This window comes from Numenius arquata, chromosome 17, assembly GCF_964106895.1.
Source record: "Numenius arquata chromosome 17, bNumArq3.hap1.1, whole genome shotgun sequence".
Lineage (NCBI taxonomy): Eukaryota > Metazoa > Chordata > Aves > Charadriiformes > Scolopacidae > Numenius > Numenius arquata.
This window is the reverse complement of record NC_133592.1, coordinates 13,060,457-13,182,352: the sequence shown is the minus strand read 5'-3', so window position 1 is coordinate 13,182,352 and position 121,896 is coordinate 13,060,457. Positions and strand designations below refer to the sequence as shown.

The 121,896-nt window shown below is 50.3% G+C and overlaps 1 protein-coding gene across 1 annotated transcript; it reads right to left on the bottom strand.

Moving 5' to 3' along the window:
- Window positions 1-243: 243 nt before the first annotated feature.
- Window positions 244-116,657, bottom strand: MYOCD (myocardin). Its single transcript, XM_074160008.1, has 13 exons — window positions 116,510-116,657; window positions 28,817-28,882; window positions 23,698-23,753; window positions 19,098-19,173; window positions 16,714-16,875; window positions 12,695-12,870; window positions 11,971-12,096; window positions 11,199-11,464; window positions 10,685-10,838; window positions 8,549-9,502; window positions 4,507-4,620; window positions 3,457-3,514; window positions 244-2,809 (listed from the first exon to the last, which is right to left on the bottom strand). The coding sequence occupies exons 1-13, from the start codon at window positions 116,655-116,657 to the stop codon at window positions 2,241-2,243; spliced, it is 2,925 nt and encodes a 974-aa protein (XP_074016109.1). The 3' UTR covers window positions 244-2,240.
- Window positions 116,658-121,896: the final 5,239 nt, after the last annotated feature.

The window sequence follows — 121,896 nt, the reverse complement described above, 5'->3', positions numbered from 1 at the left end:
GGGACAGAGTCTGCAGGAGAACAAAGCAAAACCAAAGCCAACAGAAGAAAAAGTCTTCAGGAAGAGGAGACTCCGTCTGGCTGGTTTAGAAATCCTCCAGGAGAATTTGTGGAAGAAATAATGCTGCTCTTGCAAGGACTGTGGCTGCCCCAGGGGACGGAGCTGGTTCCAAATGGTGGCAGCCGGGACAGCTGAGGGTACCCCAGCTGGAAAAATCAAACAGCAAACCGCCAACAGACGAGCGGCAAGACAATAGAGTTTTTAATAATCAAGGTGTTGCTGGTAACATAGGTAAGGAAATGTGCTTGCTTACAGGTTTGAAGCTGACAGCATCCCTTTAAATAAGGAAATACATTTGCTGAGAGGAGAAAGTTACCTGGAAAGCCCTGTACACGACGCAGTGTAGCAGCTAACACTACTCTGTTTCAAGTGCTATTAATATTCTCCACAAACCGGCTTCAAAAAATCTCTCACTTAGAAAAAGAAATTCTTTAAAAAAAAATGCAACCTGTGATTGTCTATCCTAGCAGTGCACGGTGACCATTTGTACAATAGAAAAGTGGTGCTTTAAATAGTGAGTTGAAAGCTCCTGCCACGTGCTTTATACAGCATGCAACAACGCCAGGAGCAGGAGGCGCGGCGGGGGCTGCAGAGCATCCCGGGGGGGGGAACCCCAAGGGCCGGGCTGCCCCTCACACCGCGCCCCCTCCCCAGCCGCTGCCTCTCCATGTGCTGTGCTTCCAGTAACACAAATATTAAATATGCTCAGTCTGTAAATAGTTTAACAATCTTTGTCAGCAACAATATTTACTTTGGCAAAACCAGGATTGCAAAGAAGTAGACGTGTCCGTCAAACAGTCTGCAGCAAGTTCTTTGGTGGAAGCCAAGAAGTGAAGCAAGGGCTCCTTCTCGCAAAAGCCCGGGGAAGTATATTGCACAGAGACTCGCAGGAGAAATGCTGGTGACTTGAGACGGGAGGCATCACTGCAGGAGAGCATCCATCTCTGCCGGCTTCAGGAGAACTAGCTCCTCCAGGCTCAGTGATTCACAGCGGTTCTCCGATGGCCTTGCTCTGGGCTGAGCGAACAGTGACACTGGAGTAAACTTGGGAAGAAGGGGATGACTGCTGGGGATGGAGGAGGCATGGGAAGGATGGAGGGGTGGACCGCAGAGAAATGGAGGCAACAAAAGCAGACACTTGCACAAAACCACAGCCACTCAAGGGCCCGCTCGGCTCTGCCCCAGGGACAGGTCGCTGAGTGCCCCTTTCTGGCTCCCCCTGCTCCAGGTCATGCAAAGAGGTGGAGATCCATCCCGACTTCTGGCTGTGCAAAGGACAGCCCCTGCCAAAGCCTGGCTGCATTTTTCCATACGACTTGCTCCTACCTTGGACCAAAACACATTACACATCTCTTCCTCTGTACCGCACTAGCTGGACCGTGGCAGCTCCACCAGGATGCCACATCCCTTCAATACCTGAACCTACAGCCTGAGCAGCTGCCTCTAATGTCCAGAGCTCTCTGCTCCCAGGTGACAGGCTTCAGCCTGACTCAGTTCAGACTGCAGCCAGGAGAGCTCCTGGGCTTTCAGGCCTCCAGACACTGTGAGGACACAACAAGATGCCACCACGAATATGGTGGTCTCCATCTCTCATCCACCTGGAGCAGAGCTGGGCAGGGACCGGGCAACACAGCTTTGGGGGCAGGAGGAAGGATGCCCGGTGAGCCTGGCTGTATGAAGTGTGCTTGTCGCCCTGGCCAGGCACAGCCTCCCGGCTCCCATGGCCCTGGCCTGGGCATGGCCAAGATGTGCCCAGGGCTGGACGGACAGGAAGGCAGCAACAGGCTCCCCTCTCCATGATTTCCCATTGCCACCCAGGTGAGGTCTCCTCACCACACAGTTTTGTCATGAGCTGCTCCAGTTCTCACGACAGTAACTGCTAAAACTGGGGGTGGAGGGAAAGAGAAAAGAAACAAAACTGAAGTTCTTGTCAATCTAAAGAAGTGTCGTTAAAGGCACTGGTGTCATCTGTGGGGATGTGTCAATGGAGGAAAACCAAAGTACCAGAGCTGTTGTGCTATCAATTTGCAGTAACTGGAAATTCAAAGAAGTTTATATCCTGGGAAAATGGCTCCACTTTTCCCTGGACGTGGCACATTAGCCCTGTGTGTCCTCTGGCATGACAGAAACACTGCTGGCTGCTGAGAGGTTACAGTACCCTGCCTCCACCACCCACCCTTTCACCACTGCTGAAGGTGCAGGTCCATGCTGGTGTTTAGATTGAGATCGGTAACATCTAGGAAATCGATGTTGAAGATGCTGGGACCCGCAGGGGTGAGCGAGCCAAAGCCGGTGGCAGAGCTGGGGGGGGTGAGGTCCAGCCATTCCATCGTTTCCCACGGAGATTCAGTGAAACTCATTTGTAAACCAGAGCCGTCGGCAGGGGAAGGGGAGAGCTGGGTTTCCATGGGTGAGAGGGGAGTCTGTAAAATCTCCTGGGAGGTGAGCAGTTCATCTGCGGCTTTGCTGGAGAACCCCTCCATCATCCCTTCGAAGTGGGACTCTTCTCCCCCCATCTTCAGGAGGGCGATTTCACTGACCCTCCCCAGGGGGCTGTGGGCGTTGAGCAGGACCTCAAGGTGGGCATCGTTGTTGCCCGGACAGTGCTCAAAGGAGAGCTGGGCCGAGGAGACCTGCTCGAAGGGGGCAGATGACTTTGGGAGAGGAGCACTGGAGTTCCCTGTAGACACTGTTATCTGAGGTACTTTCTGGAGGCAGGACCGATCTTCCTTGGCATTGGCTGGCATTTCTGTCAACAAATGAAAGGGGTTTGAGGTGCTCTGGCAGTGCCCACCACTGCTGGGCACAGAGGCACCACCACAGCCCCCGCACTGGGCTCTGGGGCATGCTTACAGAGACCCGCTCCCCTCTCAATCCCCTCGGCACTGCTTGCCCACCCTCCCTGTGGTAAGCCGCACACGTTCCTGCTTTCTGACCTCGAGTTCCCTGGTTTTGGACACAGTCCCCACGGCACAAGCACTGTTCCCACGGACTGGGCAAGGGCACAGGCAGCAGTTTGCACGGGGGAGGGCACCAGCAGTGCTCTAGGTGGGAGGTGGCACTGGGGTCGGTGGGGGTCACAGGGGACTCTGTGTGGGCAGGTGGTGGCAGTGCTGCCCACAGGGCTGCCACCCCGCCATCCTTCTCTCTGCACAGTCTGCAGAGGTGATAACCAAGCCTGGACCACTCCACCAGGGCTGCCCGTGCAGGAGCAGGCTCCAGGAGGGCAAATACGCTTCTGGATTCAATCTCAGTGGCTGCTGGCACAGGGAGGGCAAATGAAAGCTGTCCTCAACTCAGGCAGCTCTGCTGGGCTGCACAGAGTGCACCGAGCCCCACGGACCAGCGCTGGCATGGAGGAGAAGCCCTGGAGGGGAACAGGGAAGCAGTGCGTACCTCCACTCTCAATCAGCACGTCCAGGAGCTCATCCATCTGCTGACTTCGTGTCATCTGCTGCAGCAAACGACAAAGAGGAGAGTAGAGGGCGTTAGGAGGAGAGTCCCTCCGGCCACAAGCCAGGTAGGTGGCTCTAGACCCACAAGTGGCTTTCTCCTATGCAGGAGAGATGCCACTCCAACATGGGGCTGGCAGCGGCTTTCAGCTGAGCACTGCAGAGCCCTGGAACGAGCACAGCGGATCTGGGGAGCATGGCACCAGGTTCCCCCCGCCCTGCCGCCGACCCTCTGCTCAGTGGCCACCACAGTGTCTCTTCCCAGGGCCATCAGGACACACTGACTTTTTGGACCCAGCACCTTGCCTTGACATGTGCCTCCTTGCACTCCCTGCAGCTCCCCGGGGGCAACGTACCATCATCCTTCCCTCCCCAACTGGAGACTGGAAGGACTTTCTGCACACCTTCCTGCCAGCCAACATAAGCCCATTTTTATCGCTGGCCAACAGCATCACTCCGTTTTCCTAAAGGCACCATCACGACTAGCACTGAGGCTGCTGATGGAATCTCACAAGAAGTAAGGGGTTCGTGGGTGATGGAGACAGCCCCGCCATGGGAAGGGCTCCCCAGGGTAAGGCTATGGGTGGCAGATGGCATGGAGCAGGGCACTTTGCTCACGGGATAAAGAGGGAAGATGAGGTTTCCTGGTGATGTGGGAATGCTCGAGAGTCTGTTTCTCACATATCACTGAGCACCCCAAATAGGAGTACAACCCAAGCCCTGGGGTATTTGTGTGGGGCGTCAGGACCCCAGGGTGGAGGAGCACCTTTCACCAGCACAGAAGATGCAATCCCATCCAGCGTGGTGTCTGACTGCTTTGTGGCAGTCTTTCAGCAAATAACTCTTCAAGAAAAGCCCATTCCATATGAAAGCAGGCCTGTTCTACCCAGAGACCCCCATAACAGCTTGTAACTCCTGCAGATGAGTTCCAGTAACCACAAAAGAACACTCTGCGCAGCACTAGCCCTATAGAAAATAAAAATCATGCAGTTACCTGCTTTACTGCATCCTCATAGGGTGGAGGCTGCTTTCCCTCTGAGAGGGCTGGGCTTGACTTAGAAAAACTTGGGGATGGAATAGAAAACTTTTGACCTGCCTGCGTAGCCATCTGCGGGGGGGAGATACAGGGAAACGGAGTCAATGCACAGGGAGGCACGGTGGGAGGCTCAGCTCTCTCACCTGTGTTTGAAGCCAGAGTGGTGCCAGGGAAACTAATGATTTTGTGGGTCAAATCAGCTCAAAGTTCCTGGCCTCCAGGCAGGAGAGAGGGAGATTAAAGAGCTCTGTCAGCCCAGCTCTGAGACCCCGGGCCAGGCTGGCCCCTGGCTGCTGCCGGTGCATGGGCATGATGCCACAGAGCAGCCTGTCGCTCGGTCCAGCCATGAAGGTGCAGAGCAAGGGGCAGAGAGAAATGGTTTGCTGGCGGTCGGCTGCAGCCAGCTAGTGATGCAGCACTGCCAGCTGCCTGCCAGCCCCTCTGCTGGGGACCCTCTCCATCACCACCTCCCTGGGGAAATCTCACAGCCCCCAGCCCAGCGAAGACCACTCAGAAGAGCCACTGCCAGGTCAGAACCTAGGCTTCCCTGTGCTAGTGCCAAACATCTGCGTATCAGTGCCAGCCTTCTGCCAGTCCTCCCTTCCAGGAGGGACCTCACCTGATGGTCCAGTGCCTGCCAGCTGCTCTTCCCATTGCCTCTAGGCCCTTGAGCCCTTCCCCACCACCTGGCTCAGCTGCTTCGTCCCATGAGAGCCAGCACCAGGGGATGCAGCATGGATGCAGCCCTGGCAGGCGGACTGGATCCAGAAGTGGATTCAGGGCAGTGTTGAGGCCATTCAGCCTGGCCGTGCACATCCTGGCCACATTTCTGTAGAGGGCAGCTGGGAGGAACAGTATCCCTGGCTTGGGAGGACGGCACTCCAATGCTGGACACAGAGATGGAGCTGTCACTGAAGAAGGACCCTGTCCCCGGCAGCCCCTTGCAGGCAGCAGGGCAATGTCAAGGATGGGTGGTGTCACATCTGGGATGAGTTGCAGGACACCATGGGGCCTTCTCCTCTGTGAGTCCCTTGCGCTTGGGTAGTGAAGAAGGAGCTGGAGATGCCCCCAAGGTGTCGCTGCTCCCTGTTGATGCTTGCTGACTGCTGCCCGGTCACCCAGAGCAGCCCCAGCCCCACTGCCTCTCTTGGAGTATCGCCCGTGTCCCACTGCCTGTTGTACCCACAGCTCTGCCCCATCGCTCTGCTCACCTCTACATCTCCATGCTGAGGTCACCCACCACATCTTACTGCCCATCACATCTCCTGCTCTCTGCCCCACTGCCCATTTCACCCACAGCACGGCTCCCCGTTCCCATTTCACCCCAGCAGCCAGCCCCGCTGCCTACCTCCCTCCGACAGCACTGCCCGTCCCACTGGCAGCACTCTGTCCCTCTGCCCCTCTCACACTAAGCTGGTCCCCATCGCCCACCTCACTGGCAGTGCTGTGTGCCAACTGCACGTGTCACCTATCCCACTGCTCTCTGAATGGCTTAGAGACAGCACTGCGTCCCACCTTCTGCCACCTCGCAGCACTGCACCCCACTGCCCAGCTCCCGCTGCACACAGTGTGCTAACTGCAGGAATGTGATTCCCATGTGGAAAATCACATTTCCCATGAGGGAAACCTCTTGCAGCGCTACAGGCTGGGGGCAGAGTGGCTGGAGCTGCCCGGCAGAAAAGGACACAGGGGTGTTGGTCGACAGGGACTGAATAGGAGCCAGCAGTGTGCCCAGGTGGCCAAGAAGACCAACAACATCCTGGCCTGTATCAGCCATAGTGTGTCCAGCAGGACTGGGGCAGTGACCGTCCCCCTGTACTGGGCACTGGGGAGCCCCCCTCAAGGGCTGTGTCCACTTCTGGGCCTCCTCATGACAAAAAAGACCTTGAGGTGCTGGAGCGGGTCCAGAGAAGGGCAACGGAGCTGGTGAGGGGTCTGGAGCACAAGTCTTGTGAGGAGCGGCTGAGGGAGCTGGGGGTGTTCAGCCTGGAGAAAAGGAGGCTGAGGGGAGACCTTCTCGCTCTCTCCAACTCCCTGAAAGGAGGGTGTAGCCGGGGGGGGTCGGTCTCTTCTCCCAAGGAACAGGCGATGGGACAAGAGGAAATGGGTGAAATTGTACCAGGGGAGGTTTAGGATGGATATTGGGAAAAATGTCTTCCCTGAAAAGATTGTCAAGCCTTGGAACAGGCTGCCCCAGGGCAGTGGTGGGATCACCATCCCTGGAGGCATTTAAAAGCCAGGCAGACATGGTGCTGAGGGCCATGGGTTAGTGGTGCATTTGTCAGTGTCAGGTTGATGGTTGGACTCGGTGATCCGAAAGGTCCCTTCAAACTGAGACAATTTTATGATTCTATGATTTGTGAGCTGCCTTGCTTGAGTGCTGGGTGTTTGGCAGTGGCTGTTGCTCTGTTGTGCGGCTGTTGTGTGCTCAGCAAGCACTTGCAGTACAGTGTCCTGCACCATTGTCCGTGTTTTACAGACTGTATGGTCAGTGTTGCTGCTGCCTGGGAAACACTGGAAGGGTGCTGGGATGAATTGGGGCTGTGATCAGCAGCACCTTGGGCTGGTTTTGTGTGTTGGCAGCATCTGCCCTCTCCAAGCTCTTGTACCTCTCCAGACGGTGAGTGAGGAGAGGTGGATGCTGAAGGGACAATGCTCTGCTGTGCTGGTCTCCTGGTGGGGAGGCACAAGCTCTATCTTACTGCAGACCCCAGTTGCAAGCCCTGCTTCATCTTCCCAAGAAAAGACTTGCCATATGACCAGGGTAACTGCCCTCCTTCAACCTGGTGGTCGAAATCCCTCACATACTTCTAGGGGCTGCAATGGCGCAGCAAGATCATAGAATCATAGAATGGTTTGTGTTGGAAGGGACCTTAAAGATCATCCAGTTCCAACCCCCTGCCCTGGGCAGGGACACCTCCCACCAGACCAAGTTGCTCAAAGCCCCATCCAGCCTGGCCCTGAACCCCTCCACAGATGGGGCAGCCACAGCTTCTCTGGGCAACCTGGGCCAGGCTCTCACCACCCTCACAGTGAAAAATTTCTTTCTAATACCTAATCTAAACCTCCCATCTTTCGGTTTAAAACCACTACCTCTTGTTGCATCACTCCACTCCCTGATCAAGAGTCCCTCCCCGGCTTTCCTGTCACCCCTTTAGGTACCGGAAGCTGAAAAGCCCTGCAACACTGCAGCGGGACTCTCCCAGGGGTGTAGGAAGCTATGCCAGGGCTCTCCCAGGGGCTGAGGGATCTGTGCTGGTGCTTCCCTGCTGTGATCAGAGCTTTGCCAGGGCTCCACGGGGCAGAGGGATCTGTGCCAGGGCTACCCCATGGTGGTGGGAGCTGGGCCAGGGCTCAGTTGGGCAGGGGGAGCTGTGCCAGGACTCCCCCAGGGGCACAGAAAGCTGTGCCAGGGTCTCCCCCTGAGGGGAGAGGCAGCTGAGTTAGGGCTCCTTTAGGGCAGAAGCTGTGCCAATGCTCACCCAGGGCAGAGGGAGCTGTGCCAGAACTCCTCCAGGGGCAGAGGGAGCTGTGCCAGGCCTCCATGGGGCAGAGGATGCTGTACCAGGGCTCTCCCAGGATATGGGGAGGTTTGCCAGTGCTCACCCAGGAGCAGAGCAAGCTGTGCTGGGGTCCTCTGGGGAAGATGGGAGTGGTGCCAGGGCTCCCCCAGGGCAGAAGGAGCTGTGCCAGAGCTCCATGAGGCATGGGAGCACTGCTGTGACCCCCCAAAGCAATTAGATGTGACGGCAGCAGGGAACCCCGGGAGATGCCCTGCAAAGGACCCTGAGGTACCATCAGCTTCTAACCCGTTGTCCACCTGGGCTATTCTCTGCCTTTTCAGGCAGGCCGCATGCTGCTGCGGCCCCCTGGGCACCCACCCTGGGTGCCAGCAGTCCCAGTCCAATTGGAAAGGACTCAAACTGGGATGTTTGACTGACTGGCCATAGACACCAGAGCATTCACCGCTGCCATGCCATTGCGGGTGCTCTCCACTTACCGATGCTGTGCGAAGGCAACTGTTGGTCTGGGGCGACCCACTGCGCCCTTCTGCCTGCGAGCCGGGGGACACCGAGAGGAGATAGTGGCTGTTGGGGGATGGTGGCAGGCTGATGTGCTGGGGGCTCTTTGCAGCCCCGAGTGGAGAGTGTTGGGGAGAGCACTGTGGGCTCAGGAATGTTGAGGAGGGGATGGTGCTTTGCCCTGCAGGCTCCAAGCAGTGGCTATTTACAATGTGAGGCAGCTGCGGCACCCCACAGTTACTTAACTTATCCGAGCTGCTGGCTTGGCCTTTCAAGGCAGTTTGTTTGGATGCAAATGGACAGCTGGACACCGCGTTTTCTTGCTTGATGGGGACACCAAAGAAATGCTGAGCAGGCTGCTGCTTCTCCTCAAGGCCATTGTTTCTCTTTCGCTTCTGGAGTTGCATCCGTAGCTCTTCCACCTGCCTCTGCTCTTGCTGCAGCTTCCACGTCAGTTCATTGATGACCTTCTGTTTCTCCACCAGCATCTTGTCTTTCTCTGTGTCAATCCCTTCCAGCTCCAGCTGGATGCTCCCTCCATTCATGCTGCTCATGAGGCTTTCTTCGGCACTGCCATGAACAGGAGATGGCTGGAGACCAAACTGTGGAGAAGACATGGGCCCGTCATTGAATGTGTCTGGCAAAGAGCCGCTCACAGAGAGGTCGGAGGAGGCTGGAGAGATGGGTGGGGTGGAGCTGGTGCTGCCAAAGTGGTAGAAGCCATTTGATAACATGCTGGTGGAGGACTGTGACTGGTAACTCGACAGCGTGCTTGTTGGAGTGACTGGGAAGGTGACAGTGGTGATCTCACTGAAGTTTGGCACCGCGTTGCTGCTGCACTCCTGGAAGGGCCGCAGCCGTTCCATCAGTGCTGTTTTGGTACCTGACACCGGCAGGCCTCGTATTCGGAGCTGCTGTCTCAGTTCTGACACCTGGAAGGAAAGTCACCAATGATCAGTCCCAATGGCAGATGAGCCCTTTAGAAACCCAACATTTCTACCAAGCGGTCTCAGATCACAGGCTCCCACCTTCCTGCTTTGAAGCTCTGCCCCCCAAAGGTGCTCATTGTCTCATCTGCAGTCACCAGAGTCTCCATGCACAGCCCAGACCACTGCACGTTCTGCAGGACCTCGAACTTTCCTAACAGGAAAACCTTCCTTCTTCCTCCAGGAATGGTGACTGCACTTCATGAACCAGCAGTGGTCCTTGGACTACAAAGGTAACTCAAGATTCCCTTTCTAGCAGTAGGTTTCCGCATGAGCAGAGGACTTTCACACAGACCGAGAACTAGCTGATGGCATCCTCTAGGTCTGAGAATGCGACCACATACCTTGGAGCCAGAGACTCCATGTCCAAGCATCTGCACACAGTTCAGGCATCTGAGCTGGGGCATCGCTATGGCCAAACTCAAGTTATTTCTACCTCATCTTATTTCTTTCTCTAATAACAAGTATTGCTCCCAGGTCTCTCTGAAAAAAGACTTGGCCTTCCCCATGGATGAGGCTCCGCTAGCAAAGTATAAAAGAATCATTGATGTGAGTGATTCTGCCTTATGCCCTGTCTTGCCTACAGAGATTTAGGTCCTGCTCAAAGCAGTGCTTGTAGCTGCAGACTCCAGGAGACACCTGCCTGTGCAGAGAGCTGTGCTGGCCTGGCCGCAATGGCCACTGAGAAGCTGGGTCTCTAAGTGGAGGCTGTGACCCAGCTTCTGGCTGCTCTGCTAGCAGCATCCACGAAGTCCACCATAAAAACACAGAAGGTACGGAGCCATGAGCTGCAGGAGCAGCAGCACAGGTCATCCTTTAGTCCTCAATCTGACGGCCTGGCCTCCAGCTATCTCAAGTTATACCTAAGGTTTGCTGATACGTGCCCTGGAGCACTTGCCACCTGCAGAGCAGCAAACCCATGTTTCCAGTTACCGTCATGGTGACCAACTCCTGACCCAGTGCCATGGACTCCTGGGTTTGCTCACAGCATGGTGGTTCTGGTTTGCTGGTCACACGTGGTCACTCGCAGCCAGCTCAGCCTGTGGCACTACACTGCACGCTTCAGGGGTAGCAAAGCACATTCAGGCTGTAAGATTCTGCTCCTGTGGTGACAAAGTTTGCACTCACTTTGAGATCATCCAGGTTAGATGGCAGAGGGCCTGGCTTGATAGATGAGACACAAGTTTGGCCTGAAAAGGTGGTTTTCACAGGAGAAAGAGGGGTGTTGTTGACAGAAGTTGATGAGGAATTTGAACTTTTGACCATTTGCTCATTTGATTGCCTGAAATAACAAAGGAGATTTGGGGTTACTTCTCTGCCCGCCTGGGGTCTCTCTGCCCAATGTACCACCTCTCTGCTTCCCTGGGGCTGCTGTCTCCTGTACGAGACATGAAGGACCACCAACCCCAAGGAAAACTAGACTGGGCTGTAAGGAGATTGCCAGTGACCCATCAGCAGGTCACAGGTGCCCCAGCCAGTGCACAAAGCCAGAGCAGCTTTGCAGAAGACTGTACTATGTTCCTGAGCTTTTATGTTTCAATTGCATGCATTCACCCGCCTTGTACTGGCACAAATGGGTAAGGGAGGGGAAAGTCTGGAGGGAGACAGGGCTAAACCCTGCTATTGGCATGTTACCACTCACTTTAGCTGGCCTTGGTGCATCCCTGGGAAGCTGAAGTGCTGCTGCTGCTGCTGCTGTTGCTGCTGCTGCTGCTGGCTGAGGATCTGGAGCTGCAGAAAGAGCTGCTGCTGCTGGAGGAGTCTGGCATATGCAGAGTCCATGGGTGGAGGGGACTTCTCTGCCTTCTGGTCCGGAGGGATGTACTGGTGATATTTCAGCTTCTTCACCTTGGGCTTGGTGTCCTTGGGCTTTTTGTGACGGTTCTTGCTGTCACTGGATGATTTGGACTGTTGGTCCAAGAAGGAAAGGAATTAGCTAAGAGAAGAGCTCCTGCCACCCCCGTGAGAACTCAGAGGCCTAGGACATAGAAAGGGCAGCTCCTGCCGGCACCCTGACACTCCAGCTCCAAGAGCTGCTGAGCCTGCAAGCGGGGGACTCCCTTAGAGCCACGTCTCATCTCAGTTGTCCTTGAGAGCACATGAGATGGAGAATGACCCTTCTTGCCTCAAAGGTATTTCAGTGTTGCCTTGTATCTCCTTCTGCTTCTAGCCGCAAGGGTCATTTCCAGCGTGGGATCTGAGCAATCACCTCTCACGGGGTGCAATGCTATACCTTATACCACTACAAAATGAGTCAAATTGCAGTTTTTGACAACATTTGTCTCTCTGCACTATTCCAAGCCTTAAGGCCAAGCCCCCAGACCTCCCACACATGTAGGGTGCAGCACGTGGGCACTTCAGACTTGGAGGCAGCAAGGTGCCCCGGGCTTGTTCCCTGGGGGCACGGGCATTACCTTCACGGTGGAGGTCACCGGGAGGGATGGGCTCTCCTGCCCCGCTGCCTGCTTGGGGCTGTCGCACTGGCTGCCCTGCCCCGCGGCCGGGTCCGGTGCATGGCCCTCGGTGCCGTGGGGATGATCCTGCAAGGAGAGGTGAGCCATGTGGCGGGAGAGGGGCTGCTGGGCCGGTGCCAGGGCACCCCCACGGCTTCTGCCCACAAGGGGCACTGCTGCCCCATTGCCCCTGCCCCTTGGTGTCCCCAGTCCATCCCAGACGCCTCAGTCCGTCCCAGCCCCCCATGTCTATTCCAGCCCACTATCCCCCTATTCTCCCAGGCTATCCTAGTCGCCTTCCAGTCCCTCTGTCTCCCCAGTCCATCCCAGCCCACCCCAGTCTCCAAGCCCTCTGTGTTCCACTCTGTATCCTCATTGCCCCCTGGGTACATCGTTGGCCTCACAGTCTCCCCCAGACCAGCCCAGTCCCCAAAGTCCACCTCTGGTCCGTCCCAGTCCCTCCAGCCGCTTCCACCCGACTCTGCTTCAGTTCACCCCCGGCCCTCCCAGTCTCCCCAAGCCCAGGCTGTTTTCCCCAACCAGTCCACGCGCCCGCTCCACCCCATTCCTCCCAACGCCCCCGGTCCCTCCCACGATGCCGGCGCTGCAGTCCCCAGGCCCGCCAGCAGGGGCCGCCCCGGCCCCGTGCAGCCCCGAGGCCCTGGGGCGGGTCCCCCGGCCCTACCTGCGGCGGCCCGGCGGGAGCGGCGGAGGCGGGCTCTGGGGCCTTGGTGCCGGCCGCCGACTCGGTGGAGCCCGGGGAGTCCTCGCTCCTGGCCTGCTCTGGAGACAGCCCGTCATTGCTGCTGTCCTCCTCGAAGGCGAAGGCGTCGGCCGGCTTGGGGAAGCTGACTTGGGTGCCTGCCGGGGGAGACGGGGCGGCGGTCAGGGCCCGGCCCCGCTGAAAGGGGACGAAGGCGGCGGCGGGAGGGACGGGGTGAGCCCTGTGGGACACCTCCCCGCCCGCGCCCTCCTGCGCCGGACCCGGCCGCGGGGGAGGGACGTGGTGAGAGCTCAGACGCCTCCTGCCGCCCCCAGCCACCTGCAAGGGCAGCTCCTGGGCGCGCCCCTGCAGGCGGTGCTGGTGGAGAGGAGGTGGCATCTGCCATCGGCTCCCGGCCCGTGCCGTGGACCGTGTTGCTCGGGAGGAGACCGCCGAGGAGCCTGGCCCGCCGAGGGCAGGAAGCTTTTTGCAGGCAGGTGGGGCTGGGGCAGGAGGGGCTCTGCCATCCTACCCCACCTGAGATGGTTAGAGGGGTGTCAGAGCCACCCTCCCCATCAGCTGAGCATCCCCACAGCACGCGTGGGACCCTGTTGAAATCCACCCAGAGGGTGACCCATCTGTTCATGGCACAAGAGCCAACACGCGTGGACCCGGCTGCAGCTGAACACCGGCTCCTGGGTCCTGTCTCTGTCCACACTTCACCCGCACGGCATGCTTCAAACCGCTGCCACTGCCTCCTGGCTGCCCGAGACATCACCTCTCCCCCTGCACAGCTCCCGGCGCGCTATCTCCCAGTCAGATGGGCAAAAGCTCTTGACCCCTGGCTTTTGCTGATAAATAAAGTGCTGAAAAAGAAAGGGTCTCATGTGAGCCCGGGGAGGGCTGCAGGTGGGGGTAGGGGAAGGAGCAGCGCGGCCACATTCGTAATCTCCCGGTGCTCGCGTCTGGCGTTTGTCAGGCAGCTTGGCACACCGATAGCGAGGTGACAAATGGGGAAATAGGCAGGGCCCGGGGACAAGCTTCCACCTGTCCCTGCTGCCGGTCCAGCAACGTGCACCTTCTCAGTGACACACACCCTGCTGCGCTGACCCCCCTCCCTATCTGAGAGATAAGGGTTATCTCCCCCTGCTCCGGCCGGCGGTGCCAGGGTGGGCGAGGGAGCAGGGAGCCCTGGCTCCATGCCCTGAGGTGCTGCCCAGCACTGTGTGGGCAACCGCCTGCTGTGGAGAGCTTCTCCTCCCCGTTCCCTGGGGCTCCTCCTGTGTCCCTGGAAGGAGGGCCTTGTCCCCTCTCCCGCAGAGGCAGCACCCAGACCGGGTCTTCCCCGAGGAGCTGAACGCTGCGTGGTCAGAACCCTGTGCCGGGCGGGAGCTGCTCCCCACGCCTGCGGACAAGCGTGGGCATCCTCTCTCGGGAGAAATGACACCAAGCAAGGGGGACTTGTGGGTCTGCAAGACTCCTGCCGGGCTGGCATTTAGTAAGCACGCGTTGAGAAACGGTGCCAAAACCAGGAGCCCAAGGGACCTTCAGGACACGGCGGCAGCCCAGAGCACGAGAGGAATGTGCCGCATCCTGCTGTTTGATACCGGGGCCCTGTGCTGGGTGGGGAATGCTGCCCTTATCTGTCCTGCTCTCACCCAGCCCGGGGCTGACCGTATTTTTTTGCGATCCCATGTCTCTGCTGTAATCTCAGGCAGAATGGTGTTTGCTCGGGGCTGTTTCTAATGCACTGGGTATTGTCCTCTCGAGCGTATTGGACAAAGTGATGACAAGGACCTGGTAAAAAAGGGTTCTTATATCACTGCTCAGCTATGTAGGGCACTGGCGGCCTCCTGTCACTGGGACGTTAGGGCTTTCAGTTGGGGTCTGGCACTTTCTGCTCACCCTGCCGGAGGTGATTAGAGGAACACGTCAGCTAAATTTTCCACTGTATAAACAGTTGAGATTCCAAGGTTAAAGTAAAATGATTTTAAACCCTGTCATCTTTCTGGTATTGCAAAAACAAAAGGCTTAACGTTCAGAAGTGCCAGTGCTCATCTCTGCTCTGTGTTCAGCCCTTCGCCCCAAACTGTAAGCACCACAGGGCACCCGTGACTCCGAAAATTAGCTTGAGGATCATTCAGCCTGGGGCTTCCTTCTGCAGAAACCTGAGAGCTGGGCTTGTGTTCCTGGTGCAGGTGCATCACCTCCTTCTCATGGCACCAAACAGTACCAAGTAAGTTCATGTTTGACCCTAATGTGCTATGCGTTTCACCCTAAATGGGATAAAACTGGCTTACTGGACACATTTTTTCCCCATAAATGTGATAGAAGGGCATTGCGAAAGGGAGACATTTAAAATTAAGCAAATCGTCTTAAGCCAGGCTTTTTGTTTTTAACAATTTTGTCCCGTAAATCTCTGTTTACCACAAGCTCCTGTCAAGACAGCTGGAGAGAAACTCTGCTTATACTTCAAGCACACTTGCCCAGCCTCCAAACCTCAGCTCCAGTGGATAAAATCATGCTCAAACTGCCTTGAATGTTTATAAAGGGGGGATTTTTTTAAACTTTTTTTTTTTCCTCTCTTCTCTCCTTTGATAAGTGTCTGGGGAAATTTTACTTGAACTCTCCTTAAAAATTCCTCTTCAGGCAGAGTCCTGGAACTTTTCACCTTCAAAGGGAAGAGCTGTGAAAGGCTGGAAATGGAGCAGCTCGAGGACCAGCCTGGAGAAGCCACTGTATGAACACTGCATGCACTTCACAACACGAAAACCAAGAGCAGGAACAATTGCAGGGCAGGACAGAGCCTGGAATATTTCATGTCATTTACGCTGGTTTCTGAGATGAAACGAAAGTCAAAGTGTTTCCTGTTTCAATTGCCATTTTCGGCATGACTCCTGTCACTCAAAGACACCCCTCCGCCCCAGAGCCCTGCCACTGTCCCCAGCTTGCTCTGAGCCCCAAAACATGCACTTAACATGGGATTATCCCAGTTGAAATAATCCCATGAATTCAGGAACCACGAGCAACAAGATGAAGGAGTTCCCAGGGAGCAGAGAACCTCTCTGTGCCTCACTTGAGATCCACAGGCCAATTTGGACATGCGGAGATGGCCCCAGGCTTCAAAAATACAGGCTGCTGTCCTGGCACTACAGGGCCCTGCTGGCTTTCCTGCTCCTTTCTCTTCTTTTGGACCTCCCTGTCCTGCCATTGGGGCCTGAGTCAAAATCTGAGTCACCTTTTTGCTTTGTGTTGGCTCCCACACTAACCTCCCTGCACAGGGGAAATAATTGTGGAGGATTCTGCCTCCCTCCTTCGGCTGGGGGTAGGCGATGGACGAAAACCAAGCTTAGGCATAAGCCACGTGCTGGGCACTGGTTGCCAGGAGTGTACCCTGCTCTGGGGTGCAGGCTGCTCCTTGTGTTCCCTGGCAGCCGAGCACCCCAGCGATGATTTCCCTTGCCCAGCCATGCAGCATCCTGCTCTGTTGGGCTGTGCATGCCACAAGAATCAGTGGGAAAAAAGGAGCCTGCCTGAACTGGGGCCACTTCACCTTCACCTACTGGGATGTAAAAGCTTGTTCAGGGCACAGGTGGGAGAATCCAGGCTGGCTTCACAGCCACACGTGTGCACCCAGGTCCTCTCCCACGTGAGGGAGGAAGGAACGTCCTGCCTCCAGCAGTATCATTTATGGGCTCAAAGCCCTGGGGAAGGAGGGGGTTTAAGAAGGGAGGTTCTTTCTGAGGAGACACGGCTGAACAATCGTACATGTTTCTGTGGTCATTGCTCTAAGAGCTCTCTTTTCATAGGCCTGGATAAGAAAGCGTAGGCTGTGCTGAACTGGACTGCTTACTGTGAAAATAATAACATTTAAGCAATAAATGCAGGTCTTAACTCCAGGTCAGTCACTTCCTGCAGCTGCTGCAGTGCATCCGCGTAACCTCGCCAGCCCCTGCCCCGTGCCATGCACACAACACAACATGCATGTTCACTTCCACTACCTTTTATGGCCTCTTTCACAGCTGAGTCGACAGGAATAATATTCTTCTCCACCAGCTCCAAAGGACCCGGCCTGAGAGCAATCTTTTCATTGAGATCATCTGCCAGTCGGGCTCTTTTCAGCTTCATTTGAGTAGATTGAATGGACCCCTCTGCAGCTGAGTCTAAAAGGCCAAATGGAAGGTGTCAGTTGATGACCTGGGGCATCCATAAGCACAGCTCGGTGAGAATGTGCTCCCTCTTCACCCCAGCCTTTCTGGGCTAAGCATGGCTTTGCACAGCAGGAGCTGCTCTGAGGCTGGGAGGCAGGGTGCTGGATTAGATGGGGCTGGTGGGGTTTGGCACATGGGTTCTCCTCTGAGCCTTAGATCCAGCTTCTCCATCCCCAAGTAGGAGCCTCTGTTTACCAGCCTGGGCTTGCAAACGCAAGCTGGAGCATCCTCTCCAAGGCCCAGGAATGATCTGCAACGGAAACTTCATTAACAAACTCTGACTAACATGAAGGCCAAAGTGGACTCCAGCTCCCGCCTGCCAGGAGCCCATTGGTGCTTGTATTCCCTACTTCTGGGGAACAGCTGGGGAAAAGAAACATTAACAGTGTTTGACAACTGGAGTAAATGCCTTACACTGGCAGATCAAAAGCTGTCTGAGAGTGGACATTTGGAAGTGGCATGACTGCAGTGCTCCAGGCCTTCAGGGAAAAAACAAGCTGGTGGAGATGAGCATAACGAAGGCTCAGCTGAGAAGTTCCCAATTACTGAGTGGTGATAGAAGACAAGAGAAAGTGGTGATTTCCTGAACAAAGGTGATCTGGCTCCCCCGGTGGCACAGGCATGAGCAGTGAAGGAACAGGATCCTAAACTAGACCATGCCTATACTCTTGGAGGTCTGAAGTAAGAAGGGTTGCATCTGGGTTGTGCTATCTTCAAAGACTGGACACTCTTCTAGAAGAGGTGCTTTAGGCAATACTACAGGGCTTGAGACCAGGGAAAAATGCTCTGCAGGAGATCAGAAGAGCTGGTCCAGCGTCACTGCTGGCCTCAGGCTGCACAGGGCAGTGAACACACATGAGTTCTTTGGGGTGCACAGTAACAGAAGGTATGCTCGGAAGTTAATTAGATGATAGAAGGTGTCTCAGCTGGCCAATTTCAATCATCTCTGGGGCTTGTTATGAACCAAATGGACATGTAAGTCCATGATATGCCCGGGCACGCCTCCACGAAACGCAGAGTGCATTGGGCAGAGGTGTGAGCAGGGCTCTGGCTGGGAGGTGTGTGTTGGGCAGCACAGCCATCCTGCTCAAAGTGCAGCCAGGCAGTCTCTGCTCCACTGCTCCTCCAGCTGTGTCTCACTGGCCCTCTCCATGCCTGGGGACTGCAGCTGCCTCCACATCTGGTTTATAGCCCCCAGACCCCAATGCCAGTCCGTATTGCTTCTGTTATTTAACCTAAGGGAAACACACTTTCCACCTGTTAAATAGGCAGTGGTGCTGACTTATTTTAGGGATGGAGACCCGAGGGAAAAGCAAAGCAGTGGCACTGATCTGGCATGGGGCCCTGGCTCAGCCCTCCTGCGTGCAAAAGAAAGAGAAATATGGACTTCATCCATGCTGAGAGCAGAGGCCAGCATTTACAGTTGCCAGAGAGTGGTCTGCTTCTTCCAGGGGACTGACAGAACTCAAGGAGAGAGGCTGCACATCCTCCCTGTCTCTAAGGAGCTTGTTACCTCTGGAGATAACAAGGGACACCGCAGTGTTCTGCTGTCTGTGATGGGATGCAGCAGAGCCGTGCCAGCTCTCTGGCTGGGAGGGGACACTGGGATGGGAGAGGTGAGAGCTGCTGTGGCTCACAGACTGAGAGCAGGGCTCGCCCTTTTCATACGGCTGTGCTTGGGTCATTGATTGCATCGCCATGGATTGCTATATAAAATATCCAGAATTAAGGCAAAACAAAAGATGTCCAGCTTTAGGAGGGTATTGCAACCACCTGCGACAGGGATTTCAGTTCCCTGGACAACAAATGCCCCAGGTGTGCTTTTCACAAGGATCAGACCTCGGAACTTCTGTCTAACAGAGTCCTTTCTGGGAGCTGTTCTCTGCCCCACTGTCCTCTAGAGCATCTTATACTGGTCCCTGCCAGAGATGGGACAAAGATTAGATGGCCTTCGGTTTGCTTCTGTCATGGAAGAAATGTGTGTCCTGCCTCCTGAAGACCAGGTCCGGACTGAATTCCGTACATGTGTCCCATTAGAATCTGCTTCTCATGAGCAGCTGGGGAAAAGTTAATTGTGATGAGAGTCCTGAAGGAAATGCAAGCGGGGCAGGAGAGACGTGAGTCACAAGGCAGGAGACACAAGGAGTATGTGGGAGAAGCTCCAACAGTCTTACCTTGTAAAATGTGCATATTGACCAGGTCTGATCGCTCAGGCCTGCTTCTGATCTTGTGCTTGAGATAATCTTCAGTCTGCAGAACACAAATGCAGAGTGTTACCTGGCTAGAGCAGCAATAAGGTACAGAGAGTGTCTGCCCCTGTGCCATCCCATGGTTCTTTTGGATTTATTACAAGCTGTGTTGAGTGAGCTCCTAAATGGCTTTTTTTTTTTTTTTTTTTTTTTTTCACTCAGACACTGGTTTGTTGTTGGACAGAAGTTCTTCAAAAAGGGAACAATATGGATGGAGCTGCTGATGGTTCACTATCCCTGCTCCTAAGTTATGTCGATTCCAATTTCCCTTGGGATTCTGATGCCTGAAGTATTATGAGATTTATGGGAAGTATGAGACCTATTCACCGGAGAGGTGGATCTGCTCCTAGTTTAGGATACCATGTCACCGTGAACAGTTAGCAATGGCTTCTGTGGGAAGCCTGGCACTTTGGGCCAAGCAAGTCATGAAGATACCCAGGCTCTCTACCCTGGACAGCCTTCCTGCAGTCCTGCAGCTCCTTAGCTCTGTGGTTCCTCAGCCCAGTTATGACGTAGGGTTGGGAAAATCGACTTTGCAGATCACTCCATCTGAGCTTGTGATGGACATGGTCCTGGAGCCTCGTACCAACTTCCTCATGGCTTTAGGAGCAGAAAGGCACGCACAGGTATAATAACATCTTCCGTTAGGGCCAAGAAAGTCAGTGTTGAGGGCAGCTGACCTCAAGAATACAAATATATGCTTATCCCCTGGTGGAGAAAAACTAGAGCATGGCTTGGACAAAATATTAGCTGTTTGCTAAGCTGAGATGCAAGAAAAAATAGTACAAAAAATGTACATAGTTCAAAGAGGTTAAAGTCTTAAGGATAAATACAAAAGAATACCACAAGCAGCTGTAACGAAACTGGAAAACCCACAGTACAAAATGTACAGGATCATGAGAAAAAGGTTTTATAAGCACTTCTGTAGCCAGGAGAAGGCAATGGAAAGTGCTGTCTGAGTTCCATAAACAGGAGAAATAAAATTGTGGATGCTGCTGAGATGGCTATGGGATTTAATGCCTTTTCAAACCATCTTCACTAAAAAGATAAATGGCTATTATCAATCAGATGACTAAGCCAAGAACCATCACAACAAAAGAGAAGAAGCTCCAGTTATCAGGTTGGAGAACAGGTTGGAGAATACTCAGACGAGTTAAATGTTCCCAAACAGTTTGAGATACACAAGGCCTAGAGCAATAGCAACTATCTGCGGGGCTCCAGGAAACTGGGCAAGGGAGAGCGTTACTTCTTGCTTTAAAAGAGATGGAGCGAAGAAAACAGGAAATTATAAACCAGTCAGGAAGATATTGGACCAAGTAATCAAACAATCTATATAAGATGGATTTTGAAGATAGCAAGGAGTTGAGTAACAGCCAGGATGGATTCATCAAGAACAAACCACATCACACCAGCCTAATTTCCTTCCATGCAGAGATGACAGATTTCTGTTACAGGAATAAACAATGAATGTCATGTAGCTTGAATTTAAGCATGTTTTGACATTATCTCACATGGCTTTCTCATATGCAAGCCAGAGAAATTTGGTCTGGATAAGACTAACATAAAAAAGGAGCATAGCTGTGGGTCAGCAGAGGAATTAGGAATGGCTCACAGTTTAAACAGAAGAATATATCAAATCATGTTACACAGCAATTTTTCCTACCAGTCAATATATTCATTAATGCCTTGGGTGATAGAAGACATACTCTTTAAATCTGAATCATTCAAGGTTAACAGATTACAATGCAATATGATTCACAGTAATTGAAGAAATGACCTGGAATACTTTTGGTACAATTTAAAGAAAGACATTTGGACAGGACTGCATTCAGGTCACAGCCATGGCTAAGCCAGCTGATTAAGCACTGGGTTGGATGAAGACTTAATCCACCAGAGATGCTTCTGCAGTGGTCACTGGACTGTGGCATTAGGCAGAAATTAGTTACAGCATAAACAGAGAAAAAATTATAAAAGGCTCTGGAGAATCTCGTGTTCAGCAACTGAACCACATCCCCAGAGCAGCAGGCAGCTTTCTAGGAGACACAGTGAAGAATGTCAGATGGACCCTAGGAACAGCAAGGTCTGCCCTGTGCCCTGCATCTGAAAGGGTCCATGGGAAGGCTCTGGAGCAGCCACAGAAATCATTACTGAGCCAGAGAGGGGATCAGCGAGGACAGGCTGAAGGGAGAGGAGAGCGGTCAGTCTGGAGGTGAGATGGCTACAGGGAAACAAAATACTTTTTAAAACTGCTACAAGAAAAAAGATAAACAGTTCTACATGTGCATACATGTAGGAGAAAAAGTGATGGGTTTAAACTGCAACGGAGAAGCTTGGGTTGGGCGTCAGGGGACGCTTGCTAACAGCACAGGTTGGAGAGCACCAGAGAGGGTGCTGGGGTGGGATGTCTGTCGGTGGTCACACATCCGTCAGGAACAACCCAGATGGGGCTGTTCTGCTCAGGGCAGAGGCACGCTGGCTGTCCCCACGGTCCCTGTCTGCCATGCTTGCTGGGCTGCTGGGGTAAGTGCTAAAGCCCTGCTGAGCCAGACTGTCCCAGGAAAGTCAGCCTGCTCTCTGTCCTCCGGTTCAGCAATCTATCACAGGACATTGACTTCAAAGTCTGCTGCGCTGGCCTGTTGCCAGCCTCTAACATAGCGAGTGACATGTTTAAACAAATAATAGACATTTTATTTACTGAAGTCTTTACAATTTCTTACCCTTCCCTCCCCCCCATTTTTTCTCCACCTTATTTTCACCAATGTAATCCCTTGTTTGGACCATGGGTAGGTTTGCCTGGTTCCTGTGCCAGGTCAGAGCAAGCTGGTGTCTGCACCTGGGTACAATTAAATTCACCTAATGCGTTTCCAGCTGACCCTGAGATCAGATCCTGACTTGGACTAAGCTTGAGTTGCTGTCCTGCAGATGTGGCATCGTTTGTGTTGAGCCCAGCATTCACACTGCGTTAGCCTGACTGTCTGCTGTGACTGCTGTTCCTTTCGACCTTTGCTGTTTATAAGCTGTGTTTGTGTCACTGGGGTGCAAATGGTGGAGAAAGAACTCAGATGGGGTTTTTTTTTAGCGTCAGCTGAAGGAGAAAAGCTTTCAAAACACATGAAAGCGGTTATTGTTATCTGCTTTCTGTTTGCAGAGCATCAGTTTGGAGGAATATCAGCTAAACAACAAATGCCATTGAGTAATTATGCAGAAACAGCCGCTGCTCCTTCCCTGTCACAGCTCTAAGCAGAGCATCCTTGCAAAGGAATATATGTTTGTTATGGGCTGTGCTCATTAGTGTCTTCGTTAGCATGCTCTGGAAGAAAGAAATGCATGCAGTTTGGGATAGACTAGACCATCCTTCCTTTTTCCCCAGGCAACTAGCCAGTGAAAGCCTTTGAAGAGAAAGACAAAGAGACACAAATGTATACTTAAACTGTAAAATATATGACACTTCAAGGATACTTTGGATTGCTTGAAATTTTGTAAGCATACTAATTTTTCAGAGTCATATTATGTTTCTTGTGCTAGTCGTTTATTACCACAGGAGACTCGGGGCAAGTGATTTGGAGTGTGTTTAAGTTCAGAAGAGCACTTCTCCATATTTCACAATCATTCTTCCTTGCAAGGCTCCTTTTCCACGTGACTGCAAGCACGTTTTGCAGATTAATGGACAAACTACTGTGTTCAAGCAAAACCTGCGTGACTGATTTTTCCCTTTTCTGTGGACATCTCTCCAGCTCGGTCAAGGGTGGATGGTGGGTGCTCGGAAACCAGTGTGATTTCCCAAAAAGTGATCACATCACAGAAGTTTTGATGTGTTCTGGAAATGGCTACTTATCTTATCTCTGCCTTCAGCAATATTTAGGGAAGCCTGAGTGCAGTTAGATAATGGGGCCGGAGGGAGCCTGGCCCACTTAGCCCCTTGGATGTTGTGTGTCCTAACGGCCAAGCTGCACTGCCGAGCTAAAAGCCAGGCTCTACTCTGATGACAAGTGTGAGCTCCCTGGGGACTCGCTCCAGGTGACAAAGGGCATCTGCATTCCCCCTGCACACTTGCTAAATGGTTGGGCTCCGTATGTCCTGTTTGCTGCTGGCCCTGCTCTAGCCCCACTGACCTGAGCAAGAGAGCGGCCGGCACGGCGAGGAGCGGGCTGTGGACCTGGCCCGGAGAGCAACACGGCACTTCATTTACTGGAAGGGTGGCCAATACCACGCTGAACTGTGTCCTGGCCACCGCCTCTTGTAAACCCCAGGGGCTGTTGTGAAACCCCATAGCTCAGGGCACAGATGGCTCCTCTGCCCTTTTAAGCCTCCCCTGCTTGGAGAAGGGTGCTCCAGAGCATTTGTGAACCCTGGGTTGGCCCCACCATGTCTGGAAGCAAGGGAGAGGTTCTGACCCTCATCCTTGGCCACAGGGCCTGGATGGAGGATGCTGGAAGAGAGGACAGTGGTGGAAGGTGCTTTCAAACCCGCAATGCATGCAAAGCGAGCCCACGTGTTCCCTCATTGGGATGGCTGCAGGAGTTACCTTGGCTCGTTCCAGACTTTTTCGCTGTTCATGGAATGCAGATGGGCTTTTCAGTGCTGCAACAGGAAAGAAAGAGGAGCAGTCAGCACAGGAGCGGAAGCAAGCAGCCACCAGGATATTCAGCAACAGCATTTTAATGAGTGCTATAAAAATAGCAACACAAACTAGCCGTTCTCTTTATTGCGCTGACTAAAAATAACTCAGGAAAGCTCTGGGAAATCCCATGCTCTCAGCCAGCCCATGGCAAGAGACAGGGGGGACAAAGAGCACGGGGAGCGCAGGAGGAACATGGGGAGGGAGGGGGTGCAGGCTTTGAAATGTAGTGCTCCGTGGGACATGTCAGAGAGCAGATGCGGCTTTTCCCTGGGGTGCTTCCTGCAGGTCGTGGGAGGCACCATGGCCCCACAGGATAGATCTGAGAAGAGCAACAACCTGAGAGAGGACCTCACCCGCAAGTAAAACCTGCAGGTGACTGAGGCTTGAGGCCAGAGGGAAAACCGAAAAGACCTGACTCGCCTCGGGGGGCCATGTGGGCGCAGCCTCCAGCAATGGTATTTCAAGGCAAGACCACAGAGCTGTGGTCCTTGGTCCCTCTTCCATCGCTGACTATCCTTTCATCTCCTTGAGCTTCCCTCTCACTGGATATTTGTCCTGTCCCCTGCCCAGGAGCGTCTGTATGACATGGGGCTTCCCTGAGCAGCTGCCCAGCCAACTACCAGGCAGCAGATCATGCTTTCAGCATCTCCTGACACTAAGAAGGATTAGCCCAGAGGGGCTCCCAAAGGAAAGCCAATAACCCCTGGCTCTTGGACCAGTGAACACCAGTTCCACGGAGCAGTCTCTACTGAAGTCATGGGGGACATTGCACATTTCCTTGTTTACTCTGGTTCAGTAGAAATTGGAGCAGAGCTTGCATGGTGAAGCGGTTAATATTTCTCAGATCCTGCAAAAATTCTTTTCTGGCTATGCAAGCAAGCAAAATTAACTTCCCCTTGGGACGGGGAAGGGGAAGGTGTCCCGACCCACAAAAACAGTCTGCTACGACTTTTTGTTTGGCAGCAGGAATTCCCTTTCCATCTTCTGAATGGGATCCAGTAAGGACAGAAATTATTTTCACACAGGACATGTTATCCTCCATAAGTCTAGAGGAGGATGAAGAGAAGACTGGGGGCAGCCAGGAAATGTTTAGGGGACCCTCTGAACTGGCTTTTGGTAGGCACCATCCAAGGTCACCTCCCTAACCTCCCGTGAATCACAGCAAAACACAGAAGGCACGTTCCTGCTCCTAACATCTGGAAAGCAGACATACAGACAAGGCAGCATTACTGTGCCATGCTCCGGTGAGCAGCCATGAGGACGGGTGACAGCTGGTTTAATCAGAAGCAAAACAAAATGGTGCACACAAGAAAATGAAGTTAGCAAGAGAGATGACTTTTACAGCCCTGCTCACTGTGAAGAGCTGACATGGGGAGTGTGCTATGGGCATTGACCAAACGTTGTGCTATTCAAGAGGGAAAATGTTGCAGAATTTAGTAATTTACCAAGGTTTTTGGAGGAATTATGTGGGTGCTGCAGCTTGTATTAGTCTGCAAAACAAATGAAGACATCGCTAGCACTGGTTATTCAGACAACTTGCCAGGGGATGACATGTCAGCTTGAAACGGCTATGGGTCTGGAGGCAACAGGGCAGAGCGGTTGTGCTTGGTGTTGATAACCTTGGAACTCTTGCCTTTAAGGTTTGAGTTAGGGGATGTGGTCCTTTGGTGGCTACATATTGCTAGAAGGTCTTTACTTCAAGTGCAGCTATTTCTGCAGCCCATCACAGCAGAGGGAACCTTGCCTGGAGGAATCGGTGGTCCTGCAAGCTGCCTCCCTCTCCTTTCGGGTGGGTGTGCAGGATCTGCTGGTGTCCGGGGTGGGCATCTGTATGGGTCTAGAGGAGGGGTTCATCCATGCTCAGCCCTACAGCCTGCCTTTCTGCAAGTGACCCCCACATGCTCTTGATTTAAAATGCTTTTCACTGAATTTCACTGAATTTTTAGAGTTGGAAGGGACCATAAAGATCATCTAGTCCAACTCCCCTGCCGAAGCAGGATTGCCCAGAGCATGTCAGAGCATGTTACTCAGGGCTGCATCCAGGCGGGTCTTGAAAATCTCCAAAGAAGGGGACTCCACACCCTCCCTGGGCAGCCTGTTCCAGGGCTCTGTCACCCTCACTGTGAAGAAATTCTTTCTCATATTTGAGTGGAACCTCCTATGTTCCAACTTGTGCCCGTTGCCCCTCGTCCTGTCACTGGCAACCACTGAAAAGAGTCTGGCTCCCTCCTCCTTCAACCCACCCTTCAGATACTTATAAGCATTGATAAGGTCTCTTTTGCTGGGTCTGTACCAGTTTCACTAGGAAAACAAAACTGCTCGTGTTGGTGCATGAACAGGAGACTTCCTACTTAGTGGGCCTGAAAAGTGGGACAGGCTCTGCACCCCTCCGTACTCTCCCCCGCCCTGCACCCCTGTGCATCAGGAGCGTGGGTGGGTCTCAATGAACCTGCATCTCCCCTTACTTTCAGAGGACCCTCCATACACAGAGTCATGGGACTGAAGGGACCCACAGGCTGCCCTTGCCTACCAGTCTGTGCCTGTCTATTTGTAGAGCCTTTTTCAGTAGTGTTGATTGTTTTGCCAGCCAGTTGTTCAATTTACAACCTGAAAACATCTGACAATCAGAGTCCAGCTTTGAACCTGAAGTCTCGTGCAATGCTACTGCCTTTTGCTCCTGAGCATCCTCCTTTAGGCTGTTTCCTGCCTTCTACAGCAATGGGGCCATTGAAGGTTTCACGTTTCTTAGAGGAACACGAAAGGGAGTGTGAACAGAGCTCACATTTGCAATGGCATTAATCTTTTCCAGTGCCACCAATCACAGACTAGGCTTTAGTAAGGGTATTCATGTCACTGCACTTTGCTCAGGTAACTCTGACACTTCTTGCACTATTCTCTTGGATACCAAAAACCAGCCAGCTTCCTAGGACTTACTCCAGTGTTTCATGCTTACCTTATAGCATGTTTCACGTGCTTTCGCTGCACTGCTGCACAGCTCAGCAGGCTCTGTGTATATCATCAACTCCCCTTCCTACAAGGGTTTCTACAAGCCCTCAAAGCTTTTATCCAAAGCTGTTCTGTTACTCTGACCTTCCATCTCTCTTCCTGGTCTCTGTATAAAATGGATCAGTTAGAAAAACAAAGTTTCTCTGGCCTGGGATTATATCAGCAGAAAATGTATGCAATGGGTTGAAAACAATCCTTGTGCAAAATCTGATGTGGAATGTGGGATCAAGTGTATGCTCCAAGCCTGGTACCAAACCTCACTCTCACCCTGGAGACCAGAAAGTCTCATCTTTTCTCTTCCTAGAAGGGCTATTCTCACCACTGTGGGTTACAGCCATATGGGTTCATTTCTTGCCCTCCTGCAATGCATGTGAGCTGAGATCCTGTCCAGGTGCACCTCCTAGAGCCCACCTCACCTGCTGGTCCTCACAGCCAACAGGGCATGGGAAGATATGGTTAAATGTATGCTCCATACATGTGCAGTGGGGTGTCCTGCACCTTCTCTGAGTGTACCTACTTCTACTGAGTGGACTTAGCAGTTCAGGAGATGTCAGACATCTTTTTTGGCCACTGACTGTATTGCCAGGGCTTGCAATACTGTAACGAATGCCACAGTGTCTCACTTAAAGCTCGGAGTCCTGTGATGAAAATCCTTGCCCTTTGGTGGCAGGCAGCATAAAATCTGATCATTTAAAAAATAAACAGAAGAAAAATGAAAAGAACCTGCATGTATCAGGCTCTTTAAAACCATTATAATTTAAACCCATGGGATCATTTTGACAGTCATGATTTTTGCCATCTTGTTCAAGTTTTCTTAATGCTTGATGCTGGCAATACTATACTGAGGAGGTGTCTGTTGCTGGCTACACAATCCTTTAGGAAGGCAGCCGCATGAGAAGGGCAGAAGGACAGGCAGGGTGCAGCAAGCAGTGCTATAGCCATGCTTTTAGTGAGTTGTTCTGCTCTTTAAACAAGAGCTGCATCACAGTCTTCAAGGTTAGCCAGGAGACACAAATGTGACACAGCCTTTGGAAAGTTGTGGTCTTGGCAGTGATCCCAAGGAGCCCTGATGAGACAGAAAGGATAATCCTCTACCTGGGTCCCAGATAATCACAGATTTGTGCATGCAGAGCCTGAGCTAGGTCAGGATGGAGTTACCCATCGAGCAGGGCTGAGCTCCAGTAGTGCTACAGGTTTTAAGATGCACCTGCAGGTGCAGAAGGGGATCATTTTTATTCACTTACTCTTTGCGCTCTAGCAACTGGCTTTCTGATGCTGAATGATAACATGACAATGCTGGCCTGGAGCTTGTTCTTCAGGCTTGAATGCCAGGTTAGCAAGGATGAATGTCATTCTTGAGAGGCGGGGAAGAGAAGGGAAGGCATGGATATCATTTGTCAATCTGCAGGCCCAGGTGGGGTTTCACTGGCCTCAAGTGTGCACTGACAGTTCTGCCCTGTGGGGTCCTGGCTGGGCACAAGCACAGATCTGGATATGTCTCACTCATCCAGGGGCTGCCCTCCACACTGTAGCCAAGGCTGTTACCCACCGCTCCCTTCTTCCCCAGCCTCCTGGAATGGGCCCTCTCTACCTCGTCCTTGTTCTGTGGGTCTGATCCTGCCACAGAGGTTCCTGGATTTGACAGGAGGACATGGGATGTTCTAAAGAGCTTTGTGAGTCTTCTGGTTGGAGTTGGGTGTACTTGTTGGGTATGCCGCCTCCAGGACAGGGAGCTATGCAGCTGAATTTTTGCATGGTGTAAGGTAAGCATCTTTCCTGACTTCAGTTGAACAGCGGCATTATAATCTGTGTGGCAAATGCTGGGCACCGTTGTACAGCACAAGGGACCATCATATTTCTACAGGGCAGGAAGCAAAATCACCCCCTGGTGGCAATGTGCTCAGAGCCGAGTGGTCTGAGCTGGCAGCTGATGCCACGCAGTGCCCCAGCAGTGTCCAAGATGAATACAGCCCTACTGGGCCAGGGGTGGGTGAAAAAGGCAGAAAAAGATACTCACGAGGCATGATGCCTTGGTCTGCCAGCTGCTCCCGGGTCCTTCTCTGCTGAAGCCGTAGCTGTAAAACTGTGAGAGAGAGAGTGTCAGAAAAGCTGCGGGATTTTACTGAGGAACTAATACATCTATCAGGGACAGGGACAATGTTTCGGGGGGTCTGTGTGTGGCACAGGGGGCTGGCACTGATCCCTGCTGCTGCTGCTGGACCAGCCATGATGCAGAGAGTGCCCCAAGCCAAGGAGGATGGCCAGGGAGGAGCTGCGCAGCTGGCACCCACCCAGTCCTCACCTTTGTGGAGGGATGAGCCGGGCAGGGCTGCTGCTGGTGCCAGCAGCACCCTCCTGCCTGGGACGGACTGATCCCTGCCTGGCATGGACTGATCCCTGCCTGGCACCTGTAACAGCAGCTTCAGGTGACCGTGGCTTCAGCTCAAACAGCTGCTCAGCTCCAAACTTGGAAGCTGGGAGGTCCTCCCTCGCCCCAGCACTGTGGGTTGAGTAGATCTTTCCAGCACCATCACCCTCCTGAGGGTCTGGCAGCACATTTCCTGTCCTGCAAGGCTCGGCACTGGATGCATATATGCTTACACTACCGAGGGGGAATGTAGATAATGTGGTGTGGAGACAACAGTGCCACCTCTGTATGAACCCACTACTCCAAGGACCTGCAATCTTCAGGATACCTTCCTTTTGGAAACCATACACTGACAGATGGGAATGAACCACTGATTAGGGTCACTGAGTGGCTTGGTGCCGTGGCCTCGGCTACGGAGCGTCAATTAGACGTCTAACAAAGAATATTTACAGCATGCGATGAGAACCCACCATACACCTGCAGTGTGTGAGGCTACAGACACTAGCGTGGCCAAGGGCTGCACAAGATAGTTCATCCCATCACTCAGGTAACCCTGCCTGTACTTTGAGCTAGTAACATATTCTACACCTTCAAGAAGATAGACACTTGTATCACAAGGTGAAATGTAAAACTCATTTCCCTATTTTCCTGCTGGACGCTCAGTACAGCTTGCCGCAAGGATATATATCTTTCAGTGATGACAATATATCTGCATGCATATCCCCTGCCTGCCAGCACAGCCCCAGGCTGCACCCCCTTCACTGCCCCGAGAGAGCCAGTAGTGGAAGGGGGAGAGGGGCAAGAACAGATTTTTTTGTCCTGGGGAGCAACCTGGTGAGCTCTGCCAACAGCTCATGTCTACCGTGCAGCTTCTCTGGGACCTGGGATGGAGCTGAATAATAATCCCTTCCAGATGAGTCCCCAAAGCATAAGGCTCCCTGAGATGCCATTGCTTGTGACTTTTCCATGTCCTCTGTACAAACCATGTCTCACATTCAGAGCAGACATTTAGGGAAGACCTCATGTGAGACAGTGATCTCCTGCCAAATTCCAGTTCTTCTAGGACTCCAAAGATAGATTCTTGCTGTGAGAGAAAAATGTGGCCTTCAGTGCCTGGTAAAGTCTGCACCCGTGATGTTCCCCTTTTGCCAGAGTGACTAGAAGTGCCAGGGAAGTCTGTAGCCCTCCATTGCCCCATGGCAACACCCCCAGTAAGTGCTGTTTCTGCCCATGGACTCGGACCTAGACCCTTGCACTCTAGGTATCTACATCAGACCCAGTTATCTGCATCTCCTTCACGGGAGCCATCCCCCTCAGGGGACCTCAAAGACAAAATGGGCAATCCATGCTTTAGGAATGCCAGTCTTTCCTCCTTGACTATAGAGGCAGTTTAATGGGAACCAGCTCGTGGTAGGTATCTTGCACAGAGTGAGGTGGACCTCAGTTTCCCTGTGTAGAACCTTCTCTGTGACTGGTCACAATATTGAACAACCATGCAGAGTTTTGCCCTTTCTCTGAGGAACAGATGTATCTTTATGGCACAGGTGAGCTAGGGGAGGTTGGAGACTGTCCAAGAGTGAAGAAGCTTTGTAGCTCATCCAAGAATGGTTCTCTGCTCTCCTAGGTCCTGGTCCAGTGTCTCAGCCATCAGAGCATCTTGCCTTAAACTGAGGCAATTTACGCACAACATCCCATCATCAAACAGGAAAGACTTTTAGCGTCACATAAAACACCCTGCCAAGGACACAACAGCCTGCCCTGTCTTGCTGTAACTTATCCCAAGTGAGGATGCTCCATCACTTCCCTTCACAGCTCCCACATGTGCCAAATTATTTGCACCATTTCAGTCTGAGTTCCGACAGGCCAAAAGATACACCACATCCACATGAGCAAGGGGGATGCTCTCCATCATATGACCATGCATTCAAAGCCTACACTCTCTGCTTCCTCTGCTTATTTCATAGCCTTTCCTAGCAAATAGTTTAACAGCCTCAGGGTGCAGTCAGCTGTCAGCCAGGCCTGTTTAGAGAAAAAAGATATTACAAATTTCCTTGAAGCATATCTTGGAAGTTGATGATGATTTCCAGTGTGGTGGCTATAAGACAGAGCATCTGCCTTGAGGCAAGAAGTGCTGAAAACGTGTAGGTTTCACTGCCGTAGCTCTCCCTCTGCTTGAATGCAGGAGCAGCACTCAGGACCCCAGATTTCCCAGACCAAACTGCCTTCCAGCAAACAGTGTACAATCCAGGGACCTGTCCTGCCCCAGCTGGTCCATGCTCCAGCTGCCAGCCTCTCCTTTGTCTCCTGCGCTAAGCACTGCTGATAGAGCACCACAGAGGGCACCTGATATTATTTAATGATAATTTTGTGCAAGGAGAAAAGGTGTCCAAATTGTTTTTGATGCTGACAGGCACAAAGAGTGTGACCCAGCAGTGACACAAGCTGTTCTGAGCACGAGAGCTAAGCTCTGCCATGGGTGAGTGGCTGTGGGCAGGCCATGCAACCTGTCCCAGACACATAGTTCTTCTTGGGCCATGTGGAGCTTACTAACTTCCTGGACCTTTCTTAAGCCACAAAGAGCAAAAGTTTATCCAGCATTGTCTGTTCAGGGCAAGCTGACAGGAAACGTGAGGACAGGCATGTGCAGATGGTGGCCATTTCCAGGAGCAACCCAAGATTAATAGTTGAAGCAGTGATTTCAGCCACTGAATTTTCATCCAGATTTGGACCCCCCTCATGCCTTGACTCCCAGATATCACCTCTATGAACTTCCAAATCCTGTTGCAAACCATCTGAAGAAATGTACCTGTGGACAGTGTCAGACAATAAGTCTGAACATCCCTGCAGGAAGAGGTAAAGCAGCCACTACTTTTGGCAGTCTCCAAGTCAGTGCTGCAGCCTGCAGCTCAGCTCAAGGCTTGCACCTTTCCCTTACAACCAAAAATGCTTAAAAACAGGGCTGAAGGAACCCCTGGCACCATCCAATCAACCACCACTTAGGTGGGACTTGAAGGGGACTTGAAATCTGTTGAAATTGTATCTGACCCCAGCTGCATTCCTGTTCTCTTCCTTTGCTGCCTGTCTGGAAGCCTGAGCTCTGAGTGCTGGCAGTGACTCACTTTGAGGATGCTGTCATCCACCACATACGGGAATTGTTTTTTATGGAATATTCTTATTTTTCAAGGAAACTGCTTTGCTTACACTTCAGGGGAACAGTTTCAATAAAAAGATTGATGGCTGGAGCACTGCTGGTGAGACAATCTTGGTCCCACACCCCCAGCATCCTTGTTTCCTGTCTGCACCAGCTTGGATGGTGAGAAGACCTAGATGACCTTTGAAAGTCCCTTCCAACCCGAACCATTCTAAGTCCCCCCAAGGGAGCAGTCATGCACATTGGTCACCCTGTGGTGCCAAGCTATGCTGGCACCATCAACTGCCATCATCTGAGAGACAGCCTTGCCCTCAGCAAACCTGCTCCCTCCTATGGCACCCCATGATGAGAAATCCCTCCGTCCATGATGCCAGGCATGTCAGAACTATTCCAGCAATTTTGCTTGTGAACTTCTTCCTGTTAGAAATAATCCTCTCCTCTATGCTAACACCAAATCTCATTTAGTGATACAGCTTCCAGAAACACTGCTGAAGTGGGGCTGTGTCATCGGTGCAGACACGAGCTCCTGGTGTCAGTCATAGCTAGCTCTGGTAGCCCAAGCTCTGAGCACTGGCCATGACTCATGGTCATGACTCATTGTCCTCCCTAGGAGTTGACCTCAGAGCTTTAGGAAGCTAGGAGGATAGCCTGGGCCTTGCCTGGCCTGGTGATGCACTGGAAAAGACATGATGGAATCCTCCCTCCACCCCAGAAGCTGGCAGCCCTGGCCTTCTGCTTCAATCTGCGGGGGCACATTGGGTCCAGTGCTCAGGAGCTGGCCAGGATGGGACTTTTATCACCTGCATCAGAGCATCCCCCATTCTCCAGCATTGCCAAAGCACTCATAGTGCCCTCTCTCTTTGGGGAATGGGCTTTAACAGCACAGGGGGCTGAGCAGCACTGAGGCACATTGCCCAGGGGGGTGGGGAAGCTGCCCTTCTTGCTGGGTTCAGGACCAGGTCAGGCAGACAAAGCCGTGGCTGAGCTGACCTAGTGTTGGTGATGCTCTGTCTCTGAGAAGCTGGCTGGATCAGAGCCCGTCGCTTCCCACCACTTATGTAGCGGCCAGAGCAGGTTCCCAGGAAATTCTGAGGCTGCACAAGACTTTCTCGGCATTCAGCTCAGCTCACAGCCAAAAGGAGCTGCCCAGATGGAGCTGCAGATCCACTGCTGCTTCTTGACTTCTGACCCAGCGTCTGTCTCTATCTCTGACAGACCCTCTGGGAGTGGGAGTGACGGAGGCAGAGGCTCTACTGCTTCAGCTCTTCCCAGCTCTCTTATGTGGTTTCAGGTGAAATTCCAATAATTGCTGGTTTCCTCCCTGCCTGGACTGTGCCAGCACCTTCGCTTTTGGTTGGGTGCCACATTCACAGCCAGTGCAATTGCTGTGCTCTCATCTGCCTCTGAAATCAGTCACCGCTGCCACCAGAACTGATGGCCGGGCAGTCGCCTGCTGATCCCCGTACCTTGTGCTGCTTCCTGCACCAGCCGGTGCTCCCGGGCTGGCAGTGAAGGGGACCAGCAGAAGCACCATGTTAGGCAAGTTTGACCCAAGTGCGTGGCCACGATGGGACTCAGCAGTTTGACAAACAACTGAAGCTGGCACTGCCGCTAAAAAGAGCAGCAGGCAGTCACTCTCCCCTCTTCCAGCCACCCCAGCAGCGCATTCCTGCCCTTTGTGGCCCAGAGTTGGGGTTTCAGGAACATGAGGGCAGGTGAACGGTGCACAGGATGGGGTCTGCTCTGCTGGGGCCAGGGGGGAGGTGGCTGCAAATGGGGAATGGGCTGATGGGGAGGAGGCACTCCCATTTTCAACAGCAGCAGCTTTGTTGCATGTCAAACAGCAGCTGAGCGAATGTGAAACACGAGTTTGTCCATGGCCATGGTGTGTACCAGAGGAACCCAGGGACTCGCCCCTGCTCACATGCTGGCTGGCAGAAAATGGCCCTGCTTTGGACCCAGCCTCCCTTGAACGGCAGAATTGCTGCCTGCTTTGGGTCCATCTTTACAGATGGTGCCTGAGGCTTTCTCGCGCCAGCGTGCCAGGGGGAGAGAAGCTGCCCAGTAGGAGATGCACGTGGGATCCTTCGATGGTCCCAAGGTCCCATGGGCAGGAGCAGGGCTGCCTCGGTGGCAGGGTGCACTCATGTTGCTTGTGGCCTTCTTGGGGCTGTGGCTGTTTCTCGCAGCATTGTCAAAGCAGGACGCTCACAAGGACAGGGCAGTGGGAGACGTGGTGCTCCGTCCCAGCTGTGCAACAGGCTGACAGCAGGCTCCTGATGTGGGGACTGTACTTGGATCAATGAATGTGGAGTCACCCTGAGGTGGGTGACAAGCCGGCCAAAGTCCTGGCTGCCACCGCTGGCAGGGTGAAGCACTGGTCCAGCAGAGCATTGTAGGACATGCTTTTCTGGAGTTGCTGCTTTGCAAAAACACCTTGGCCAGGCTCTGTCCTAAGCCCCTCCATGGCTCTCAGCCCACCTACTCTGCCAATAGCCCGGTGCCACAAAACGATTTCTCTGTAGCATCATGTCTCCAGGCCCATGTTATCCTCTGACAACACAGCCTTTGTGGGAACCATGTGAGCAGAGATGAAGCTGAGCCAGACACAGCCGAAAATGGCACCTCTCAGACAGAAGAGCTGTGGAAAGCCCTGGTCAGTCCTCTCCCACTGGGCACTCCTCGGCGCAGGGCCCAGCAACACCAGCCTGATGCTCACCATCTCGGAGGTGGGAGTATTGTACCTTCTCCCAGGCAGATGTGCTACATCTTTGTGCGTTACCCAGGAGGCTGCCATGCACCGAAAATCTCATCTACGTTGATGAGAATGACACCTTCACACCCACCTCCAGGCCTGCAGGTGCCTTGGAAGAGACGTAGGACCACACCTGGATAGCAAAGAGCATTGACCGCCAAACGGGCGCAGCTCATCACTAAAGAACAACCAGCTGTGACATCCCTCTGAGGGCTGTGTCCATCATAATGTGCAACCCCAGCCTCACCAAGGTCTTGAGAACAGGCTGTCACCAGCCCTCCTCTGAGTCATCCCTTCAGCATCCCTGTGAGCAGCTCATCCATCCTTCTCCTCAAGCAGAGTCATGTACATTTCAATCTGTGCTATAACACATGCCTGACTGACACAGAAACATATGTCTGTCAGGTAAAACATCAAGGTATAAGATGCTGGAAAAGCAAAACCAAGGCAGTGTTTTACAACAGCTCTGTGAAATCACAAAACAGTGTCACCAGTTACAGAGGCCATGGTTTGAACACACACACCAATCGTGAACTGTATGAGTTCATGATCTGAGAGGAAACACATGCACATGCCTTATCTTTGGACACTGGGAAAAGGAAAATAAAGGTTCTGCCAAAATGCCTGGCCTAACACCCTACCAAGACCTACTCTCTTCTGCCTTTATTAACCTGCTGATTTTGGTCCAGAACCCTCTCTCCATCACAGGCAGACAATAAATTCCTCTCCCATCTCAGCCAGTTTCATTCAAGCCCTATGTGCAAGCATGAATCCTTTCCTCTATAGAGCCACCACCTCCTCAAATTCACACCCACGTGTCCATGATTAGGCCTGGATATTACCCCATGCCAAGCCATGCAGAGCCATATTTAGAGTGTTAAACTTTCACTTCTCACCAATTATCTCAACTACCACTGATGTTATGCAGAGGTTGGCCTTGTAAACTCTCTTTCCATATCGCTGGACAGAAAAGGTCAGAGTTAAGGTTAAGTCTGCATTTGCCAGCTTTGTTTGCTCTGCCCGGTGGCAACGCTTCTTCACTGCTGGAGTACAATTGGTTTGTATTCAAAGCAGGAGATCACTTCACATAAATTATCGTCTCTGGGAAGAGTTAAATATGTTTCTGGAACAGGGCTTACATGTCCCAGTTGATTTAGGGCAATCCCATTGATAATTGGAGCACAGGAGATAGCATGGCAGGCTTGAAGAATCATCATTCCTGCAAAATTTGTCAGGATGACCTCAGATCAGTATATTTATCTTTGGCAAAACAGACAAAATAAACACGCTCACAAATCCTCCAGGAAGGGGAGGGGGGACCTGAAGGCCTGTAGCATGTTGGTGAGTTGATCTGTCTCCTCTGGAGTGGTTCCTGGTGCCCTGCACTGGGGTAGCCACCATCTCTCCACACTGCATGGCTATGCTGGTCCTTCGCTGTGGACCACTGGAGAGAGAAGAGCAGAACACACTGTGGGAGTCAAGGGAGGATTGCTGGGCACTGTGTGAAAAAGCTGCTGCCTCCACCAGGCTTTGTCCAGCCTTTCCTGGACAAACTCCTTCTTTTTCTTGTTCCTGATGCTGCCAGATGGAAGCAAGAGACTGCCTGTGAGAAAGCTGACCTTCGAGTCACTCTAGGAGGGACATCTACGTGCCATCATCTTCTAGTCGCCACCTCCTTGCCCCGTGTTCTGCCTGCTGTGTGCCACAGAGATTAAAGGGATTCTGGGATGAGGAAACAACAAGCAAGTAATACATCTCTAGCACCCTTTAGCACATACACACACAGAGCTCTTCCAGCTGCTCCGTGAGTGCAGGCCATGGAGAGACAGCAAAAGTTTAGTTATTAAGAATTACCTCAGCCCTCATTAACACTGTCCTGGAATCCTTCAAAAAGGATTCAGCCTGGTCATGACTCACGGAGCAGAGCTAATCCTTCCCAAACCTGGGTGCAAGCAGAGCCTCACACCTGCCGGCGCAAGGCCGTTCCCAAAGCAAGGGCGCAGGGGGAGGCCTCGGGGCTTGGCGTTTCAGGGGCTGCCCCCTCCCGGCTCGTCCTCCACTCGGTCTGCGCAAGCGACGCAGCTCTCCATGTAAACTGCTGCTGTCTGTGGGGACGCTACGGCCCCTGAGCCAGGCAGAGGTGGGTGATGCGGGGCGATGGGTTGTTTGAGACGTTCATCCCTCTGCCAAGCGAGCGCAGGGCAGTAAATCAGAGCGCGGCCCCTCCTGCCATCCTTGTACGGCTCTACAGCTGCCAAAGTCTGCACATGGAGCGGGGACACCCGGGGAAGCTGTTCCGTAGAGACTTTGCACATAAGGGAGGTTTGACCACTTCAACCATTACATGTTAGCTTTTCTTCTCTATTCCCCACGTTACTAAAAATCCAGCACAAATTGAAAGCAGCGTTATTGATTTATTTGTATTCCTCATCATCCCTCCTTCCTCCCCCGTCCCACAGGTGGTGATGACCAGAGCTGCGCGGTGGCCGTGTCCTGCGTTACCTGCAGCGCTCCCAGCCACGGGGAGAGCGAGGGGCAGACGCGCGTCAGGGGTTTTGGCTGTCCTGACTCAAACATAATAAATAGGCAGAGAAATCTTGTCAAATGGGAAACCTATCGTTCGCCAGGCAATAGTGAGGGATGGCGGTTGTGGGAATAAGTCATGAACCAAAGAATGCCCCACAAATTGACTGCCCTAGAAATGCTGAAAGGCACAAGAATTTATGGATGCAAAGACCCACAAAGTTTACTTTTACTGGAGAATCATTTGAAAAATATGTTCAGAGATCCCACTGTTGGTTCTATAATAAAGCCAGCTTACAAATAAACCAGAAATGAGCCTTAAAAACAATAATGGTTCATTTGAAAAGAATGCAGGGACATGTAACGCAGCCCATCCTCCTCTGTCAGAAAGGTGGCAGTGTTGCTTTGTAGTTGCTGGAGGAGTTGTTACAGACTGAGATTTTTTTCAAATGAACAGCAATGTACCATAATATACCAACAAAATCTAAGGAATGACTTAATCTAATGAAATGTAAGATCAGAGCGATATGCAAACCACACCAAAGCCCTGGACCCCAGTTTTGTATAATTCAGCCAGACTAGGACACTTGTGTTTGCACACACACTCTTGGGTTTTCAACCAACTGCCAACTTTGTATTTGCTGAGAAAACAAAGTTTAAGTTGACCACCCAGCTATCTAAGAGATCCTGATAACACCACTCATGTCTACCATCAGTATCATAAATCTCTAATTTCATTATCTACATTGGATGAGGAGGCAAAAACACACACGGCGTGGATGACATGCCAGACCGGGTGCGTGTTCCAACGTGACTACCCCGTCCGGTTTTACAGCGTCCCATATGGCACATGCAGCTGGTTTGTCTGAACATCCTCACAGACAATACTCCCGGGGAGAACTTCACCTCTGGGAAGGTCAGAGAAAGCTCCTCGAGAACATTTTTTGACATTACCATTAATATTACAGGATGTTATGTTCATTTAAAAAATTACAAGTAAAGACACCCACTCACAAGCGCGGCATACTTACTATAAATAAAGCCAGTGAATAAAGGCATGAATATCCAGCAGAGGGTCTGATTTAGAAGTGACCGTCCCATAGTTCACCTTCACTCACCTTCACTCACGCTGAACGTCCTCCGAGAAGCCCCTTACTGGTGCTTCCCCTAACTTACGAGACGGAGGCATGTTTTACTTGCAAACCCTCCGAGAGTGGCAATCATTTGTGTGGCTCTGGTTTTATTTCTCTGATGATGTCACTTTAAATACTTTTCATGTTCCATTTGTTATTTTTACTTCTAAAAATGACGCATTTCTTCAAATTCATTTTTCTCCAATTAGTCACAACTTAATGGAACAAAGTCAGCTGCCTGCATGTCAGGGAGAGCGTCGGGCCCATCCTCACTGCCGTTATTACAGACGGACCTGCAAGAGCAGGGGTGGCATCAGGTACCTTGTTTATCCCAGATGCCCTTTGGGCTTCCTGCCGAATCCTTCGCAGCAGGGCCGGGGCAGGAGACCCAGGAACTGCAGTTTTACCAAAATAAACCACAGACATAAATCGAAGACAATGGAAAACCAGGAAAAAAAAAAAAAAAAAGCAAGGGAGAGGAAGGAAGATGCGTTTCTCCACTTGCGGAACAGCCTCTGAAAGAGCAAAGCCGTGACAGCTCTACGACCCCCTGAATATTTGGCTCGCATGCTTCTTCCAAACATTTAATGCAAAACAGTCTGTGGCTACAGCTTGCCGGAGAGAGAAATTTTAAGAGAAATCTCAAGGTTTCCCCTACCTGATCTGAACTTGCTCCGAATCAGCAAGGAGTGCTCAGACCCCAGGAGTGTCATGGTGACTCGGGACCAGATCCAGATGCCCCTCACTTAAACCATTAACTTCCTCCACAGAGAGAAGCCGCCCAGACCACGGCTGGAGCTCAGCATTCATCCACCTCTCCCGGACCCTCTGGGTGCTTTTATGGCTGGCCAGCAAGAAGCAGCAAGTGGCTTTGAAAGATTTGGTCCCATCCAGTACTGACCCTCCACGGACACCGACTGCTCCCCCTGTGCTGTGTTGAGCTAATTAACGTGGAGCTGGCGGGAGCCTCCTCCTGCCCGGCGTTTGCTACCAGCAGCTGGGTGTCCTGGCTGATGTCATCATCTAGCGGGGAGCAGCGACTATCGGAAAGGGTCTTAGCAAAGACAGAAGTTTGATATCTGATACTAATTACTACCGGCCGGTACGCAGCCAATCAGGGCGCTCCCCGGCTGGGCTGACTTTGGGAGCTGCTTGGAAATATCAACAGAGCCAGGGCTTAACTCTTTGCAGCGTGGTGCGAGGATGGCCCTGGGCCTCCGGCTCCCACCCCGGGGCGGCCAGTATGGCTTTGGGGTCTGTGTGACCCTAAGACGAAGGAAGGTTTGGGCTCAGAGCAAGTGTCCCAGGCCAGGGGACAGCTGGCCATGGGTCCTGAGTGCCGTGTTGGATGTCCGTCCCATCAGGGAGCTGGAGGATGCGGCTACTCGGCAGACGGAGCTGTGCCTGCGGCTGCTGCTGCCCCGGCGTGCACAGAGCCAGCCGTGCCTTGGGCTGCGCAGATCCCAACCATGCTGGGAAGCCGAAGGTGAGCTCAGGGATGCTCAGGTGTCTTGTCTGCACGTCCTTCCAGGCGTGCCCAGAGCTGGGCTGCTCCCTGAACACCTTTGTCAGCATGTGGCTGCATCCATAGTGTTATCCGCTTGAGATGCTCACGTATGCCGTGGCCCAGGTAGGATACGCTCAGGCACTGAGAACACACCCTCTTGTTCTGTTACACACAGACACTCAGAATAATGCCAAATATACCAGGCAGGGCTAGATCTTCACTTAAAGCTTCCTGTGCTGCAGACAAGCAGAAGGAGGCTGGGCTCAGCCACGTGGTGGACGTAGCTGCGATGGAAGATGCTTCTCCACCTACCAAACGTTCTTTCAGAGAAGAAAAACTTTTTGCAAACACGCAAAGTAAAGAGATATAGATCCTTTGAGGATCCCCCCCTCCTCTCCAAGCTCACGTCTGGTTCACTTGAGGTAAGTGGAAGGAAATGAACTGATGGCACCTATTACTTTGTAAAAAGTCAAGGTAAGTCAAGGGCAGATCTCAGCTTCCCTGACATATGGGTCTCACCAGGGAAACTGCCTAAATTCCTGCTACCTGAAAACTCCCTCAGACCTGGTTTGGAGTTTTGGTGGGTTTTTTAGTTGGTTGGTTGGTTTGTTGGTGGTTTTGGGGTTTTTTTTTTGTTGCTTTGTTGTGTGGGGTTTTTTTTAATTAGCTTTTTTTTTTTTTAATCCTGTGGTTTCTGGGAAGTCCTCTTAAACATTTTGACTTGGTGATAGGGATTCCAGTCTTGTAGGCCCATGTTACCAGAGACCTTAGAAAGCTGGTAGCCCCAGAAGCTCTGGCTTCAGCAGTGCCCCACTCACAGCTGAACGTGCTGGGGTCCCTCACCCTCAAGTAGCCCATGCCAGGATGCTGTCCTGACCTGAGGTCTCTACCAGTCATGGGCAGGACTGTGATTTCCTGATACCCACTGGTGAAGTGGATATTCCTTAAGGTCTGATGAGGGAGAGTTTATTGAAATAAATTCATCTCCAAGCACTGATCTGAGTCAGTAAACACAGCCCTACTGCAGTGTCCAGCAAGGTGGCCAGGAGACTTGTTCCTTACTATTTTTTCCTAACGTTTAGCCCACTGTGTTTGAAATGCCCCATCTAATGGTCTTCTCATAAGTAGTCCTGTTCTGAAACAAATGCCACCATTTAGCAGAACAAAACCATGAGCAGCTCTAGGACAAGGAAGGGCTCATCAACCCCCACAGTCTCAAACTGCAGTTTTCTGTACTTTGCAAACTCCAGTGTGATTTACTGTCCATGTTGGCCAAAGCCCCGCTCAGGTGTCCCCTCCCTCTGGACCCTGCCGGTTCTATTGTCTTCTCCATCATGCGTTAGCTGGACCCACCTGCGGAGATTCTGGCCGTAATTTATCTGCTGATCTCACCCTGGTTCTGTCCCTCTACCCCTCAGGACAATTTGTAGATGCGGTGGATGGGTCCCTGGTTCCACATCAGCCGTAAGAGTTCACTTGTCACCCAGCAGCCCAAAGGAAGGGTCTCCAGGACTTTTGCACTCCAATGCTACATCTTCCTGTGAGGATGAGTGCTGCTTCCTCAGTCCCTTCTTGCTGCTACCGGACTGGTACTTTTCTGCCTGCAAGGTGCCATCTTCAGCCTTTTGAGTTCAGTGGAAGAGGAATGGAGTGCAAGGGAGACACTGCACGGTGTGATCCTACTTGGGGTAAATCTCCCTGTGGCAGTAAAACGCCATCAGAGGGGATGGCTTAGGACCAGCAAGGAGAGGTGAGCTGCCCAAAGTGCACAGCACCTCATGTGCTGATCTCATCCTGGATCTGTCCCTCTACCCCTTCAGGATTATCTGCAGATGTGGTGGATGGGCACATGAGCTCCAGGTCTGATATCAAATGCTTGGGGGAGGCTGGGAGAACAGGTCTAGTCCCTGCTGCCAGGCACCCTGCTAGATGAGCTTCTCTCATCTCCTCTACCACCAGCACGTTGTCTCTGCTGAGACTTGTGCACAGAAGAGGACTTGTTGAAAGACCCCCACATCAAGGATGTAGACAGTGTAAGAGCCTCCTGGGTCTCTAAAGCCCTTGAGTATCATAGTCTTCCTTCTTTCATGGTGATGTATTGCACATCTAAATGACAAATGAAGACAAAGGACTTTTTTTTTTTTTTTCCTAGCATGGACTACTAAAGTGATTAGTGAGTGAGATGGATACAGGCTGTGGCCTCATAATGTTTCTAGGCAGCCTGGAGGTGCCGCTAAACCAGTGAATAAAACAGAACTAATTAAAAAATTCAGGTTTTGACTTTCAGAAAATTTTTCACATGGTCCCACACAAGTGTGGTGAAACCTCAGAATTGTTCCAAGGAAGAAAGCAAAGCATTGTGATAAGTCGCAATCAGGAATACACAGGAAAAAGAAGTAGAAATGTCAGACAATGATCAACAGGGAAAAAGGGCAAGCATTATTTTAGATGGTGTAGGGACTGCAAAATTTGCAGCTGGAAAAGTAAACACTTTTCTAAAATCCCAGAATTATCAAGAAATTGGTGTGTGGTCTGCCTCAACTAGGGAGGATGACCAGACAGTGTCAGATGGAGTCTATTTGGTGTGGATAAATTCCTTACTTTCTTGTCAGAATGGAGGATGAACCCTGCAAACTCCCCAAGCACAGAAGCCTGGGAGTTGGGGTCACGCAAGACCACAGGTTCCTTGAGCTTGAGTCACTGTGAGAGTGTACAGAGGCCAAGTGGACAAAATGGTATCTACGCTTCAGAATAAATCTTTCTTCTTTCTTTTTTGGTGACTGTTCACCCAGATAAATGCAAAGCGTGGTGTGATTTAGTTGGGCACATCCCGGCTGGTGATTTGCTAGGGATGTACATGGTGTCCCACCTGGGTGACCTCCATTTTAATGGGATGCCTTTATTCCTCTCTACTCTTTTCTCAGGACTTTTTATTAACCAGCAGACAATTCCTGAGCAGTTCCCCTGGAGGGCACATGTCAAACCAGCCCTGCATATGGGAGGTTGTACTGGCCACGTATCTGGCCAGGGTGTGTAGGTAGTTCTCCACTAGATGAGTGAGCCTGCTTCTGTCTGATCACATTTACACCAGACATCTCACAGTGTGAGAGGCACCCAAGCGTCCCCTCACAGAGTGCGAGTTTCTCAGTGCCAGGGTTTGCTCACAAGAGATGTCAGAGCTTGTCCTGAACTCCAGTGCCTGTGCAGGACTGCTGGCATTAATGGCTTTGCTCCCTCTTCCCTAGCATTACAAGCCCGTGAGGGAATGGATGAGACTGTTGCAGCTTGCTTTAATTCCTTTTTCATGTCACCTACAACCTGTTGTCCACTGATAGTCCTTTCCCTGAACACCCAGATCCCAAAAATCAGCATTGGCACTCTCCTGAATGGCATCAAAGATGAAAGGGAAAGGCAGGAAGATTGAAGTGTCAACCAAGGGGCTCAAACTGCTGCACACGATCTCATCTAAAAACTCACCTCCTGGTTAAAGCAGAATTTTCTTAGGGAGGCTGAGGAGAAACTCTGTGTCAATACAAACTACATCACAAGATGATCTTGCTTATCTGGCATTTCTTTCCATGCAGTTCCCTGCCCAGGTGGTGTTGGAGCCACCAATCTGAGAGCACTGAGGTGCTCTTCTGAGAAGGCTATAGAAACTGTACTGGTCACTTTGGCAGCTACTAGACATGGGGCTGTCATGTCTCAAGTCTGAAGCCGCCCCAGTCTCTCTTCCTTGAGTGGTAATTGCTAAAGCTGGGCTCTTGGCCATGGAGATGCAATGACTGGCCATTTCTCTTCCCTGTTCTGTGCATTATTTACATTTATTGATGTTGAATCTCATCTGATGTTTCATCTTTCAGGCATCCAGCATGGCAAGAGCATTCTGCAGCTCTCTGCAGGAAGTTTTACTTCTAACTGCTTTAGTCATTTTGAATCATCAGCCCTTTTCCCTAACTTTTCTGCTGAGGAGCCCTCTATCAGCACATGTTCCTTTGGTACCCCACAAACTACCTCACTCAGGTGTGAAAAATGGCCATTTATTCCCATCTTTAACAGGTCATTAGTCCCTGGAAGGCTCTTCTTCTTCCCACCTACAAGCTTGGAGCTAGAAGAGAAATCTCATTGAAAAGTTGGTGGAAACCCACAGCCACTGTATTCTTTGGCCCACTCTTAACTGTAAGTGTTCACTCTCTCAGTGAACACTTTCAAAGAGTTTTGAGCGATTGGTGGACATGATAACCCTCATACATAGAATTCCTCCATATTTCTGCTATATCTATTCAAGAAATTTGCAAGCTGGAATGAACATCTACTTGTTTTCAGTTCCTTGGGTTCTCACTGAAGGCTTTTGTGAAAATAAGCATCAGATTTACCACTCTTCTCCATCCATGGCAGGTAAGGATGTTGGGTTGCACACTGTGCTTAGCAGCAGAGACGTGTTCCTTTGAATATTCAGAGTTCTGCAGTCTTCTGAGACTACCAGGTCCCAAAGGTTTGTTACTACTTGATTTGACAAATTTCTTCTAAAATCACTTCTGATGCTACTTCAACAGCTCCTTAATCACAGTCGTAGGAAAGACCTTGATTTGACAAATTTCTTCTAAAATCACTTCTGATGCTACTTCAACAGCTCCTTAATCACAGTCGTAGGAAAGACAGACCCCAGCATACTACTGGCCCTGGAGATGTTAATACCTGGCCACCATCCTTTCCACCTCTTGCTCTTCTGCTGGTGCCTGCAATGGCTGTTACTTTCTCTATGGCATGCCTTACACAGGATGCCAGTTGTTTATCATAGATGAGGGCAATGTCCTGCCCTTACCAAGCCGGGTCAGTAAGGAAAGGCACAGGTGCTTAGGGGAGAACCAACCCAGGTCATGAGCTCCACTGGGCAACCTACTTAGATCCCCACTGCCACCTTTCCACGTGACATTCTCTCAGAGAATGAACTAACACCCAGCGTGCTATTCACCACTCCATTTAATGCAGAGCTAAGCCTGTGATGGAATTAAGTGATAATGAAGAAAGCCAGTTAGTCAGATTGTTCAGTGCCTGAGCCTGGTTGGGCCAGGAGAAACTTCTCCTGCTGCTTTGTGAACACTGCACACATGCTGTGCCCACTGAGGTACCTCCATGGGGAGCAATCCCACAGGTCTGGCCTGGGTTCTTGCAAACTGCTGCCTCTCCCTGCTAATGCAGGGGTGGGAAGGGATCAGGCACACAGGGACTCTGGTGGGAGGCTAATAGTTGACCCCAAGATTCTGAGATGGTGAAGATTCAAAGTCCCATGATGCTGGTTCCAGGACATGCTCTCAGAAATCCTTTCTCCCCTTTCCAAAACTGAACAGGCACAAACTATGCTCTATAAAACCATGCTACTGACAAAGGCTGAGAATGGTGAAAGACATTTTCTCCTCCCTCCCTCCCACCTTCTCCCTTCCCTCCTCCAGGGAATACCAGTGTAAAAACCTTGCAAGCTCTCAGTTCAATGGCCATGCTTGTGTCTTAGGAGGTGATGCAACATCTGAGAGGACTCATCTCCACAAATGACTCAACTGCTGAATTCACAGTTCAGAGCTGGTGTTTCCCTGTGCTGGTCATTACATGAGAGTCAGCCCTGACCACATGTGTTCTTGATGTCCTCGGGAAACGTGAGCTGTCTCCCACAAACCTCAGACTAGAGGCAAGGAGGACAGGCACTGAGATGACACCACAGATACTGGTCCGTTTGCCTGGAGACTATCTGCCTTAGCCCCAAAATAGTAAAACCCTCCACAAGTTCCTCATGTGTTTCCAGAGTTCACACTGCCCAGCCCTCACGTGTCTTGGATGTCTGCCACCAAGCACTGTGCTGCACCACAGTCACTATTCAGCTCTGAAACGGGCAGGCATCACCACCAGCTTCCACCTTTTGTTGGAAGATGAAACAGGCAGGTAGGTACCAAAGACTGCAAAGACCAGTACTGCTCCCTGTTCTCCTGTTTCTAGCATTGCTATAGGCGTCTCTGCTGTAAATAGGGTCATATTGACTGCAGTGAGTGAAGGAGTGAGCCTGAAATACCAGAATAAATTAGTCATGGTACGGAATTCCTTTGAACTGAGAAGTCACACCCCAGAGCCATAAGGATATCGGCTCACCAGATACCAGGAAGCAGTCCCTTCTAATCTTCCAGCACACTCTATTGTTTATGGTACTGATTTATTTTAAAGCAGATTGTTTGTTTCTATGTAGATTTGCATCTGTGGGAAAAAGACCCAAACGGGCTGACGTTTCTGTGAGATCCCTCTGGGGACTCGGAGGGGTCAGCGTGTGACACAGTGTCTGTGCCACAGAAGGCCAGACTCCAGCAGGTCTCAGGGCTGTGGAGCCGCAGCCCGAGGGAGAGACGTCCCCCAGACTCCCCCAGGGCTGCACTGCCAGGTGAGGATGGGATCTGTCTCCCGCCCTCTCAGCCTCGTGCAGGAGATTCATTTTGCCTGACCCCCTGCTCTGCCATTTGCTTTCTCCTTGCACAGAAGATCCAGCTCTGCCATTTCACCTGTGTGCTCCATCTCCTGCTCGTGTTGATGCCAGCACAGAGTGCACTTATCAGCACTGTCAACAGCAAACCCCTGAATTCACTGCAAGATAGGGTTGGATGTAATGCCAAGTAAAGGTCTCATAAACAGTTTGCAACTGTCCAAGCAAAAAGTTTTCCCACAAACCTGGTATCCTGCCAGTCACATCTGCTCAGACTGCCCTCTCCTGAGGGCACCTTGAAGCTCCATTTGGAGAAAAGCCCTCCTGCCATGGCCATATTTCTTGCATCTCCACAGCGTGCTCTGGGAAGACAAATCTGATGGGCTGGAGTCGTGACCCTGACTCTCCCCATCCCATGTGTAGGCTAGTGATAATTTGCTGCATGCTTGTGTAGCTGTGCCGAGGAAGGTCCCATGGGGAGATACAGCTGTACTGGCACAGAGCTGTGTGCTGAACATCCCCTGGCTGGTAAAACTCTGAATCTGAAGGAGGAGGAAGGCTGGAGAGAGATTTGCCTTTACAATTATGTTGCTCTGGAGGACTATATTCTTCCATTCATAAACAACACAGCTGTGATAAACTGAGTATAGGGCAGGCATTACAGTAGCCAAAGCTCACAAGGAGCTCTGGACATCCTTTGAAGATGTCTAGTCTGGAGGTGTATACCTCCCACCTGGTCTAGTGGGAGGTGTCCCTGCCTGTGGTGGGGCGGGGTGGGTGGAACAAGATGACCTTTAAGGTCCCTTCCAACCCAAACCATTCTATGATTCTATGATTCTAAGATACCTACTGCCAGGATGTACCTGGATAGAAAGTGGAAGAAGCAATCTTTCCTTGAGGGAGACTTTTGCAACAGGCAAGGTGACCCATTAATGGGTCCCAATGATGGAGACACGGATCCCTGCAGTCATCTGAAGTTAGGGCAGATATGAATCTCCTGCTCTGGGACTGTCCTAGCAGACCTCCAGCTGTTGGTCAGCTGGTCATGGTCTTCAGGAACCTGCAAAGAAATGAGCTTCTCTTTACATGCCTGAGACTCAGCCCAGGGGTGAATAGTACAGAAAAGAGGTCCTCTGGCTCTCACATGGCAAACAGGCAGGATATTCCTCTCCATGACCTGGGACAGAGAGAGATTTTCTGAGCTGGAGCTAACAAAGCAGCAGTGTCCCCATCAGTGTGAAGCAGAGCTGGTCTCTGAGGAGCACCTCAGAATGATCCTAGCTTGGTCCTAGCTCAGGACTTAGCCCAGAGTGTGGTATTTCTCTGGTCAGGAAGCTGTGAGCATCAATGGTTCAACACAACCCAGTCCTTATCTTCTGATTGCATCAGGCCCTGGTAAGCGCCATCACAGTGGCATTTGCCTGCCTTGAATTGGCCACTGTCTGCCAGGCATTTAACTGATCTGTCACCTCTCTATCTCCTCATGGAGCTTGAGGGCAGGAATTTATGGTGGAGATGTCATGAACTCTTCCCGCTCTGACAGCAGACAGGCCGTATTGAATTCAAGCTGTGAACTATTTATCAGAGTGCTGCAAGCGTCCAAGCAAGGTCCCTTAATTTATGAAGGTCTAGAAGATTTTATGCAATTGACAACACGAACACAAAAATACTTCTGCACTTCACTAAAGCTACTATTAAGCTGCCTGATGTTTTCATCATAATATTTACTTCTTTGTAAATACGCTAAATTCTCCAATCCCAATTCAAAACACAGAGATCAGAGAATGAAAATAAGGAGATGACATAGCTGTTTAAAGATTATGTAAAATGTTTTTTACTAGCATAAATATTTGATTGTAAAACTCTGCCTGTTGTGTTTACCGAGCAGGGATGCGCAGTGAGTGCAGAGAGCTGCTGGACACCGTGGTGGAGCTGCCCCGTGTCCCTGCCCAGCCCTTCTCATGCATCCCAGGCTGCGGGAATGGTGCCCTGTCTCCCTGGCTCCGGGCAGTGGGCACAGCAGGGAGCTCACTCCTGACACACCGACCAGTCCTTGGGCAGCGGTGGCTGCAGCCACTGCATCATCTCCAGGAGCTGAGGGCAGGGTGGGTCAGAGGGGGTGAAGGAAGAGTTAAAGGCTCGAAGTCTCAGCCTGGTTTGAGGCCAGGAGGTCAGCGGGAGGGGTGATGCTTGCAATGGGGACACTGGCCTGAGCACAGCTCTCAGGTCAAACAGGCTGTGCTGGCAGGAGTTCAAGGCACTCGGGGACCTCCTCTCTCCATGCAGAGCAGGAGGAAGGGCCAGGCCAGACATGGCCCATGTTTTCCAGAGGCAGCACTGCTCTGGTCTGTGGGATGGAGGATGCCAAGAGCTGCCTCCTGACTCAGGATCGTGGGGGGACACCAAGGTCAAGGGGCTGCCCTCGGCAGGAGGGCAACCCAGCAGCACCATGTGCCCTGAGCACACCCCTGGTACAGACCCATGGGTGGTGGAGGGTCTTGTCCCCCATGTCCCTGTGGGCTGGGGCACTGGGGACAGGCTTCGCTGAGTCCCTGCGGGCATAACTGAGGAAGGTGTACGCTGAGTGGGACCGTGTATTTCTGTGTTTCACAGCTGGGGCAGGCAAATTTCTATTTTAATCCACTGAAGATGACATTTTGGGGATGGTTTCCCAATGGAGCTGGGCAGGGGTGGCAGAGTCTGGTGGCTTGCTGCCCTCAGGAGACTTCTCTAGCACCCAGGGCTGCTCTGATGTCTTGGGCCACAAGCAGGTGCTGAGGTCCCCTTGCAGCAGGGCCTGGGGAAAACCTCAAACGCTGCACCTCAGAAAAGCAGTGACTTCATCCATCCATCCAGCAAGAGCCTCCTGCATGGTGCAAGCCAAGCCTACAGTTGGCTGCTGTGTCCTTCCTCCTGTACCCCTCAAGCTTTTTCTCCTTCTCCCCCGCCTTTTAGCATCCAGCTACACAGGTCACCCTAGGCGAGACTCCACACACACCTTCACATCCCCAGACCATGCTGCAGATATGCTCTGCATGCTGCCTGGGCTGCAGGATGACTGCGTGTTCCTGAAAGAATGTCACAGTGAATGAGACAGTTGCTGCATGTGCCTGCTTGTCTCTCCTGCCTCCTACCAGGGCAGGACACGCTGCAGCAGCGTTGGTGCTCAGGACCCTCTACCACAGCATGAGAAGGGGAAATGGGGGTGATGTCTCTCAAACCAGGGCTTCCCAGCCAGCCAGTCCTGTGCGAGCAGCTGTGGGACCAGTATTGAGAGCAATAAGGAGCCCGTGAGCCTCCAGCCTGAGCTGGTGCTGTTTGCTGGATGGCCAGTGCAGGTGTGAAGGGGCTTTTGTGCCCGGCCTGGCTGCTCCAAGCTCTGGTGGCTTGGTGGCTTGCTGGAAACGAGGGAGTGAAGCAATGGCAGAGTCAGCATCACCTGCAGAGCCCCCAGATTACACGCTTTGCTGACCTGTGTCCTCCCGCACCCTCCGCTTGCTGAGTGTTTGCGGGGACACTCGGCAGCACACAGGTGGCCAAGGGGCTGCACAAGTCCCGTTAGTCCATGAGGGTGACTCGGTGGCCAGACAGTGCAGCAACCATCAGGCTAACAGAGCTGAGGAGGACGTGCCTGAGCAGGGCACTGCACCCCAGGCCCTGGCCGGCAGAGTGTCCTGGCTTCTGTTCCCTCTGCAGCCGGACTTTGGGCAAGTCACGTCTCCTTTCGGTTTCCTTATCTCTAACCAGCGGTAATGAGGCTAACCCCTTCCTAAAGCTCTTGGAAATCTCCCACCGAGCTGGGCCGGATAAGAGCTGTATTGTTGTAAGCCCTGCAGCAGCTCCAAAGCTTGAGGTTTCGCTACAAAGCAGCCTACCCACCCCTACCTCTGCTCCGACGCCGCCGGAGAGCGGCAACGGATTGAACATTTCCATTCACATCCCTCCCTCCTGCCCACTCAACTGTCTCGACGCAGCCACTTGTTTTGTGGTTCAGCCCTAAATAAGGAGCGTGTTTTTGGGGAGGGGGGGTGACAGGCACTAGCGGGTGATATGAAGCAAAGCCGGGCTCAGGTTAGTGGCGAGCAGAGCTGAAGCCCCAGATATACATCGGATGGGCTGGGAGCATTATGTATTTCTGGAATGCCTTCTGGTCTTTATTAAAATGAAACCACAGCCAGCCCAAGAGAGCTCATCGCCCAGGCACAGGGCCAAGTATAAGTTACTTCTACAAATATTTATTTAACCATATCAATGACAAACTCTTTTGTATAAATGTTTTTATTTAATCATAATTTACCAATTATTTTAAATCAATTGTTTGCCTGGTTTCTAAACACTAATCAAGAGGCTTGCATTAGCATTACTCAGGCGGATTAGATGCATTATTTCACTGAAGCTTGTGCCATTGCTTGTCTGCCTTGGCCATGGAAGAAGGTGCAGATGGATCCCAAATTTCTCTCAAACTGTCAGATTCCTGGAGGACCATGCCTGCAGCACCATCAGCCCTCCCCACCCAGGTGACCTCTGGGCTCAGAGGAGTTACTCCGGCACAGGGATGCACAGACCCTGATCCCGCCTGAGCCTCTCAGAACAGGACTTTCCTCTGGTCTCCCTTGGCTAGTGGTTCTTCCCCTCATGGAGGTGCCAGCCCCATCACAGATGCTTCAAGTGCCCTGCCCTGCCCTGCCTCTGCTATCCCCTCACACCTGAGCCTGGACTTTTCACCAGTGCAAGGGAGGGTCCTCAGTGTCCCCTCAGCCCAGAGTATCAGGCAGGAATACACGTGGTGGTTTGGGGCAGAGCAGGAGCCCGTGGATGATGGTGTTTGTCTCAGGTGCCCAGCACCCTGCTCCCAACCCTCTGAGCTCCCTCACCTCCTCAGGAGCACTCCCGAGCTCCCAGGCACCATTTACCCCAGCTACCTCACACGTGGACCTTCTCCAGCCCAGTTCTCCCACTGCTGCTCCCGAGCTTAGACAATGCTTAAAAACAGAGAATCTGTGACATCTGCAGGACTTTGCCTCCTCCAAAGCACTGGGAGATGTGGTGAGGGCATGGTCTGCACCCAGCAGAGCTGCCTGGGATACGGATGCTGTTGGGGTCCCTGGGGCCGGTGCACTGTGGCCTCTCACTGGCCACCTTCGAGGAGCAGCTAGTCCTGCACTGCCGCGGAGACCTGAGGCAAGAGCAGGAAACCGCTCCTGGTATTTATTTATACGATGTCAGGCTGCTACTGTCTTGCACCTTGGCTGGCGGCTCGGCAGCGCCTGCTGTAAGCACCGGGGAGTTCTCTGTCCGTGCTGGGATCTGCTTATCATCTGCGCAGGGACTGCAGCTTCCCGAGAGCACCCCTTCCCCGCAGCCCCCCGAGGGGCACCTCTCCTGCTGCAGAAACGCCCCCCGCTCACGGCATCGGAGACGTTTCCCCCACCAGTCGCTGTTTAATGAGAAATGGGAGCTGCGTTGCCGAGAAGCTGGCAGGGCTGGTGGTTGATCCTGCTTACAGCAGCCTCCCCAAGCCCCCCGCTTCAAACAGTTTAGGCTACTCAAGCAGGAGAGAAAGCAGAGGCTTTGAAATTCTACCAGCTGGGGAGGGATATGGAGGTGCCAAGGTTTGCAAAACGCAGATTTAGAGATGAATAACCTGAGCAAAGACATCGTTACAGCGCTGCAGCAGAGACCCAGAATTTCCAGAAAATTTTCCTCCAAGATAATAAAACCCAAATAAAAAGAGAAATTGGGGCAAGTTTGATATAACCATGGGAGTTACTCACTATTTAAAGATTTTGAAGGTAGAAATCAATGCTAGGCATAACCTTTTAACATTTAAGTATATGCTCGTTTTTTTCTGAATGCTGAGAAGAGGAGCATCTGCTGGAGGCAGAGCAGCGCCGCACAACCACGGCTGCACGTCCCCGGGGTCACACCTCTGCGGGGAAACACTAAAGCAATGGTAATGGTGAGCTTCCTACTGCTGACTTGTAAACAAACAGGGGAGTTATTTGGAGAGGGGTTTGAAATGCTGTGTAAACATAGACCTAATGCTGTAATGCAGATGAAGAGGAAACTCTTGGAAATAAAATCATTTCACACACTGCTCTAAAAAGCCTTTTCCTGTCCATTCTGAGGGAAAACGAACCTTAAGGTGTCTGTCCTTGTTCTTGACAATATCTTATTTCTTACAAATCTGTTTTTAGAAGTTAACTCCCCCCCCTTGAAAGTATTGAGGGATATTTCAGAGCTAAGGATGGATGCTGTGAGAACCCCACACCTGACCCGTGCTGGCTGCGGGAGGTGACTGCTCCCTGCGCTCATGGGAGGTGGCAGAACTGGGACAAGCAGGGGCTGCCTTTAACCCCTGATCTGTAGCGAGGCTGCTGTTCTGAGAGCCCCACATTCATCCTTCCCAACTCGACTGTCTAAAAATTAGATTCAGAATTCAACTTCTAGGTGTCCTGCATAGGCAAAGGACAAAAGCAGGTGCTGGCAGAGGGCCATCTGCTCTGCTTATCTTCCACACTGAGCTCAGACTGGGAGGAACTGGTCTTTGGAAACTCTCTCTTTCCATCAAGCGGAGAGGAAGCCTAGATGACAGCTAAGACTAGATTCTAACTTTCAGATAACTGACGTGAGAGGAGATGAATCCCACCAGCCGTGGCCGAGACCAAAGGATGGAGAGGACAGCTGATCACTGGGCAGCATGGAAAGATGCGTGTAGAGGGAATGGACTGGTGGGGGCCTGAGGAGTTCCTGGTGAAGTGAGAGCAGTGCAGTGGCGTGGCAGGAAAAGAGCAGATCCGAATTCGTGGGAGACAGAGATGCAAGCACTACTGAATAGTGATTAGAAAGCACAGGAGACAGGCTGGGAAAACCCGGTAGGACAAAGCAACTTAACAAGCACCTGGGCTGAACGCTGGAGCCATCCCTGTCCTGCCCTGCCCTCACCTTCTCTCCAGTCCTCTCCTAAACCCCTTCAGATGTGGAACTCTCACCAGCCCACACCTTGTTGACTGGGACAAGATGGCAAATACCATCTTTTTACAGCTGTGTGAGGGATGGGTTCCTGGCTGTGGCTCAGCCTGATCTTACCACTGGCAGAAGCACTTACTGTTTACTGTACAATTACAACCTAAATGGTGCCATCTAATGTCAGTGTCCTGTTGTGGAGCACACTGAGAGCACAACATTAGTGGTCTTTACGTGGCAATGGGATGGTTGAGGTGGATGTGAACTGGGTGAATAGGTACCAGGTCATTGAAAACAGACCAAAGTGGCTTCCCGCAAATTCCTAACTCTGTCTCGGATGTCGCTTGTGTCCTGTGTGGTGCTGTGGGCCCAGCACATCTCCCTCACTGTGAGCCAGCTGTATCCACTGTACAGTAAATGTGGAGTGTCCTGTCCCAAGTAACATGCTGTCAGTTGTCTAATGAATCTGGGTCTCTGTGGAAAAGGCCTCGGAAAGCAATCCCTGGGGCTTTTTGCATGGGATAATACTAATAACATGTTGGGGGTATTCACATCCAAGGTATGACAAGCCTTTGTACAATGCATCCAGGTACAGTTAGAGGGTTCCTACAGGGAAACGTCACAGACTGCAAGACATGACACCTTTTTCCTTGACCAAGCTCATAAGCAAAATAATGTGAAGATCACTGAGGACAGTGAGGTTCTTGGTCCACTGCAACGTCTAAGTCTGTTCAGCGCCGATGACTGCAGGACCAGATGGTCCAAAGGGACAAAAGAGTTTGAAGCCACAGTAAGAAAAAAAAACCTGTCTGACAATGATCTGCAGGACAGAGAACATCAAGTGGGAGATGTCTCTTCCATGAAATATCAAAGTACTTGTTCAGGTCAGCAAGAACTGTAGAAAAGTGGATGTGCTGTAGGACACTTATTTTGACTTATTCTGTCTGAAGAGTGGGCCTCACGTCATGCAGCTTCAGACCTCTAATCCCAAACTGGTCATCCAGGCACATCTGGAAATGTTAAATATACTGGGGAGCAAGGAAGGATTCCTGGGTTCTGTATTCATTTCAGGCTGAGTATTTACGTAAGATACTTTTCTTATCTTCTCTAACTATTTATAGTTTTGTTTGTATGTTTGGGACCTAGACGTATCCCACTATGCTTCAATAAATCTGAAATATCTTTGTTGACAAAAAGAAATATCGTCTGCTATTAATGAAAAGAAGGTAATCATGGTATTGAATTACTTGCACAGTTAATATTTTAGTGAATGCTCCCTAGGCAGATGTTGACTCATATACATTAATTCTTATTTTTCATTTCTTTAAAAAAAGTTAAAATGTATGAATTACATGTTTTAATTCATACGATGAATTAAATTAATTTAATTCATACAATGAAGATTATGCATATGATGAAAGCCAGGAATAAACCAGACAAAATAGATCTTCCTTTCAAAAGACCTAATATTGTCACTAACATTCCCCACCATGCAGATCAATACAAATGTAAAATGGCTTTCGAATGCCTGCCGTCACCCGGGTTGCTTGTGCTGGAGCAGGAAGGTGATGGGTACAAAAACGAGCCGCCCGGCCGATCAGACCACCCGTGCTGTTCCCACCCCCAGCTTCAGGCGTTAAACCCCCAACAAGCAACTTGCCACCGAGCCGGGGACCAGCAGCCCTCGGCCAGCCAGCAGGTAACCAGAGCACAGCAGTGACAGAGGGACGGGGGAGAGCGAGGGGAGCTCGTTAAAACCAACAAATCACAGCAGGAAGAAGAAATCACATCTTTTGTGAGGAAAGGTTTTTAACTTTTATGTAAGTAAGGGGATTCTGCAAGCAATTCAGTGATTTTTCTTTCGGCTGAGCACAGGTAATTTCATCAGGCTGCCAAGCAGGGTGATTCAAATACCTCCTTCCTACCCTCTTTTAATAAAACCGTCTCTGAACCCATCCAGTTTCTCCAGACAAAATCTACAGAGGGAGCTTCGCAGAGTCCTTGGATTAGTGTAAAATGATATTTGCTATATTCCCTGCAAGTGGCAGCTGGGGTGCCTTCATATCAAAGTGGGGGTGCCAGGGACAGCCCCAAAGCCTGTCTGTGGAGTGGCTCATGGTGCACTGCAGTGTGGGATGAGGGACAGCAAAGGTGTGCTCAGCCCCAACCCCAGCACACGGGCTCGGGGGGACGAGCTCCTGAGCTCCGGTACCTGGCCCCGCTGGAAATGAAAACAGGCAGGCTCTGCCCCTTTAATACGCCTTAAATATTCTGAAAATGAAAGGAGGCAGGTTAGTTTGATTTCGTTTACTCTGAGATTTTATTTTAATGTAGGTTTGATAACTAAATGGAAAACAAATGTGGTGCATTAAAGGGAGGCAGCCCGGCCCAGCGGCGGGAACGGGACCGGTGCAGGAACATTTTTCTAAAGATCCCTTCTGGAATGTTATTTTGAACTCTTCAAAACGGCAAAGGTTTTTAGACATTGTATGTTTTATTAAGAGTCCCTTGGGAAAGCTGGGTTTAAAATTAGTCAAACTCTTTCACTTTTTTAAACCCTTCCCTAAAATAGTTGATATAAAATTTGGTGGGAATTCTGCTGAGAGCTTAAATTGGCCGAAACAGACGACCTAATGGAAATGACATTTGGGGGAAAAATGTAAAAAACCTGGTTTTCTTTCTGGCTTCCAATGACATAATCGGGACACGGCAGGACTGCCAGCTCCTCCAAACGTGGCCCTGACCCCGGGGCTCTGGTCACCAGTTTCCCTCGTACGGGAGAAGGAGAGAAGCAGCTGGGAGAGAGCTAAAAGAGGGAGATGACTGCTCTGGTACAGCACTGCCTGTCCTGCTCGGCTGTATTCCTCTGTGGGCTGACGTTCATCAGCCTTGGAGTGCATAACCTGGTGAGTAGGCCAGCAAGCATCCATAGCTCCGTCTAGAGGTGTGTGGTAGAGCTGTTGCTCTCTGATGGGACACCTGCCTGGTTTTCATGGTTAGGAGAGGAGGGACAGACAGGTTTTGGCCTGAAAAGAAATATGGGAGAGTCCTCCTGGTGACACCCAGAGTGATTCTGCATGGAGGTTTCTACCCCAGGGGGAGCTGGCTCATTTTCCAGGTGGTTATATCATTGCAGGTGACCAACATCCTTGTGACAGCTCACATCACAGTCCCAAGGGACCTGCTTCTGGACGAGACTGTGTCACCCTGCCCTCACCTAGGTCCAATGGAAGGAGACACTTCCTCTGACTGCTCTCTTCACCATGGGTGTCAGATGTGCCGATTGCTATGGGAAATTTAGGTGTCTGCTCTGTGCCCTGGTCCTGTTGTTCTCCATGGGATGTGAGGAAGGCTTGTGCTGGCAGTACACACCACTCCTCCACGCGCTCCTCAGCAGTGAGCTGTGATGGCTCAAAATGTGGCCCAGAAACACATCTGGAACCTTCCCCAACCCAGTAGCTTATTTACTCGAGGCTTTTTGTCACTTGGGGAGATAAAGACGCCTTCACACACCTCAGGTTCCTCTCAGCGCAGCTGGGAGATAAGGCCTGAAGGACGCTGGCTCCTACTTGCCGTGAACCTTGGAGGATTTCGAGGAGATGCCTCTTTGGGAAGCCACCTCTGCTATCACTTTGACAGGTGTCAGCTGTGCTTCAAGCAGCCAGACGCAGATTAGCCAAACGTGTCTCCTGCCCAGAGTGCTGGGACTCTGCAGGCGTTGTTTTAAAACACAGAATGGGAAAGGATTTTGAGCTGAGATAGGGGGCTTTATTCAAAAATAGTCTGACCTAAGGACCTCGCTATCAGCAGCCCCAGCAGCCATCACAGATGGGGCATTTCCCGAGAGGGGTCTAGTTGATAACAGGGAGGAAGGGCTGTTCTCCCATCACAGACCCCAGTTTAGTGTCTGGTGTGCAGGGTATGAGAACGTCCTTGGCATTCTGCTTTCTGATCCCCAAGGCATGCCAGAGACACAGCGCACCAGAGCCGCTGCTTGGAAAGTGGCCATCCCTTTGGAGAAGTAAAGTTGGGTGAACTCATGTATGTGTGTTACTGAAATGACACCTGATTTGGGGGATATCCACATGCCTCTGGAAGTTACATCAGCCAGAGAAACAGACACTTCCACTGCAGCAACACAGCCATGGAAGTTAGCCCTGCCCTGAAGCCTCCTACCTGCTCCTATATGCGTGCAGAGCGTGGGAGCGTGTTCTGCAAGCAGCGGAGTTCAAAGGATGTGGGATATGGCTGTGGGCAGAAAGGAAGAGAGGAATCGGTGTGTGGAGAGCAGGTTCTCCCAATGATGGGGCAGGCTCCCATGGAGAAAGCCAGGACTACTCAAGGGGGAGACCAAGAAGTAGCCAAGAATGCAACATGCTGATTGCAGATGTGTAGGGCCACCAGTTTCTGGGGGTGGTGGGTGCGCGTCAAGTTGGAGAAACTAATTTAGGAGACAGAGCACTAGTTGGCACCAATGCTCAGGGAACCTGCCTTTGTCACCCACCAGCTCAGGGAAGTCCCTCTCCAGCAAGTCACTTCTTGGCCCACTTCCCTTCCCACACGGGGTTTACTGAGATGCTAAATTCCTCTGGATAGGGGGTGTCCCTTTTCATGGTCTGTACAGCTCACATCCAAATGCCTCATATTCTTGTTACCTCATTGTAGATGGCATTTTTTTCTGGAATTTGTGGACTGTTGTTCTGCCAGTCAGATTGCCTGAAGCACCCTGCAGCTTTCCACAGGCTTTTGCTTGCCAGCCATGCCCAATCTATAGGTCGCAGTGCACAGTCAGGCACAGGAGAGGCACGTATTCTGGGCACGACGTGTGTATCCATGGTATGCATCTATTGTGGGGCCCATTCTGGTAGCACTGAAAACTGGCATTCCTCATGGTACCCACATTTTCATGCCAAGCTAAACTTTCTTGTCCTTTTCAGAGATATTTATAGATGGGAATCTTGACAAGAATGAGTTTCTGTTTTGGAAGGAATAGTTTTACTTATTACTAACTCTGATTTGAGTGTGTATGTATGTTCCACCTTTGTGCAAACAAGTGACAAAAATGTCACCTAAAGGCTGTGATAAGTGAATGGTGAGGGGGAATGGTGAGGAAAAATGGGACAGTCTTTACTGAAAAACTTAACACAAGCAAACACGCTCCTCCTGTTCTGGATGGTGCGTGGGGCCAAGGAAAAAGGGCAGGCGCTGCCAGCTGCATTGCACTGGTGTGTGCTGCGAGCTGAGCCGTGCTCACAGGGGAAACCTTCCTTCCACCCTGCAGACTGCTCATACTTTGCTGGAGCGGTATGTGCTTAATTCCAGTGTTTTCCAGAAAGGAATTGTGGGGTTTTTTTCCAGAGGAAAACTATTGGCTAAGAAGATTATATAAAGTTGTCCTCAATTAGACTCACTAATGTCTCTGAAAGGCAAACACATCTGAGCTGCTGTGGGAGGACGGGTTGGCTGAGGGGACAAGCCATTCCAGCTTGGAAAGAGCAGTCTCTCTCAACATACTTAGTGGAGAGTTTTCACCATTACCACAGTGATGAAGGGACAACCAGTAGACGTGATGGGAATGATTGTATGTGCATTCCTGGCAGTAGCTAATTCTGGGAACACAAGATGGCAGGCATGTCCCACAACCCCTCCCCTTGCCGGCTGCCTGCCTCAGTCCCACCTCCATGTCCTGGATGGCCAACCCCTTTGACTTTCCTTTCTCCAGATCCTGAATACATTCATACCATTCTACCTCTCGGTGCCTACAGTCTCCCATCCTGCATGCTAGGGTTGGAATATACTCTTAACTCTCTGCGGACAGAGATTGTCCTCTAGAAGGCAGTTCCATGGCACTATGAAAAGCAGCAGTAAGATGTGATGAAAAGAAGTGCAGAACTGTTGAAATGAACTGAACGGTACCCAAAGCTCTGTTTGATTCTCTGCTTGTTGGTGAATACAGTCACTGCCTTCAGCAAGCAGAGAAGGGCACCACCACCACTAGTTTCCTCTGGTGGACAGTTCCCGTCCCTTCTTGGCTGCCCACCAAGAGAAAAGTTGTTGACCAAGAGAAAATCTGTTACTACAGCCTGGGAGAAAAGAAAGAAATAAATTTGGGTTTGTCTGCTTGAGAAAGGATCTGCATCTTGACATGAGCTGGAATTGGGAGGAATTCAAGGAACTTGCCCCTCCCCAGGAAAAAAAGAAAAAAAACCCAATTGCTTCAGTGTATTTTGACTGCAAATTGTATGTGGAGCCACTAAATAAAGGATAATGCTACACAAATACTGCAGAAAAGAGAGAGAATTCTAGAGCAATGTTTAGAAGCCCAACAGAAGGAAAGGAAGCTTCAAGCATCCATGTTTTACCTCTCTGGTATCAAGCACACACTGGCAGCCTCCAGGTGTCAAAACCTTCTCCTCATGAGGTGCAATGCAGGGCTGCACCTGCAAAGAAGAGCTTCAGCATGGACAAGAGACTGGGTTTGGGGATTCTTGCCCACAGCAGGACACTTCTCATATCCCTCAGGAATTAATGAGAAGCTACTGTAGGACAAGTATGGCAAGCAATGTTTTCTCACCTTCCTTCCAGGTATATTAGAGGCAACTTTGCCATAGTTTTGCTCTTGCCTGGCAAGCTGAACCAGCTGCCTCATGCTCTGAGTAGCTGCCCAGAGAGGATAATACAGCTTCTCACCTTCAACCATTTCCATTCATTCTTCTCCCCTTGACATTTTTATCTGGCCCAACGTAAAACTTTGTGACATCATTAAATGCCTCAAGGACCGTGGAAAGATCTACACAAACCATGTAGATTATTCCTGTTGACCTTCCCACTTGGTTTTAGCTAAAATTGCATGTTTATGATTTTGCTCAGCATCTTATAACTTTTAGCACAAGAGGACCATGGTCCACAGCAGGTACCACCTCACATTATTTAGAGGCACAGCAGCAGTATCTCCAAAGCCCTTGACACAGTCTGAGAACAGCCAGCTCCTGGCACCAGGGACCACTCCTGCTTGGAGACGACAGCCTTGCTAAGAATGATGGTGCTCCTTAGAGACAATGTCAAATTTGGCCCAGCGTGACCTTGCCATGTAGTCACACACCGTTGTCATCTCCTACACTGCTGCTGTTGCTTCCCATGAAGGACAACTAGTCTGTGCAGCTATTGCACTGTTTTCTTTCACCCCAGGGGTAACCAGACAAATATGAAACAAGAACCAGCTGCTCTTGCAGATACCAGTATCTTTGGAAAATCTCCCCAGGAGAAGGGGTGGACTGGGCTTTCCAACACACACTCTAGCAGAACAGCAGATGGCAGTCAGCATGGGGTCCCTACCTGCACTTTACAGCACCTGCCTGCATCACAGGTACCATTGACCCAAGTCAAGCAAACCTCCCAAATCTCCAAGCACTGGATCATGGTGGTGGTGACTGAACAGGCTGCTGGACTGGGGCCATCAGCTCCAGCCAGTGTCTGGGGCTGAGCTGGGGCTATGCCCAGCTGTGTACTTGTGTAGCTCATTTCTTTTGCGTCTCTGCTCCAGACTGCTGTAGTCAGGCCCTTAGTAACACAGTTCAGCCGTGTTCCCACTGCAACGCTGCAGAGCCCAGCACTTTCCAGCAGGAAGATGACACAAAGATGGACATGGCCTGATCTAGCAGATGCCCAGCCATTCCCCAGCACATGGCACAAGTGTATACTGCACGACATGGTGCCCAGGAAAGAGATAAGCACCCTTAGTCCCTACAATGCATCCCTACAACTAACCTGCATTTGTAGCACCTTGCATGTGACTTGTCTCCTACTGCAGAAAATGAGGATGAGGAGCACAGGAGCACTGTGTCCCTCTGAGGTGGGGATGTGGGATGTGGCAGCGTATTGCTCCCCGCTCATCAGTCCTGGTGCTGTGCACTCAAATCTGGGCTGGCCCATCAAGGGACATCTCCCGGTGCATTCTTGTCACCCAAACTGCAGCCTGCTCTGCTGGCTGTGTGTGCTGCTATGAAAATATGGGTAGTTTGTCTTTAGAGCACCTGAATACCTGCAGATCAGCTTCCCAGCAGTGCCGTTAGCAACTTCTGAGGTCAGTGATGGGGATGCAATGACAATTAATTCAGACCTCTGGAGCACACAGTTCCCCAGGCCACATAAGTAGGCATATGATGACAGCCTGCACTGGTGAATTTAGAACGCTTTTTCCCAGTTTCACCACTAGTTATGTCGTTCTTGGTCTATGTATCCCACTGTACTTCCAGTGACTGCAACAAGCAAAACAAGTTTAAGTCTACAGCCATTGTGATGGGATTGGGATTCCTCCAGAGCTTTGAAATGGAGCTACCAAGCTACCCTTTTCTTCATGAGTACCCCATAAAGAGCTTCTAAATATGAAATTGTTTCAAATAAAACCAGGAAGTTCAATGTGAGACAGAGTGAAAAGCAGCAGACTTTGCAAAAAAGATACCCTTGACCCACTGTGTGCTGGCTGGGAGGTCTCTTTTTCAGATCTGCTCTCCAAAAGGAAAGTCTTTACACGGGAGAAGAAAACAGGAAGGGATGTTCAAGCTCAGATGAGGATGGACACGGTTCCTCTGAAGTCTCTGCTTCTTGTCTGCCCTCTTTTGTCTCCGGGAAAGGGTTGGACATCTTAGACAATAGACACAGGAAAGACGTAGTAGAAGCAATCCTCTGGGGAAAACCAGCCCTGGAAGAGGGAGGCCAAGATGCCAGCTTCCCAAGCAAGCTAAGACACAGTGGCAGCTCTGGAATGCATTTCTTATTATAATCCTAATCATGGCTTTTATTGGTCTATATTTTTGTAGCTATTTCTAATATCACAAATATTTGCATTTCCCTGATTTTCTTAGATCCACGTCATATTCTCAGCTGCCATCTGCTCATAATGCCATCTCAGAGAGGTTACTCAGCTGAATGGGGAACCACACAGATCAGTCCTTCAACCCCTTGGAGGACCTATGCCAGACATGTGGTGGGGAGACCCGTGAGGTAGGACCCATCTTCAGCCCCTCCTGCAGAGGCCCATCTAGATATTAGCCTCTTTTCTGACATACACTGGCAGCAGGAAAGACTGGGCCAAGGGACAGGTCCTGACCCTGTCCTTCAGTCGTAGCTGGGCTCCAGGCTCTTGGCTGTGAGCCCTCTCCTGCACTGAGCTAGGCCAACCTCCTCCTGGGGAGAATCAAATGTCCACGGGACCCTCCCTCTTACCAAGCCAGTGAGACACTTTGGGGGTTGATTTGACACCAGAACTGGATCCCACCTGCATCCCCGGCAAATACTCAACATTCACATCCTGGCACCGTTCTCCTACAAATTCTTCCCTTGAGTTTCCAAGATGGGATCGCAGCCAGCTGTGTCAAGAGGTCCACCCCATCAGCATGAACCTATCAGGGCTTGGGAATCACCTGCCTGATCCAACACTACTCAGGATATAAAACCTGCCCTGAGTACTTCTAGCAAGGGAAATGTGCCTTGGTACACAACGTGGGCAGAGTTTGCAAGGTGCAGATCGGCTGCCTGGGACATCCCGCGCTGCATCCTGACAGTGCTGGGAGGTGCAGCTGAGAGTGATGTGCATGTGCAGTGATTTGCGGAGATTTGCAATGCAGACAGCCCTGTGGAGAGGCAGCGGAGGTGGCTGCCCTGGGCTATGTGTGAGCCTCGCAGAGCCCTGCAGCAGGACTAGGGGACAAACCCTGGCAGGTGACTCTTTCAGCCAAAAGTCATGACTGACAGATGTTTGAGTGTCTGCTGGTGCCAGGCCACCAGGAAGGAGTGGAGAGGTGAAGGGTTTAACAGCTGCCAAGCATTTTTCTTCAAGGCTGCCAGGCTCCTCTCAGGATGTACAGGTGCTGGAGGATAATCGTCAGGCTGGGGGAGCAGTGACCCTGCAGAGCTGCACCCACAGGGGTGCTATTGTGGCAGTGGGGCTGATGGCCAAGATCATTTTCCCTAACCTAATGGGCCCCTGGGTAGCAAGCTCTTGACACAGACATGCCTGGACTCCTTAGTGGGAAGCAGGGGATCTGAAATCTTTCTTGTAGAAATATTATTCCAAATTCCCAGGCAGCCAGGGAGAGATGTGAAGCTGTGAAGCTGTTCAGCTGTGGGCTCTGTGCCTACCTGCTCTCCTCACCCACAGCTTCTCATCCAAAGCCTGCCTGGTTGGCCCAAACCCATCTGGAGGTCAAAGCACTTTTGAATTAGGAGATAGCCCGATCGGTGACAGCCGCGTGTGGTCAGGACCCCCATCCCACTCTAGGAAGCTCCTGAAATGGGTTTCCTGCCCCTAGATACACCAGCAGAGCTTCTTGTGGTTTCCTTGCCAGCCAGTGTCCATCCCTGTCACTGCACCCCCTGGCAGCCTGACAGCCAGGCTCCCCAGTGTGAGCAGAGCCCATCCCAAAGAGGTTATGCAGCAGTTCCCAGGAACTTGCAAAGCACTTCCTTGGAAAGACAGCATGCCTGAGCCCGGCACTGCACCGCTTCCTCACTATGCACGGAGCGGAGCTCTGCACCATGTCTGGTCCAGGGGCACACCACTGCCTACCTGCCAGGCAACCTCCCCATCCCGCACCAACAGCAGGGTTCACCCCCTGACTTAGATTGCGCGGCAGCATCTGGCTCCCTGTTTCCCTGCAAGGACTTGGAGAGCTGCAGCAGGTACCAGCTCCTGTTTCCAGAAAGCCTCTGGAGAGACAAACTGAGACATTTTCCAATGGAGATGATAGGTGGTGAGAACAGCAGGGTGCCTGGCACACACTGTGGGGTGCAAGTCGCTGCCCCATGGCTGCACCGTTCCACACCCTTTCTGCTCTCTCCAGCAATGGGCAGGGCAGCAGGAGGTGAGGCTACTGGGGCAATGCTGTGCTGTGGGTGCTATTACAGCCCGTGGAGCTGGAGGCACTGCATTCCTCCCGTCTGCTGTGCACACCACTGCCCAGCCAAGAGTCCGCTTGCAGAAGGGCTGAACATACACATGCTGGGAGAGAAGGGACTGTGGCATTCACCAGACATTGTGCAGGGCTGCTAGCCACGGTTCTTCCTTGCCCAGACAGAAGCCGTGACCATGAATGCTTTCCTACATCCATGATTTCCATCTCTGCCTGGCGGCCCGGAGGAGGAGGACGAGAGGCAGACTCAGAGGAACTGAACAGTCTGTACCTGGACAGTGATGTGAGCTACCACAGCAGCAGTGTCCAGCACAGACCTCACAGCAGGGACCTGAAGAGACACTTCCTCCAATGGAAGATGTGCAGAGGAGATCACGAGGCTCACAAATAAAACAGGTCAAACTTTGGAGAGTACCTCACCCCCCCCGCCCCCGGCTCAGAGCAGTCGCTCAATACCCCCCAGAGCCAGTCACACAGTAAAGAGCAGGAGCTTTGCCAAGATGTGTGCTGAGCGTGGCTTGACGTCCAGCTTGCTGGGGTTTGTGGGAGTGCTGGGGTTCCTGGTGAGCACGTGCACGACAGCTCCACGCTGGGGCAAGTGTTTGCAAGGCAGAAGCATGCAAATCCAATCCCCTGTGAATATTCATCTGATACTTCTTACCAGAGTGTATTTTTGGGTCTCCTGTTTAAAAGCCATCCAGTTGGGGAACAGAAACAATGGCAGATGATTTAAACTATCAGTCACACAATGTGAATGCTAACAAATAGCCAAGTCGAACGATAGTTGTTTAAACTCTTTGCTCATGAATAAGGGCACATTGGCAGAACCCTGGGGGACCAGCCTGATTTCTGGCTGTGGGGTCTCCGTGCTCCCCCTTGCCAAGTGCTTGTGTGAGGAGACTTGCTGTGTCTCACCAGGAAAGGGAGGGTTAAAAGCTCCTCAGTACGAGAGAAGCTGTCACTATCCTGCGCTAATGTGCAACACATCCTTCTTCTCCCCAACTCACATCTCGGCATGCTCCTGCCTCTGCTTTGGGTGTGTGATAGGAAGGATCTACTGAGTCCCCATGTGGGTTGTGCTTGTCTCTCCCCTCTCCTACCCCCCCCGCCCATTACTGAGCCCTCTGCACATCCCTTTCTCCCTACCTGGAAGAGGAGCTGGGATTCCCTGGGGCTGTACGCAGCTGGGCTGCCCAGGGAGGAACCAGGACAACCAGCTGCAGGAGCTGTATGTGGCAGACATAGTCTGTCTGCCCTAAAAAAGGTCATTGTGGGACTGTGTGGCACAGAGATTTGGTTGGGGGTAACTTCTGAGAGAATGTTTGATATTTTTGAGGCACAGAGAACTACAACATGAGCATTTAGCAAACCCTCTCCATCTGCACACACACGTTGCAGCAGTGTCTCTTCTCTGCACTCAGAAACTCCCACTCTGCAAAAAAAATGGGACTTCAGTGTGTCCTGGGAGATGAAAAATGGAGCTAAACAAACAGACCATTCTGGAGAGGAGAACATTTCAGAGGAAGGGCTGATAACCAGAGCCTCTGCTTCAGCTCTGGGCAGCCCCTCTGCCCTGGCAGTCCTCTGTGCACAAGGAGGATTGTACCTGGCACTGGGCAACTTGTGCAAACGAGGAACCACCAAGCTGCAGTTCGCTGGACCTGACCCTGCAGCCAGCAGCGTGCCTTTCTTCTCCAGTGAATCACCTCCAGTTTAAAGCCATGGGATTAATCTCCACTGTTCAAAGGGAAGGCAGTTCCTGTATCTCACTCCTGACCTTCAGACTGTATTTCCTCATTTTCAGATTAAATTCATAATGACCAGTTTATACCCATTTTTTCTTTTGCCAGCAAAGATCTTTAGCTTAAAGAGCCAAGAACAGCTTTTCTTAATCCCTGGTATTTACCCCAGACTTATGTGCAGTGAGCAGTCAATGTGTCTCTCTCGAAGCCAGCAACCAGAGCTGCCTGCACCTCTCCAGATGTGATCTCTCCAGGGCTCCCTGGCACCAGCTTCCCCCTTCACTGCTGGGAGGAGCCATCCTGAGGCATCCGGGCATTGCATGTGCCTCTTTAATGGTGACATCACATCGGTGGGTTATATTTGTCTTATGATGGACTTGTGCGCTCCAGTCTCCCCTGTGATTTCCAGCTGCTAAAGTCCCAGTCTGGAGGAGAAGCCCACTTCCCAAGGGCATGATCCATGCTAGTATGCGGCAGCAAGTGCCAGTACTCCAAGATAACTAAACCCAAGATCAAATATCATTAATCTAATCAAAAGTGGAATTTCTAAAAAGCTCTCTCCCATTATGGCTGAGACCATCACCACAGCAGTGCTTCCAGTACCCAATGTTCGGTAAATTGCATTAATTATTGTTACCTAATTTCCTGTCTCTTTAATCAGGAGAATTGCAAGTCACAAAGTTCTATCAAAACCAGTGAGGCACGTATGTATGAAGAGGAAAACCAGCCCTGCATTCCCACCACACCACACTGACCACCCCCACCATGCCATGGAACTCTGCTTTTGGCTGGAGCTGGTTGGCAGCACCATTTAGTTTAACTGGAAAGAGCCGCCTCGGTGTTACCCAGAAATGCAGAAAGTGTCCTCATGCCCCGAAAGGATTGCAGTTGAACACAATCGAGGAGCGAAGCTTACACTGGCCAGCCTGCACCTGCTCACCTGAGGATCAGCTCTCAGCATTGTCTAAACTCAGCAAAATAGCTGTGGTATCGCAGTACAGGGACTGCTGAGACATTGTCGCTCTCCCGAAAATAATGTTTCAGAAATCACATGCTTTTGTAATTATGCCTGGCTGACAAGGAACCACCGAGAGGGGCAGTGAAGTACAGGGTACCTTTGACTGCATGGGTCAATGTCTCAAAGGGCTTTCAGAGCTCCAGGGAGAAGCAAAAAGGGCCAAATCCTGCTGTGAGGCGGTTACCTAATGTTGTGATGTGCCACTGGACCTGTGAAGAGGGACCTGAATGACTGTCACTGATATATTTTATATGGTGCTTATTCTGTTTGGAAAAACAAGGATTATTTGCTCTAGAAAATTCAGTTTCCATTCTCTGCAGTCCCCAAAATTTCCAAAAACTGGAAAAAAAATTAAACCACTATGTTCTCTGACAATAACAAAGAAAACTCACCACCTGAGAAGTCAAACCTCCTGTCACTAGCTGTCGAATAAACTGCAGCACACCCTGAGGTTTGGCATAAACCAGAGGTTGTACCGCAGCAGGTGGCAGAGAGCTTGTGGGAAAGCCAGGCAGGGAAAGGGAGCTGAGAGGCCACAAAAGGCTGACGGCTGCTCTTGGAGGTCCATGGGCAGGTAGTGCGACCTCAGAGTTTGTCAGCTCTTTTTCTTCCTTTGACCCCAGAACAACTGTGTTGTTACATATCTGCTTTGGCTGCATCCAAACTGTTCCCAAGTTATCCCTGAAAATCCTCAAAACCCCACCTTGTTCTTTCCTTCTCCTTTCCCCTGGGTACTCCTGGGGTGGAGACTGAGGTGCTGAGACCTGCTGGGCTCTCGGGGGGTGCTGGGGCTGAGCCTGCCCCGCGGTGGGACCTGCCCGCAGACAGCTGTGTGATGGGACATAACACAGAGGATGTTGCTGGCAGGGTGAAGTGTTCTCTGGAACTGGCAACAGGCTCACAAATGCCTCCCTGAGAGCTGCTGCGGGTCGCCATGGGGCTGGAGGGAGGCTGGGCTGGGGCTGGGAAGGTGAGGAGGGCCAGCCCAGGCTGAAGTCGGTGCCAGCAGCTCCCTGACCCAAGCAGCAGCGGCAGAGCTCTGCCTTGGTACCCAGTGAGCCTCCAAGGACCCTCCAGCCTCTGCCAGATACGAAGTGTGTGACAGACCGTGGTGGACAGCCCGTGATGGGCAGTAGCCCCTGTGCTGTGTAAGGGGGTGATGGCTGCCTTTGCTTTGGGGTACCCTCTCCTCACAGCTGAGATGCTGGGCTGGCTGGGGGAGAAGCTGGCTCCAGCCCTGGTGCTCCCTCCTTCAAGGACTCAGTCACAGCTGCCTCTAATTCCTTACCTAAATCTGCTGGTGGTCCATGCCCTGACCTGGGGACCTGTGCTCCATGTTTTTACCAGCGAGGCAGAGCACAGCCTGGAACAGAGCTGGGGTCAGGGGAGCCAGAGCCCGGCTGGCACCTCCCTCTGGAGGCTGCTCCTGAGCGTCTGTGCTCCCAGAGCAACCTTGCTCAGATTCATGTGGTTCCCTGCCAGTAGGTCTCTGTCCCAGACCAGCAAAGGCAATCAGAGTCCAAAGGCAGAAAGCAAGCAAAATAAAGCAGATAAAGCCAGAGTGGGAGTGGAGACCTGCGAGTGAGTCAGGTGAAGGTGAGGTGGGCCCTGGAGCCAGCTGCGTGTGGGGTTTGGATGGGGACCTCTCCCCTCCTGAGAGCACATGCCATTGTGAGTACATACACAGCCCTTGCTGGGAAGGGCCCTTTTCCAGCTCATTTAATAGCACCAGTGCCAGAACTCGGAGGGGGGTTCGGGAACCTTCCCCCTCACTGCCTCACAACCCAGAGAAAATATTCCTGACTGCTTCAGCATGAAATCCCAGAGCTACCTCCCGTGAATCCTTTAGAGAGTAAATGTGATGGCACAGGCACATGTGGGGCTTGGTGGGAAAAGGCAGGGGCACCACCTCTGCTTTTGTTGTTCCCTTTAGAAACGAAGCACGAAACACAGACCAGATAAGTAGCAAGAGTTAAAACCTCGCCTTTGCCCCTTCAGGGAGCTGAGGAAACTTCAGCAGCCCAACACACCGAGAGCACGTGCAACTAAAGCCAGATGAACAGGAAAAACTGACCCAGCATCTTCCAAGGATTAAGGCAAGAGGCGTAAGCTATACACCATGTAAGGATCTGACAGGGGGATGCAGAGCTGTTTAATGAATCACTGCATGGTCTGTTCTCTCCTATGCCTTTCCCTGCGGGATGAGGCAAAGTGATAAGCATTCCTTGACCTTCCTTGACCACTCAAACAGTGTTTCAATGCTCCCTTCCCCACACTGCTGAGAAGCAGAACAGAGACACAAAAGCTGAGAAGCGAAGCTCACATCCTCCTCTTGGCCTTTATTATCTTCCCTTCCACCAGGAAAACGGATCCTTCCCTGCTTCTTGGGCTCCTTCAGGGCAGCCTTTTGAGCCTTTCGTCCCTGGTAGCAGAGTGGGGAGACACTTGCCAAGCTTGAGATTCCAGTCCCTATAGGCCTGAGAGATTTAAATGGTGCTGGAAGAACCACATCTACATGAAAAAGGGGTTTAAAACCAATCAGGGAATTGAATGCAGAGAAGATCTTGTCAACTAGCTGGTTCCATTAGCACTGTCAGGAACACAAAGAATATAGACATTACATGGTTTGAAAATGTTTCCAAGAGTTCTGTGTATTATTATGTTATCTCTGATCTAAACCCCTGTTAGGGATTTCATGCTCTTAGCCTGTGTTTGAGATTCAGCACATTAATCAGTGAGATCTCTCTGAGATGTGTCAACAAATTCAGCCCGCTGTTCCGAGTTAGTTGCTGCGAGGGAAGGAGCATCGTGTTTAGGAGCAGCTCGAACCTGCAGGGGCTGAGTCACACTCCATGCAGGACCTCAGCAGGAAGAAGACGTACTGGAGCACCTTTTCCCAGGGCAGTGGAGATCACAAAGAAATAGACCAGGGGGACAATCCTTTCTGTCCACCCTGGCTGCCCCCTCCCTCTTCATATAGTTTCTCTTGGGAGGTGAAAATGGAGTTTCAAAAAGGGGCAGATAAATATTAAGAATTTGTATAAATGGAGCATTTGAATGTTGATATCAACCCTGGGAGGAGGAATGCTCCAAGTGCCCCCCAGCCTGCATACAGAGCAACGACGGGACCAAGTGGGGACTCTGCCCAGACCCAAGAGTACCCTCTTGCAAGAGGGGGCTGGTGTCACACCTGCAGTGTCTTCTGCATGAGAGAAGGTGGGCATCTGGCAGAGGGACAGGAGCACTAGGGAGAAGGCAGCGACTGATTTCTGTACCCCAGTGTTCCCAGTCACAAAGGAATGGGGGTGTAGCCATGGAGCCAGCAGAAAGGAGGACAAGGTAAAAGGTTGTGAGCTGTTTGTTGATCCCTAGGTGGTGCTCCCTGCAGTGTGGGCAGCTTGGCAGGCACTGGGGCTGATGAAGATTTATGCTTCAATCTCCGGAGAGGTAGCATTTCCATCAGTCCCAAGCATGGGAGCACCCTGGTCCATCTGCATGAAGCCCAAAACACTAGAGAAGGAGCACTGTGATGGCACGTGACAGCAGGACCGTGTTGGGTGCAGGTGCTAAGGGCAGGCGCACGCGGTCCCAGCAGCGCGGGGACCCCCGCTGTGTGTGCCCGACACACGCGTGTGCCTTATTGGAAGTGACAGCATCCATGTAAGAGTGTGAACGTTTGCGTGAGCACATTGGCAGTGGTACGTGCACATGTGTGCTGGTGATTGTGTAAACGTGCAAGGGAGACATCATGAGTTTCCACACGCCATGCCCTTAGATTTCATTTCCTCCTTAATGCAACCCATGCCTGGAAGTCAGTTGGCAACACAGTGCGGTGCAGTACCCTGATGTACGCTAGAAATCTAGTCCAGAAGACTAATTATTCTCCCTGTTGACCAACATTTCTGAGACAATAGAAAGACGAAAATTAATTGCAGAACTCTTGTTTTGAAAAGTAAATGGAATTAAGCAAAATGTTCTCTGCCAAAATCTGATCTAGTAAGAGTGAAAGGGAAAATAAAGGGAATGTCATGGGAAACGCTACTTTATAACACTGCATTTCCCCAGGAAAGATAACCTTGGATACAACCTCTGATCAAATCCACATTGTCCTAACAAGGTACCACTGCATTAATCAGCTGCGTTTGTAAAGGCTGGAACAAAACTCATGCCAGCAGAACCAAGTACAAGCACCCCAGGAGCACCATTGTCACGCAGGTCCTTGTAGCTGGCTCACGTGAGGCTGCAGAGCCCCAAACCATTTCACTGGCCAAGAGCATCGGTCAAGCCATGCGTTAGCAGTTCGGCTGGCTGTCGGGGATGCCCACCACAACGCGTGTAATCTGTATTAAACAGACACTCTTCTTCTTTGATAAAACTCTGTGATGGCAATACCAGTCCTCCACCTGTATATATGTTCATAGTGTTGGTACAGACCAGCCTCCACACATTAACAGATTTTAATTTCTTACAAATTTATTATTTAATTTCTTACAAACCTCAGTCAACAGCACTGATTTGGGGGTAAAGATAACCTTGTAGTTGACTTGATCCTCTGTTTTTGTTACATCCTTCTCAAAGCTTTTGGGCAAGTTTTTATGCTTCACTTGATGATAGGTGGCAGTGTGGGAGACCTCTTGCACTTGACATTATTAAAACTCAAAGGGAAAAAACAATTTCTGTACCAGGATTTCATGTGAGCAAGGTTTGCCTTGTTCTGGGTCCCTGCAGCCCCCAGTGCCACCAAGCTCTGGCCAGTATGGACCCAATGGGCTGCTCATGGTTTGAAAAGTATCAGTGGCCAAATTCTGTGCTCCAGCAGAAGCAGAGCACTGCCATCCCCCTGAGCCATCCCCAACACACAAACGCTTAGCATGAACACCATGATGCTCTGACATTGGGCTCTCATCCTGCTGGAGATGCTGACACCTGCCTGGGTTTCTGCAGGTCATCAGCAGCCTGATGCCACCACCATGAGTTACTTTGCACCATGTCTGCCCTCACATGGGTCTGACTAATGGAATAATTTGACAGAAGACAGCTTAAGGACCCCAGCTTAATTCCTGCTTGTCCTATAACTCAGGCTAAGTGAAGGTATTTGCCCTTAGCAATGTATTGCTGGTCTGCTCCAGGGGCCTGAAAGAACTGTTGAGGTTCAAGGTCTCTGGGAGGAAGGGCAACCTCTTTCAGCTCAAGGCTCCTGCATGGCCATGGTTGCAGCACTGCAATCCCTTGGGGGTAGCAGGACCCCATGTGTACCAGCAGGAAGTTACAAGGGAGCTCTACCCAAACATTGAGGATGCTTTGCAGGTGAGGACTGGGACCATGAGGGCATCTGGAGGATCCAAAACAGGCAGAAGGACACTGGTGTGAACTATACTGATCATTTAACCCTGATATGCACTTCATCAGTGGCACTGCTGCTCCTCAGATCAGTCCTGGGGGAACACAGGACCAGCTGAGCTGGAGGTGGCTGCAGCCTGGGCTGCAGGAGTCAGCCACTGCCATCATGGAAAGCCTGGAGGGGCAGTGAAATGTTGTTCTTCTACAGATTAGAGTCCCTGGAAAAGAGGCCAGTAACGGCAGCTTATACCTTCCAGGTACTCAGGGGAGCAAGAGGATCTCAAAGGTCTCATTGGTCACCTGAACACCCATGTGCCACTGCAACATGGACAGGAGACAGCCTTGGGGGATGGCACCAGTGTTTCCTTTAGTCATCGAGAGGTGATGTCCCTGGAATTGACCCTGTAACGGTGAGAATCACTCTAGGAACCACAGGCAGGCAGAAGTGGGAGCCTGTCCATGAAGAAGAGAGTAAGTCAGGGTGCCCTGCCTCCCTCCCCTTTTGGATGGAGCTGCTGTCATGTTGCTGTCCTGCCATGGCCTTGCTTTGGCCCCTTGTCATCATCACAGGAAAGCTGCACTGTCCCCTCCCACAGCGTGAGCAGCTGCAGTCACCTACCTATGAGGGTCTGCGGAGAGGAGGAGCCACAGCTCAGCAGTGTCCATCCCTCCCGGGGCACCCCGGCTACTGCCCAGGGCAGGACCAGCCACTGGCCGGGGCAGGAGCAGCCGCAGCCCTGCACAGATCCCACCTTGGATCCTGGATGGTTCAGGAATGAACTGTGCTGAGCTCAGTTCCAGGGAAAGACTTAGGGCTTTTGACAACATGAAAGACAGCTCAAGCTGTGTCCAAACTGCTCAGCTCCACCTCATTTTGGGAAAAGTGAGAAGAGGGGGATATCCGGAATAATGAGTTTTCTGAATATTTATTCAAAACATAACAACAGATAAACTCCAATCACATGTTGCATTCAAATATTGGAATATTTATTCCAAATATGGTCCTGTTGCAATTGTATGATAAACATGAAAGGGAGAGTGCGGTTATTTATGTCCTGCCTTCAGCTTCTCAATAGCATGTTTAAGTTTAGGGTATTTATGCTCTTTCATCCAGCTGTCTGACTTTATCAAGTCCTGTACAACTTGGGAGAGGCAACCATGCCAACGGCAGAGCAAGCCCCAGCAGACCTTGATAGGACGGGCTTCCCTCGTGGAAAGCACATTATGTCCCTCCTGCTTCTCTCCTGGCCCCCGTGGAGCAGTACTGGCAGAAAACTGTTGTATTACATAGTCCCCTGGCAAGGAGGGAAAGCCTTTCTCCCTTGGCTGGGGCTGAAGGAGCTTCCAATATCATTTAAATGAAACAATAACTCAATGGTAGTGAGAAAGGGTTATTTGGGGTGCTCCAAGAAGGCACATACTGTGCCCAGGAGCAATGGAAAATTAGGCAAAGGGAAGTTTTGACTGAACAGCCAAAAAAAGATCTTGGCAGGACCTCCTGTACTCTGTGGAGCCACCTCTCGCATGGCAGAACGGATGCCCTCCTTAACTGCTGATTTGGAATTGGTTTCACACTTACTGGTACGATACGATGTTTACCTTCATGCTCTGCTGTGCTCTTGGCCATGGACCGAAACTGTCAAGAGTCCTGAAGTGGGACAGGGCTGGAGCTGTACCCAGCACAGATATTCTCCTGGGTCTTGGTCAGGCTCCAATGATCAGTCTCAGAGAATGGGGCCAAGGAGTCCACATCTGCCTGGTAGAAGAATCTTGAGAGCATCTGGGTGAGGTGATGGAAACTGGACAAGCCACTATCAACTGTGGTGAATGCAAAGGCAGGAAGGAAAACACACCCTCTGTGTGCTCCATGCTGGTTCTGGATGAAGGATCTCAGAAACCCACTGTAGAGTCTGACTAGTCTGAATTGTGGGCTCCAACACTGTGATTCTGGGCTTAGTCAGAGACCCTGGGGCTCTTTGCAAGTAGGAGTTTCCTAGGAGAAACTTAGTAGGTGAAGGACTACTAGGGGGCAAAATCACGGAGTAGTGAAGACAAGAGATGTTCCTCCTGACTCACCAAGCCATGAGAACAGCAGTATATCAGCAGCAAAATATTCTGGGGATAATCCAACTTCTATCAGCATACATCAACATAGAATCATAGAATTGTCCAGGTTGGAAGGGACCTTCCAGACCATTGAGTCCAACCATCAACCTAACACTGACAAAACCACCACTAACCCACGTCCCTCAGCACCACGTCTGCCCGGCTTTTAAATAACTCCAGGGATCCACTACTGCCCTGGGCAGCCTGTTCCAAGGCTTGACAACCCTTTCAGCGAAGAAATATTTCCTAATTTCCAATCTGAACCTCCCCTGGTGCTACTTGAGGCCATTTCCTCTTGTCCCATCGCCTGTTCCTTGGGAGAAGAGACCGACCCCCCCTGGCTACACCCTCCTTTCAGGGAGTTGTAGAGAGCGAGAAGGTCTCCCCTCAGCCTCCTTTTCTCCAGGCTGAACACCCCCAGCTCCCTCAGCCTCTCCTCACAAGACTTGTTCTCCAGACCCCTCACCAGCTTCGTTGCCCTTCTCTGGACCTGCTCCAGCCCCTCAATGACTTTCTTGTCGTGAGGGGCCCAAAACTGGACCCAGCACTGGAGGTGGGGCCTCCCCAGTGCCCAGTACAGGGGACAGCCACATGTACCAACGGGCCCAGCAGAAAGGTTTCCTGCCTCTCCAGGGGATGGGGAGCAAGGCCACCATGTGCCACGAGTAATGGCAGACAAATTCCCCCCAGAGTCACCTTGTGCCCGGCCATGCTTCCCTGAGCACTGCGGGTGTAAACTCCCAAACCTCAGTCTCCTGATGTCACTGTCCCTCACCCCCAAACTACTGACATATTGTTACACCAGCTCTTCATAAACTCGTCAGCTTATGGCCTCCAGAGAGCTCCCTGGAGGCTCAGCCCCTCGAACCTGCCCGAAGCAGACAGCGCAGTCCGTGCCTGTCCCGCACACAGGCTGTACCGGCTGCTGTGCAGAGAACATAAAACTTCCAGTGAAAATCAGGCAAATAGTTCAAGTGTCTACTCTGCACTTGAAAAGTAGTATTAGATAATGCCTCGCAGTCTTAAATTTATCCTCTGAAGCTTTTTCAGAGGAGGTTTCTTATCCACATAAATGTACAATGTGCTCAGAATCCACGCAGTTTCTGCATTTACAGCATCCAGGTTCTCCTCCACCTCTAATGTGCTGTTTTCAAAACTCATTGAGCGTGTCTTAGGACTAGAATGGTGACAACAAAAACTGAAGTGGGAACCTTGGCATGCTTTGATGTTTCTCTGCCGTCCCTCAGGTTTTGTGTTTACATACTATGTCATGGCAGCCATGTACCTTGTCCTCAGGTAGGATGCTTTCTGCCTCTCCACCTTTTCTGCTCGTTTACACCTTTTCTATCTTCATGGCATCCTCCTCTGAGGCGAGGTGACTGATCCATCCCAAGTGGGTGCATGCCAGCCCTTTACACAACTTTATTGGAGGGTAAGGTTCTTGCCCTCGGTAGCACTCAAGCCCATTTTTGGTTGTTTTGACTACGCTTTTGCACCGAACTCCTGTTTGGACTCAGCACACATTATTTCTTTGAATGCAAAACTTTGCACTACCAGCTCAAAAATTCACTTGTCAGACTGACCTAGGTTTATCTGGGCTCCTTCCAGTCTTGACTGAAGCCATATAATTTTCCAACACCTGCAATACTTTCCACTTCACTGTGTGAAGCCATTTGTGTATTATTTAATATTAATCTCATCAAAACTGGTTCTCTCTCATAGGTGTACATTTATTCTCCTACTTTGTTTTTTTGCAGGCAGAAAGATATTAATGAATGAAGAGATGGCTTTATTATTAGTCCATGGGTATACACTCAGAGAACAAAGAAAGCAAAGAGACATATGCTACGATGCATGAACAGGGTGCTCACCCTCTTGAACCTCTGTGGGTCACACAGAGGAGATGAGCTGAGGAAAGACAACCAGGCCCCCAGGACCTGAAAATACAAGTCCAGTCCAGAATCTAGACCATAACACACAGATCCATAGAAACACTTTTCTGGACGGGCAGAGTGAAAGGTGCTCTGGACTGCACTATTTCAAGGTGGCCAGACAAGGGCAATGCCAGCTGCAGCGATTTCTTAGAGCAGTTTTGTCCTCTGCAATATCAAGTGCATTCACATCACCTGGTTATGCTCCGGGCCTGAATGTACAAGTTTCAGAGCCGTGCCTGCAATCTAGAGGCTTTTCTGCATTCACCAAACAGAACCTCATCGCCTGGCAGAAACCGGCTTCTTCCACGTCCACCCATGGATGTGCCACTCTGTTACGCCGAGCGCTCCTGCCCAGGCGTCTCATAAGTCACAGCAAAAGCAAGGGGATTGTACAGGCGTCTCTGAGGCTGGGATTTAAACCAAGGATCACAAAGTCCTGCACGTCTGTTGTTACTGATGGTGGCATCTCATCTGGACGGAGCCCAGCATGTTTCTTACAGCCTGGAGTGCTGTGGTGCCAGCTAGAGAAGACATGGCTGTGTTTGTCAGCTTGAGACCATTGAGTATGGTATCTGCTTCTCCATCCTCTCTTCCTGCAGCTGTGCTCTCTCTGTACCAATGCTTCCTCAAGCCCTGTGCTGGAAACAGCAGTGGACAGCCCTCTTTGGCTGACCTAAAATCAAGGCTGGAGGCAGAGAGATAAAACCAGTTCTCCCACTGTGCTGTACTCGGCAGAACTAATTGAGAGGCCTATTAAGAAACAATACACAACAATATCCACATTGTAGAGACATTTGTACAGGCCAGAACCACACTTAAAAACATCTTCCAGTTCTTTTGCCACTCATTTCATTTCCAATCTAGGGAAAATGAGCAGCAGGGAAAGCTAAGAACTTGCTGATTACCTCAGATTACTCGATGAAGTCTCTTATTAGCTACCCCCCATCTCTGTGATCTCAAGGCAGTGCTAACATGGAGGACCAGAAGAGGGAATGCTGCACGTAAGGAGGTAACCAGTTCTATTTATCCAGTAGAACATCACAAGTTTTCTGCTAAAAGACTTTGCTCATGCAGGTTTTTACACTCCGGGTCAAGTAGAGAATCCCAAGCCCTTTGAGCGCCGTTTATCTGCAGTGTCATTCCCATTGCCTGAACCCTACTGCTTTCAAGAAAACAGCTGACTAGGAGCTCAAACAATACGGAGACAGCATTTGGCTTTGGCATATGAGAATTTAGGCTTTGAACCTGGTAAAGGTGAAGCTGATACTGGGAGCAAGAACTTGAAGGTAAGGCTGACGTGTGGTGGCACTCCAGGCCACTTGTGGGCTGGAGCTGCCAAGAGATTCCTCAGATGGAACAGGACAAACGGAGGTGAGAGATGGCCAAGATGACACGCTGTGCTGTAGGAAGCAGGATGTTTTGATATGGATGTTCGTAGGGCAGGCTGCTGCCCCAGCGGTGGCCTCTCTGCAGCCTGAGGAATGAGATACCAGCTGCAGAGCCACCCATCAGAAGTGCCTCCTCAGAGCATCTGGCTGCTGTGTATGGAAACATCGACAGGGAGCAGCAGGATGGTTTGTGCTCCAGGAGACGGAGTGCATGCAGTCGTGTAATCAGTCTGTGCAGGAGGAACAGTAGGGTTTAGAGATAAAGAAGACATGCATACAGTTAAAAATAATGAATGGGCTTCACCTATGAAGAAGAGCAGGCAGAGAATGAAATAAACGTTTGCAATCATATGGCACCAGAGAGAGGAAACACAGTTTTGGACTCAGCTCTGAATCTGCTGGAAAGGCTCATCTTGAGTCCAACAGAGCAGTCGCTGCATCCCAGAGGGGCTCATCTCGACCTCGCTCAGTCCCGTGGGTGAGGGGCAGGAGATCGCTGGAGCCATGGCAGGGCATGACACGGCAAAGCAACCCCTTCCCCTGCCAATGGCCCCCTTTGGACCTTGGGGAATCATCCCCAGAGGAGCAGGGGGTGCAGGTCTGAGCTGCTGCTCCCGCAACATGTGTTCTAGTGTGCTGCCATGGCCTGGCTGTGCAGGAGGGCACCAAGCAGGGAGAAGGCTTGTGCTGTGGTGCCACAAGCCAGGGGTGTGAGGGTGGAAAGTACTTCATCAGAAGGGACCTCAGTGCAGGCTGTGCTGCAGTGCGACATCAGAACTTCCTAGGGCACCTTCCAGGGAAGAGAGCACCAGGGTGTGACATCAGACAGTGAAGCGATGATAAAAGAAATTGCACGTACTGGAGGGTAGCAATCAAATGGGTAACTCCAAAGGGAACCCAGAGAGACCAGTCTAGAGTGAGATGGGAAACCCAAGGCTAACTGAAGTGAGCTGAGGTGAATCCCAACCTGAAATCCAGCAGCATCCTAAGGGAATCGTTGCCTGCAGGCCAGGAGAGGATGTGGCCTTTCTCATTTTATTTGCAAGTCCAGAGCAAGGAGACAAATATTTACTGGGATGTTTATTTGAGAACAAGTTGGTGGGAAGAAGAGCATGGCTGATATCAAAGGAATGCTCATTTGTGTCACAGCCTTTGGAAACAGTGTTTGTGATTAATTCATCTTTCTATGACCAGCACTATCCACAAAGTGTTTGTTATTTATTTATTCATTTATTACCCTTTTCTGTATCCATCAGAGTGATTTATAACATGTAATGAACCAAAGATCATTAGTGCGTGACTGAAGAACTGGTACAAGCTTATCTGCAGGACATTGCTCGGCAAAGCACCAAATTCTCTTCTGAATTTATTTTTCCCCATCAATGCATCATCTAAGATGTGGTGTTTTCTTGAGCCTGACCATTCCGAAGATGTTATTTCCCTTTGGGAGGCCCTGGTTGTTCGAATGTTCAGCAGTTGACAGCTGCCTGGAACGCACTACAAAAGGATTAAAGCCAACAACATTTCTATCTTTTCATCTTTCTAGCCTTAGACTGAATCAGGCACTGGCTGCTACTTGTTGCTGCTATTCATGACATAGCTGGTGTTGCTGTGACCTTTTCTCTGTTATGGTCTTATCTGATATTTTCAGGACTTTGTATAATTGAGGAGTTTATGTGTAACAACGTTTCTGGGTCATTTTCTCTCTGTTTCTGGAGGAATTTATCGTTGGTGAAAGGTGCTGCAGAAGTGCCACCACAGCACGAAATCCCCTGGGCAGTCATAAGGCAGTCATTGCAAGGAGAAGCTCAGCTCCTCCATCCATGAGCAGGCTGCCCCAGCCCTGGGCAGAGAGGACAACTGCAGCCCAACATGGGATGGCCCAAGATGCAGGAGGCAGAAGCTATGGTGGCAGGTGAAACCAGAACAACTCTTCTTGCTCTGGAATTGTTCCATCCAGCAGAGCCCCAGGGCAGCCCAGCAAACTAAATGTGAGTTCAGCACAGGCTGGAGGGTGATTTTCTGTCTAAGTCACCATTTCTAATGAAGCCCTACCCTATCAAGGCTGCACAACTGCATGCAGGGCCATCTTCTGCTCGAGCAGTATTCAATCTCTCACCCATAGGCCTCATGGTAGGACAGGTTGCTGTCACCACCCCTTTGCCTATTCACATGTTATCACTCAAAGCCCACCTGTGACACGTCCTGCTGGGTCTTCATGCCCCGATCTCCCAGTCTGACATTGTTCCCAGGGAGATCAGGCTTTTGGTGTTTCCTCCTGCTCTTCTTAGTGTGTGCACAGCTTGGGAGAGGTCTCCTGCTGTAGCTACTTGTCCATGCAGGTCACAGTGATGCTGGTGGAAATGGGTGAAAACCCGCAGTTCTGGACACAGGTTTTCTACTGGTAGCTCAGTGCCAGGAGCAGACCCATGGGAGGGAGGAGAGAGAGACTCTGCAGCTGCGTGGGCTCTCCCACATCTTGTGACCACAAAAGCACCTGGCTAAGTGGGGAGACATGGGTCTAAGTCAGCTCCCAACACACTTCAGACCAAGTTTTAGCAGCAATTTTAACTTCAAAGATGGGACAGAGCCCTTGTCTGAACAGCCCCAAGCTTTGGATGAGTCTTGGTGTTGGTCCCATCTAAGCCCCTGAAGCAGGAGCTTCATTTCTCATGCCTCCCAGCTTAAAGCATAAATCTTTGAAAAGGCTGCCTGAATTTGTAAGCTGCAGCTTCTGGGATTGTGAGATCTAACACTTTCTGCCTGGCACTGACTGCAACACCACACAGCATTTGAGTTATATTGCAAAATTTTTGAAGGCTTTATGACACTTTATTTGGGAAAATAAAACCATGTTTAGGAAGAGTGGGTATGTTAACATCCCTTTCAGAGGCTGTATTCCCAGCACCCAGGGGAATATGTGTGTGTCCTATTTTGAGATAAGTAAGTCAAACAGAATCCATTTCCCTGGAGCAGAGCACATGGTCTGCACCAAAGGAGGTCAAGAAGCATTTCCACCCTGCAGCTGTGTGGCATTGCTGAAAAGCAAAGAAATCCTCAAGGAAATCTTGTGAGAATACAACTCCAATGGAGAGAAGCAGGTACAGTCTAGTGGGAAGGCTTGCTAACGGCAAAGTCCTTCCTTTATGAAAATAAAAAAAGTTTTAAAAAGGAGCAGCCCTTATATGATATACTCTCCATACGGCTGTTTTAACAGTACACCTGAAATATAACGGAGAAAAGAATGGCAGAACCATAGGTCTGTCAGCAGGAAGGGACCTTCAGAGCCTGTTGTCCATGCTCTTCCACAGAGAAGGATTGTCAGCAAAACCAGCTCAGGTCAGCCATGGCTTGTCTACCTGAGTCTTCAAGACTTCCAGGGATGGAAAACCCGCAGCCTCTCTGGATGATCTGTTCCAGTGCTGCGTTACCCTTTTACTGGAGTTTTTCCTGAAGTCCAGTCTGCACTTCCTACGTGAGTGGTTTTTGGCACTTGCCATTTTGTCTCCTATTACTGAGAAGAGTTTGATTCAGTTGCCTTTGTAGTTGTTTTTCATAGTTGCGATCTGCTGTTAGATTCCCTCCGAATCTCCTTCTTGCCAGATGTTGTTGCCCCTCACTTTGTAGGCCATCTGCTCAAGCCTTGCTCTGTACCATCCCCAGTTTCTCCTATCCACCACCAGCAAGGGGACCCAGCACAGAACAGAAAGGAAGTTAGCAAAGCTTTCCCTGTAGCCTATTTTTTGTCTCTGCAGAGCCAAGATAAAGGACAGCACCACAGAGCAAGCACTGTTCAGGATGGGGCTCTCTTCCCACAGCCTTCCTAGAGGTAAGAGGCATCCAGTCGAGGAAGTGTGTCTGCACCCTGCCTGTTCTGGAAGATGGCAGAGCCTTTAACTGCAGCTATGACCAGTTGAAGAGGAACAAAGAGGAATAAAGGCAGCCGTTCTGGGTGACTACAGCCCACCTAACCAACAATCCAGTCTCTGGCCATGGTCAATAGCAGATACCTATGGAAGAAGATGAGAGCAGAGCTAGCATGCAAGGACACCTTCCTAGATCATGGTCCTCACCTCCAGCAAGGCAGCTCAGCGTCATGAGAACTCACTTGCATGCGGTTATACAGTAGTTGTGTCTGATACACTAGGCAAGAGTGCTCTAATTGATGCTGGTTGAAATTTTAAGCAGATTAACAGACCCACTTTGGGCTCAGCTCTGTGATCCCCACCCAGCTTTCAAATTCATCATTCAATTCAGCTTTTCAAATTCATCATTCAATTCAGCTTTTCAAATTCATCATACACCTACCACAGTGAAATCGTTATACCAGCACACTGGGCATCACTAATGTTCCTTAATGAGGGGGAAAAGGATAGCTGCCCCAGGGAATCAACAGGCAGCAAAATGCAGATGGGAAGCCTGCTGCACCCACAGCCTGGCACACAGGAGCTGGGACATCTCAGTGCTGCCAGCTCCACGCTGGGGTGGTGAGGGATGGAGATCTCTGCTCCACCCTTCTCAGTCTGCTTTGCTGGGAGGACTGGCACTACCTCGGCAGGATGTAGTCTGTGCCAGAGGGTGCGGGAAGCTGGTTGAAGGCAGAAAGAATGGAAAATGTTCGCTGCTGTTTCTGTTTAACTTTAGGAACTGATCCAGCTGAGATAATAACAGAAGAGTTCACTTTGCCATGTCAAATATGCAGGTACTTTGCAGTATTAAGATTTGATGCCCTGTTCTTATAAAACTGGTCCCTGCTGATTATGGGAAGAGAAAGTTGCCCATAAACAATATTTTATTTCTTATTTAATGCAAATTCTTGGTCAAAAGGAGTCAATCAATTTTTCATAAAGTATAAAACAGAGATAAGTGCCTGGGATCATGTGTGAGTCCCTGTCAAACAGAACCGATAAGTCCGTGATGCAGTACAGGGAGCGTTTTGCAAGTATTGTCCAAGTGACCTTTTCATTAGTTTGCCTTAAGCAGTTAATCTTTTTTTTCCAGGATACAGACTATTTTAAGTGCCATTACATCATACATGCATTTTAAATATTAATTTTTCTTCCATGTCATGCCTAGGAGGATTTGGTTGTTTTTTATGTTTTTTTAACACAGTCCTCCCCATCTTGCTGAATTTTCCAGCAGGGTCAGAGTTAAGGAACTTCCAGGCAAGAACTGAAAGTGCTCATTTGCAGTGAGTATGTGATGGCTGAGGGGCAGGATGTGAAACCCTGTGATTTAGGAAACCCTGCCAGGCCAGAAGCAGGGATTGGGCCTCTCCAAAGGCAGCCCTGTGATGGCAAGGGACCTACAGGGCCAACGAGTGGAGGCATTTACTGCCTGCGTGTGGGGTACCATAAACGGGAGAAACGCAGCCCAAGCCAGCGCGCCTCAGCAGGGCTCCAGCTTCTACAGAAAAATACTTGAAAATGATTTAGAGGAAAAAAATGTGCTTCAAAAGTGTTGCTGGCATGTTGTTGTTTCTGACTTGTAAATCATATTAAGCTCTCAGTGCCACTTAGAAAAAAATAGAGGTACCAGCTGCTACCTGCCAAAGGAGACCAGAGCCTTTAAACAAAGCTGTTCCTGGACTCATGCTGGACCTCGCAACGGGTGTAAAAAATGCCTCTACAACACCCTCAACACGATTCCCAGGAGATCTCCCCTGAACTTGGATTCACTGATTTCATAACAACAGAGCCCCTGGTACAGAGATGAGCTTTGCATGGAGTTCACACTTTATTATTAGCCACAGTTGAAAGAACAATAATAAATCAACTTCATTCTCTCAGAATTATGGGTGAAACAGAGATCACGATATTTATAAGCAAAGGTTGCAAAGGGTAAAGCAGTAACATGTTTTGCTGGTATCCAGCAGTAACGTGCACTGCTGAGCCTTGGAAGCCTACGTTCAGCAAACCTCTCCTCTCCAAAACTGGCTCGTTTTCCTCCGTGGAGTGGAGCTCCCGCCAGGCTGCCCCTCGCCTCGCGCGGTGACACAGAGAGTCCCTGCTCTGCTGGGACCCCCTGGGCTGGGTGGCCTCCTCACCAGGACCACCTCCATGGTCCCAGCCCCTTGCCCAGAGCGTCACCAGAGTATCACTCCACTGCTGCGATGGAGAACTGGTTCCTGTCCGCACAGAGAAAGGACTGGGCAGCCTGTCTGCACCAGGACCAGGATGTCTTCCAGGTCCTTCTCTCAAGCCTGGAGGCACAAGCTGTAGATGGGAGACCTTATTTCTGTCTTGGACACGCTTTCTGCTTCTCTTCAACCAAACTTGCTGTGGGAAAGAGCATCTGTGGAAACGCCCCACCACTGGATGGATATCGTTTGTGTAAGTTAAAAAAATGTGCAAGGGTTTTTGAGTGCAGTCTGGCAAAGTCTAACACAGAGTAGCTGGGCTTGCCTGGACCAACAGCCCTTTCTCCAAACATTCAGGAGGGCTGGAACTGGTGAGACAATTACCTGGCATGGTCCCATCCAAAAAGGATCACCATGGTGATCCCAGCCTGCTGAATCCAAAGAGAGGAATCAGGAGTCTGGGACCACACATGAAATAAGGAGAGGAACATGCCAGTGTTACAGATATAGTTTGGCCCAGTCCCATGACACTTATTCTGGTTCCTCTGCCACATTAGTGGCACTCTTCAGGTCTCTCTTCTCTGGGTCTTAAGTACTTGGAATTGCTCCTGTGAACCTGCCAACTGGGACACGCCCAAGCCTAGATCCCACCATCTCAAGGACCAGAGCAGATCAGATCTGCTCCAAAGAAGTTCACCTCCCCAGAGTTTATATCTCTTTCTCCAGGGTTGGAGAAGAGAAGACAATGACTGGAGAAATCATTCACATGTTTATTTCCTCAGCAGGCCTGGTATTTCAAGAAGAGAAAAGGGATTGTCCCAGATATTGACTGAAGGAATGGAAGCTGGAGAAAATTCCTCTCCATCCTCCCCTACAGTGTCAGGTGGCTGAGACAGAAAACACACAAACAGAAAGGAAGAGGAACCTGCCTGCCCCCGTATAGCTCTGATTATCAACTCAGCTCTAGTTGCTGCCCTAGTTCAGCCCCAGGAGGTGGGCAGATGGGGCAGGAGGCCAGTCCAGGGAGCTGGGCTGAGATAAGCTTCACCCCAAGATTCATTAGTGCTGCACCTTCCCATGTCCTCATCGGCCTGGGCCACGGCTGCAAGCGTGAAAAGCCTCAGCTGGCCATGCTACAGTATTGCTACACTTCCTGCAGAGCCAGGACAAGGAATGGAAACATTTGTGATATTTCTATAATCACGAATTTCTGTGGGTTTTGTGCAGCGTTTCCATTTTTCCCCTTCCTTCTCATTAATAGCACACAGTTTTTTTTAATTTATATTTGTATTATGCAAACAATTTTACAGTTACAACAGCACTTACTCTGATAGTCCCTCTCCTCCCCTTATTACATCTCATCATCAAAAACTACACCCTGAACCATTCCTTGGATGGATTTTTTGTTCTGGGCTTCTGTTGCAAACTTAATAAAAATAATTCCTTTTCAGCAATGGTTTTTACACTTTTTTTTAGCCAAAGAGATTCCCTTCCCTGGGTTTCAGAAGTGAATTTCAGCCCACAATCACAATAAAACAGCACAGGTTTTAAAAAGTAAAGAAAAGCACTTCTTGTGCTGGTCCAGGCCTGGTGTCCAGATCTGATGTGCTGGCTGCCACACAGCGGATCCCCTCCAGTCCAGGAGTGCTTCCACCAAGACCTCTCCCGCAGTGATTTAGCCAACAGGGGGAGGGAGTTTAACTTAGAGGCACTTCAAAACCAAAAATACTTTCTGAATATGCAGCAAGTCAGCTGAGTGTTATCTCAGGCCAAAGAGCCAAACACTGTTCGTAGCTACTTGATGAATTGTTAGCAAGCTGAACGTTCTCCATGACGCCAGGACCTGCTTGCCAGCCCCAGGGTCTGACCAGCAGGCACCTGGCAGGACCCGACCCTGGGCATCTCCCAGCGCACAGCCCTGCCACTGAACAACCACGCTGCCGCGTAGACAACGCACCAGGAACATATGGACACAATCTCCTGCAGACTGTTGTGGCTGCCGCAAATGCATGAAATGTAAATTGTGAAAGGGAAATCGCAAGGAGAGCTAATCTCCACATTGTATTAGACAAAATACCAGCGTGCACACAGATAAGCACCAAGTGTGAAGTGTCCGGCGGGAGGAGGTTTCACATTCCGCCTGACTCAATGGAGACTTAAAATAGCACTTCCCACTGCAATACTTTAAACAAAGACATCCAAGGGATTATTAATACCACGAGACAGAAACCAGTTTTATGTATTCCAACGCAGACGGGCAGAAAGGAGCTGTGCATGTATGAGCCGTGGCAGGGTGGCTGAAGGCAGCTCTGCCTGAGCTGGGGGAAGGAGCCCGGCTGGAGGTGTCCAGGGGTCCCTCAGCCTGTCCACAGGCCCAGCAGAGGAGGAAGAGGACACGCCGCCACATGTGGCTGCTGCCCACCAGCCGGTCAGAGTGACTGTGCTCCGGGAGGGCAGGACGAGGGCGGCAGGGCAGGAGCTATTGCCACCCTGCGAACCCTGGCATCAGCCCACGCAGACCCTGCAGCGGGGGCAGCGGCTCGGTGCGTCCCCTCTGCCCAGGTGACAGGCTGCTCTTTTGGATGCAGCCACATGAAGCAAACAGGGACTCAAGGTCTGGTTTGAAATCCCCCCTTGCAGCGAAAGTCCCCCCGCCTGGGTAAGCCACATCCCCTCCTCGGGCAGCGGGCAGCTCTGCCTGCCTGGCAGAGGCTCTCCTTCTCTACCTGCCCCCAGGCACAGCCTCTCGCTGGGGACGGACCCCACTGTTCCCCTTCCTCCAGCAGGCATGCCTTTGTCCCCCAGGAGAGCCCTCTTCTCTGCAACCACCCCTGTGCCCTCTGCCCTTTCTCAAAGGGCAGGGGCAGTTTAGCAATGCAGAGACCTCTCTTATTTTTTTGGCTGTCCCTTCACTGTCTCTGACCCCATTCCCACCATTCCCTGGAGCCCCAGAGCATCCAGCTGCCATCTACATGCAGTCTTTCTTTGTAGACTGTTTTTAATCTGGGTCTTGGGAGAGAGAGCAGAGGAGGTGCATGAGCCACAACAAACAACTTCCCATTTTGATTTTCCCCATTGCAGTGCTTTACAGAACACACAGAGTCCTTATCAAACCAAGAAGCCCCAGAAATACCTCAGCTTTCTGTAGTATTTCTACCACTACATTCCTACGTGTCACGGGCAATACCAAACTGGAATGTACTTTTGCAATGTGCTGAATGAAATGTCCTGGCGCTCTGAAGTCCTGCTTCCAACAGAGTCACCCTCCGACGGATGGACCTGCTGAACCTGCCCCTTCACCTGGGGCACCTCCTGCTGTGGAGCTGCCCATCTCCACCTCCCACGGCTCTGCCAGCTGAGATGCATCCTCCTCCTGGGTCGGGAGTCTCCCGGTGGGGAACAGGTAGAAACACACTGGACATCTCAGAAGATCAATGGGACTGTGAAAAAACTGATAGTCATCACAGCCATCTGAAATGTCCACACTTTGCTACATCCTCCATGCTCTCATGGAAGGGGAAAGGAAACCAGAAGGGCTTCATGAACAAACTGAACTAAATAGGCTGTTTTACCAGAAACAGACTTATAAAACTGAGCCGTGAACGCAAGAAGCAGAAAGGTTTCTCGATTCTCTGCATTTCCTACCACTGCAAGCTGACTTTGTCAGAAATAAGTAAAACAAAATTTGGTCTTATTCTTCCATCACAGGCATTGTCAATAGTCATTTTCAGTCCCTGTGCCTGCCTTCCCCTTTTGCCAGCACAGCCACCAGGGTGGCAAAACAGAGATGAGGGAAATGGTGCGGGTTAAAAATAAATAATTTTTTTTTTTTATTCCCAAGTCTGAATCTATGTAGCAATATAAGCCAGATAGATATTGTAACATGATTTCCTTCAAGACTGAAAATTTATTTTCCCCATCATTGTTCACTAGTCTTTGGACTTATGGAGCTCTGAACAATTACATTTCACTTGTTTTCTCTTTAGAGAAACATTTCTGTGTGGACCGGGACAATGCTTAACAGACTAGAGAGACAGGGTATCCCACTCCATAGCAATTAATAGCAATTAATACATTGCACAAGATGCAGTTAATCGACGCAGGCACACGTCTGAATGAGCCCTTCTTAACTAGCATTTCCAGCTTCTCATGAGGTGAGTATGATGAGAGTAAACCTAATTTAAACCCAGTGGCGCGATTATGGCAGCAATGTAGCTCCTGGAAAAATCTGTGACGGATCCAGAATTTATACTGGCTCAAAGTTTTCCTGCAGACTCCTTCATCTCAGCAAAACTTCCCAGGAGTTGACTGGCAGGAGTGCTCCTGCAGCCCAGGGCTGTGCTGCCCGTACGGCGGCTCTGAGGCCCCTCTGCTGCGAGCCCCTGCCCCAGCTGCAGCTGCTGTGCTTTCAGGGATCTAAATATTGAATTCTGTTGGGTTTTAAGTACCAGCTCTTGGTGCAATATCTTGATGGAAAACCGACAAGAGCTGCGACTGTTAAAGACTGTCAGATGTTAATCTGATGCAGGTACATCGCACCAAGTCACAGATACACTGGTTATTGTCACAAAAATTAGCAAAGTTTCTGCGCTGTGACTGATTTGTTCTTGTTCTTCAATTTGCAACGTTTGGGGTGAGGTGTTTGGACCCATAGTTCTGGTTAACATCTCAATTGAAAATATGAATAACAAGGATGTGTAATTATTTTTTCATATAAAAATATTGTTGTCAAGTTAAAATACAGGCTCTGTTACTACCTTAAAAACATTAAGGAAAGACAGAGCATTGTAAACAGACAAGCAGAAAGTGATTTATAATAAACAAGTATTGAACCAAAACTTCCGCAGGGCTCGCTCTGCTCTCCCTATTGCATCGTTACTGACAGATTTATTGGTACCTGCTGCCTTTGGTCACTCCCTGGTGCTCGGCTGCGCCCAGTCCTGCCCAGCCTGCGGGCACCGCAGGGACATCGCTCGGGGGCTAATCTTCCAGAATGCACACTTTTTCCAGCCTGGATTCCTGACACCGAGCACACTCCTGGGACGCGGTCCAAGCACAGGCAGAGCAAAATCCCAAGCTGTCCGTGAGGCAGCGTACGCCGAGCACAGACCGACAGAAACCCCGGCGAGGTGTTTCCAAAGCAAACATCTTGTACGCAGTGATAGGATCTGAGCTGGAGGTTTTTTTTTTTGCTGGAGTCAACCTTTGTTGTTTTCCTTATGGCAAATACTAATGAACTCAATGGTAAAATATGGTATTTCCCAAACAGCAAGTTTCCTCCCCAAGATGCACCATCTCCGGTACGGGCCTGTCATCAAGCCTTCGCCTTTAATCACTCAACACATGTTTTCAATCCGCATGTTCATATGGTAATAACTTCACTCTATTAGTTTTCATTTGTTAGACTGAAATGCCCTTTAGGTTGGAGCATGCTGTAGGACACTCTCCAGGCAGGTTATTCTTAGCAACAAATGAATTTACAAAGAAAAGGCAGGTCTGCAGCTCAGCCTCTGTTTTTATCGCCTGCCCCGCTCCCATCACGCCCGACCTCCGGCCTCTCCTCCAGCCCACCCCAGCAGCCACTGCCATCTGCCCACCTTCCTCTTTGCTTTACGTAAGTTATTACAAAATGACAGTGAGACCTTCAAACCCAGCTGGTTTGGGCCTGGAAATTCCCTTTCTGCCGCTTTCCAAACAAAATCATGTGTCTCAGCAAGATCCCGACAAACCCAGCAGAAGGAGAGTTGTGGATTCAAAGGGTGATGTGCAGCGGGACATGTCGCCGTGCCCCTGCTGGAGTACACCAGGTCTGCTCAACACCCCTCGTGAAGCTGACATCCCCCCAGAGGGAACAGTTCGAGACTGCCCAATAAATTACTGGTCATAGCGTGGTTTCATAATGGTTTCTAATTGCCCTGTGCTAATCACAGCTATCAACCATATCTTCCAAAAGGCTATTTAAGCCTATATATGGTCAGAAGATCATCGGGCCAACATATTTGTTTTGTTTTGCTAGAATCAGATAGTTAAGGCCCATCACTGACTCCAGTGGGGTGAACAGAGAACACTGCAGAAGGGTGACATTTCTGAAATTATGGAGTCTATGAACTTGAATATGAGGAAGTTATTTCTCCTTCTTAAAGAACAAATGCTGGGAAGAAGGAGAGGAGTGAGAAACAGCAGCAGAAATGTCAAGGGTAATAAAAAAGCTGAAGAGTCACTGCACAGCTCTCAAAGATGAGCAAGACTTCATGGAAGTTGCCTGTTCCAGTACCAGTAGAAAAATACATCCCACAACCTCCTTTCTCTGTATCATTGGATACAGGAGTTTTTGGCTCTCAGTTAAGGGAGGATGCACACAGGGAGACAATACACATTGGCCATCTCAGCGTGGCTATAACCAATCCTTTCTTTCACAAGTGCTAGGTGCTATAAATCACGACATAAATTATTATGGTGTAAGCAGTACCAGGAGCAGTTTGCAGTTCTGCCTCCTTGTCATTAAGGGGAGACTGAAGGAACTGTTTTTTTCATGCAGAGAAAAGCAATCACAAAAGTGCCTGAATCACAAGGGGTGAGTGGCCATTCCTTGCGCCAGCGCCAGCAGCCCCTCCTGCCCTGGCTCTTCCCAAAGGTCTCTCCCAAGACCTTCGTCTCAGGCAGCTGCTGGTCCCTGGTCTCTCCGCTCTCCTGGGCACACAGCAGGGTCTGGATCTCCTCCTCAGGCTGAGCTCAACCAACCCGCAGTGACCAGCAGCACCTTTCAAGGGCACTTAAGAGCAGAGTCTTCCTTTCAGGGGCAACGGGGGAAAAAAATGGGAGAGTCTGCTCCGTGCCATGTTTCTCAAGTGGTGCAAGAGTGAGACTGTTGGGGAGCTTTGCAATTAATATCAACTGTTGGAATGAGTCCAACAGAGAGCCACGAAGATGATCAGAGGGCTGGAGCACCTCTCCTATGAAGACAGGCTGAGACAGTTGAGGGTGTTCAGCCTGGAGAAGAGAAGGCTCCAGGGAGACCTTAGAGCTGCCTTTCAGTGTCTGAAGGGGGCCTACAGAAGAGATGGGGAGGGACTCTTGATCAGGGAGTGGAGCGATAGGATGAGGGAAAACGGTTTTAAACGAAAAGAGGGGAGATTGAGATGAGATCTGGGGAAGAAATTCTTTGCTGTGAGGGTGGTGAGAGCCTGGCCCAGGTTGCCCAGAGAAGCTGTGGCTGCGCCATCCCTGGAGGGGTTCAAGGCCAGGTTGGACGGGCTTGGAGCAACCTGGTCTGGTGGGAGGTGTCCCTGCCCAGGGCAGGGATTGGAACTTGATGTTCTTTAAGGTCCCTTCCAACCCAAACCATTCTATGATTCTATGAACCAGAGGTCCTGGACCTCCTCTGGTGACTGAGATCCACGCCACCCATGCACTGCTGCACCCAACAGCAGTGAAGCAGAGCTGCTCCACAGGGGCCCATTTATGTTCTTTCTGAGTGGAAGACCTCTTCTAGGTGAGACTTGGCAGGCTCCCAACAGCCACGGATGTTTAGTGGTATAAATGGAAAGGGGCAGGAAGGTGAAAGAAGCTGCCATTTCTCTTCAGTGTGCACTTGCTCACGTGGAAGGTATTGCTCAGTGCTTGGAGTATGTACCTGAGGAATACGATATGGTTTTCAACCTACTTCCACCATTTTATTCTTGAGTTTTCCAAAGATGGCTGTCAGAAGGCACTGTTGCAATGGCAGTGTATTTCAAGGTAGTTTCCAGATATCAAACAAAAATATAGTTAAATTGAAAGAATTGTAACTGGTTTGGTTTACATGTTTCTTGCTGATTTACATGAGCAGAAGTAGAAATTAAAGAATGAAAGTCTATTTGTACTGTTTAAACTAATAATTTGCCACAACTCTCCATTGCTGAATGAAAACCTGAACCAGTCCATCTTGGAAACACAATATATGCTGTCAGGATAAATATTTCTCTTTACCAAAGGGGACTCATGGTGCACATATGCAAACAAATGTCTCTCTGAAATAAATCCATTAATATACATATTGTCATAGCACTACATCAAACCACAGATATAAATCTGTCTCTGACATTAAAAAATGGAATAAAGGATTTGTTCCCTGTTTATTAATAAGCAGAATTTTCTTTCAAGAACATATAATCCTATCCTATTAATTTCTGAAACGCAATTATGCACAGTCTTGAAGTAGTGGTGTTTGACTTCTATGTTCTGATGAAAGCTAAAATGCAGCTTTGCGTAAGAACATAACTTATGGATCCCATAGTTCCCACGAGTTCATACATTGCATACCAGGACCTATGAAATGCCCAGAGCTGCTTTTCAGTGCGCCAGGAGAAACCAAAAGAAAGTGAAGATATTCAGACACTTTTAACAATGCATTAAAAGCACCAGTCAGTTCTTATTTCAAAAATGACCAGTTCAGCTGATTTCCCAGGGAGATTTTTGAATTGTTTTTGGATAATAGCTGCCTAGTAGTGTCTCTTACTATTGTACTGAAATCTTTGGGACAACCCTTGCCACAAGTTTGTGTTCTGCTGCGCAGAAGAGCTATCAAAAGCTGTAGTGCTAAACAGGTAATTCAGTCCAAAGCAGCAGATTTTCATACTTTTCTGTCCTTTCCTCAGCCTAAGACTGTGATCTGGTGTTTCCTAAGTGTTGCTGTAAACACCCTGCCCCTGCCTGTGTCCCAGAGAAGATTCCACAGCAGCCTCTGACTCCCTCTTCTGCTCCCTTCTATGGTGGTCTTGGATGACAACTTAAAAAAAAAGACACCCCGCAATCTTATGTCTTGGCTTCTCAGGATGTACCAGGTCCAACAGCATCTACACATCAGTCTTGTTGAGAGGCAAACTCCTGCACGTGCCTTGAACCAGAGAGGACTTTTCTTCAGGCACCTCTTTCTGATGTTCTCACATTACAGTTCCCTCCAGATGCTGTGGTGGCTCTAGCAAGGATGCAGAGAGCCACCCTCTGAGGTGTTTCTCCTCTTCAGAGGGACATTTTCAGCCTCTTGTATTGTTTGCTCAGATAAAGAAAGAAATTCTGGAAGAGTCTCTTCTTCTTTAGCTGTTGTCCCACCAGTCCATAGAGGCTTCTAAAAAGGTGCCTGAAGGGGACTTGAGTAGACATTACACCTTGGATTAATCTCTTTGTTATATTGTACACAAGGGGAAAAATCCACTGGCAAGTGTCAAGAACTTGGAGTGGCAGGAATGTCCTCTTTACACAGAGAAGAAGCAGGGTGAGAAGCAGAAAATGACTTCTCCGGTATACTGCAGGTAATTTATAGGAGATCCAGCCCTAACTTCCTAATGGGAAGAAAATTTGAATTTTTTTTTTAGGAAAAACTGGTTTGGGTTCTTTTTTTTTTCTTTGTTTCTGGAGCAACTGAGTGTCCTAACACTGCCCACTTCAGCCCTGCAGGACCCTTCCTGCACTTTGGGCCAATACAGGCAATTGCCCTTAGAGAGCTCAGAAGCTCTGGGAAACTCTGAGGAAACCCGTGCAGATGGTTTTGAGAGGGACTCATTTTATTTCATTGTTTCATGCTCCAGGTGAAGCCAAAGTAGCACATTTCTTTGCGGTATGAGCCTTAGTCACACACTAACAATCAGTCCCCAGCATTTCTTATAGTTTGAGATGTGAGAAAATGCATATACCCAGAGCTGCAGACACCTGAGGAAGGCAGAGCCTCTCTCTACTGAAAGGAATCTTCCTCTGGCAACAGACCGGGGAGAGGAAGGAGAGAAGGAGATCAAACCACTGTTATTAGTAATTTCACACAGCTAGCAGCATCCCTGTTCCGTATAGAAGTACATGCACAGAACAAAGCCCCCAGCAGGAATGATTTATCTCCAAAAGGGAGTTTGTTTCTGTTCGTGTTTCTGTAAAGTGGCTTTTCCACTGGCCAAACTCCTTGCCAGCAGCTCTTGCATGTCCAGCTGCAGCTTCTGCCTAGAGGGCCTGCTGGAGACTGTCTCCACAGCACTTGCTGCTCCTGTCTATAAATAACATTTCAGATGCCCAGGCCACACAGTCACACTGCAGGAAAGGTCAGGCATAATCGTCATCGCCCGAAGAGATCACTCTCAACGATTGCCCCGCAGCTGAGGCTTGCTCTCTGGGCTGCAGCCAACGCTCCCGGCCTTATCAGAGCTGGATCTCACTGGGAATTTTCTGATGAAACAATTTTATTGGAAAATGCTGATTCATAGACATCAAAATGTTTCATGGAAATGCACCAGTTTTTATTAATTTACAAGGAAACCCAGACATTATTTGGATGTACTAGTGACTGGTTGGCTGCCAGGGTATCCCATGGCTCCCAGTGTGTCTGCCTGTGGGACAGCTGTGTCCTCTGGACAGCTTCAGACACGGGAGCCTGAGCACTGCAAAAGGCCTCCGATGGCCCTGCTCTGATCTAGTCCTTGGCAGCCCTTACACCTCACCATGAGGGGGTTTGGGGCTCCAGGCACTAAATCCCTGGGGGCCACCAGGAGCTTGGGGACTGTGGGCTGCCACTACCCTTCCTCCTTGGAAAGCAGGGCAAACCCTCTGATCTCTCTTCAGAAATATGGATGGAAATACTTTTACTTTTTTTTCCAAAATGACAATAATCCAAGTATCCAGGCACAGCCTTCTCACTCTGGGAAAACTATGTTCAGCAACTCAGAGCTTTCCTGGAACAGGAGCCCTGCTGGAGCCCACAGCCCGGCACAATAGCCCTGCCTGCAGCCTGCCTCCATGCCTCCTGCTTCGTTCCTGTCTTCCATGAATTCATGGCAGCAGTGAGTCACAGACCCAGCCATCTGGCGTGGTGCCCCACCTCGAGGTCAGCTGGGAATGGCCCATCCATGAGCAAAGGTTATCCAGAATGACTCTGTCACCAGGTCCTCAAGCTCCTGGTCCTTGTCAGCCCTTCCCTATGTGGGCAGATGAGCCCTTTGCTTCAGGACACCATCTTGGTGGTGTCGCACTGCCATGAAAAACATGAGTCCTACAGCTGGGTTTTGCACCGGCAGAGACCATCTTTGGTCAGAATTTGTACTGGGTGCAACTTTTAGGCTGTTGCCCATCACTATGCATGCTGGGTCCTTACTGCTGCTGACACCTTTGGGGATTTGCTGGTTGGACTTTCCAAGTGGCTGTATTCATGTGGGACAGCCGACCATGGTCCTGCTCCACATGACATGGCAATAATGTGCTCACCATCCTCATGTCTTTGTCCCTTGCCTTTAGACCCCGCCCCCATGGTTGCTGTCCAGTGTGGTCTGTTATTTTTCAGGACCACAAGACCCAAATCTTACCCCATCCTAGAAGGGAGCTTCAGCTGAGGTGTGTTTGATGCAGAATGGCTTAGGTCGCCAAAGAAATCAGACTGTAGACTTTTGAAGGACTCCCCTGATGCACTGTTCACGGTGTCTTTGCAGACACGGTGTCCTCTGACGCTCAGTCCAGCAACCTTCAGCGCCTCTCTTGGTGGCAGCAGGCTCTGCATGGTCTTCTCTGAGTCTGGAGAAAAATCCCTTTCTTTCTGTCACCCCACAACTGCCCTTGTGTCTACTCCTGGCTCCTCAGGAATTTCCTATCTCTGCTCCAGCACCTGGCTGTGTCCTGTCTCTCCCCCATGGGCTCCCCTCCTCTTCTCAACCCCCCCAGGGCTTCACCTGTCCAGGATGTTCAGTCCAGCCAGGGAACTTTTACTAAAGCAGAACATCCAACATGACACCGTGCAGAAATCAAATGCCCCTGTTCCCCTTCCCTGCCCCTCTCTGCAGCTGGACTGCCCCTGGAAAGCTGAAATCCCCCTGTCACCTGGGGCTTCTCTGGGACAAGGGGCAGGTGATACGTCTGCGGGAAGAAAGGGAATTGATGATGCCAAGTCCAAGCAATTGGGGATGGCGAATGAGCAGAGTGTATCATGAATTTAGGAAAATCTTTGCTGGCTTGCAGTGCAGAGGTGCTGTGGAACAGGACACTTTGGTCTCTGGTGGGATTGGTTGAGACCTCTCCTCTGCTCTCCCAGAGAGGTGCCATGGAGGCATTGCACTTTTGCCCCAAGAAATCCCTTTCTCATGCCTGCCCTAAGTATGGGGAGACCCTTCTTCCCAAGGAGCCATGCGAACCTTTGCCACCATATGCCATTTGTCAGTCAAAATAAGCAATGCTGTGCCAAGGAGATGCATGAGAAGACACCACTGTCATTCTGGAGAGCCGATGAGAGCACTTATTCATGACAACATTTCCTGCACAACTCCTAAAATGTGAAGGGAGACCTTTCCATGGGAGGAGGAGTGACAGGGCACAGAGCAGCTGGTGTGGGTATTTAGTACTGCACTGCCACTGCTTTACCCCACAGCTGGGTGCTGGGACATCACAGGGGTTGTTATGAGACGGGCAGTCCTAAGAGACAGAGAGAGATGGCAATCCCATGGGCTGAAGGGGTGAACCATAAGAAAACTGTGAAAAAGTCCTGGTGGAGCAGAAGTGGTGCAGCCAGGGCCAGCACGTGTTCCCATGGGGCTGAATGGGTGCTCAGGAACTCAGCTGGGTCCCTATTTATGGGCTTTCTTGTTCCCACATCCTCCTCCAGTCAGAGCTGGACAACATTGGCTGCACCTCCGTGAGCAATTGGAAGCCTGTGAGATTCCTTGTACCAAAGAGGAAAAATTATAAAATTTCAAATTGTCAGCCCTGTTATTCCAGCCAACACTATTAACCTGAGGATGAAGGACCCCTGGTCCCTTCCCTCTCCTGCTGGAGGACCTGGAGGCAAGAAGCTCCTGTACAAGTCATCACAAATACAGCTGCTTTTCCCTCTAATGTTGCTGCTCTCTTGCAGAGCAGAAACAGAGAATTTTAGTCAGGAAATAAAACACAGCACAGACAGCCACAGCAGCCCAGAGAAAGTGAAAGTCAAAGTGTCTGAAGAAGGTGAAAAGTGTACCACAGGTTTACCAGAGCTGGAGTACTATTTTCCTTGTGGACAAAGAGAAAGGGGAAAAGCTTGTGAAGCTGTGAGTTCCTCACAGGTATTGAGGGGAGGAAATGTGGGGGCCAAAAGGATACACAGAGTGTATAGATAGTGGCTACAGAGCATCTGCGAGAAGGAGATGCAGGAGAGATTATTGCCAAGACAGCATATTAAGAAGCTTATTAAATCAAAACAAAGGCTGAAACTAAGACCTGGAAAGAAGATTTGATCTGAGCAAGGTAACATTCCCATTTGCTTTGCATGCATTGTACATGATGAACTGTGAAGTGCTGGAAAGGCACAAAGAAGCAAGCTTGTATTTTTTTCTGAGTGAATTAAAGATAAAACTTTAGATTTCTTCTATTTTTATGGAAATAAATTCAAAGTTATTAAAATATTCCCAGTCAGCTGTAGTGGGTTATGCTATATATGGTTAACAAACTGACCTGCATCCACAACTTCCATAATGTTCTATTATTTTATCAGGGCCGGCTTGTTGATGGAATCAATATGGGATTACAAGTTGTGCAGGATGTTGCCGTCTGTGCAGGTGTAAGCTTTCCATCTTATACCGCATGTGCCATCTCCTGGCTTTTCCCTGTTTCCTCCAGCAGGTTGGATGCTGGCGGACGGGCAGCTACCCGAGGCTGAGTGAAGGAAACCATGCATGGTGGAAGGGCGCTCGGTGCCTGCCGTGTCTCTGCTCACGGCTTGAAGGGAGTCCAGGCTGGGCCTGGCATTGCCAGGGGTCCTGGCAGCCGGGAAGGAGCAGTGCTAACCTCTATTTCCCTCTGCCTTGATCTTTCCCACAGGCTGTAGTATTTCCAGGACAGGGTCTGAAAGGGGCATTTTGATGCTTCCCAAACTGTAACTCAGCATTAGAGAGAGAAGAAAATTACATTCAGCTGGGAAGAAGAAGAACTGGGACCATACTCGTGGGTCAGACGGAGAAAGAGTTATCATTCCAGGACTCCCTTATTTCCTTGGAAAGTCAGTGAGACTTTGGGTGTCTGCTCCTTCTCTTCCCCCAATACCGTCACCCAGCCTTGCCTTTTGCCCCAGAGCTCCTCACCTCCTTGTTTCCTGTGAGGTGGCAGCAGGACCTTGCAGAGTGTTGGGATGTGAAATCACACCCTTCCTTCCTTCTGCTTAAGATGCCTCTATTTACATACCTGCTATTATCTTTAATTAGTATGTTCATGTTTTTACACACCTGGTGAGGTGCGTTTGCTTACACTCCATTTAAGATAGACTTCTTCACACAGCCGGCTGAACATGAGCCAGCAGCGTGCCCAGGTGGCCAAGAAGGCCAACAGCATCCTGGCCTGGATCATGAACAATGTGGCCAGCAGGACTGGGGCAGTGACTGTCCCCCTGTACTGGGCACTGGGGAGGCCCCACCTCCAGTGCTGGGTCCAGTTTTGGGCCCCTCACCACAAGAAAGACATTGAGGGGCTGGAGCGGGTCCAGAGAAGGGCAACGGAGCTGGTGAGGGGTCTGGAGCACAAGTCTTGTGAGGAGCGGCTGAGGGAGCTGGGGGTGTTCAGCCTGGAGAAAAGGAGGCTGAGGGGAGACCTTCTCGCTCTCTACAACTCCCTGAAAGGAAGGGGTAGCCAGGGGGGGTCGGTCTCTTCTCCCAAGGAACAGGCGATGGGACAAGAGGAAATGGCCTCAAGTAGCACCAGGGGAGGTTCAGATTGGAAATTAGGAAATATTTCTTTGCTGAAAGGGTTGTCAAGCCCTGGAACAGGCTGCCCAGGGCAGTGGCGGAATCGCCATCCCTGGAGGTATTTAAAAGTTGTGTAGATGTGGTGCTGAGGGACATGGGTTAGTGGAGGTTTGGGCAGTGCTACGTTGATGGTTTAATTCAATGATCTTAAGGGTCCAACCTACATGATTCTATGATTCTATGATAAATCACTATTGTGTTTCTTTGAGAGCAGAACACACTCCGTGCACAGCAGCAGTAGGATTTGCAATGGACAGGGCAGACTCTATAAACTCCCCTACACTGAGTTACACTCTTACACTACCCTTCCAATGGCACCTTCACTGTGGGAATGCTTTATTGTTTTATTGAAAGGGCATTACAAAATTTCCAGCCTCCATGCAGCTCTTCCCAGAGCTGTCCTCTGCCTCTCATCAGTGTATTTCATTTCAGCATAATGCCCCTTTGTGCAAAATGCATCTCTAAGCAGCTGTCACACGCCCACTGGGCCAACCACCCAGGAAGAGTAAGTCTTGGAAATAATCAGTCAAGGTACAGATGAAAATAATTAATGCCTTCTATGCAATAACTGGGAGATATACATCTGCTGTAACGTTCTAAGAGGTACTGGCAAATTAAACATATTTTTAAAGACACAAGGCTGGAATAGAGATATAATACTTTTTATGGCATCAAAAATGGTAAAAAGCTTATCTTTTTTTGAAAAGGGAAATCCTAGATCAGTTTGTTTAACTTCCATTTCCAGAAAAGTACTGGGGCAACTATTTGAGCCAACAAACAAATACTGAAACAAATCAGGGAAAAGAAATAAAAAACAGCCAGTGTGAATGTGTTAAATCTAATCCTTCTGTGACAGTTGTGGATAGGGAAGAAGCAGAACATGTCATCCATCTCCTGTTTAACAAGGCTGTTGACACTGTCTGACATGACATTCTCAAAAGCTTATTGGGAAAACATGGTCTATATGGAACTGCTCAAGGTGGTGCAAAACGCTTGTAAAGGCACACTCAGAAAGAAGCTCTTGGTGGGTCACTAAATGCCACGGAGTCCCCTTGTCTTCTATGTGTCCTTCTATAAAGTGGAGTAGAAAATTATTTTATTAAATAAGAGACAAAGTTGGAAGGGGGCACATGCATGCAGCAGAGCAGGATTACAGTTAGAAATGATTTAAAAAGGAACTATGAGGACATTTACAGAAACAAATCCAGTGAGAATTAGCCAGGAATGGCCTATTGCACATACACAATGTACAAAGCAAAATGTTCTGCAGCTCTTCTGTGGAAACAGACCTGGATCACCCTGGATTCCAGGGTGAGCACGGGGCCGGCGCAGTGCAGACTGTGAAACAAATCTCTTACACCCCCAGCTCTGCTCAGCGGGGGCACGCTCTCAGCTTGAGCACTATGTGCTGCTGTGCATCACAGTAAGAAAGATGAGACATGATGAAAGAGAGCCCAAAGACCAGAAGTCTAGAAAATAAGACCTTCAAGGGAAGACCCAAAGACTGAGAGTCAGTCTGGAGAAAACTGGATTCAGGGGAACCCTAATAAGTTTTTAAATCTGGAGAAGGCTACCATAGAACGAAACAGAGTATTTTACTCTCCCTCTCCATATCCCTGTTGAGTAGGACTAGGACTTATGGGCTTGCACTTCAGGACGGAGCTGGAGTGAAGATGGCTCGGACAAGAGTTGGAGTCTCCATCAAAGAAGGTTTTTAAAAACAGGATGGACAAACTTCTGTCAGGAACAATGGGGAAAGCTGATCTCGTCTTTGGGCAGGAGAGGTTTCCTCCAGATGTACCTATCACTCCCATATGGTTGTGTGGGTTTAGAGGGGGTGTGGAATGTTTAGTTCCAGGCTCATGACAACACTGTGATGTTTCATATCATTTGCTCCCAGATGTATGCTCTCAGCTCTAACAGCCGAACGCTCTTTCTTGTCTTAGAGGACCCTTTTCCCTCAGCTCATCTGTGCTCCTGCTGCAAAAGCCACTCCTTGCCCTGCAGAGATGCTTAAAGGCAAGCAACCGTGAATCCATGGCAGAGCCAACCAAGAGGCACCCTGGGGGCTCAGGCATTATAAGAACCTATTTCTAATCTTAAAGAACCCTATTTCTAACCTCAAAAACCATCATGGGAGCCTTTGTAAGCAATAAAGCAATGAGAATTCTCTCTGTGTCTCCGGAGAGCGTGGCGGCAGGGGCAGCAGCGGTGCAGCAGGCGGGGAGGAATGCTGCCTGTTTCTCTGGTTATTGCGGCAGAGCCCTGATTTACACCCCTCGGTAGGCTACAGAGGAAGCAGCAAATCACCTCTTTTACAAGGGTTCAAAAGGCAATTAGACAAATCCGTGGAAGAAATATCCACTGGGGCCATTAAATCTAAAGTCTTTCTCCTGGTTAAGGAAAGCCCTGCATTGCTAATTGCTGGGTGGGAGAACTGCTACAGTGCGTTTGCCCTGTTTTTCCACATTTCTTTTGGCTCCCGGTGCTGCAGACAGGAGGGTGAGCTGGAGGAACCTCTGCCCTGGCCCAGCCAGGACCATGCCTGTGCTCTTCGGCTGCATTCTCAGTGCATTCATCGGGGATGGCCACAGACCCAGGGGTTTATTAACAAACAATTGGAGACTGGAAACGGGACAGAATCCTGTGTCAGGCCACATCCCAGAATTGCTGAGTCCTGGATGCTGTTCAGAAAAAGCCAGGAGCCCTGTCCTGCTCCGACTCTTCCCTAGGTAAGCCACAGGTTTCTGCTGCAAGGATTTAGCTCCAAGCCTTTCTTTGCCAAACAGATTCTTCCCTGTGCTGGACAAACAGCAATAAAACAAACTGGCAAAGCAAATGCCATCCCATCTGCAGAAGCATGCTTTTATTTAACTAGCACTGAAGTTTTCAGATGTAAATAGCTTATTGAGTTGGATAAAAGTCATGGCAATAAATGTTCCTTTCTAACTTCACCCTACAAAAATATCTTTGAATAATAGGATTGCGTTTTTCCAAAAATACTCTTTATTGATTTACAGCAGTATCACATTAAAGCAAAGCATTATAGTTCCTTCATTAATGAAATAAGACACACAAGTCATTATATTAGTGATTTTCACAGACTAACTCAGTAAGCTATTTTTAATATTCTCATGGAGGTATGCCAGAAGGATAATATTTTTATGTTCTATAGCAGAAAAAATATACTTTCAGACAGTTTTGACTGACTTTAAAGTGTGCTTGAATACCCAGGCATGTTTTCTGTCCCTACAAAGTGACCAAGGAGAGAGGAGGTTTATCATTAGCACAGAGCAAAACCTTAACAGAATGAAATCTCAGTTGCCACAGTGTCAGCAGCATTTCCCACACACGGTACCAGGGGAAGCTGGAAATAAAAGATAGCCCCTGCTCCCTCGTTGAAGGCAGTGGAATGAATCACTACTGTGGCACTTTCACATCAGGAACTCCGCATTTCACCCAGCTACAGGTAACTGAGGAAAAACCTCTGCCCTTTTTCTGCAGCTGCCAGAATCCTGTCTCTTTTCCCAGTTTCCAGATTGCGCTCACTGCATCTTTTCAAGTGCAATTCTCACTCTTGTTTCTTCTCTCTCCAATTTGTCTCCACTTTTTCTATATATTTCTTTGGCATTGCATCTCAGGAAGAGGAAGCACCAAAGCATTGCTGTCCTGGGTGATGTACATCATGAGCAAAGCAACATCTCCAGGCAGCCTCTGCACCTGTGGCCAGACTAAAGTGCAGGCATGATCTCAGTTTCCTTTCTGCTGTGCTGTGAGTGTTCCTTTTCATATGATACCTATTCCAGACAGTCCCACACTGCAAAGGACTATTTCAGGCCTAATGAGGGGCTCTTATCAACTTTCAGGCTCATTTTCAGTGGAGCAAATCTCTGCTGAGTGAACAGGATCACAACACACACACGTTGAGGTGTGCCTGAGGCAGATCAGATTGACATTTAAACCCACGTTTCAAACCCTGGTTCAGTGCTTATAAAGGCAGCCTCCTTCAGGCGACCTTTGGGTGTGCAGCAAAGCTGCTCATCGTTCCCTTTGAGAGTCCTGCACAGAGCTAAGGGGGGGAGGCACTCATCAGTGGGGTGTTTTAGAGCTACCAGGTGAATATTTGTCCATGCTTGGACAAACCACACAATGCAGATGCACAGATTCTGTCTCATCCCCTCCATGTTTTCAACAGAAACATCCAAGGGATGGCAAAATCTCCCACCTTCTCAGGATCGCTGTTCCCTTTTGATCTCCCTCCCTGCTGGAAAGGGTCCGTGTCTTCCTCCCTTCCCTGGTGTCTGTGCAGAGCTCACCGGGACAGAGCACTTTCAAAGCGATGCCCGACCATTATTCCTATATGACACCCATCAGGGGCTGCAGGAAACTGAGGAGACCTGCATGGCTCTCTCAAATCATTCCACATACATTTAGGCCCAACAGACACTGCAAAGCAAGAATTAAAATATAGCGGCCAAGGCTTCAAGTAGCCCAGGCTGCATTTGCAAATTCTGGAAGCCAACTTAATGATCACTCTTGGAAGTTCTTATTTTGAGCAGTGACTGTGCCAGTACAGCAGACAGGAGATGTCTCCAGGGCTGGGCCTTGAATCTGAGAAACCTCCTGTCATCATCACATTCCCATACCCTTGTGCTGGCCTGGTGTCATACCCGTCACAGGCATTTTAGTTGAGCTTGACCACCACATCTTGGGATGATGCAGAACCATTCTGGGCTGTACCTGCCTGCAGGAACTTCTCAGTAGGACTGAAGGCACTCTTAGTCCAAAAAGAGTCTCTTGGCAGCACTCTCCTCTGCTTCCAAATGGGCCTCAATTGCAAACAGATGGTCATAATTTTGAAACCCCAAGAACCACAGAACAAGACTGCAGCATGCTTGAAAGCACCTTCAGGAATCTCTGGCAAGATCTCCAATGTGACAATGATGTTTATGGACTACATACATCCATCAGGAAGGGATCTGTCATGTTTACATTAATGTTACGATTCCTCTTGTCTTACTAACATCTTTGCTGGTAATCGTGTTCCTTCGGAGCACGGCTCTGGCGGTTTGCAAACGCAGTCCTGAGTACAGAACATGCAGTGCTTCTGCTGGCTTCGCATTAGTCTCTCCTGTAACCGATTTGGACAATAATACTGTAACAAATCCACAGCCACCTTGGTCTCCATGCCTGTCATGGTGCAGCAAACCATGGCTGCTAGTAGCCGCAGGCGACAGCAGCTCTGGCAGCCCAGTGCTCCTCTGGCTCGGGCAGAGCTCCTCCAGTGGTGAGCAGCCTAGAGCCTGGTCCGGGCTGGCTTTGTGCAACTCCAGGACTTCTTGCTCCTTGTCCTCTTGCAAACACAGAGGCTCACCGCTTGGTGTTTATGGGCATGCTAAAACTTTGGCCAGCCTCCTGATGCCATCTCATAACTGAGAGTGCCTATACGCCCCGCTCCTTCTTTTTCTTCTCCTCTTTGGCTTCACTGGGCAGCTGGAAGCTGTGCTTCAATGTCAGCAGTGCTGCCCAGTGTTTGCTTTCACATTTCCAAACAGTCTTTTGCATCCTGACCAGTTCAGCTGTCCTTGGCTAAACTGCCTACCACCGAGGACAATGTCTATTGTCCTGCATGTTACTGGCTAGCCAGAAGAGTGCTTAACATCTGGTAGGAGCATTGTTAAGACTGTGGTTTTGGGAGAAGCACCCATAAAAGGAACAAACTGAAGCTCATTATCCACAGGCCGCTTAGTGTTTAACATCCACTGCTAACAGCAGCGTGTGCCTTACCCCTAACATCCATCTGCAACTGCAACTCCGGCCCCTGCAGCTCTATAGGTTCTGCTGACCTTCAGAAGGTTTAACAAGTGCTTGGAAGTGCCATAATCATCCCTGCAGCATCAGGAATATGGTGACAGTGATCACAGTGATGATGGAAGAGCCAGGCTTTGTGTTCACAGGTGCCTGTGCTGTCTGGGCAGTGTGGAATTGCAGCCATGGCCACGGTAGTGGTTACCCACGAGATGTATTGTTTGGCAAGTTTTAACATGAGAGAGGAATTGTCAGGCTGTGAAAGGCTCAGCCAGACCCCTGTGCCCTGCCCTCTCCATCGCTGTTCAGTGAGCCCATTTGGGGAAGCGGTTTTGGTGTCAGAGATTTTTATTAGCCTCCCTCCTTCCCTGTCCCTCTAGTACATCCTCCCATGTGTGCCTCCACCTGCAAAGCCCAGAAGCCCTCCAGGCAGTGTGGTGGGTGAGAGGCACACAGAGCTGAGCACCTCCCTGGGAGCAGCCTGGGCAGGCTGTGCCCCATTGCAGGGGAAGCTTGTGGTCCTTCACCCAGACAAAAAAAGTGCAAAACAGCACTGAGGCAAGAAAACCAGCTGCTGCCCTACCCAGCCTGGAGAGAGGTTCATGAGCCCACGCGATGTGAAAACCAGCAGTGCTACAAGGCTGATGATCATAAAGCACATCCCTCTCTGGAGCCTTGCAACGGCTGACATTGTGGAAACAGGGCACTGAGTGTTAAGCACCTCCTCAGGTACCAAGGCTGATCTACTTGCAAAAGGTTCTTCATCTGATTTCTGATCCTTCAGCTGTGATGGGTGGGACAGTGCTCTGTTTACTGAGCCTTAAAAGAGAACTCACTGCAGTGATTGACATCTCTTACTGCGAAAATCAAAAACATCACCCTGGGAAACAAAGTACCAGCAAGACAACACAACGGGGCACAAGGAAGTCCATATAGAGCCAAGAAGCTTCCTTGACCCCAACTATCAAAATGTTCCCCTCCTGCAGAAGAACTCGGGGAGACAGTGTAGGAGGCTGCGTTGGGAAGGTTTGTAAAGCAGAAACCTCAACCATACAGGAAGGCAAGCCCAGGTCCTTTCCCAGTCCAGGAAAGCCCACTGAAGCAGTCCTGTATTGCTCTCTTGTGTCTCCACTTCACAGCCTCCAGCCCCTGTGTAGCAGGATTTAGAGGGATGGGAGGACAAGGACAAGACAGGAGAGATTTCCTGTATCTTCTGGGAGAAACAATGGGAGTGCAGACCCAGGGTTGCAGCAGTAGCTTTGGAGAGATTTTGCTGCTGTTCAGCAGCCTCAGAAGGAACAGCCCTCTCCCTGTGGCGTTCTCTGCGTCTCTGATTTGGCCCTAAATGCATATATAACAGACACAGCTGTGAATTTCCTCTTTTCTCATTTTAAAATATATGAGCTGGTTTGTACAACCCCAGTATGAAGCAGCTTTTCCCATCCATGGAGCTGTTCTCCAAACACCACCCCAGAGAACTACTGGGAAGCAACCACAGCGCTAAACATCTGCGCAAACGTATTGTGCCAGATGTTACCAGAAGATGATGCAGCGCTGGGTCTGGATACACATTCCTGGAAGTGCCACCCGTTCAAGCCTGCCCAGAAACAGCCCTGAGAAAGCAGGATCTACAACAAACATGGAAACGGAGCGCAAGGGCTGCGATGGCAGCCTGTCCGTCCCCATGGGAGATTGTGCTTGTTGCACAAAGAGAGTGACTGGGCACACGAGGGAGCATGGGGGCAGACAAAGCTGTTGTGGCAGGAATGTCCAAGGAAGGGGGGAACTAGCCCTATCCAGCCCCACATAACCAGCTCCGAGCAGGTCTCCCACAGAGATCTTCCTGGCCGTGGGAGCAGGCTCTTTGGCACGCCGGTCTCCCCAGTGCTCCCCAGCTCTCCATGAGCTCTGTGGTTCTGGCTGCACTGTCAGCACGTGAGACCTGACCAAGCGGTGGCACGGATCGAGCTTTCCAGGGATGGATGCCTGCACTGTCTCCTCGAGCCCCGGAGCATCCCCACCGGCACTGCCCAGACCTCTCCCCTGGGCTTTGCAAGCGAGTGAAGTGCTGCGGTGGAAGTGCACATACAGCCCTGCTCCATCCCCTCCATAGGAAGCTGGAGCCCAGCCCCAGCTCACCCCACGTACTGCCTTGCCATCAAGGGTGGACATGACTCCTGGAGGAGCCTGGAACCCTGTGGCAGTGCCCTCCCAGCTACCCAAGGGACCCCCACACCCAGGACCAGACCCCACTCCACATGGGGAGCCCCTGCTCTGAGTCTACCTTCCCACAGCAGGGGCTTCTTCCTGGGCATTTCACCCCGGGCTGCCCCTATTGATGACAATTTCCACAAAGTTAGTTAAAAAAAGAGCTTGTGCTGCACCGTGGAGAATGTCAGGAGCATTATGTGGTGCCGTGCGGTTTGGGTGCCGTTCCCCTGTAAATTGTGCAGAGGTCAGACAGCTCGGAGCGAAGTGCCTGCGGGGTTCACACATGCACACGGGCACGTCCACGCTCACAAACACTTGCGCACACAGACACGCAGATACAACTTACGTACTTGCTTTCCTTGTTGTCTCTTAATTTAAAAAGTCATTCAGAGTGAAAATATGTTTCCTCTTTGTGAATGGACAAATCTAACACAGATGGTGCATTAACTGGAAACATCTTTGTTCCAGTATGTTCGTATATTCGTTCTCTTCAAGGAAAGAAGGCGCCATTTATGAGCATTGCTTCAATGTTCCTCATCTTTACAACTTGGTGATCTCCCAGTAAAAGCTTCACAAGTCATCACCTCTTCCTCTCTTACCAGTGCTACAAAAGCACGGGTTTAAAGGCTATCAGAGTCAGCAGTGAGGCGTTGGTTAGAACTTGCTGATGTGGAGCAAGGCTGTCTTTGTATTTGACTGTAGTGAAGTTTATGGCGCTTTGTGTCTGCTATGGCAGACTCCTGTGCCTCCTTGGGGCTTGCTGCTCACCAGCTGTGAGCGCTGAGGCAACCCAGTATGGAGCAAGGGCCAGAGAAACCTTCCCAGCTGTTTCTGCATAAATGTGTCATTTCCTTTGACATAAGAAAAGGATCTTTTGGAAGGAACCAGTGCGTCCCAGCTGAAAGACTCAAAGTGCTGGAGATTGCAGTAAGTTCTTAGGTAAGCTGGTTTAATAATCTTGCATAAATTAAAACGATGCATAAATTTACAGGTGTAAATTCCAAAGTTTCCGGCAACTCAAAAGTTGAGGAACTTCAGCCCTGGGAGGTGCTTTTGGGGTGGGGAAGAGGAGGAGGATGAAGAGCAGTTCGTAAAGCTCGGATGCGATATGTTGGTTTTATTTTTCCCCCCAGACCTTTCCCCAGAAGTGAATTGAATTCTCCATGAGACTCCTACCAGCCTCTAGAGTTAAAAAAAAAAAAATCTGGAATATTTTGGGAGTGGGGGATGTACGGCAAAGTCCGACCCCAAAATACCCTGTAGGTGGCAGGTGGGGGCACTGTCAGTGTGGGAGCCACAGGTCAGGGTGGGCTGTTAAGAGCTATTTAAGCCTCATTTCTTAGTCAACTTTTCTATTAGGCCAGCTAATCTAGGGACTTCTTGCACAGGTGTCCCTCCCTACCATTCCCTGTTAGATTCTCACTTGGGTACATGCCTGCTTCCTCATTATGGTGTTGTGGATATTCCCATTACCTCCAGAAATACCTAGTCCTTTCCAGAATCCACCTGATTTTTGATGTCAGTGGGCTCAAATTGCTAGTGAGTCCTGCAGGTTAAACACACGTGGAGCAAACACAGCACTTCTTGCAAGAGGATGTTTTCTTTTTATGATTTCAGGGCTATCAGGTTTTACACCACAAGTCACAGTTTCACAAACAAGTGCTCAGATGTCATTTATATGCCATCCATTAGGCTTGATCATGAATTAAGAAATGTGTCCTGGATTGAACTTTACCCTTGACTAGCTACGTCTCAAAATCAGCTGCAGAGAAGAGGGAGATGCTAAGTGCAACCTGACCAGAGGTGCTCTGAGCAACGGCCTCAAGAATGTGCAAATCATGAAAGCAACACAGAAATATCCACAAATGTAAATGAGATGAAACACAAATGCGAACTGTGCATGGAAACATCAGTGCTCTTTCCCCAGTGCAGCAGGGAGAGGAAAGCTTATAATCACTGCCACGCTTTGTTTATTTAATCACAGGCATGGTTACAAGGGAAGGACAACAGGCAGAGCCTGGACACGAGTGCGAAGGCTGCTCTGAGAGCAGGGTGAGAAGACCCCGTCTCCTGGAGGCTCAGTCCTGCTGGGTGCTGAGCAATGGTCCTGACCAGTGGGGCACTCAGCCCCACCCCAGGAATGGACCCAAAGAAGACAACAGCATCTCAGCACCCCTCAGCACTTCACAGCGCCAAGGCTGCCATAAGCAGCAGGATGGGGTCACTTGTGGAAGTGTGGCAGGACCCGGTTCAGAGTACATGGAGATGGAACAACAAGAGGGATCATGACACATGGCTATCCCCGTTTCAGTTTGATTTCTGAAAGATGAAACAAAGCAGCAGCTTTAAAATTGTTCTTAGAAACATCTCAAAAGATACCTGAAAAAGAAATGGGCAGGACACACGTAGCCCCACAGTGAAAGGGTGTGAAGGTGATTACACGGTTGGGCACGGGTAGAAACCAGTGAGCTGGGCAGGGACAACATAGATGTCAAGGGATGGGGGAGAGGAGAACTGACTCCTCTCATATTCATCATCAGATCATCAGACTGAGATGGTCTCTCAGCCACCATCCCCACCCTGTACATGATGTCCCCATCCAGCAGAGAAGGGAACCCCACCTCAGGAGCATGGTCGCCCCCCCCCCCCCATCCAGTGGGTTTCTGTGCTGGAATGTGAACTTGGGACTTGACATGAGAAAACGAGACTTGAGGTGACTCTCAAGCAACCGGGCAGGTGGCTGAAGGAGGCAAGGGCCATCCTGCCTGTGAGATGAGTTCTCTTCAGGGCGGGCCTTTTCTGAATGCATCCCAGGGTGTTAGAAACTGGGAGAAAACAGCTCTGCAATGTAGCCCTCTCTCAACAAGCCAGTTCATTTACCCTGCAAAGTGCAGCTAGCCAGGGCTAGGAGCCAAGAGCAGCGCTGATCATGAGGTGTCAGGAAATGTTTGCCATGACTTTATCCTTAAAATAACCCCTATAGACATTTTGCTCAGCAAAGAAAGGTCCTGGACAACCTCTTGGTGCACAAAGCAACATCGACCCCCAAGGAAGAAGGATGAGTCACTCCATGAACTCCCATTAAAATGACAACTGGACTCCAGATGGCCAGCGGGGAACAGAGTGGGACCAGGGGCCAAGGCAGGGTCTTCGTCCTCTGCCACCACCACTCTGATTACTCAGCCAGACTGAGGGCTTGTGAGAGGTTTGGAACACGCAGGGAAGTGGGTTCCCCCCGGCTATCTCAAAGGAAAAAAGAGATCCCAGATGACAAATGAATGTCTCAGCTCCTTAATAGAAAAGTGATGTGTGTGGTGCTTGTGCAAGGGTGATGCAGCTCAGAGATCTGTTATGGAAATTTTGCTCTGTGACAAATATGTTATGAATGACTTGTCCTGAAAACATGCCAACATGTAGGTGCTGCTATCACAACATTCGATGACTTTAACTTACTGTGAGCGTTCTTGTGATAAATCATGGAAAACCTTGCTTGTGCTATCTTTAGTCACTGCAATGTTTCACTCTCACAAGTCACTCACAGCTCTAAAAATACAGTTTATATCATTGGATTCCTGGAATTCTTTTAGTTCTTACGTTCTGATTTAAGTGGCATTAAAGCTGGGCTGTCCAGTTCAAGGCTGCGGGCTGATATTTCATTGCGGATTAGGTATCACCTGGGTTCAATACAGTGTTTGCAATATTTATTTGATTTGGATCCAAAGGTAATTTGGAAAATCTTCCTGTAGATACACCTCTTACCTGGCTATGTGGAACAAGGGCTAGATTTTGTTTGGGACTAGATAGTAATTTAATAACCATTCCAATATAGATTTAAACTAAAACACATGCTCACCATAAGGACTGAGCAGAGACTATGTGGGGTTTTCTCCCCCAAACCTGTAGGTATCTTGCCTCTACTGGCCTATGTGCTGTGATGTGATGACTTCTAGGTCAGACATCTCTCTTCCTCTTTTTTTTTTCTTTCACTTAGATGTCTTTCATAGCAGTTATTGATTCAGAAACACCAACAGCAAGAAAGTCTTGACCTCCCACCAGCCTTTCTGGATTTGATTACCAGCTCAACAATGGCTGATAGTTTGAGCAGAATTTAATGCTTTCTAATTTTCCTTGATAGGGACTATGAAGCACGTTACTTTTTTTTTTATCCCAACTGGCAGCTCAACAAAGCCCAGCAATAAAAAGCTCCATTTGTGTAATAAACTGTTGTACAATCTACTACTTATGAACACGGGCCTTGAAAATGTGCAACCTTTCTGCACATTACATTAAACACAAACCAGATGGGCACTTGAAAATCCTCCCCTTTGTTACAGGGGGCTAAAGGAGCTGGTGGTCAGAAGGTCTATTTCACTACACAAATAAACAGAAGAGTTTAACTACATTATTTTCCAAAATCAGCAATGGGAAACCTGTGTGGAAACATTATGAGCAGTTAGCAAACATGCTGCTGAACCAGAGTAGGCACAAGGGGAACTCTTCAGCTCTCTAACTGCAGTAGTCAGTCAGTGGCCTCTGGCCACCTATGTGTGGTCTAGATCCATCACCTGCCGTGGGCGCTCTGACACCCAAACTGGACATGTAACTGGAGACAAATGGGTAAAATTAATCTCTTCTCTAACGGATGTCAGAGCTGGTCACCTAAAGTCCGATAGTAACTGGAGAGTAATGGGACCCTCCAGAGGGGACTGAGCCCATCCTGGGCAGAGATTCTGAGGCAGAGAAACCTCATCAGATCAGACAGGATGTCTCACACGTAGATAACTCCATAAGTGAAATACATCTCACTGTCAGAGTCCTAGAGCAGGGGACATGGGACAGCAGCTCCGAGCAAAGGACTTTGCTATCTCTGGGCTGTACCAGAGGATGCCTACTCCTCACACACTGACTACACACACCGAGGCAGTTTTGGAGGAGGTGTAAGTAGCTCCCGCATGTCCTCTGACCCCTCTTCTTGTGATTGTAACTGTTATGATGAAATTATTTCTGAAATTGACCTGGCCAAATTGGCATTGGGAGAGGTGTGTGACCAAAGTCCTCCACTGTGCCTGCATCCTCACTGCCTTCTCCACTGCTGGGAAGATGTACAGAGAAATCACTACCTTTGGTCACACAGAGAATGAGCAGGGTAAGGGCAGTCTTTATGCAAGCCAGAGAAGACAACAGTTGTAAGCTGTTCCCATGGCACAGCTGCCACAAATAAAGTACAGGTGTGCAGTGTGACAGGATGGCGTCAGATGGGATGGGGTGGGATGGAAGCTGTTACCAGCTGAAGAAAATGATCCTGGGAGAATTGATGCTTCAGTGTTACCACTGGCCCTGACATCAACATCTGAGAGGTTTCAGATGGACCTGGGAGGGAAAAGGAGTTTATGGATCCTAAGGATGCTTAAGCTGCTGGGAGGAACTCCTATCTGAGAAGCAGGACACTCATCTTATTATTCAGACACCAAGTGTTGAAGAGAGCATGTTTGTTTTCCTTGGTCCAGCTATTAAACCCAATGCGGAGAGGGCTGCCCTGTAGACCCCCAAAATGGGGGTCAGAGAGCACTCAGCCTGTGGATGACTGAGCCTGTGAAGGATGCACATACTAAGCACCTCTGGATCAGAGTGTGATGACCTCTGGTACCGGCACAATGGGACTCTGGCCCTCTGTTCCCAGGCTGAAGTCTCCAGCACCCTAGGGAGGTGGCTGTTGGGGAACCCAGTGCCGTGCAGGAGCCTGGGTGCTCACTGCATCATAGATTATCTTATTGCTTTTTGTACCTGCCTTTGTGTGCAACCAAACCAGCTCTGGGAGGAACAGACATGTGGGCAGAACATCGCGTGTCCTCAGTCTGAGAGATTCCACGCATTGACCTTGTGACTCACCAGTCTCACTACATGGATGGGCCAAATGGGTGGTGTAGAGCATTGGTTGAGAGCATGAAGTACCACTTTGAGCTCAAAGTCCCTGTCTCTGGCAAGATAGAAGTGTGAGAGCCATGGATCCGGTACACAGCCAAGGGGCATGCACAATGGGTAAGGTAGGAGATCTTGGCAGATCTCACCTCTAATCCCAGTGTCACTAGTGACTTTCGGAAGACCCACAGCCATGTTTGCCTTAGGCTCTTCCAAGACAACCGTTCATAGCTCTGCCCAGTTCAGGCCAGTGTGGACCAGAACGTGGTAGGAGAAGCTGTTGTTGAGCATATAAACACTATGGGCTGTGGGATTTGGGTAAAAGGGTAGCCTGACCATCCCAGGGGCAGAAAAATGCCAGGGGTTGGAGGTACAGCTGAGCAGGCAGATGTCAGGATTCCTGCTTGTTGTAGGGGTAACAGTCTCCATTTTCCTGGGCCTATGCATCCAGTCCTGGGTTTTTGTAGGTCCTGCTGAATGGGCTTTCTGCTTGCTTGAAGGTGATTTATTTTTACAAATTTAAATGAAATCCCCTGAGCCATTTTTGAGTAATACTAGAGTTAAAAAGACTATTTTCCTATTTAAAAATATTCTAGCTAGACTGTTTTTATTAAATCAAAGTTAAGTCAAATAAAGACTGTAGTTTGAAAGTTCAGACTCGGGCAGGAGCTAGTCCTCTCTGAGGAGCTGTGCCTTTGAGAGACGTGTGTCTGTCCAACGTCCACCGAACCACCACAGACCACCAGCCCGTGGCTGGAGGGCTCTGCTGGAAAGAGCAGGGGGTAGGGGCCAGATCCTGCCTGGCTGAGGTGTGCACACCCTGTACCCTCAGGAGATGGGGTGCAACAGGGCAGGAGGAGATAGAGATCACACACCTTACACTTGCTTCTCCTTGAAATATAACCTTAGCAGCAGTCCTGGCATGCCACTAGTTGGGTTCAAGGGGCCTTACATGCCCTGGCAGATCCCTGAATACAACAGATGGCAGTTATATTCCTTTCACCCAACTCATTCCTAAGCATTCCCTCCTTCAGTGGCATAATTCCTGGGCTGCATCCCCAGCAGTGTGGCCAGCAGGGTGAGGGGGGGGATTCTGCCCCTCTGCTCCGCTCTGGGGAGACACCCCCCAGTGCTGCCTCCAGCTCTGGGGCCACAAACATCAGAAGGACATGGACCTGTTGGAGCGGGGCCAGAGGAGGCCACGGAGATGCTGGGAGGGCTGGAGCCCCTCTGCTGTGAGGACAGGCTGAGAGAGTCGGGGGGGGTTCAGCCTGGAGAAGAGAAGGCTCCACAGAGACCTTAGAGCCCCTTCCAGTCCCTCAAGGGGCTCCAGGAGAGATGGGGAGGGACTCTGGATCAGGGAGGGGAGCCATAGGACGAGGGGGAAGGGTTTGACACTGAAAGAGGGGAGATTGAGATGAGATCTCAGGAGGAAATTCTTTGCTGTGAGGGTGGTGAGAGCCTGGCCCAGGTTGCCCAGAGAAGCTGTGGCTGCCCCATCCCTGGAGGGGTTCCAGGCCAGGTTGGAGGGGGCTTTGAGCAACCTGGTCTGGTGGGAGGTGTCCCTGCCCAGGGCAGGGGGTGGCACTGGGTGATCTTTAAGGTCCCTTCCAACCTGAATCATTCTGTGATTCTATGATTCTGTGATTCTATAATCTTGGATGGTGGGTCCTTGCTCTCTCCTGCTCCTTATCCCCATGTACTCATGGGGTGAGGAATGAGGGTGGGAGCAGTGAATACACCCGTACAGGTGCCCTTCTTGGAGGTAGGATATGAGGAGACACTGACATATTGCTTTTTCCTCACAGCAATCCCAACTACTGACCCTCCACCCTGGTGTGGGGGGGTGGTGTAGAAGGTCCCTGCTGTGACAACCCAAGAAATGGCACTGAGCTGGACACAGAGGCTCTGCTCTTGTCGGGGTCAAATTTGCTTAAGGGCTCCACTGTGTCCTGCAGAGCAAAGGGAGGTGACCACTGTGTACCACTACGGAGGGCAGCCTGTCGGGCAATGGGATGCCTCCCTCACTTTTTGCCCCCTGGGTGCTCATCAGGCTGCTCCACCAGCAGGAGCAGGAGCTGTCACACCAGAGAACGTGACATCAAAGGCAGGCCTGGGTGCCACACAAGATGCATGACATTTGGTGGGCCCGCCAGCTCCTAAGATGATGTGAGATGAAGGCAGCCGGCTGTTCTCAAATGGGGATGGGAGGAAAAGCTGAGCCCTTATGCTGTCTAAATGTGTGAAAGAAAGGGAAAAGCAGCAAAAGGAGGAGAGCAAAGGGCTGGAGAGATGCCCAGACTGTGGGGGGCTCTTCTCACTTAGACAGTCTGCAAACAGCCCGGCATAGAGTGGCTGCAGGAGTGAAGCCATGCCCCAGTGGGCCACCAAGGCGGCACCCCGGGGGGCAGGAGCCCCCGACACAGGGTGAGGTGGAAGGCAGATGCTGGCAGTGCTGCAGGGCTCGGTGTGGTCAGTGTCTGTGTCTGCTGGTTGTGCTCAGAGGCAACTTTTGCCTATGGACCCCTGGAGATGGTTCTTTTGCCTTCTCATAACAAAAATCATGTGGGAAAATGGATGCAAAAAATAAGGATGTGAACTCTACAGGGAAATGTGATTTTTATACATCACCAAATAGTCTTCACACTACCCCTTTTACAAGCCCAGGGCATCTTTCCCATTGTTATCGTATTATCTGAGGTAGGCTTTGAAATCTGAGATTGTAGAAAAGAAGTGCCCTCACTGGTGTGACCTATTCTGTCTACGGGCAGATTCTGGGCCCGGCTCTCTGCTGTGTTACTCTGGTCTGACACCAGTACATTGCCACGATGACATCATTTGGATTATTTCTGATTTATAGTGATTGAGAAAAATCGGGTCCTGTATAATAATGCAAACAATCAAAGACGCAAAGCAAAAATAGTGCCTTCGAGCTGCACTTTCACATTGCACAATATTTTGAGTACTTAACGTTGAAAGCCTTAGAGTGCACAAAAGGAATTTTCTTAATTTCATATATTATACAGTTACCTGAAAGAAATGGCAAACAAGCCTGAGCATGCCTTGCGCAAGCTGAATCATGGGTTTTTCTGTCCATCACCTTTCTACCAACAGATCTCCACTGAAACTCAGATCAACATCTGCCAGGAAGACTAGTTTCTGGACCCATGACCAAGGAACCACAAATGACCCTGGCAGAGGCCCAGGCCAGATTTTGCTCTCTGATACATTGATCTGAAGCAATTTTGTTGAAGGCAAGGTTATCTGAAGCATCATTTCTCTGTGAGAGCGGAACAGGTCTATCAACACCTTTGCAAACAAAATACCCTCTCCGTTTCTTCTGCACTGATCAACTTCACATCACTCTAAATTCCCAGCAAATCCCATAGCTAGGGTCAGAACATCAGTCTTTTCCTAAGACATTGAAATGCTACATTTCAGCCAGTATTATACCAAACACTTGGATCGCAAAGAACTTGGTAACTGCCTCAAGCCTGACAACGGCATTTAAGGTTGACCCAGAAATACTGAGCTGAGGAGGCATTTCCATTAATTCTTAAAATATTTCCATCAGAAGCAACTTCAAAAGCACCAACATAAAAATAATGACGAGCCACAAACCCAGCATTTATCCAGTCTCACTTCCCCTCTCTTGACCCCACTGGTGAAAGAACTTACCGTTCTTCCGCTCCGCAAAGGGTGGTGGCTGGAGCTTGGTGCCATCTCTCACTTCGCCGGCAGCCTTTTCTCTGAATGCCTTTTCTTCTTCATTTCCGCTTGGTGCACTTTTGTGGTCTGAGCGATCCTGTTTGATCACACCATTCATCCCCGTGCCTGAAGGGACTGCTCCAGATTCTGGCTGCTCCACTTTGGATGGTCAGGTAGAGGAGCAGACACCAAAGCAACCTCTGGAAGAGAAGAGGAGCAGGTAAGGATGAAATCCCCGACCAACCCTTGGAACAGTGAACAAAGACTGGCATTTGTGAAACAATCAGACCACAGATAATTAATCCATCTGTTCCTCTGTGTCAGAAGGAAGGGGAAGATTTCAGGATTCCCTATTGCCTGCTTGATTCAGTTCACCTTGTCTGCTGGGTCTGCATCCTTGGCTGCTTTGCTGGAAGAATTTCCACCCATAAGCACAGAATATTTGCAAAAAGCCAGGGGTGTTATGAAAAAACCACAGTCATGGGGCACCCACATGTGAGAGCTCTTGAACTGTTAGAAATACAGAACAGATCTACAAATGAGAACAATCTTCCGTTATATAAAGCTCTGGTTTGCTGAGAAAACTGGGTGACAGAAATAATTCCGCACGACCCAGAACAGGCTGCTAATTACATGATACAGATAGCAAATGACAAATAGAAAATACCAGCTAGCTGTTACATCAGGAATTGTACAAACACCCTGCAAAAATTATTCTTTGAAATCAAAGTTTTGATTAGCACACATGGTAGGGTTAAAGCCTTTATGAAGAATTCAACCAGATTAGGTAAAATTTTTTGAGAGGTTTTGAAGGATGAGAGGAGTTGGTTGTTTATTTCTTTACCACGTTGTTCTACTCCAAGGTTTACATGAGGTTTAGGGCCAAAATGCATCAGGAAATTCTGAAAATTCAGGTTGTGCTTCTACAAAACACCTGGGCAAGGAGGTGCTTTCCTTGATGACACTCTTATCTCACCAGAAACAGAGAGGGGAAGGACTCAGCTCACGCCAAATTCCTTTGTGGGATGCAGGCACATGACCCAGGAGGAGCTGCTGATACTAAGTGCAGAAGAAAGCTACAAGGACCGTTTCAACAAAGCATTGTCCAAAAAAAATCTCCAGATGTTAAGTGAAAGTGAATGCCTGTAAGAATCAACACCAGCTCCTAATGAGTCCCATCAGGAAAGAGCTGAGGAGAGCTAAAAAAGGTCATTTGTACAGAACAAGAATAGAAAAGTGCAAGATTGACTCGGTGATAAAATCTGATTTAATACAAAAAAGTTACCAATTTACTGTATAAGGAAGTAAGAATAGTGCATTGTATATGATACCATCTCCTCCGTGCTACGTGTGCCAGGACTGTTTCACACCCCTCTTCCTACCCTGCACCAGCAGGGATTTTGCCATCTGCTGTCTCATCCCGACCCATCTCACTGCCCAGCCCCACCGACCCTAACCCTTCTCCATGGCTGTGTCCCGCCGGCTGCAGGTCAGATACCGTATCCTTCTGTCTTGCTTTACACCGTGCTTCAACATGTAGGGTGCCCATGGGGTGCCAGGGAGGTCAGGGAGGAGGTCCCAAAAGTGCCTGTCACTTCATTCCTTTGCAGATGGGACATAAACCTGTCCTTAGTGCGTTGCCTGGAAAGGCTGTGTCCATACCCAGCCCATGTCCATACCCAGCCCGTGTCCATACCCAGCCCGTGTCCATACCCAGCCTGTGTCCATACCAAGCCCGTGTCCATACCCAGCCCTGCTCTCTGGGCTCTGAGACAAAATGCAGAACCACACTTGGTCTGAACTCAGTCCTTACCTGAGCAAAGCCCCACACCAGACCCTCCCTTCTGCTCTGTGCATCCCAGCACTGCTTCTCCACTCGTTTTTGTGGTCCTTTCCCCATCTCCTGTGCTCAGCTATTCCTACCAAAGTCCAACATGCTGCCACTACAGGTGGAACCAGCCCTTGCAGGCATCCGGGCAGGCCAGGGCCGTGTTGTGTGCCACATATTTGAACTGACAGTCCCAGTTTCCACCTCTGTTTGAGCATTTTTAGCTCCTTTGAGCAGCTCACGGTTTTATTTCCAGTGGTGCGACTGCTACACAATGTCCCATCACCACTGCGAGAGGCCACCAGTCTGCTGCACACCCACCCACTGGTGCCTATAGGGCTGCAGGGCCATGTTGGCACATGCAGCACTAGCCCTTGAGCTCTCTATTTAATTCATGGCTAAAGCGGAACACGCAACAAGTGTTTACATTACTATTTTAAAATGTACATTTTTAACTTTTAGAAGTTGCTGATATGATGCATCTTTCCAGTGGAAACAGTGGGTGATGATAAGACAATCCAGCAAACTGCATCTGCTTACAAAAATGAGACTTTGTTCAACTGAACACTAAATCTTTGATAAATTAGTCAGGGCTTTGGTGACGTACATGTTGAACCAATATGACAGTTTTATATGGATTATGATTATTAATGTTTTTAAAAAATAGAGAGCGTGAGCCAGACATCCAGTGCTGAAGCTGCAAGACCACCAGCAGAGGCAAGAGTCTTTCAGGAAGGCTTCTTACAGGCGCCGTGTACAATCTTTTTGCACTCAGAGCATATGCAACGTTTTAATTTGCAGTAAGTGCACCGGGGTCCTTACTGTCTGAGCCAGGAGGTCACGCTGCAGCCCCGCAGACACATGCTTCACAGCACACTCAAGTACCACTGGCTCAATGGTGGTTTTTTTGCTGAAGTCAAATTTGGCCTCAAAACATTCCACATTGTTCACTCGCTTCAGCCTGAGCTGATTGTATTTACAAAGCTTAAGCACACTTTTGAGCCTCAGAGCACATCTCCCATCAACCACTGCTGCCAACACATAAATTGCGAGGCTATACACAGTACAGGCCATGCCCCATCTCTCGCTGCCTATAAATATTAAATTCACAAAGTTGGGCTACCACGGCAGCTCATGGGTACTTCCTTGTAAGACACTGGAGATCGCGGAGCAGACGCTTGGTTTACAAGCCTCTCTGCTTTCTGTTGAGAGAGCGATGTACCACGGATGAGGATAAGCTTCACTTCCCCCTAGATGTGCTTGCCCACCCATAAAGTCCCAAGTGGGGCTTGGCTGTGTCTCTTGCCCAAGGGCTTTGGCTCACATATAAATCTAGGGCCTTCGGAGAGCAACCTCTGCTGATCTGGTCAGGGAAGGGGCACCACAACCACAGTCTAAGACTCAGCCAGATCTTTTCCCGAGCTAAGTCAGTGCAGGTCCTCCAGGGCCAGACACTTCATCTCATATATAACTTGTCAGGAAAAGGCACAGATTTCCTGGCAGATGCAATGTCTGCATCCCACTGCCACTTCCCAGTGTTCTTCAGGCCAAAGTGAGGGCATGGGACCCTAACTCTTCAGCTTCAGTGGAGAGGAGAAGAGGGAGAGAGCACAAGGGGTATGAGGAACCATGGTCCATGAGGCCTGGAGCTGGGTCCTGAGCTTGGTAATGAGGGAACCTGAGCCCTCTGTCAGCCCTGAGTCCCTGGGATGTGGGCCAGGCTGGATGGGCTCTTCTCCTGACATGTAGGACAGCCACTGACTAGGAGAGGTACCTGAGCACTTTTGAGTATGGCCAGGTCATGCCACCCATGGCACAATCTCACATATTCCCTTCCTTGGCTTTGAGTGACAGCAGTGTAGGGTGCTCACGTGTTCCCCAGTGACTGTCACGCATTGTGTCCCCAGTGCCTGCTGCTGCTGGGCATGGGGACATGACATGGGCAGTTTGCATTGGCCCTGTCCTGCAGATTGACCACTCTGAGCAAACACCCTTGGGTGCTGCCTTCCTCCCACCCCTGTCATTATGGGAGAGGTAAGGGGCAGCACACCTGGGGAGGTGCCCCTCTCCCCTTGCCCTGCTCCCCCATCTCCCCAGCAGCTGGTGCAGTGCCACAGACACCTCATGGCCTTCTGAGTCTGTCCTACGGGGGGAGATGTAGGCTGAGGATTGTGCCAGCCTGCAGCCCTGAGAGGTCCTCTGTGGTGCCAGAGGACCCAGAGGTCTGCAGTCCTGCTCCTTGGGAGTGAAAGTTTCTGCACGGAGGAAGGTTGGGTTTGGAAGCCATCATCTGAGGCAGTCAGCACAGGCACCTCCCTGGCGAGTGGCGCTGGCTGGGAGCACGGCTGCAGGTTCCCCAAACTCCCTTTGGGCTTCAGCGTGCCCTGTAACTCACCGAGGAGGTGGCCCATGCATGGGAGCCGCTTGGTGAGGCCAAATTTGCCTAAAAACTGGCTGTCAAGAGAAAGACACCATTCCCGTTCCCACCATCCACCACAGCAAGGGGCTGTGTGTCTGGTGTTCCCTCCAGCCTCCCTGTCCTGGCTGTGTCCCTCTGCCACCCGGCAGCCCCCAGCCCACCACCAGCAACCTGCAGGTAGGGAGGCAACCAAGAACTGCTCAGCATCAGGGCTAATCCCTGAGCTGTCACTGCCCTCATCCAGCCTGGGAGCTTGGTGCTGTTCGGACTTTGCAGAGGTGCTGTTGTGAAATCGTCTGGTGTTAACTGGAGGAATAAAATCATAGAATCATAGAATGGTTTGGGTTGGAAGGGACCTTAAAGATCATCCAATTCCAACTCCCTGCCCTGGGCATGGACACCTCCCACCAGACCAGGTTGCTCCAAGCCCGTCCAACCTGGCCTTGAACCCCTCCAGGGATGGGGCAGCCACAGCTTCTCTGGGCAACCTGGGCCAGGCTCTCACCACCCTCACAGCAAAGAAGTTCTTCCCCAGATCTCAGCTCAATCTCCCCTCTTTCAATTTAAAACCATTCCCCTTGTCCTATGGCTCCCCTCCCTGATCCAGAGTCCCTCCCCATCTCTCCTGGAGCCCCTTTAGGGACTGGAAGGGGCTCTAAGCTCTCCCTGGAGCCTTCTCTTCTCCAGGCTGAACACCCCCAACTCTCTCAGCCTAAGGAAGAGCTCCAGCACACTGTCCACCGACAAGCATGTCACCTGGGGCTCTGCAGGCTGCTCTGAGTTTATCACAGCTGGGAGGAAGCCGTTTTCCCACACAGCAAAACTTTCCGGTCATTTTTACAGTTTTCCCTTTTCCCAAATTGGAGTAGGAAGATATTGCAAAATAAACAAGAGAAAAAAGGGTAGCAGGTCACTCACAATTTTTCATTGGATAATTCTAAAATATTTTATTTTTTTAGCATCTTTAACCAAATTATTTTAATAAGTGGGGAAAAACTTTAAATCTGTCTCTCTGAGAAACAATTTTGGCTTCAGCAGCTCATCTTCCAACAAAAACATTGATTCACTGGACAATTCCTAACTGAAAAATTCACTGTCCAGGTCTCAGTG

Bases quoted from the DNA above. Each gene is read 5' to 3' on its own strand.
- MYOCD (XM_074160008.1), bottom strand. From the start codon at position 116,657: ATGAATGGTGTGATCAAACAGGATCGCTCAGACCACAAAAGTGCACCA. The intron at 12,871-16,713 runs GTAGTGGAAGTG...CTCCCCCGGCAG, and splicing joins TGTGAAAGAGGCCATAAAAG to GCACCCAAGTCAGCTTCCCC. The intron at 4,621-8,548 runs GTAAGTGGAGAG...TCCCCCCCGCAG, and splicing joins GTTGCCTTCGCACAGCATCG to ATGGCTACGCAGGCAGGTCA.